General features: G+C 32.9%; 17 protein-coding genes and 1 pseudogene across 32 annotated transcripts in view; 10 read left to right on the top strand and 8 right to left on the bottom strand.

Annotated features, from left to right (window-relative positions):
• The first annotated feature begins 1,563 nt into the window (after nt 1–1,563).
• On the top strand, nt 1,564–31,488 carry LOC144471194 (protein Wnt-5b). Its single transcript, XM_078183022.1, has 8 exons — nt 1,564–3,235; nt 17,716–17,801; nt 26,713–26,978; nt 28,018–28,198; nt 28,557–28,668; nt 28,796–28,898; nt 29,576–29,743; nt 30,084–31,488. Exons 1-8 carry the CDS (start codon nt 3,212–3,214, stop codon nt 30,269–30,271), a joined length of 1,128 nt encoding a protein of 375 aa, XP_078039148.1. The 5' UTR covers nt 1,564–3,211; the 3' UTR covers nt 30,272–31,488.
• Nucleotides 28,914–32,937, bottom strand: Mrpl18 (mitochondrial ribosomal protein L18). Of its 2 annotated transcripts, XM_078183023.1 has the most exons (4): nt 32,540–32,937; nt 32,339–32,452; nt 31,967–32,197; nt 28,914–29,000 (listed from the first exon to the last, which is right to left on the bottom strand). In XM_078183023.1, the coding sequence occupies exons 1-4, from the start codon at nt 32,722–32,724 to the stop codon at nt 28,952–28,954; spliced, it is 579 nt and encodes a 192-aa protein (XP_078039149.1). In that variant the 5' UTR covers nt 32,725–32,937; the 3' UTR covers nt 28,914–28,951. The 2 variants fall into 2 exon arrangements, with proteins under 2 accessions (XP_078039149.1, XP_078039150.1); XM_078183024.1 differs by lacking the exon at nt 28,914–29,000 and having other exon boundaries at nt 31,912–32,197.
• Nucleotides 32,938–34,212: 1,275 nt separating this feature from the next.
• On the bottom strand, nt 34,213–35,624 carry LOC144470971 (uncharacterized; annotated as a pseudogene).
• Nucleotides 35,625–38,180: 2,556 nt separating this feature from the next.
• Nucleotides 38,181–41,737, top strand: LOC144470651 (uncharacterized). Its single transcript, XM_078182037.1, has 4 exons — nt 38,181–38,477; nt 39,117–39,447; nt 39,539–40,087; nt 40,165–41,737. Exons 1-4 carry the CDS (start codon nt 38,343–38,345, stop codon nt 40,866–40,868), a joined length of 1,719 nt encoding a protein of 572 aa, XP_078038163.1. The 5' UTR covers nt 38,181–38,342; the 3' UTR covers nt 40,869–41,737.
• A 198-nt stretch (nt 41,738–41,935) lies between these two features.
• Fitm (acyl-coenzyme A diphosphatase Fitm) lies at nt 41,936–44,133 on the top strand. Its single transcript, XM_078182038.1, has one exon. It carries the CDS (start codon nt 42,257–42,259, stop codon nt 43,439–43,441), a length of 1,185 nt encoding a protein of 394 aa, XP_078038164.1. The 5' UTR covers nt 41,936–42,256; the 3' UTR covers nt 43,442–44,133.
• On the bottom strand, nt 43,655–50,768 carry LOC144470650 (uncharacterized). Of its 5 annotated transcripts, none has more exons than XM_078182035.1 (8): nt 50,504–50,768; nt 49,361–49,668; nt 48,152–49,191; nt 47,600–48,081; nt 47,241–47,503; nt 46,756–47,145; nt 45,652–46,032; nt 43,655–45,553 (listed from the first exon to the last, which is right to left on the bottom strand). In XM_078182035.1, exons 3-8 carry the CDS (start codon nt 49,173–49,175, stop codon nt 45,142–45,144), a joined length of 2,952 nt encoding a protein of 983 aa, XP_078038161.1. In that variant the 5' UTR covers nt 49,176–49,191; nt 49,361–49,668; nt 50,504–50,768; the 3' UTR covers nt 43,655–45,141. The 5 variants fall into 5 exon arrangements, with proteins under 5 accessions (XP_078038161.1, XP_078038158.1, XP_078038160.1 ...); XM_078182032.1 differs by having other exon boundaries at nt 49,282–49,668; XM_078182034.1 differs by lacking the exon at nt 49,361–49,668.
• A 1,745-nt stretch (nt 50,769–52,513) lies between these two features.
• Cbs (cystathionine beta-synthase) lies at nt 52,514–58,560 on the top strand. Its single transcript, XM_078182871.1, has 7 exons — nt 52,514–53,088; nt 53,251–53,726; nt 55,173–55,282; nt 55,364–55,713; nt 57,417–57,667; nt 57,748–58,018; nt 58,114–58,560. Exons 2-7 carry the CDS (start codon nt 53,635–53,637, stop codon nt 58,555–58,557), a joined length of 1,518 nt encoding a protein of 505 aa, XP_078038997.1. The 5' UTR covers nt 52,514–53,088; nt 53,251–53,634; the 3' UTR covers nt 58,558–58,560.
• On the bottom strand, nt 58,114–60,955 carry Trs33 (trafficking protein particle complex subunit Trs33). Of its 4 annotated transcripts, none has more exons than XM_078182875.1 (3): nt 60,819–60,955; nt 60,301–60,465; nt 58,114–60,160 (listed from the first exon to the last, which is right to left on the bottom strand). In XM_078182875.1, the coding sequence occupies exons 2-3, from the start codon at nt 60,421–60,423 to the stop codon at nt 59,759–59,761; spliced, it is 525 nt and encodes a 174-aa protein (XP_078039001.1). In that variant the 5' UTR covers nt 60,424–60,465; nt 60,819–60,955; the 3' UTR covers nt 58,114–59,758. The 4 variants fall into 4 exon arrangements, with proteins under 4 accessions (XP_078039001.1, XP_078039000.1, XP_078038998.1 ...); XM_078182874.1 differs by having other exon boundaries at nt 60,815–60,955; XM_078182872.1 differs by having other exon boundaries at nt 60,735–60,955.
• A 759-nt stretch (nt 60,956–61,714) lies between these two features.
• LOC144471644 (uncharacterized) lies at nt 61,715–63,637 on the top strand. The gene is made up of 3 exons (XM_078183898.1): nt 61,715–61,857; nt 61,967–62,195; nt 63,554–63,637. The coding sequence occupies exons 1-3, from the start codon at nt 61,715–61,717 to the stop codon at nt 63,635–63,637; spliced, it is 456 nt and encodes a 151-aa protein (XP_078040024.1).
• Nucleotides 63,638–64,090: 453 nt separating this feature from the next.
• Nucleotides 64,091–65,698, top strand: LOC144471616 (uncharacterized). Its single transcript, XM_078183839.1, has 3 exons — nt 64,091–64,164; nt 64,550–64,781; nt 65,486–65,698. The coding sequence occupies exons 1-3, from the start codon at nt 64,091–64,093 to the stop codon at nt 65,696–65,698; spliced, it is 519 nt and encodes a 172-aa protein (XP_078039965.1).
• A 498-nt stretch (nt 65,699–66,196) lies between these two features.
• LOC144471532 (uncharacterized) lies at nt 66,197–67,843 on the bottom strand. The gene is made up of 3 exons (XM_078183656.1): nt 67,755–67,843; nt 67,615–67,696; nt 66,197–67,384 (listed from the first exon to the last, which is right to left on the bottom strand). The coding sequence occupies exons 1-3, from the start codon at nt 67,841–67,843 to the stop codon at nt 66,233–66,235; spliced, it is 1,323 nt and encodes a 440-aa protein (XP_078039782.1). The 3' UTR covers nt 66,197–66,232.
• A 1,052-nt stretch (nt 67,844–68,895) lies between these two features.
• Nucleotides 68,896–74,033, bottom strand: LOC144471531 (DNA helicase MCM8-like). The gene is made up of 14 exons (XM_078183655.1): nt 73,132–74,033; nt 72,882–73,028; nt 72,487–72,728; nt 72,273–72,408; nt 71,957–72,207; nt 71,755–71,859; nt 71,523–71,666; nt 71,220–71,439; nt 70,985–71,148; nt 70,682–70,894; nt 70,457–70,572; nt 70,160–70,382; nt 69,947–70,084; nt 68,896–69,881 (listed from the first exon to the last, which is right to left on the bottom strand). Exons 1-14 carry the CDS (start codon nt 73,205–73,207, stop codon nt 69,684–69,686), a joined length of 2,373 nt encoding a protein of 790 aa, XP_078039781.1. The 5' UTR covers nt 73,208–74,033; the 3' UTR covers nt 68,896–69,683.
• Nucleotides 74,034–75,613: 1,580 nt separating this feature from the next.
• On the top strand, nt 75,614–77,368 carry LOC144471471 (cyclin-dependent kinase 20). 2 transcript variants are annotated; one of them, XM_078183536.1, is made up of 6 exons: nt 75,614–75,747; nt 75,831–76,116; nt 76,219–76,407; nt 76,587–76,823; nt 76,893–77,120; nt 77,213–77,368. In XM_078183536.1, exons 2-6 carry the CDS (start codon nt 75,931–75,933, stop codon nt 77,366–77,368), a joined length of 996 nt encoding a protein of 331 aa, XP_078039662.1. In that variant the 5' UTR covers nt 75,614–75,747; nt 75,831–75,930. The 2 variants fall into 2 exon arrangements, with proteins under 2 accessions (XP_078039662.1, XP_078039663.1); XM_078183537.1 differs by having other exon boundaries at nt 75,661–75,737.
• A 165-nt stretch (nt 77,369–77,533) lies between these two features.
• Mrpl37 (mitochondrial ribosomal protein L37) lies at nt 77,534–79,867 on the bottom strand. Of its 2 annotated transcripts, none has more exons than XM_078183534.1 (7): nt 79,710–79,867; nt 79,251–79,435; nt 78,797–79,000; nt 78,565–78,684; nt 78,374–78,480; nt 78,026–78,205; nt 77,534–77,955 (listed from the first exon to the last, which is right to left on the bottom strand). In XM_078183534.1, exons 2-7 carry the CDS (start codon nt 79,424–79,426, stop codon nt 77,534–77,536), a joined length of 1,209 nt encoding a protein of 402 aa, XP_078039660.1. In that variant the 5' UTR covers nt 79,427–79,435; nt 79,710–79,867. The 2 variants fall into 2 exon arrangements, with proteins under 2 accessions (XP_078039660.1, XP_078039659.1); XM_078183533.1 differs by having other exon boundaries at nt 79,604–79,864.
• A 2,064-nt stretch (nt 79,868–81,931) lies between these two features.
• On the bottom strand, nt 81,932–85,183 carry LOC144471492 (putative cytosolic Fe-S cluster assembly factor AAEL012261). Of its 6 annotated transcripts, XM_078183585.1 has the most exons (9): nt 85,141–85,183; nt 84,932–85,057; nt 84,017–84,088; nt 83,852–83,947; nt 83,617–83,772; nt 83,273–83,537; nt 82,938–83,186; nt 82,425–82,802; nt 81,933–82,300 (listed from the first exon to the last, which is right to left on the bottom strand). In XM_078183585.1, exons 3-9 carry the CDS (start codon nt 84,080–84,082, stop codon nt 82,062–82,064), a joined length of 1,449 nt encoding a protein of 482 aa, XP_078039711.1. In that variant the 5' UTR covers nt 84,083–84,088; nt 84,932–85,057; nt 85,141–85,183; the 3' UTR covers nt 81,933–82,061. The 6 variants fall into 6 exon arrangements, with proteins under 6 accessions (XP_078039713.1, XP_078039711.1, XP_078039707.1 ...); XM_078183587.1 differs by lacking the exon at nt 85,141–85,183 and having other exon boundaries at nt 81,932–82,300; nt 84,932–85,096; XM_078183581.1 differs by lacking the exons at nt 84,932–85,057; nt 85,141–85,183 and adding an exon at nt 84,190–84,384.
• LOC144471493 (dynein axonemal light chain 4) lies at nt 85,023–86,016 on the top strand. The gene is made up of 2 exons (XM_078183588.1): nt 85,023–85,152; nt 85,414–86,016. Exons 1-2 carry the CDS (start codon nt 85,093–85,095, stop codon nt 85,660–85,662), a joined length of 309 nt encoding a protein of 102 aa, XP_078039714.1. The 5' UTR covers nt 85,023–85,092; the 3' UTR covers nt 85,663–86,016.
• Nucleotides 86,017–91,534: 5,518 nt separating this feature from the next.
• Nucleotides 91,535–93,798, top strand: LOC144470802 (putative peptidyl-prolyl cis-trans isomerase dodo). The gene is made up of 3 exons (XM_078182339.1): nt 91,535–91,646; nt 91,986–92,198; nt 92,301–93,798. Exons 1-3 carry the CDS (start codon nt 91,592–91,594, stop codon nt 92,519–92,521), a joined length of 489 nt encoding a protein of 162 aa, XP_078038465.1. The 5' UTR covers nt 91,535–91,591; the 3' UTR covers nt 92,522–93,798.
• An 18,024-nt stretch (nt 93,799–111,822) lies between these two features.
• Gs2 (glutamine synthetase 2) overlaps nt 111,823–143,562 on the top strand; it is a 59,015-nt gene continuing 27,275 nt past the window's right edge. The window contains exon 1 of the mRNA XM_078182266.1: nt 111,823–112,014. The gene's annotated coding sequence lies outside the window, so the exon portion shown is untranslated. The remainder of the gene's footprint in view (nt 112,015–143,562) is intronic.

Here is a 143,562-nt window from a genome sequence, read left to right on the forward strand (position 1 = left end):
ATCATTACAATAAATGCCCCGCGAAATCCGAATGAAAGCACTGCTGTAGTTTTTCCAAGACATTGCAATGCAAACCAGTTCGTTTTAGTGCTCGAGCTGCTACCAGTGCAGTGCTGTATAAACTTGATAGAAAAAGTATTTTGTATATTATTCTAAACAATCATTATTCTGAAATCTAAGACAAATAATATTCTTAATAGCAACTGTAAAATAAAGAGAATAAAGTACAAAATGAAATATTTTAATTCAATGTTACAGCACAGTATTTAAAATATTTATTGACAATGTAGATAGATAAAGGAGTTTTCATTAATTTTCTTTTAAAGAATGAGTGTTCGCACTTAACAGAGTGCGAAATTTTCATCAACCACTGTTTCGTGGACTGAAAGATAGATCCAGCTAAACTATATTCTATATAAGTTGCTAAGCGACGAAATTTAACTTAAAATAATTATTTAATATACTTATTCATGATACTCAGTGATGTGTAAATGCTCTTTTATATAAATGTGCAGCCGCGTTATTCTAGCAGTTAGTATTTGTGATACCTAAGATATAGTTATTATATAATAACAATATTATAGAAAGGAAATCTAAAAGAGTAGAATACTATTTATCATAAAAAGAAAGATAAATATTTTTTCTGTTACTGAAGTTTGAAAAGAAATGTTACACGAAGGGAACAATTTTTTTTTTAAATACAAAGGTGTATGTGCGTTATAGCACTTACGAAAATAATTCGCTTTTTATTCTTATACATTCCTCTTACTTTACTATTTTTACCTTCACAAATTCCTTAACTCTAACAGAGACAGTTATGACTTGTTACATTAGCGAGGATCATCTTACATATTGAAATAAACAAAATATATTAAATACAAGTCTCACTAACATATAAATAAACTTTTCTTTAAAAAATTCATCAAACAGATCAGCAGTTATTTCAAGATTCTCTATGCACTAGACTAAGTCAAATTAAAACTAATCACATTACTTAAGTATACAGTTTGAAATAAAATAAATCATTTATTATTTGCAATTTACAAAACTGTACGTACGATTTCAAATAATATAGACCATTTAACTGGTTTGCAATTTTCAAAAGTATACGTGCGATTTGAAATGAAATTGTCCATTTGCTATCTACGATTGCTATAAACAGTTCAAAGTGAAGTAAACTATTTAGTATTAACAAATTTGAAAGTGCGAAGAGGGTATACGAACGATTAAAAGTTAAATAAATTGTGTATTATTTCCTATTTGAAACTTCGGAAAGTAGGATTCAAAGCGAAACAAACGATCTACGAATTTACTATTCGAAATCTCCAGAAGTATACGCGCGACTTAGAGTGAAACGAACTATTTATTATATAGTATTGAGAATAATACCTCAGCGAGGCTTGTTCCAGTGTTAATAATAGCAAAGGTTTAGCGAATCAGGCGACTGGTTCGAGGTGCCTTGAGGCCATCACTAGTCGAGGGGGCTCCCTCTTCGGGAGAAGCGAGCAGGAGAGACCGATCTCGTGTTGTGCAGGAGAGACAAGGCGGCGGGAGAGAACGAAACGTACCACGGTCTCGTGGATTCTGCCTGCACTCTGCGACCATTCCGCAGTTACACGTCGTCCAAGTCGGTTTCGTAGCGTACCTTGGTCCCTGGCTGATTGCCACGAGGCACCACCGTTCCTCGAGATGCTCGAAGACCCGAGCCGCATAGGTACCGGCATCCATAGATCCTGACTGGGCTCTGCACAACACCGGTCGACTATTTCTCGATTCTGGAAAATCTTTCGACGACGGAATTCAGGTGCCAAATATGGTTCGGCTCCTTCGAAGCTCCTCTTGGTAGCGATGCTGAACCCGTAGTGAACGGTAAACAAGACTTTGACGATCGGATCTGCGTCGAGCGATCATGATCCGATCCTTTACACGCTTGCCAGGACTCGTTCGAGACTAGTGTAGTTTTCGGTGGTTCGGCATCTCGGTGCGGTGACACTCGGATTTTTTTCGGATCGACGAGGATGACATGCCGCGAAGAAGATTGAGAGGATTTTAACGCAACGAACGACGCGCAAGGATGCCCCGCCGGCCAGCAAAAATGACAGGGATCTTCTCGCGATTCGTCCCGAGTGCTTGCCGAATAATTCAAAACGAAAATGTGCCCGCACGGCAAACAGGTGACAAGCGGTTTTTAATCGATGCCTAAACTCCGTGGCGTGTCACGGAATTAACGCTTCCCGATCCTCTAATGACTGGTGGATCGCTACAACCCGTCCTGGAAATTTCGTGAATGGTGTTGCCGCGTCGCGATTGCAACAGGATTAGGATTTATCGGGCCCCGCGCGGTGACAAAGGACGGAACGTGCACTCGCGTTTCACGAAAAACCATCGAGTAACGGTAATGGCGAGTCTGTATCGGTTCTAGATTTCACTAATTGTGGCTGCAGTTGCTCGGCACGGACTGCGCGCAGTGCGATTTTCGCGGAACATTGTTCTCCCCCGGGAACCACTTTTTCGCAGGCACTGTGAAAGTGAAACCGGAGTAGTTTAAAACCGAGAGTCGCAAAATATCGGTTCGTTCGAATTGTGCTGGCGGAAGGACTTCTGCATTTGTCACGTACGTTGATTTTCTCCTCTTAACGCGCTTTGTGCTCTTGTTTTGGAGTTCCGAATGAAACTTTAACGACCGGAACATTATAAGCGTGCGTTTCTCGTTTTGAAATGAAAATACATTGGAAATCGTGCGATTACGATAGTTTTCATTAAACTGGTACACTTTTAGTATGTATAGCTAGTAATAACTTGACAAAGGTAACGGGAAAGCCTTTGCTTTGACTTTGACGCGGCGGATAGATCTCAATATAGCCTGTGAAAATTACAAAATCACGTGTGTTCGTGAAACGGGAAGTGTACGTGGTAACGTTGCTTTGGAGACAGAAATGTTCGTTGACAGAAGGATTGAATAAATAAGAGAAACTTTCCACGAATCGAGAGGATTGCGCAATTCGGAGCGCAAAATGCGACATGAACTGCACCGTCTAAATATGATCGATTCGCCAATAAAACAACGTACTCCGAGAACGATTCGATAAATGTATGTGTACGAGGCCGTTGTTATCGATACTAATTTAAACGGCGAGTGCGGCGGTGCCTTTTGCCGATAAAAAGTGAAACGGTGCCTGATCTTGCCACGGCACTAACTACCTCGACCTTAATGACGTTGGATACACCCGGTTTGGTAAGTAATCGTTTAATCGGTTTAATCGACTATAATAATTAACCCTTGATAATTTTACCTTGCTTTTATTATTAACACGTTAGTACCGCTATTAACACGTTTGCGTATACAAGCTCGGGTCGGCATGGTTGCACGAGAAAGCTTCAGCTATCCTAAATGACATTGAGATACTTTTATCGGCACTATTATGAAACCAGGTATTTCTGATCTTTCATTTAAGTATGCCATATACTTTCATATACATACATTTTTACTAAAACGTATTTGTTCAACTCTGTACACTCGAAGAATTTTCTTCAATTATCTACCAGTAACTGAAACGTGTTCTTTCGCGAGGTAAAAGTATCAAGCCAAGTCAAGTATCAAATGTTATAATGTTGAAAACGACTGCGATGCTTCAGTGGAATTTGGTTAAAAGATGCACCGATTGCATGTGTCATAATTATCATTGTCATTATTCAAATGAAAGGAACTAGAAACTATATAAATACTTCGATAGTTGTATAAAATAAACAGTGGGTAAATACTAAAATAAAAATTCTAAATAAAATAGAAATTCTATTTTAGGCACTTTGTCATCGATCCATTATTTTTTGGTCTTCGCTGTTTCGGAAACAGACCTGGACACATTAGAAACAACATGATTTCAAACATTATATTGAATTATTCAAATATCAACCAAGATGTAATTTCATTTCGTAATTATTTTCATTATATTGACTACGTTAGATAATTATCCCGCAATGAAAACCAAGTTTTCTGAGAAACAGCACCCCTCTTTCATTTTCCAATAGAACGATTATTCTTGGAGTCATCCGAGCAAATTGCTGCAAAGATTTCTTGATGTTAAATCTTTTTGTTGAATATTATTTCACGAGATACCTTTATACATTTGTTATATTTCTCTTTGCACATTATTTGGACGATTTTGATATATTTGAGATAAAAACAAACGAAATGATTCTTTATTACAAATTGGTTAATATTTCTATTTTCAAGTGAAGATAACAAATGAAGTATTTCATGAATGTAGTTATTTCTTAGTTTCATTTTAAATAAAATTTGACTAAAACTGCTCGAAACAAGAGCAACGACTGTAAAGGTCTCCAACAGTCCAGGTATTCGTGCAAATAATCTGAGCTCTCATTGTAGCGGCATAAACAATGAAATCTTATTTTTTCGACAACAGTTCCCTCTGTTTCGACCAATTAGAGTCTGCGAAAGTAACGCGAGTGCCCTTAGAAAGTGGAACATCAGTGATTTTTCCGCGGCGCTGTGGATCTAACACGGTGCACGCATTAAAGTTGTCAGTCCCGGTAACAGGATCTCGTTAGGAAGGAATCGATATGCACTATGCACGGTGGCATTCGGCGCCGTTCGACAAATGCGGTTTCGAAGATAAACTTTCATTGGCGCGGTATTACACGCGATAGCATCGATCGATTTCAAAGTTATGTAGCTATCAAAGGAGCAACTCGTGTCCTTTTGTTTGTTTGTTTTCTTAAATTCCCATTTGCATACGTTATCCGACAAAATTAAGAATTAAAGAAAAGCTTCACTCGTTTACTGCAACATAGTCATTGTAAAAGAAAATAAAGTACAATTCGTTAATTTATATTTTCTCTTGTATTTTGAGAATCTGTTATCGCGCGTTTAAAAAGTCGCCGTAGATTAGCAACTTCGTGTACAGAGGCTGGTTCAACATAAAAAAATGTTAAAGAGTAATTTTTATACAAAATACCCCTAAACGACGTTGTTGAAATTTTTAGCAAAAGCGTTGAGCAAAATTTGAAAGTTCACTTATCGGTAATTTGACATCTTTGTAGGAAAAATAGTGTACGTCAACTTGTAAATTGACTGTCAAATTAAAATAGAGAACTTTTGTGATTAAAACAAGAAAGTAATGCTTTTTAAGAAATAAAGTGACGTTTCTGATAAAAGACATTGAGCGTGGTTCACAAGATTCTGTTGAGAATGTGCTCGCGCATACATTCAAAGTAGAATTTTTCTTACGTTTTGTGGTATCTGTCTACCATTTCCTATGTGGCTCCTTTTATCAAAGTGCAAAAACAGTTTGTCGCTATCTGACCGAGAATATCGTAACTTTACCATCGATAAGGACGTTAACTCGTATCCTACACAAAACATTTGGTAAGCAATGAAATGCAATAGATGTTTAAAGTCTGTGCATGAAACGACTATACTTATCGAGCTTATGATGAAAGGTACCTAACGTCCATAATATATTCATCAATTTCTTAATAGTGCTAGTACACGTAATTATTGAGAAAGATTTTGCGTAAGTTGTACACTTCAATATTTTGATGCGTAAAACAGTGACAACTTTTGCAAGTCATTTGTAATTAAAAAATTCTTTAACGACCAACCTTTTCATGAAATTTTATACTTTATGAAAATAACGTAGCCTGATTTTAATTAATTAATTTAATTATGTAATTATTTAATTTATTTAATTTAAATAACTGCAAAATGGTCGTAATAAACGAGTAACTACTATAAAAATAGTGAACGAGCCTTTAGGTTTTATGAGTTGAATAAGACCTAATAATACAATTTTACCTTCAAGTACAATCAAGAGCAGTTTAACAGAACAATCTTCATTTGAAACTCAATTTAAAGATATATCAAAAGCAAGTGTTATATTTTTGGTTCGTTTCCATCTACGAGTTCATCTCGATCCATTGCGTCACACAGTTCTGTCTCCGCAAATTTGATTCGCGCCCTCTCATTGTTAACACAAAAGGCATGCGTAAAAAGTTCCTTTCTCCTTCTTATCTCGTTTGAACACCTCCACAACGGATGACTCAATGTCGCGTCGAACTTAATTTAGGATTTTCCTGTACCGTATTGTATTAAACAGTTATGCGCATAAAATCTAAAACGTTTTACCAATACTTCTTATATACCGTTTAATAAATGATATTATAATAAACATGGTATAACGTTGAAGGTGACTGCCAGCGGCCAATATTGAACGTAACTTATTATGCAGATTCTGTCATTAAGGAGTCAATCGTAATCACCAACCCTTAATCATTTAATTTATTCAGGGACGCATTTATCGCACTTCTTCATTTTCAAGGCTAATTCCATGCAATTTGAGCTAAGTGATTGCATGTTCTTCGTGACAGTTTTGCTTTTCTATTATCATTTTACTGGCAGTTATCGACTGAACTGTATCAAGGTGTTTTCACAGTTCTTCTTTTCCTGTACTTATTCTCTTTACCCAGTATTCGGCGGCTAAAGAGCATTCTACATGCGACTACAATAATCGCAATATAACGCACAGTAGAATAACAATTTGTGTAAAATTCGACACATATTTTACATTCATCTGCAGTGAGAACATTTATCGAAAGAGTAGGCTCTTATCTAATTCCGGATTACATATCTTCGTACTTGGATACCTGAATAAACAGGTTTATATAAACATTAATTTTCATGGTCCTTCATTCTCCCTTTGATTACTTGTTCCTTTCTTTTTCAAGCACTTCATCCTTTTACCTCTGGGAAATTACGATAATTACAGTCGTCTATACAACAAGAATAATAATAATATCAAACTTACAAATTAATTCGTGAACCTCATAATTGTAAATTCATTTGTATTCAAGATTTTCGGCTTCCATATTGGCAAGGTTATATCCATGTAAGTTTAGTTCAAGGTTATGTATCATATCATCATTAATTGTCTCTAAAAGGTAACATCTACGTAGAAACTGATGGACGTTGATTCATGTAAATTCGCAAAAGATAAACCCGTAAACTTAATGAAACTGATAGTGGTTTAATATTTGTCTAATAAAATCCTATCGATAGATTTTATTAATAAATACGTCATGTTTACTCGAAATTCAGGAAGTTTCTTTTAAATAACAATCTGAAAAGAGATCATTGAACAATGTTACTCAAGATAATTAATACTTAAATTTACTTTACAAATAAAATTACTATGGATATTAAATTGTTTATTAAAGTTCCCATAGTTATGAATTTTTGTCTTATTATTTCTTATACAGCAATCGAACAATACGTCGTTCCAAATTTCAAACACCCTTCGCGACTTTGTTTCATCCTTCTCCACTATCGTTTCCCCCTTCTCCAAATTCTGTTATCCAAAATTCCTCATTTTGTTCTTTGAGTTCCTCTGAGCACCTGATATCCTTCGAAAACATTTTTTCATTAATACCTCTTTTTTTCGCAGCCGGCCTCCTTCCCCCCTCTCCAGGCTCTCTATCTCTTTCATTCAGTTTACTTTGCTATTTATTCGTCTCTGTTCTTTTCTCTTTCTTCTGTTCCTCATCGAGAGTCTTCAACGAGCACTCCTTTCCCTTCACTCCACTCTGCAGGCTAGCCAGCCAGCCAGGCTCTCATGGTGTCCCATGTGTTTGTATATCTGAAGCGAATTCGTGTGCGTGGACCGTCCCTAGCCGGGAACGGCATCTCAAGAGGACTCAAGTCATCGTCCTACCGCTCCTGTTGAAAATCAGAGGCTGACTCGTCGCCGACAAGTTGATTCAATGATGAACACCTTTTCCCCGCCTGGAAAATAACGATACGCGTTTACCTGGTCCATAAAGTGGCCCAGATATTGTTTTTTTTTTTTTTTTGCAACGGCCGAAGCCGGTTTACAAAGTCAACCTCCCACGAAAGTAGGCGGACTTGCGGATAGAATCACGCGCAATTGTGATCCAGATGGATCAGTCGGTCTTTGCTGGGCGTGAATGCGTAAATTTCATGTTCGGCTAATAATTTCCGCGTTATTCAGTCAGAATACTGTTTTTCTTGTTAAACAGATTTACTGAACACGTTGATTTTAATGGAAATACGGGACGCTGTTTAACAATACATGAACAGTTGTCCTATGTGTTTGCGCTTATCGTTGGCAATTATCTATATATTGAACGATAAATAAGTTTCAACGAAAACGATGCGCTCCTTGATCAGTAGAAATCATCATAAGGATTTCATGAGATGGTCGAAGAGAGAAAGAGATATCAATATGTATACAGTCTATTGCAATTGATCCAGACAGTTTTTAGTTTGCATACAAAATCGTGGTCTATAATTTTTTTAAATAATAATTCGTTTAAATAATTTATTAAAACTTGCTCATAATATAGCATGTGGACATTTTTAACTGAGTAACTTAGTTCGGCTTTCCAATAAAAATGTTCTTGTGCTTGAAATTCTACGTGTATATAATGGACTTTTAATTAACGTAAACACTGTTTGTAGATTCTTATGTATGTTTCTGAATGTTCGATATAACTGTCCTTTAATCGTTACAATATAAAAATTATTTTTATTTTATTGGAATAGAAGAAAAAATATTTATCAAACAGAAAATATCAAATAAAATTTTTAAACAGTTTTGAGTTTTCAGCTCGTTCGATCGTCTGACTGGATGAAAATCTGCACGCTTTATGTCCATCGTAGCAAAGCAACGGCGACCACATAGTGCAATAAACGCTATCGCGTATATGTCCTTTTAAAACATTCTTGCATTCAACTTCGTAGCTCCTTAGAGGTTTGACAGTAAAGATGTCACAAGTATGAGACATCGCGAGATAACTCTAAATGATGCGGCATATAAAAGTTGTTGCACCGTTTTCCCAATTGGCGCGACGCTCTTCAAAACATGTAAAGGATGGTCGTCGTTAGAACGATAAAAACTGAACGTTGTCCAGACGGTGATGGTGATGGAACGTCATTTCGTAAAGTTTAAAGTTGTTTTAGGATCATCTATTCGGATAATCTCGCGGCGTCGAGTACAAAGGATTTACCAGTAAGGAGGATCCTGATATGTACAACAAAATTACAATTGGTCCAGTTTAGTACTCGATTAAATACCTAAAAAGGAAGATCTCAACGAGCTTGTTGCTCTTGAAAATTAAAAAATCTCGAACAGATCTGCGATAAGAATAAGATGTTCTCGAGTATGTCGAATCAGACCGCATTAATCATCGTTACACCACGAATATTTATACAAAGAAAACCTTTTTCACAGTTGTAACAAACGGGAGACAAGTAGAAACATCCTATAACAAATTCAGGGAATTAGAAACAATATATAGATATTCGAGCCTTCCATTTTATTTCAAATCCACAGTCTAGTCACCGGGATAAAATTCTAAAAATATGTCGACATATGATTCACTTTGCAAAATTCTGAACTATATGGGCACTCTTAATTTAAAAGCTTGTTATAATTTTATACAAGTGTTTTCATAGTAGACGTTTTACTGCGAATAAAAGAATCGTGCATATTTTCTAAAAATAATAACTCAGCAATAACAATTCAGTGTATCATGTCATTAAAAGAATTCATTGTAATTGAGAGTACTTGGAACTTTTAACACTAGTTTAGGAAGATTAGAAAATAGAAGATCGTTTTTCTGTATAATTATCTTGTTAAAAATATATGTTCATTACTGATGATTAGACTGCGGACTGTCACGCCTTTAACACAAAACCAGACACGTTAAACATACAATAAGCAACATTTTAGAAGAACTTAGAGATACTATCATATTTTCTGCGATTTATTAAAGTTATACAATAAGAAACTCTGTGCAATGCCCACTTCTTATAATTAGTATAGGAAATTTTCATACTGCATAAAAATCAGCGGCTTACCGATAATTTCTTAGTCAATATTGAATGCTTTAGAAAATTGAAGAAGATGAGATAGATGTGTCGATTAATATTAATATTTCTATTAAGACGAAGTAAACGAAAGGAAATTGCAAAACGCAAGTACGCGGAACGTTCTGCGGACATTTCGCGTACCTATCTGGTTTTGCTGAAAAATTAACGATTCTAAAACCCGCCTCTAATTGCATCTCGACCGTCCATTGCATTTTTCGCGGATGCAAGTTTATGCGTTGGAATTGCGACTCTAAGAGAAATTAAACAGTGATGTTAACGTCCACTTGTACCAATTCCTGGCTTTCCTGCTTGCTCGGGTAGCTATAACCGGCGAGCTTGTATCGCAGAATTTCAGTAGGTTTATCGGCAGTGAAGTTACGATAATGTTTCCTGGTCAGGTGGCGGCAGAGGCTGCTATAGAACTTCTTTACACGCCTAGCGGCCGCACTAAAGACATGGAAATATGGTTAACTCATTACGATAATTCCACGTTCCTCTCTTTGTAATTCATCTCATCGTAAAGACCATTCGTCAATACCTACGTGGTCTTTTAGCTTCTGTTTTTAATTAGTCGATGTCCGTGCAAACACACTTTTCGCCTGTGCCAAATATTCTTTTGCGTTTCCAATTAAATATCGGGAAATCATTTTTGTTATAAAACATTGTTATCTACTGAAATGTTACAAATTATTTTTTTTACATGAAAATGTCAAAAAGCATTTCTTTACGTGAAAATGTTTGAAAGTGTTGTTTACATTTTAATTACATATAAATTTTTAATTCAACTTATTTAAATGCATGTGGTTGTCCATTTTTCGGAACGATCGATTATATCATAATCAGACAAAACTTAAATGTAATCGTTAGACACTTCTTATTTAAAATACACTTACGATATTTAGGGAATATATACAGGCTGTGTGTAAGAATATGCGAACTGCATCCGAAATATACAAAGCCTATGCAGCATAGATTGGAAAAATGTACACTTGCGTAGATACCAAAAATTTCGTCAAGTTGTCTTACATATAAATGTATTTAATATTAAACAAACTATTCTAAAAGATACTTACGTTATAGTTATTCTACGTATTATGCAAATATTAACTTCTTTTCATTTGCGTAAACTTCACAGTCTATACATCACTTTTGTCAAGTCACGTTCTACCATAAAGATCATTATGTTCTCATTTTCAGGAAAATAGTTGTACGCATTTTCAACATACTAAAGAACATAGTATTTATCTCGTAGACTCCGATTAAGATTCAGTGTGTTTCGTAAATAAGCAATAGGGTCTGCAGCAACTCATTGGAGTATTGTATACAGTCCATGTACTACCAAATGTTGACTTGCTATTTGTCATAACACTAAGAGTAGCGTTCTTAAGCCTTGGACTACGGAACGGGAAGCAGCTCGTGATAAGTAGTACTCCATAAGACCGATGCTTGTTTAAAATAGCAAGTGTTGTGGACGGGACTTTCTACACTTGGTCTTCAGCCATTAAATGATTAGTCAAAACATATTTAACTTTAGAATAACAATCTTACGACTCTGCTGCTGATTGTTGTATCGAATCAACAAGATTAATACCACAATTTGCAAATCAAATATATTTCGGCAGCTACAAAATTGTAAGGTCATTAAAAAAATTTAAGGTTATCATTACATAACTTTCTTATTGTAATTATAAAAAGCAGAAACATATTTTTATCTAACATGTTTTTTACAATTAACACAAACAACTTTTATTTCGCTAAAGACCTGAAATTTAGTTTCTATTTTTAATATCTGTATCGCACAAACACGACTAACTGTGACTAAACGAAACACAGGCAAATAAAATTATTCTTTAATAGATAAACACAAGGAGAACCACGTTTCTAACATCTGAAAAAATATATGAATTTTAGAACTCTACTTTTTCCAAAACGCCAACTATTATTTTAAAAAGAAAATTACCGTGGTCAGTACTAACAACATTGTTGCAAGTCATCGAAACGAGAAATATTAGTGATTTCACTGCTCGGTTCAATTTCATTAAAACGAACGGTGACGATATTTGCGCAGTGTTTTCGATGAAAAACAGGATGCAACACTTAATTTTCGCCTCGACTTCCACATGGGTAACATCTTCAACGAGCACACTAACTCGCTCGGTTGAAAAGTTTCTGCGAAGGGTGGTACGATAGTTTTTCATTTCCTCCGGGTAGCGCGCTATAGCACGCTAATAAAATTATATTAATTAGTACTTTCCAATAATAAAACGGTTTAAACTGTCGTTTATAAACAGAAAACGGGCATCGCGGATTTTATGGCGGGTGATCCCGGCACAACCCCGAAGAATCGCACCTAATTATCACCGAGTCGAGTTACCGTGAAACTGCAACAGGGTCTCGTTTTATTGCTCGCGCGCCGGCGGAACGTCATGCGCGCCTTTAATATTGGACCAACGATCTTTTATGTTCATTATAACCAGCGTGGTATCATCCAGCTGCGCAGGATCAACGATCAGCGTCGCTGGGACCAGCTCATTCAGCAACAAATGTAGCGGTGCTTGCACTACTGCCGGTCATGTCTTGTTCAACACGCCAGCGAGATACTTTATTGCTGATAATTCGAGGCTGGCCCCGCGAGAGACGTGCTGAAGTACGCCATTTACATTCCTGTCGTGATCATAAATGCATTTTATATACCGGCTAATATTCTGCCTGATCGCGTGGGCTAGATAAACGCGGACATACAGGGTGTTTCAGATGTGTACACGGATACTTAAACTTGCCAAGTGAAACTCGGGTTCCACGTTCCTGCGCTATTATATCTGATTGTTACAGGCTTTTTGTGCTTCACACTTCGATGGCCTGGTAACACCTCGACGAACCAATATCTTGATAAGTTCCACGAAATCGTGGTAATTTATTTGAGAAAGGAGGGGACGCATGGAGTACCGTTCAAATAAAAATGATTTTCGGCAATTTTTGGATAACATATACTTTCAATAGTATGTCATATACTATATATCTTGACATTTTAAGATATATAAATTTATTAATCGTTACACAACTCGTAACGTACTATCGTTTACTTGAATAATACGTCTTATTCTTCGTGAACCTTTCAGACATCGGCATGCATTTGTGCATTTTTCTTTCGATATAGAACAAAATGTAAAATATGGCACCACTGCATGATAATGTATGACTAGAACGGACAATAATGCACGTAATGTATTATTTATACGAAAATATCATAGATTACTTAAATTTGAAATGTTCATTAAATCTGTTTATGCAGCTTATTTTGATATTATTCGATATAAAAGGGTGAATGACATGGCTTGGTGATGGTGAACGAAATACCCAATTCTGCTAGGTTTGCAAGAAAATTATCGTTATCTTTGCGTTCGTCATATTTAATTTAACGTGAATTTAATGTTGTAAATAAACTTGTTATTGAGAAAAATAAACGGTTAGGTTGCAACAAACCATAGAGATTTGAGGTTGAAAATAACTATATTGATAACACAAGTAAAAACTCTTTGCAACACAAATCAAGAATCGCACTAAACCGAATATTATTTTGTCGAGTTGTTTTCTAATGTGAAACGTTAAAGAAAATTAGATTGAAAATAGTTTTACATATGTATCTTTTATATTTGACGAACTTTTTTTTCAAAACTTGGTTTGCTATTATGCAGGAGATGGGAAGACTTTGGTTGTCAACTCAATATTCTCAAAGGATTCATGAAACAGCTATAATTCGATTAATGGAATGAACATTATAAGGTGCTCTATTATGTCTAATAGATACTTTCTATACTTGACACGTCGATCGGCTATCACTTTCACTGTCAAGCCTGTATAAGTTCCTCAAGAATTTTTATTTAATGATACAAAGTGTGAAAACTTGAAGTATGCGATGCTAAAGAACGATTGCAAATTTCAGAAGACTATTAAAAATATTGTTACGTTATTACTCCTTACAGGCTATCAAAATTACTGAAAGAAGTAGTGCAATTTCAATTGACTTCGGTGTTTTACGAATGATTTCGAAAATTTATATTTTGTACAGATATCTAAGAACTATGTACAATGTATACAAAATGAACTGAAATTGTACACTAACTAATTAATGGAAACGAAAGAATTTTCTTTTCAGAAACAAAGAACTAGAATTTGTTGTTAAACTACTTGATAACATTACAGTCAGATTATGTCATAAGAAAAAAAAATATTCAGAAACTTCATAAATAGCTATATTTGTCGATATTCATATACCGCACAAAAAAAAGACCGCATAAAAACAGGTTTCACTGTATGTCGCATTTATATATATTATTTTATATATTTTCAATAGAAACAAGACGAATCAAGTTAAATATTTTCCATGTATACTTAAGATTATAAGAGACGTGAACCTGAATACAATATGCGTCTAATAATAATAATTTCTTCTGTATGTTGTTTCAACTCATCATTTACGAAATCATAATTTACAAAGTAAAAGAGAGTTAGCGTTCATTTATAATTGCACGTATTTAAAGGTTTAACAAACTTTCGAAGCGGTTGCGCCAATATCTCTTCTGACATTGATGGAGAATCGTTGCCCCCTTTTTAAAAAGCTCTTGTTTGTGAATGTGTTCAACATGCTGAGTGACCACCTGAAATGAAAACACGACACGATCAAAAGTTATAAAATTTATGACTCGTTATTCCGTTGTGATGCTGATGCGTACTACATAACCTGCCGCAGCAGGTAAAGCTGAAAGCAACAGCCACCCATCGTGGTCGGGCAAGGTGTAACACAAGAATCGATCTGCCATAATAGACTATACTTTTCGATTTTCGAACGCAACTCTTGATCTTCCGAAATTACCCAAGGAAATTGTTCAGCCTCAATCGAATCACTTGTAATTTGTTTTCTGTGTTCTTCTTTCCATCGCTGAAAACTATAGATTATTCTCATAGGTCCATTATGAGCTAAAATCGAATTATTTCAATTTTATTCAAAATTGGAACCAAAGAAATCCTTAGCTATTTTTGAAAGCTGATTAAAACTCCCATATTCATACGCATTGTTATATACATAGAGTCTTCATGCATTTATACAACAATTAAGTATGTAAAATATAAAACTAAAAGATATATTGAGAATTTAAGACCATTCTTGACTTATTAAAATCTTTAAACGAAGAAGCACATTTGAATTTCTCTTTCGTTTTTGCAGTTTTTCCACTAACTGTTTAATTACATAGTATTACAACAATTATATAAGTCATCGATATCCAAGAGAACAACGATTTTGATATAATAAAAACAAACTGCATGCTTTCTGTACTAATTAAGAAGTTACAAGAAGAATTTGTAAAATGTGAATAAAGAAATCACGAATTTTATACCAAGTCTTCCCAATGTATCATTTAGAATGTAATATGTTTATTTTTATAGCTTGCACGGATTAAATTAAAGAGGAAATTGAAACTGTTAACAGAATTTGCTTTACAGAATTGAATATGTCCGTAATATAAATGGATAACTAAAACCTACAAACTTATTGACAATTACCACCTACATGACAAAGTAATCGTATGCAAAATAATCATAGACTTTTGAAATGCTTAAAGTGTACTAATTAAAATAAGTACAATGAAATTATAAAGTTCAGATTTAAAGGGAAATTATGTTGACATTACAATTATGTTCATCACACTGATAATTAAATTTATAGTTCGACAGATTATTCTAAATAGGTGCTTGTACCTATTTACATCATAAAATAAAATTTACATTTGCACCATTTACGATTGTAGAAAATCAAAGAGTGCTGCAAATCTTTTTACGCAGATACCAATTTCCATAGACCATTTTATGAGACTGAAGAGTGATCTACGAGCTAGAAAATTCCTAACAGTAAAAATAAGATAACAATGCTGTTAATATATGTTGATATGCACGTGTTTTAGTAGTTTAAGAAAGTGTAAATGCCATAAATGCACAAAGGTCCACAATCTATTTGTCATATTCCCGTTAGCAATTGCCACGCAAAACGATTTTGGCGTGCCCACCGATTTACCAACTGTTTACCATTCTTTAAACTCTTTAACAGATATTTTCAACAAGAATATTAAACATTAGAACAAAAGACTTGTCGAAACAGCTTTGAGAACCGGTTTGAGCTGATAAATTAAATAATTCAAGATTCTGGCAAGGACGTTTTCGTATAGTAAACGATGAAAACCAAAGCAGCTCCGTTAAATAACTTATTTTCTATAAGCGATTGACCGCTCTTTAAGCTCTTAGCTACCTGATTCACCGATCCGATATCACTCTCGGCGAAGCGGCTGCGAAAAAATCCAGAAAATCCGTAAACCATAAATACGGGTTTACCGCGGACCTTAGTCATCGGCTCGCACAGTTCTCATATCCCGGTATAACACACGGCGGAAAATGAAAAGTTATAGAGTTTGCGACTCGTAACTCAGCTCCGTAGTTTCTATTAACCAGTCATGCAGCTCTCAGCCCTCAGCCGTGCTGAGAGAGCAAGAACCGAGGAGTCTCGCGAGTCGCTTCAGGAGCGAGCAAGGTGTAATGTCGAATCGATGTACCATAATCGCTTGGACTTAGGTGTCTTTCGTTCCGAGGCGAGTCCTCGGCGTGCTTACTGCCCACAGAACTGGTATACGCGTACCTTATGTATGCTCAGGTACTGGTTATATATACCGGGTGAAGCGCTTAACATTATCGTTCGGATTCACCTTCGGAAACGCTCTTCTTCTACGCTGTAGAATCCCTGCGTGTTTACGCAAAAGGGAAACTTTTGAATAAGTTTTCGTGACGAACGGAGCTATCAAAATTCTGCATAAGTTATCGGATTTTTCGCAGAAACACATGGAAATTAAATAAAAAAGCTGTAACGTTTCCATTTCACACTCTAAGTTATAGTATTTGTGCATGTATAATAATATACGCCCATGGATGGATGCAAATTATTGGCTTTGAACGTGATGTTTTATTTTGTTACCAGCTTCTCAGAGATACGTGCAAAGAGTGACGATAGATCATCATTTTTTAGCGTTACATATTAATTCAGACTATTTATGAGCATGTGACAGGTTGCATAAGAGATACTTTTTAATGAATCTTTGATGACAGTCGAAGCTGTGTAAATCGTTAGACTGACATATGGCATTTTAGAAATCTATTTTTCACACAACAATATCGAAATATTGTATAAGAAGGTTGTAATTTATTGATATCGTATATTAAGTCATAATGTCGACGTTCTTTTAGGATCTAGTCAATAATTGAGAAAGGGTACATGGGACGTGTACTCCAATTTTTGCATTGTCCAAGAAGCACCTATTTTTAAGGTTACATTTTTAAATTAGAAAAGTTGTAATTTCGTAGATGTAATTTACATCATGACTTCATTGTAACGTCTGACAAAATGATCACAAACCAAATAAGTTTGTTTACTTTTTATTTGTTTTAGAGATATCAAAATTCTATACATTTTCATAAACTGTAGCACCTTAAGGAACTATCATGTTTCATAAATAAGAATATAAAGTCTTGTATATATATTTACATAAACATACCATATTAGAATTACAAGTTTATTATCATTATTATTAATATTATTACTAGAAAAATGTCTAGCCGGCCATGACAATAGAATGATGTGATTTTTTCTGTTAATAAACTGCTTTTATATAAAACTATATGATTTTTCATGTTACTAAAAATATTACACGATAAAATCGAATAAAAAATAATTCATAACACTGCTCACACGCTAAATCTTTTTTCAGATAAAGATGGCGCTTTGCTGCACTATATTTATTATTTTACGGCTAGTATTTATCGATGCATCATCGACTACACCAGGAACATGGATGTAAGTATCTTTTTTTTATTTAAAACACATTAACCCTTTCGCTACGACGATTCAGTCCGCCGTTGCGCCACTCCTGAACGGAACCTCTCGCCGAAAGTGTGCACATTGCGCGTGGATAGTGTATTTGGAAGAAAAGGGATTTTTCTAGAAAACAATATACTTATAATATCTACATAAGATATAAACTTATTTAATGGGTTAAAAAGGTCTTATTAACTATTGAAAAAAGTGAAGGAATAATATACAAATAATACAGGGAAATAATATACAGTAATAAATTAAAACACAATATATAGTGATTAATAATTTAATTCTGTATGGTATATTCTAAAACACGGATGCACGCACAACCCAACATCGCATTCTTGGCATTGATATCGAGATTCTTGTCCCTTATCGTTTTCGGTACATATGCACTACACATCTTCGCGATCCTTTTTTCCCCGTTAATTTCATAACTAGAAGGAAAATGTCTTCCGTTGAGACGTGCTGCGTAATTGTTTCCGGATCTTATACAATGATTTCTTGATTCTTTGTGATATTTTTTTAAACATTTGGTCGATGAATTTTAATTAAAATTTTGCAATTAATAGTGTTTTACCCGTTTTTAATGTATACTAACAATATGAGTTCCTGTCCAGTGCTATCGAAAAATTAGGCCGTGATATTACCGGTATGTCGGAAAAATCCGTCGTTCGGCACCGCGAGTTTCCATGTGGATGACGGATATATCCGTAGACTGTACCAACAAGAAATGGCTACATATTTCAATTACATTTTGAGATCATAATATTGTTTTTTTTTTTTAATCTGTAGGTTATAAATTATACATTTATGGGAGATTAGAATAAATAGTTATTTCATTATATTTTAGGTGATATTTTTAGCGCTTTCAAATAGAGCAGAAGCTTTAATGTTGTACTAAAAAAAAGTTTAAGATATACTTAATAGTATTTAAAAATATAACCATTTATACTTCAAAATTTTTACTGCACACATAGTTTTATTGTGTTCCTAAACAGTACTGAGAACTACCCTCATAAAAACATATTCTCAAACTGTAACAGTTTGTTGAAAATATTTCTTTCAAACCGTTTTTCACGTTTCATATAACTTACTATTGTGTTTATAATTGGTCTACAAATATCTTTGATGAATTTCTCGAAGCACTCGCAAAACACAAGGCTCATATAGCGATCCATTTTTGTGACTAATATTGTAGCTGACAAATAACGTAATGAATAATAAAATAACTCTCGATGCTCTAAATTGTATAATAATTTACAGCAAAAGTAAAAGAAATACAGTATCAATATTTGTTAATAAACAGCTTTTCCTACATTTTATAATTTCATCATTCTTACAAATGTGTTCTTGTAACAGTAGTTTCAATGTAATCAGATAAAAGGAGTACGAAACAGTGCAATCTTTTGACGAGGAAAATCTTCAGCAACGTTATTCAACGAACGATTTTCCGTCAACAAATGTATGATCGCAGCATCGCTCCATTATCTCGACGCAATCGATAAATTAACACGTCGCGTCGCGAGGAGAAAGGTGCGGCCGGAGTCACCCTCGTCGAATTCTGGCAGGAATTACCTACTCGCGCGACTTCTATAATTTATAGGCTCTTTGTGCAGGCCGAGACGAAACCGTGTCGTGGGAACCCGAACGAAGATATTTTTCAAAACACTGGCCGTCTCTTTTTCCAACGTACCCATGCCATTGGTGTGTCTAATTCCTGAATTGCCGTTCTCGCCCCTTCGTTCCACCCCTGCATGTCCATGACAAATCACTGAATAGTCCCTGGATCACTGTAGTTCTTCGTCGCACAAAATTTCCATCACGCTCTGGAGGCCTTCATGCTCGACTCCGTAATTGGATTTTTCAGAAATTCTAAAGATCATGGCAGTTTCGTTAGCATTCAGCGCATTTACCAGGCCTTTCCCGCGATGGGGTGGTAATGGCGATACCAAATCGCTCGGTCAGGTAAAAATGATGAAAAGCGACGTGACAGTGGACGCCATTCGGCACGATCTTACTTTGCTTTTCACCCTTCTTTGTTCACAGTAGAGAACTCCCAAACCAGATAAAATGGTTTTTGATTTTTCTCTTACAATTGCTGAGATATTCTGAAAGTCTTTCTACGAGAAGCTTTTCAACCCTTTTCCAACGAGTAGTGACTTTCAGGCAATTACAATACAAAATTCTTATATCAGGTTTCAAAATAATTTTATCGAATTTATTTGTATTTATAAACTTTACGAAGTGTAACTATTGCATGAGCTACAAAATTCCACGTCGTGTATACAAAATGCAGTAAGTTATATGAAGTGAAAATATCGTGAGTTAGAAGAACTATTTTAGATTTCGAGTTAAAATGACTTAAAGTGCAAGGGGTTAATAAACTTCTTTATTCTAGTTCATAGTGTAATCGTACAATGTGTAAATAAATCGAATCTTGTCATTGTTATGAAACAATATACATTTGAGTTAACAACATAACCTTGACATAATTTGTGCTATACATATTTCAAAAGTAGTTGTAAGAAATATTAGCAAAAGTATGATGAGTTTAATGATCATATTGACAAATACGAAATATCTTATGCTTAAAAATGAGTTATTTATTCAGACAACATCAACCAAGGTACTTCGCCAAACAAATGCTATACGAACCTGTAGTACTAAAGTGCATATATTTTCTAATATAATAAGAAATAATATTTTCAATATTGTTTTCCTTCAAACAATAATGAGTATTATGTTAAAATGTATACGTTAAAGTCACAACTTATTATTTTGTTAGAACACTGTATGATAAACATGTGTCAAACGAAAGTATTCGATTATGCAAACGAGTATCTCTCAATCAGCACGTACAACTGAACTTCCACCGTGTAAACAAAGAGACAGCATAATACCTTCGATGGTTGATGCCGATACGTAGTCACTGACCTTTCGGATTATTGCTGCTTTCTTTTTCTTCATAATCTCTCCTGTAAGCACGCCCGATCGAAAAATGCCTAATCACATGGGCGGACCACCTCGCATCTCCATAATAGTTAATCCTTCTTACCCGGACTTAAGTTAAGAACGCGATGGATTTAATGTCGTCATCTTCATTCTATCTTTATCACAAGCTAATTAAGTTGAAGACGACGCGGCTACGTGTGCGGCCAAATCAAATCAAACTTTCCCACGGGGAAATTCATATGAATGAATTATTAGAATTTTCAATATATCCTTTAATGCTATTCATTCTCTTAATTCGTTCCCTTCTGCCTTGGATTTACTTTTTACTGTTGAAATTTTGATTACGATATTGACAGAATAAATCATTCTTTATAAATAGACTGCGGGTATTTATACAAAATAAGAATTATCGTCACCCATTTTAAGAAACTTGAATCGAATGTATTCTTTCTCTTAGTAATTTCAATCATTCAGCACTAATATGCTTATGTTTCATATTGTTCTGAAACTTTTACTAGTTTGTATCTTACATTCCCAAAAATCCATAAAGATCCGCAGTCCACTTATAAGCAAAGTATGAATGTTTTTAACAATTTCAATTTCAAATTGTCCAAACTTCATATATACAGGGTGTATCAAAATTATTGTAATTCCGGGAAGTGAAGGGTTTCTGAGGTCATTCGGAGTAACTTTTTCTTTAGCGAAAATGCAACCCGCAGCTTTGTTTACGAGCTATTAATGAAAAACAGTAGCCAATGAGATGCGAGCAGGCGAATTTTCAACGTACTGCAACGAGGTCCAGTTAACAAGCTGAACCATGCTTCGCTCCAGGACGTGACGGAAAGAGGGGGTTACACTCAACAATCTGTCTTTTCAAGAATTGTTTCAAAAATATTTTAAAATTATTTAGTGAGCAGCCGGAAATCGTTGCTAACGTAAGTTCGTTGGCATCAGATTACATTACGAAATGTATTTCTGAAATATTCTAACATTGCAAACAGTTGAAAAGTTAACGAAGTTCCATTAAAGTGAAACATTTCGTTCGTTTCTAGAGATCTCTAGAAATTGTGTTCACAAAAGTCCATTTCGTATACAAGCCACTTAGATTTTAATGAACCAATAATTTTGATACTTTATCAGCGTATCTATTCTGAATAAAATTGTCACCACTGTTACGCAATCTCTCCGCTTGTTGCGCGGGCAACTTCGTCGATAAACGTCGAGAATTTCCGTAGATAATTTATACGTTTTTTTAAAGCGACTTCGAGGTATAACGGCATAATAATGATCCAACACGGACCAACCAAAGGTCCACACACGATAAAATAATCCGTGCCAATATAAACGCGCATTATTCTCGCTAATCTGCCCTCTGCTATCGGCGTAACAACCCCTTAAGTCACGACTAAGAGCCAGTATCCAGATTAGATTCCAAGCACACACCGTGACCGTGTACGCATTTCCATCCAGAAAGTGAATTGATTCACGCCAAGCCATTCACGAGGTATTATTTCAGCGTGAATCTGTGGGGATATCGAAGTTGCTAGATTAAAGGGTGGCGTCAGGACATTTTTTTCTCAGCCCACGTGAAAAGAAAGTGGCCGACTGCGTTCTATGTATATTGGCCATTGTGTGCGACTTTCTATCGAACGTTCCGTTTTTTTCACATTTGTTGTTAGGTAATCAGTGCATATTCTGTTTACCGAACTGCTCGGCTCAATTTCAATCCTATGCTTGAACGAGAACACTTGTTTTCTTTTTTATTATAATTCAAAGAAGTCCGATTTTGTCCAAGGGAATATTTTTATTCAAAAGGATATTATTACATCAATTATCATACCATTTGGAAGCTATCGATTAAATGCTGAACATTTTTATTTATTTTTCTCGTCTTTCCAATTCTTTAAACAACAGAATTCCAACTGATTCCTCATTCCCTCGTTCTGAATACTTTCTTTTCGATTTTTATTATGTAGAACTTTAATTCTCGGCCAGCTAATTCATACCTATTTAAACTAACATAGATTATGTAATGCATTCATCATACTTTGTGTGTGTTTCAATTATTTCTCCTCATATGTTAAATATCGTTCGATAATATTATAAAATGGAAAATATAATATGATCTTCAAATAATGTAATAGTAACATAAACTTTAAATATCAATTGTAAATGTATATTACGTTGTAATATATACTATATACTTTACTATACTGTCAATATATAGTCACTATTTAAAAAATAATTGAAACTATACTTTTTGTTCTTCACATTTGGTGTAACTTAAAATTTATATCACATTGTATTATACATATTTATTGCATTCCTCTGTAAAACATATTGTATCGATAATATGTATTAAATTTCGTAATTTAAATGACATGCTGTGTAATACATGCACGTTCATGTAACTGAAGTATTCCTGTTTAATATAGTTACATGTATTACATTAAACTTCTTTATGTAAATGAAGTATTGTCGTCTAATACATATTGTACTAAATTGTTTATCATGTAACACAAGCTACATTAGACTTCTTCATATCAAGAAATTTAAAACAATAATTATCCCACTATCACGGACACGTTCGTGAGCTTGAAACAGCTTTCAATAAGATCTGAATAAAAAGTCAGAAGACAAAAATTAAAAAGTATGGTAGAACAGCAAAATGAACTTAACAATAGTAGCTAATTAAATCTAAATGTAAGACCTGTTCTTTTCGCGGGTGACGAATTGCTGGAGAAAAAACTGAATTTCGAACACCCGGTAGATGAAGCCGTACGATTGTTGCTACAATCTTTTAAGAGATGCGAGACATTACTTTTTGGGACGGCACAGCCCACAATGTCCCACGAATTTGCGTGGGCAGGATCCTTCGAAATATTATCGTTCTCTTCCTGTGATTCCCAGCGTCATTGTTTTAGGGGAGTGCAAAGTCGATGATATATCACGGCCGAAACGTGTTCCGGAATATTAATGCTCTCTATTACGCACTCCCTAGTATAATCTTATATACCTTGGGTCATTTTAGTCCTGATGGGAAAGACTATTTTTTACCCTTCGAACTTTACCAAGACTATTTGAGTCTATCGAGATACATGTTCTCATCAGAATCAGTGAATTCTTTAACTAACTACGGAATTGGGTATATTTTATTCGAATAACGAATAAAATATTATTCGTAGAAATTATTCGAACTATTATTTGAAGCTTTATTCGAATAAAATTTTATCCAGAACTAGAGCCGTACTAAAGGTTCAGAAAAGTGATGGAACAATCACATTAATTGAAAAACAAAATTGTAAATTCAAACATTGAACTTTTTAACTTTTTTATTTTCTTTTTATATTTAACTGAAATATTTCATTAAACGCAATGTACTTCCTTTATAAATCATTGAAACAATTTAGCAAAGAAAAGTTATCGACCTTCTGAATATTATTTTATGTCTTATGATTTCAACTGGCAACGTACTAGAAAATAATTTTACTGAAAAACATGGGTCCAAAAATGTGATCACTTAAACTGGAACGGTCTAACTGACAATTTCAACTGACTGCTAAAAATGTACAATTTAGATGCACCGTTTTGGACTTTGAATTGAAACAGACCCTGTTAGTTTAGGGTAAATTACTGGAAATCAGAAAATTGGAGACACCACGAATTCACACGTGATTAAATACGCTTGGGCCATTCTAGTAGACAGAGATTTGGCCCGAAAGCAACGTCATGATCAGCTCATTGAACACGCTGCATCCCTCGTTTTTGAAAACGCAATCCAATTTCTCGAAATTCGTTACGCCGATTACATGAATTCAAAGCAGGAGACCGGTGGATGGCGACGAACGGCTCTCGGCAGCAATTTTTAATGGCACATTTGGGAGTCAACCGAGTGAGATGATGGAACGACGCCGTCACAGACAGAAGTCGGGGGTCTCGAACTAGGGTAGCAATCTCAAATTCGAAACGGCTGTCCGTAAACGTTTCAGTGGCGATACGGGTACACTCGAATGCTCTAATATTGCCAATCAGACGCGCGGTACGTGTTCTACCGGCTTCTGTGCAGGGAGCCCGTGAGCACGGTACGTGGGAAACAATGAAAAGGAAGGTTTCGTTCTAGTGTTTTGATTTTGATATATTTCCAATATTCATCTTGATTGGGTGAACAGTTTAACGCCAAACCTACCATTCTAGTCAAGATGACACATCACGCAGTTTTTCAACCTCTCTAAATTCTACTAATTATAACGACACCTTCACAGTAAATGGTTGAATAAATATTTTAATTCAAATAAACATTACTATATAAATGGCGGAAACTCTATATTAATCTTGTTATTCCTACAAAGCAACACAGGTCACTTACTTTTGGTGCGAATATTAAACCTATCGAATTAAAAAGTGACTAATGTGATGCTTCACACGAGCAACAAAACAGAATTTATTTAAACTTCCCGAATTTTTACTATATTGTACGCTCGACTTAAGGAACTTATTAAATTATTTTGTACGAAAGTATCTCTATAATATTAACAATTTTAAGAGTAAAAATATTAAACCAGTTATTTCAATCGTTATAGTAGGTTTAGTTCGAACAACTTTTGAAACAGTATAACAATTTTCAAACTAGATCAAACGACTTAAATATTTTTGGAGATGTTAGAGTGTTAAAATGACAAGTTTACGCTAGGTAATATTCAATAAATTATTTTAACAAATTGCAATTATTTGAAGTGAGATAGAAATTCACGTTTTTGAATTTAAATAAAATTTAAATAAATACTGATGGATGTACAAATTTTCAGGTTTCTTAACATTTTACAAACCGGTAGCCTATAAATAACTTTTTATCCCAACCTGTAACCTGTAAATTGTTTGTCATGGCAACCAATAATTTGCTATTTATTATTGAGATATTATTATATAATTTTTAAAATATTAAATACCTTTCGCGATGGATAAAATAAATAAAATAGTTGAAATAAATATTGTTGAATGCTAATGTTATGAAAATATAAAAATGTTTACGGTCGAACAACCGATCGGTAAAATGTTAATTAGCCGTGAAAAGTATGGAAAGTGTGTATTTAATTTTTTATGCTTGTATATAAATCACTAAAACCTATGAAACACATTGTTTATTTGTATCCGAACATGTACTATTTCATTTTAGTATTTAAAAAAAAATAATTTATTTACAGTTAATTATTATTTATGCAGAACGGATCATACCATCAAAATTTACTGGTCGGCTATATGTTGTATAAAGTAATATTTCAATATTAGATAAAGTAATATTTCAAACGAAAACTATTCGATGTCGAGTAGAGTTTACAATGTAACAATTAATTATTTGATAGTTTGCCTTTTTATTAATACTATTATACATTATATAATAATACGTAATATTTGCGATTAAAACCTGTGCAGACAGTAGTATAACAGACTACTAAGATACATGTGGCTAAAAGCTAATAATACTTCGATTAATCTCCAATTTAAGTAGCGTTTGAAATGTTCTTCATTGCATTCGATGCAAGTGCGTTGGTGGTTAACGAGAGCAAGTAACATATGTTCGAGTGTTTCCGGCTTTGAATTATATGCTCTAAAAATGGGATGCTTGATATTTTTATTCTACTAATAGTAGATTGTAGTAGATTTGACTCCAGACCAATTTTCCTTAAGATACAGTTGACCGGGCCAATAATTTTTTTTCATCATGCCATTTAATTGCAAAAATTTTATTCCGAGAAAAACAGCTTCGACAATTCACAAGTTAAATTGCAAGTTAAGACTTTCATACACAATAACTTTGAAAATGTAACTGAAGAATTTACAAAGATTTCTGAACAGTTAAATTACCCCTTTTAATTTATTGATAGTTTAAGTTTTTAACATATTTTTAATACTATGAAACGTTATTTGCTGTCATCAGAAACGTCGGCTTGCAACATTTCCCTCAACTGGAGACTGCCCAAATGATCGAAACTTACGATGTAGCAGCATCCACTATTTGCCATGGGCTTAGGGGTCTCTCTCAAGGCCAAGAAAAACTATGTCAGCTGTCCGTGGATCACATGTTAAGTGTAGCTAATGGTGCGAAATTCGGGATTTTCGAATGCCAACATCAATTTTACGACCGGAGATGGAATTGCTCCACTGTTCGGGATGAGACTGTCTTCGGGCCCATACTGAGAATTGGTAAGAATCTTTCAAGAATTCTTTTGCTTCAATAATAAATAGACTACAGATTTATGCATTTGTGACAAAAAATGAGTAGGTAGAAATTAAAACAGTAATAGGATCAAAAGTATTTAGGAATACAGTAGAACTTCAATTATGCGGACCAGTCGGAAAGGGATAAACGACTGGATAATGGAACGATTGCGTAGTTACAAGACTAGTCCAAGAGGTATATTGATTTGTACAATTATTTACTTCCTATGCACTAATTTTTAGTTTTAACTATCTACATGTAGAACGAATTCAGCTAATCAATAAGTCAGCCATTAGAAGTCTGGATCATCGAGGTTCTGCTGTATCTACACTTACTTGTGTATATTAATATTATCTCGTTAACGTTATGACAGAAAGAAAGAAATTTCTACCTCGTTCTAATTTCACGCAATTGACCAAGAACGTGTTTATTTTGTACCAAGATCCACAGTCTAGTAATAAGGTTAAAAAAATGTTTAAACAATTAAAGTTTATAAAATCACGAATATTTATAATTCAATGTTGCTAATACACTTTGTACAACTGTTTAACAAAATAGTATAACAAAAAGCTTAGTGACTTTTCAAAGAAACAGTAAAAGCTTTTGCTCATACTACAATTTTTTAGAAACAGATACACATCGTGCTACTTAAAGTTCTTCAATTTTATATCGTCTTCTATTGTGCAGTAAAAATCTAAACTATCGTTGGTAATATTTTTTCGAATATGTAATTTGTTCTACTACTTAGAGTTTCCCAATTTCTTGAAGCAAGCTATTACTTATTACTAGACTCCTTATCTCTATGCAAATTCGCAAGTTCATACATTATTTTACAAAAGTTAGCAAAGTTTACAAAGTTTATTTTAAAAAAAAAATTCCTCGTTGTAACACGACAATAACGATGGTATCATACAAATCGACAGTCTAGTTGTTACTACGCATAAAATGATTACCTTTTGTGATCACACTGATCGTAAAATTGTTTTTACAATAATTGTATAAAGTAGCATTTTCTCTTTATAGCTAGCAGAGAAACTGCATTCGTTCATGCAATCACGGCTGCAGGAGTGGTTTACTCAATTAGTCGATCCTGCAGAGATGGTCAGTTATCCTCTTGCGGTTGTTCCAGAAGCAATAGACCCCGAGATTTGAAACATGATTGGATTTGGGGTGGATGCGGAGACAATCTTGAGTACGGTTACAAGTGAGTATTAATCCTTAGATAATTTCAATGTTACTTATTCCATATTTCGAATGTATAGATCAGCGTCAAATCTTCATCACCAAAGAAACGTAGGAGACATCATTGATTCTTCAATAGTATTTCGTTGAATCATAAATAATTTTTTTTTTATATATAAATTCGATTTGTTAATAAAATAAATATTCTACACTATTTACAACGACTTGTCGCTGTTTATCAAGTAGTTAAATCGAATCATCATGCTAAATAGAAATTAGTTAATTGTACGTCCATTGTAAAACACAGTAGTTAAATGATACCGAATTGTCTTTTAATGATTTTTATACTTAGAAAATAAATTGTTATTTAATTGTTTCAGATTCACACAAGCATTTGTTGACGTAAGGGAACGCGAGCGCAGCTTTAAAAGAGGCAGCAGAGAACAAGGCAGAAGTCTGATGAATCTTCACAATAATGAAGCAGGACGCAGGGTAAAACGAATTGTTCGAATTTTGTCAAATAACTTTCCTAAATATCATATGCATGTATAGATAAAACGCGTTTCAATTTTTATTGATATCAGTTGCAAGAACTTGAAAAGTATCAATTTTGTTACAGGCGGTAATTAAAAATTCCAAGGTGACATGCAAGTGCCACGGAGTTTCAGGAAGCTGTAGCTTAATCACTTGCTGGCAACAATTAGCATCCTTTCGAGAAATTGGTATGTTTTTATCTCATGGTATACTGCAATTTCCTTGAATTACATTTCTTGATTTACAATACGTTTGTAGCAATACGAATAATCCTTGATTTCTTTATGGTACTAAAATGTCGATTAAATTGATTTTAATTATTTTTGTACAATAACAATCTTAAAAATGAAATTATTAAATTATTAAATTAAAGTAGTCTAATATAATCCATGCTTCCTTCCTTACTTTAATATTCTTTTCATTTTTAAATTGAAAAAATATATTTTTTGATCGAAAAAATCAACATAATTAATTTCACAGATTGCCTTTGAATACTGCGTTTTGTTTTACTGAAATGATACATATTTTATGCGACATTTGAATAGCTTAATAAGCAAATAGCAAAATGTTTATGCAACAAAAATAGCGGAATCTGAAGCCACTCAGACCCAAATTTTAATTTTGTTATTTCATGTTTTAATATAAAACTTTTAATTACGTTTTTGTTATCATATTTGTAAATACTTTATTTATTATACCCGTTCGCTTGAATATTTTGTGACTATCATAGTGGGTGTATAAAGAATCAAAGTCTAATTTTAAAGTGGCCTTAGACTGCTTTGATCAGTTTAATATAACATTACTAATACTAATTTTCTTACTAATATTAAGGTATTAATTAAACGATTGTATTTGATGCCTACAGGTGACTTTCTGTTAGATAAATATGATGGAGCAACAGAAGTCCGAGTAAACAGACGCGGTCGTCTGTCCATGAGAGATCCAAGATTTTCACTACCTACGGCAAATGACTTGGTTTATTTGGATGATTCACCAAATTATTGCCTTCCTAATGAAACATATGGATCACTAGGTGAGTCATTTCTTCAATAGTATACATTTAACTTGAAAGATCAAAAGTTGAAATTATGTGTAAAAACTCTGAAGTACTGGATCTGTTACGAAACAGAAAAATGTATCTACTATTAAGAAAAGATAATTTGAATTTAATGAATAAAAATATTTATTTATGATTTGAATGTATTTAGCCGTAAATTACTGAAAAGAAACATACAGTTTCCTCCTATTGTTAGCCTTTTTTTTTTTTAAATCATTATAGCTGTAAGAAACGCGAAACCTATCTTCATACATGCTTAGCTTTGCTAGTAATGTGTCAAGTGAATAACAATTAAAATGAAAAATATTTTGTCTAGGTACACATGGCAGAATTTGTAACAGGACATCATCTGGTATGGATGGTTGTAATCTCCTTTGTTGCGGCAGAGGTTACAACACACAAAAATCAACTATCCGAGAGAGATGCAAGTGCAAATTCCAATGGTGTTGTTCTGTTGAATGTAAAACTTGTGTCAAAAGCATTGACATTCATACATGCAAATAAAATATCAGTCGTATTGATATTTTAGAAGGCTCATTCAATTATTGGAATTCAACTTCTTTTATATTTCGGAATAATTTGATAAATTGAAGTATTTTGTATTATATACAAGGTGATTTGCTATTAAAAAATACGAAAACAAATTTTTCTGATCATCGGATCAGCGTGTACAATATGTCTAACACTAATTTCAAATTACGTAGCATTTTCGTATTATCCTTCATAAGATATTACATCTTTTTAGAAGAATAGCTCAAACTGCCTTAGATATAGAAACAATCTTACACATAATAATACCTGTTTGGTAATGTTAATATTTATTTAATAGTAAACATTTTAATAGTAACAGTTTACAGTATTGAAAGAAAGTAAAACAGTTTTAATATTTGTATGAACAATATTTTCATTGAATATCTGGGAAATATTGAAACAATATATTCAGATTTATAACAACAAAAAATAATGTACATATCAGATATTACTTTATTACTGAATTAGTATTTAGCTTTGAAGTCTTAGTCTCAGTAGAGTTCATTTACTATTAGGATTTTATGTAATACTATTAAAATAAAATTGTATCTGCAGTGAGAGAGCATAGCAACAGTTTATGTTTATATTAGGTTCTTATCAATTAAAATGATTTAAGTAAGACATAAGTACTGTACATACTAACCTTTTCAATCTTTTATATGTATGTTAGAGCAAAGCAATTGCATAGTTAGAAAGTACATATACGTTTATTGATGAATTTGTGAATGTATTAAGCGGCCTATATTACATTATGCTCAATTAGTTATGTAACTATTAATATATTTATTTGTGTTTCAATGGAATAATACTAACAAATGACTGATAATCTGTGATTTGCCACAATTGATAGCATCAAATGATTAATTTGCTAACCTTTTTGAACTTTCCAATTACCGTTAGTCAGAATTACGATAAAATTACACATGCAGTATTATTTTTATCATGAACCATTTTCTATTAATATCAAACACATTAGCCTAATTATAACATTAATATGTTCCAATACCCTGTAGCAATAAATTCTGCACAACTATATTTAACACTTTCATACATTATAACTTTACCATATTTACCGTAGATTAGATGTTTATTTAATATTAGTAGAATTATTTATTGCTATCCTTGAGTAATGTATGATGTACAAACTTGCATACTTCAAATTATAAAAAAAAGTCGAAATAAAAGAAAGAGGTATTGCATGAAAGTAAAAGTGTTGGTTTCATGTTCCCCATCCATACTTTTCTTACTTTACAGTATTACACAGGTAATTAAACAAGAACTCATGTGAAGTAAAAATATATAAGCTGTTCACTTTGAAAGTGACCTAAGTCCATTTTTCAAAAACATTGAGTTTTTAATTATTTTAATATTTACATTTCTATGTTATATATAATTTCGTTTCAGCGAAGCCTCTTGGATGCAATAACCCTTAAAAACATGAGAACATTTACCCCATCTTATTACTTACCAATATTTTTAAATTTATTGAAATGCAAAATCCTCAAGTATCTAGATTTTAAAATAAATAGGGCTTTCAAAATAAACGACTCATACAATTTATGTATGCATGAAATTATAATGAAAAGTAAATGAAAATTTGAATCTTTTACCTGTTGGTATATACAATACATTATTTATTTATATTGACAATAAAATAAAAACTATTACTCAAAAGTGTCCCAAGGTTTTTCATCTCTGTATCTAGCTGCTTGCATCCAATGTCTGTACCTTGGTGGTTCTGTTAACTGAATTCCATAGTTTTCCATTTCTTTTACCATTAATTCTTTCTTTTCTCCAGGTTCTCTTTCCTTATCGAAATAAATTTCGACTATTCCAGATTCTAAGCAACGTTGAGCAAGCACACGTCCTATATTTATGAATGCAGCTGTATCAGTTCCTCTAAGAAAAATAAAATAACAATTACGTTATATTTTGCAAGTACACTAAAATATAAAATACCTGTAATCTTGAAACTAATGCATTTTTAAGTGAAATTTGTGATAGTGGATATGAGTAAATAAGTTTCTACCGCATACAAACCTATATAACTGTTTATATAATCCCCATTCTTGACTTGAAGCTGTGATAATAGGACCATTTTCAAAATGACATATTTCTGCAGTAATATAACGCGGATGCTTAGTCACAATCAATCTGTACAGATTTTAGTTACCAGTATTATATTAAATACAGAAATAGAATGTTATTAAGGTTACACTAATTTGGTATTAATTGTATTACTTGTGCCAATAAGAATGTCCAGGTTTGTCAAGAACATAGCCAATAGGTTTTCTCGCAATTCGTAAACGTTCTAAATTTCTTGGATTGCGATTTCTAACTTCTTTACAATTTACAACTATTTCGGCATTTCCATGTATTTCTCTTCTAAAAATTGTACCTATTATACGATTTCTTAAAGATAACATTTTAAAACTGCAATTCTCTTATTGCGTATTCCTTTATTTTTTATTTATAACTTGTCACAATAATTTTTTTTATTTAAAGCGTACAACGTTTGAGATTATGTACGTATATAATCAAATTATTTACAAACATACACAGAACAGGTTAACTTAATGCACTGTGCAGTAATCTCTCAATTCCAGCACCATATCCGGGGGCAACGAGGCTTTTGAATTGAGGGAATGCAACGAATTGCTATGCCCTGATTAGTTTACGATTCACAGCTGAACAGTGCTGCCATCATAGTGAATGACAAAAAGAGAAAATAGCGAGTGAGCAAGACAGCACGGCATCAGCAACCTATGCGAAACGAGTCACATCATACTGTTGCGTGATCACGCGAATATAGTTATAAATAAGCGCCTCTGGTTATGCAAATTATAAAATTAGTTGATGCCGACAGGAGGGAAATTCGAATATAAATACAGATTTATATCGTATAGTTATATAGGGATACAGTATCGGCCGAGAGGAATAACTGAGAATATGTAAAGAGATAATGAGAGAGAGTTCCCACAAAATTCTTCTTTGAACCTTTTTTTTATATAGCGAGACTAATCGAGAAATGTAGAGAAAGTCACGTAGCCTCTCGTAAGTACCTCTCCAATTTCACATGAACTAGACGAGTCACAATAGCAAACCCGGATCTCTCAAGTACAGGACGTCGTAAATCTTTAGACAAGGACTTCTCGGAACCCTCTCTGACCTCTCTCTCTCTTACTCAGTCCTCGAGCCGAAATCTTCGCGCGCGGCACACCCCCATACCGTTCGTTTCGGCGGGCTTTTTACCCCTGCGCGCTCGACTCTCGCGCATACCCATCCGCACGCGCACCGTCGAACCACCAATTCCTTCTGCAATCTGCAACCGGAAGAGGGGTCATCCGACGAATCAGTATCCAGCTAGAGGACCCCAATTTTCCTATTGGACAAGGAAGGAAAAAGAAGAAGGAACGCAGGAACAAAACTCGATTCCTTAAGAAAATACGCGGACTTTATTTTTGGGAGGCTTGGAGATAACATCTTTATCCAGGAAATAAAGTTTTAAAGACGATTTCTGTGTAACTAGTTAATTTTTACAAGTCCTACACAAGCAGAACACTTTTGTGTTCCACGGGCATCCGAACCAGCCAAACTTCCCTAAATCCCACCCGAAGCTACGCAACAATACCAATTTACATGTACGCGCATTCGTACGCCAGCTTTTCCATCTGAAATTCGCGGCGCGATATTTGAGTCTTATATGCAAGGATAGAAGTAGAAGAGATTTTGGTTATAGATATGGGAATTATTGACGGTATATGGAAGCTTGCGAGAAAGGAATCCATCTGCTGGCGAGTAACAGAGGTAGTTGCCACAGTAAATTCATGATGAAACTTTATTTAATTTAAAATACAAAACAAAAATAGTAAATCAAAGGGGAACATACATTTGAATAGACTAACAGAAGTGACTCATACCATGCATTACATACAAGCTGGTGTTCTTGTATTGTAAAATGTCAATCTCTTAAATAAGACATTGTAATTCAATGTTACCAATTTCGTTACTGCTCCCGTCATAAATTATTTCTTGTGGTTCTTCTTCAAGTTCTAGCAGTTCTTCAATTTTTCTTTCTGCTTCCTCACAGTTTAATATAAATTGTGTAACGTGTGCCAGAATGCATTCTTCTCTTGTGATCTTACTTATCATGCATTACTAGTCGGATTCAACTTCTTTTGTTTGTGACTGAATGGAACGACTAGTGGAATTAATAACTTTATTCCATGCATTTCTAATAACACTTTGTGCAACTTCCGATTAGAATACAGATAAAATGTCAATGCAGTTTTTTATTATATAGTTGCTATAAACACATTGCAAGAGTTTTCGACAAAAAAGTCTTTTTGTTTTTTCTATGATACCTTCTTGTTCTATCAGTTCAAAACTACAAAATCTTATCAGTAAATACACAATATTAATTGTACACATTTATAAAACAAAAATACACAATATTATAATTTAACAATAGGATTAGTTTTTCTACTATTTTTTATTCCTTCTGATGTTATATATTCTATTGTTCTACTTTAAAATGGTTTTCAAACCAATCTAAAAATATTGTTCTGTCAAAACTTTTGGGTGTTTATATTTGTAAATTACAAGAGGCATAATCTTATGTGTGCCTAATACATTTGCACATAAACCAATAGTGCCCTTTGTCCACCAAGATTTTCTTCTTCCCCAACCAATGTTTTCGTTGGAAGAGCCCCCCCCCCCCCACACCCCCACAAGTCCACTTTCATCCATAGTGTAAACATTTTCGATCCTTACATTTCCTTCCTCTATTATCTTTTCTAAATTAATTATAAAAGCATCTGCTCCATCCTAATCAGTACTAGCTTTATCCCCGTACATAATACATTATCTATTTCATCATAATATGACTTTATTATTCTTTGTTGCTTAACACTTTGCCGACCGATCGAAAAGATCTCTCCATTTTAAAGTTAGTCGGTGCCCGACCGATCGGGGAGATCTCCCACTTTGACTTTAGCTACATGTTTCTCTTTTTCTGTTATTAGAAGTTACTTAGGAAAAGGTTATATTTTTTATCTTATTATAATATAGCTTTAAATAAATAAATAAAATAAATTAGTATATATTTTTAATTTTATATTTTGTATAAACGATAGGTGAAATCGTTTGATTTGTCTTGGCTCGAGCCCGGTGGAAATCGTACAGTTCACTCTGGCACGCGCAGTCGGCGGTTACTTTTATCTGCAAACGCATTAATTTTTTTATCATCTTTTACAATGCTACCAATTTGTACAGCTGACAGGCTTGTTTGTCGAAGATCCTTCAAGACAACCAAGCGTTGCTGCATATTTAATATCGTATGTTTTTTTTTGGAAACCATGATAGTAATATTAAAGATATAGGTCTGTATGTAGAGATAAAACAATTAAAAAGAGCGTTTACTAATAACGATATCAATTACCACAATTTATGTCACTAATTGTTAATGTCAGCAATAATAACACTTGATACTAGAACTGTTTGGTACCGTACGATCAATCTCGTACGGTACACAGCTCCAAAGTTGTTCCAATGATGCTGCGCCTCCAACGACAACTTAATGGCGGTGGAGATGGTTGAAATGATAAACGGAATGAATAGATGTTAACATATAACAATACTATTTATTCGCTAGTTTAAAGGTACAGTTGCGCGGAGGTCACCACGATTATCTATATCGAGTTATATTACAATATAGTTAGGCTACTGGTTTGATGTTAACGGAGATCTAGAGTGATTCTACGGAGTTCTAAATGTAACTGCCGAATCTTAGCGCGTCGCCACGCACTTCGACTCGGTTGGGGTGGACTCAAAGATTCCAGTCAATCTTGAGTAATTTGATTAGCCCCACCCTCACCCTGTGCCAATCCTGAAGGCGTTTCCTTAGGGCCTTAACACGTTCACGCCGGGGCCGATTTTCATTTGTTTTGCTATAAGGCGGCGCTGAAATTAATATCGCGCTTCATCTGACGGCGCGTAGTTATTGCCTGTTCAGACCTGCATACGCGTTGTTTGTTGCTCTGCAGTACAGTGAGATCTTATTGTGCAAGTTTTGTAACTCGTGCCGTTTTTTCATCCTCACCACAAATTTCCGACAATAAGTATAATTAGAAAGGTGATAGGACAGTTTAGTGCGGGTCACCGGTGGGCCGCGCCGCCCGATAATACAGTTTAGTGCGGGCCACCGGTGGGCCGCGCCGGCGTGAACGTGTTAAGGGAAGGGCGAGGAGAGAGGGAGAGGACCCACCGACGCTGGGTGTGTACGACACTTGTATGACGCGTGTTGACAGTAATGAATTGTATTTTGCGAGCTACCTGGGCAGGCTAGACGAGCCTCCTTAGTCATTTATGATTTTATATTTCAATGTGTTTACGCATTTATACTTTTATCGGTTTTTATATTTTTATGTGTTTACTATTATAGCAAGGAAACAAGTGTTCCCTGGTCCGTCAGGCAATTGCTTCGGGACCGTGTAGCAATGTATGTTCCTATAAAAATTTCTTTCTTTTTTTAAATAAAATTGTGTAGACCGGCAAAATTCAATTCTACTTCATTTATGTATTTATAATGGTATTTTGTAGATTTATATAGACACAAAACCTTGGTTGTAATGTTAAATAAATAAAACTCACTTAATTTTAAAATATGCTATCTTTTTATTGCGAAGTATAGGTAGAAAAACGTTTTGAAAATCTTTACATACCTTGTATAACACTTCACATATTATTCGGTAAATAAAGTCAGTCCTAAATGTGCTTTACGCTTTGTTTGACAAGTATGTTTGAATAAAAAGAATGAAATTTAATTTTGCTAATAATAGTCTATTAACTTCCGCAAATATGTAATTATTAAATATGCAAAATTTACTACTTTTATTTATGTTTTCTATGTTTTATCATAGTAATACATATGTGATATTTGTTTGTAATTGATAAAGTGCCATTTTTGAATTTATAGACAAATTTAAAAATGAAGTTATATCATAAAGGGCACTGTAAATACTAAGCTTGCTGATAGATTTTCGAGAGTGCTAATAGTACTAAATCCGAGCCAAGGAAAGAAAATTCGAGGAAAATCTTGCTTCACACCTAGCATTTGTTTTCTGCAGATTGAATTCTTTTATTAACGCTGGAAAAGATTTTGAATTTGCTTGTAAATCTTGGTGCGCACCATATGTTCATGATAAACCAGTAAACACCCAACCGTTAGCAATTTTTCTATTCATCTCTAATTTTCTGAAACTTTCCCTACAAAGTTTACCTCGAAGATTAACGACCTGAAAAATTTTAAATTCACGCAACAGCAATGTATTTTTAGAGCCGACAACACTGTAAAATCGAAACCAGTTTCTATATTGCAATTTTAGTTCACTAGCTAACTATCATAGCTACATATGTAGAGATCATAGGTAGAGATGTACATAGGTAGAGATCGCGAGGAAACTACTGATTTTGAGCAATGTTGTTATTTGAGAATGTGTAATAAGAAAACACAAAATACTACTTGATTTACTTCGATACCTCAGCATGTTTATAATATTTAATTCTAACTCTATTTATATTTCGCCGTTAACAATGTTACGATAATGATAGAAATGTACAAATGTACTGATGAGACAGCGGGCAAAGTTTTTACGAGATAGTGGCTCCGCCTAACCCTATCTTTCACGCTTTGCCTAGGATCTGAGGTTTTGCTTACTAAAATCTGTATTATCGACTGCTTCTGTAGCGACAGTTCTGGATCAACGTCTACGCTTATGAATTATCGATCGATGCGTTCTATCCCACTTAGTTTTGTGCACGATATTCACTCTCTTTGTCATACGATTATTACTGTAGATGTGACTGTCTAGGCCAATAGTAGGGTAATACTAACAATACGTGTGAGACGAGGTGGAGCTACGCGTTACAACCAATCGTACCCGCATTCTTTAGGCTCGCCATCTCCTTAGCTCTGCATGTATCCACATAAACATTGAGTTCTGTTTTTGGAAGTGGGTAATATTTCATAGAAGCTTCATTTGACATGTCGATTGATCATCACGGTGGCAAAGGTTATGCGCCTTTGCCACAAAGCATAAGCAACACTGATACAGAGGATGAAGATTGTTTGCCTCAACAAAACGAAACTCCTAAAGAACATACAGATGATGCTTTAGCGGTAAGATGAAATTCAAAAAGATGCTTTCAATTCACTATGACATGAATAACGTTTAAAACATACTGAGTCAATTATTGCAATAGTTAAGAAAAAAACGTATCATACGAACAACCACATACAATGTATACTTCTGTGGAAAGCATTAATGGTAAAAAATATATTTATTTTTAGTATAATTCGAACGAGAAATAAATAGTGAATTGTATAAATAATAAATGACTACAGTACACTTTTAAACGTATATTCACATTTTTCAAATGTAACAGTACTTCAATAGAATGTAGTAATTTGTTGTTTTGTAACATAATGAAAGCTTTTTCAAGATAATATTTATTTCTTAATTAATTCTATATTGTCCAGAAAACTTTATAATTATCAGTCATTAAAATAAAAGTTGAAGCATTAGAGTAAATACTAGTAAATTAAATCATATTCTGCAGTGTTTATTATGGAACAAAATTTTTTAAAAATTAACAGCTTTTAGAATTTGATTGAATTAAATTATATTTAGTGTTATAAGTGTTATGAATAAATCATTTATTATCATTTCTTTATTTATACTGTCTTTGTACAATAAAAAGTATATTTACTTTCCATGAAGAATGTAGAAAGTATGTTATGAATTTTTTTAAATTGCAGGAATCAACAATAGTTCATGAAAATGGAATATATTATCCTTTGGATGAAACAAAAAATGCAACGAATCGGATGAAAAATGGACAGAATATGCTTAAATATTACAGAGATGACATACCAATAATGGTAATCGAGGGGAATGAACAAAATGACTTGTGGAAACCACGTGACATGTCTCCCCTTCGCCGATTTTGTTTGGTTATATCTATATTACTTTGTATTGTAACAATAGTTGTATTTTTGTATGTTTTACCTTGTGACAATTCAATGGTTTGTGCCACGATTTCTGAACCTAAATCATCAATATCATGGCATAGAACTTTACACGAATTAGGTATGTTTGATAGAATACTTTATTTCATATGTACATTGTACATTTTTATTCAAGAATATTTGTTTTACTTTATTTGTTTATATGTTTTCAGAATTATATGGTCCTATCTCTATCATTCAAGAAAAACCGTCTAATCTCATATTCTTTGTTCGTGGACAAAAGTACAAAGGAAACGATACATCTGAAGATCCAGGACAAATATCAGCAGGGGGCGGAATTATATCATTGCAAGAAAATAGTGGTTCACCGTTGTGGTTGGTCTCATTGAAAAGATCACCTACTGAAATAGATTGTATTACGGTTGATACAGATAAGTCAGGAAAACCAGATTGTATAGTTGCTGGTGATCAAGGCCTTCTAGCTAGTATTGAGCCTATCGCAGGCATTATACAATGGAGTTCAAAAATTCATACACATGAAAAGTTACCTCTAATTTTGCCAGATATTGATTCAGATGGAGTTGCAGATTTTTTAACTATAGAATTAACAATAAAAAATATGCCTAATCTTGTTCTTTTATCTGGAAAGACTGGTAATCTTTTAGGAAGATTTTCAACTGGGAACTGTTCATTAGTTCTATTGATGAATTCTGTTTCTAATGATACTATATCTTATGTTTGTAATGAAAATAACAGAAAAGGTAAGTCATAATTTATTTCTTAAATTTTGATACATTGTTACATACTTCTAAATAGATATTTTTTATTTTCTTTGCAGATATTGTTAAGACAATGACACTTTCTGGATTACTTCATGCTATGAAATTACCAGAGTTATATAAGCAATCTGTAGCGAAATCATCAGTTCCATTTCGTATGTTTCAAACATTAGTGCAACATGATCAGGAACATAATTGGAGGCCTACATCATATCATAATTTAGTTATAGAGAATGAAGGTTCGTGTCCCGGAGAACTTTGCAAAGCTGGTATAAAGTTAACTTTCACTTCTAAACAACCAATAACTATATTTGATCATGTTAGACCAAATTCTTTCGTATCAAAACCAGCTTTCCTAGTTACGTCTGGAAGTCCTTATAGTTTTGGATTTGTTATTAAGTTCTGGCAATGGATCGATTCGATAACTGAACATACAAAAACAGTATCTGCTATCACAGAGAGAAGATTGATAGAAAGCGTATTAATAGTTTTTGTAAACAATACAGATGTACAAGTTATGAACGCAAGTCAGAGTGATATTATTCAGTTGTGTGAAGATACAGATTGTCAACCAAATTTGAATTTGCGTGCTCGTTTTAGTTCACTTAAAATTGATTATACAAGCGAAGACGGATTCCCAGAATTAATAACTTATTGGTCTTCGTATAATGTAGAGTCGCAGAAGGAACTTTACTTGACGTCTAACGTTCAAGTTGTAAAGTTAGATTCCATCGTGACTAATTTGCCACGTATAAGTGTTTAATGATTTTTATGTTTACTCGGTAGCTGTACTTGTTTCTAAATACATTACTCCAGCTTCACCACTCAAAAGCAAGCATAATAAACAGCAACGAAACGGCACACACACACACATATATGTCTGTTTCACGAATATATTTAAGTGAATTTATTATTAAAGGTGACTGGTAATGAATCTTGTAGAGCTAGTCAACACATTAACAGTAACAGAACAATGATTTTTGTAGTTGCCTAATTTATTATAAAATCATATTTCAAACAATAATTTTCGTACTAAGCAGCCATTGTTATCGTCTACATATTTTAAATGAACTCTCAATGGTGCCTTGCAAAAGTTATATAGAAAAATTATGAGCATATGTATAAAATTTAAATTTGCAAAACTACTTACATGTTATTAGAGAACATACTACATGTACGTTTAACAAAGTGCTAAAAGAGATAGCAAAGTTCCTTTTCTAATATTACTTAACAGTGTGTGTGAGATTTTTTTAATGTAAATTCATTATTTATCGCGAATGAATCGTTTCCTACAAGGAATAGAGCTTATTGCACACTAATGCTAGTGCAGCCTACTAGAAATTCAATAGCGAATAAAAATCTAATTCTAGTCAAATTTGTATTCTATTCGTTTTATTTGAGAATGTGTATTTATAAAATTTTATAAATTAATTATTCATCATTCCATAGTGCAACTTTTTTCCCAATTTTTTTCTTGCAAGTGATTTTGTTTCTAAATGAAAGTACACCAACTTTAAAATAAACGGTACTAATTGTATATGACTCTATAGATTGTATTTTCTTAAATACATTAAATTTTGTTAATTGTTCAAATGTATACTTTTTTCTCGAAATAAAAGAATTTTAATGAAACTAGCCTCGAACATTGTAAACTTCTCCCAAATCTTAATATATAAAAATGTTTGGTAAGTCGCATGTAATATAAATTATACAAGAATTTGACATAGAATTCAATAAAGTAATTTAAACTATTTTGTATTCAAACAAAACACTAAATATAAAGGGTAACATGAAATTCTGAATTAATTTCTACCGAGAGATGGTGGGGATGATTGACCGTGGATGACAGAGCAAATCAGTGTGGGTTAGATTTGTACGTACTACACACAGTGTACTAAGTAGTACTATTTTAAGTAACGAGTGTCCTATAGAGAGTATAACTCTACTGATCATTTTTATCAGCTGATCTACAATAGTTGATATATCAAAGTTTTTAACTGTATGTGAATAGAATAATAAAAGCGGCTGATATCTAACCTCGATTCGTATTAGAGAAAATAGTTTGACATGCGCCTACGTAAGGTGTGTTTTATATACGAATAACGCATGTACGTACAATAACCTGTACTGGACTGGTTACACTGTTACACGATGGCTACTGGAAAGCGAAGAAATGTGCATACTACGCTTGGCAATACTACAATGTTTGGTTCAACGGCAAGTAATATAAGGTCGAGCCGTTTAAACTTTCGTCCAAACTCAACTCAGGAGGACAGAGGTGGAACTCGACCGACCGCTGCTCCGAGTTCTATAGGTCTGATTCTCGTAACAATGTTTTTACATGTTTGCAAGAAATCATTGCTATTCGACCCAAGACTCAAGGTTGCTATATATTGTGGTGCGATATTCGTAGTATCGATCATAGCGGATTTTATCACAATGCCAAGAACATATTTCTCACGTTCTGATAACATGCTGAACCAATATTTCGTGAAGTGGGGATGGGGGTGGCTACTGACCGTAACTGTTCCATGGGTTGTGTTGACTGCGCATACACTCGGCTGCGGTCGTCGGTCTATTTTATTAAAACACCTTGCTAGATTAGGTCTGGCAACGATCGCATGGTTATTATGGATCAAATTGTTTAATTACATCGAGACGAATTACGGTCGATGTCTCAATACGAGGGACGTACTACTGCAAACAAAAGCAAAGTGCCTTCAGTCTGGCAAATTCTGGAGTGGTCTTGACATATCCGGACACACGTTCATCCTAATATATTCAAGTTTAATTCTAGCAGAAGAGGGATCCTCATTAGTTGGATGGGAGGGTATAAAAGATTTAATTATGCGAGAAGAACATTCACGAACTACTCCAAATGATCCTAGTACCGGACCGCTTCGGAATTTGTCGAACTCCGATTTAGAGTTCTTGAAGAAAGCTCACAAAGCGCTCACCCCCTATCTCAGGGGTCTTTTCGTCGCCATGACGCTGCAACAATTACTATGGGACATTATGTTGATATCTACAATGCTATATTATCATATTATGATTGAAAAGTTCATTGGTGGTGTGGCTGCCGTTTTAACGTGGTACGTAACGTATCAGTGGTGGTATAAAATGCCGAAAAATACTCTACCTCCACCTGGTGAGGGTTTATTTAAATATAATGAGGTGAAGATTCATGATAACAATACTACGATTAGATCGAGGCGCAGCACCCTAAATGGTACAAACAGATTTATGGGACTTCCAATTCGCACGAATCAAGATAACACTGATACAAACGGTGTCAATAGGCCATTAGATAATGACGCAACAAGCCCTAGATTATAAAAATTATGAAATACCCGTAATTTTTTTTATTGGTTGGGTTGGTCGAAGTTGTCGGTGTTTTAGGTAACTTTCTCAATTACATTTCTCAATACAAATTTCCTGAATTATATAATAGTCTTATTTATTAGTAAACCAAACTTGGGAAATGATTTTATATTACTTGGGAAAAGGGTTTATTTAACTATTGGGGTATTTGCCAATTTTGAATACGTATTTGAAATCGTCGATAAGATCTCCGCATTTTTGGTGATATTTTATGTAAATAAAAAAAATGATTATTTTTGCGATAGAAATTTAAATTAAATTACGGAAGTATCTGGAACAATTGTCATTTATCTTGGATAGGCTACACAGTATATTGAAACAAAGTACGTATTCCTTTTCTACCTCTGTATAGATTATTCAACCAATCACACTATATCTACATAATACAATCATTGTTATGGATATACCTTTTGTGACCTTGTTTTGTAATTTGTATTTAATAAACTTTATTGTTAACAAAGTGATTCTCCAATTCGTAGTTAAAGGGCTTGCAATACGAATTTAATATAATCTGTCGTCGAAAGTACAAAATACATTGTCACATCCGTTATGTGTGTGTTTTCATTTTCATATATTTATCAGGTGTTATGTACTTTACTACTGTTGCATGTAGAATTCATTAGCCTATAAAAAGTTGTATAAAAGAATACATTTTTCTTAATAGTTTTCCGCATCGCTACGTTCGTCCAACAAATTTTATATTTTTTTGTGTAATAACTACTATTTTAAGAATAGTACAAAATTTGATAGTAATTATATACTTGGATAGTTTTTGGTGATAGTGTAATACGACTTCACCATTTTGTGTGCAATAAACATAACATAAAAAGCAGCAATATAAGATTATGCACATTACATAGTGCATTCATATTTTGTTATATTGAATTCATATTTCTTCCTTAATTTAAACTGTCCTATTATCCGATGATGATCTATATTCATTAACAGTCATTATAATTAATACCTAATTTTGAATGCCTAATTACCTTTTATGGGTGATGGTTTTTTTCTAAATGATAACCTAACAAATATATACTTAATCGGTTAACAAAATGAAAAAAGAAAAAAATTATAGATGATTTGTACAGCCGCGACATCTTATTGTCGTTTAATATCACCAAACTTGCTTGCATATCGTACTTAGAAATGTTAGATCCGTGATAATCATATGCGTTTTACATACTGCAACTAAATCTTTGCCATTCATACATAAATAAATTACATATTTGTTTTTCATTATCGTGCGTTTGGCATTTTTTTATGACGTTGTCGAACAGTTTATTTACTTTTTCATCTCATCTTTACAGATCCCTATATTCAATCAAATCTTAAAAGAAATTTCAATAATCAAAATTCTTACATATACAATATACATATATGTAGTATTTTGTATGTGCAAAGACGCACGTGATTTTCTAAGATCTAGCAAAGAAAAAACTGTACAGTAATGACATGTTCTTTCAATATTGTATGTTCGTTTACATATTATACCAAGAGAGGAAAGATAAAATCTTGATTTCGCGGTTAGAACAATCTGCTTAATTAATTCTGTTCTGACATCACACGTTACATTACAGCAGCTAATTACACGGTACATCTACGAAATATTTATGCAAGTAGGTACATATTTACCTTTAAGGCGTTAAACTGTGTTATTAAACTTTTGATCTTTTACGAGCGATCGCGTCTTCCACTGCTTTGAGCTGTTTCAATAGTTCTTCTCGCCTCGAGCTGGCTTTCTTAGCTGCTTTCGCTGCAGCTGCGGCGACACTTGCTTTGCTGTCGATTAGAGGTGGTGATTCTAATGGTCTCTTCTTACCAGCCATCATACCAGATCGATCGATCTTTTTTACAGCCGTGGCATTATTGGTTGGTTTCAGTGTGAGCTTGATCTGTTGTTTAGTACCACTTAACTTTAAGGCATCGATACCCTTTGAGTCTTTTCGTGCTATTGGTGGTGTCGACCCTTTTCTGCGACGTGTCTCGCTGGAAGAAGACGAGTAACTTGATTCGCTGGAGTCACTGCTACTACCACTGCTCTCCGATCCGGAACTACTATGTGAAGACCTGAAACATATTTTTATTAAAATATCATATAACAAAATACCAACGCATTTGTTAACGGTTGGATCAACGTAAATGACGAAGCTATTTGAAATGTTTACCTGGATCTTGATCGACTTTTGATAACTTTTGCCACAGCAGCTGCTGCTATAGCTGCTTTGTCTCTTGCTTTCTCATGATGACGCTGATGAGACGATAGAGGGCTTGGTGCAGGAGGATTCAACCCAGCACGTCGATGCAACGTGCCGGTTGTAGGTGAAATGGAACCTTTCGGTGGACGTGGAGAAGGAGCAGGTGGGTTCATTAGCATGGCACCGCGTTGGGGCGCAGCAGCTGCGACTGTCGGAGGATTTGAGGGTGGCGATGATACGACTGCTTTTCCTTTGCCAGCACCACGGGTTCTAGAGGGAGGGGATGGTGAACGGGACCTGGATAGGGAGTCGTAAGAACTGTAGCTAGATCGGCTCGAGCTACGGCTAGAACTAAAAAGAGCATACACGATACTTGCACGTTGTTACACAGAAAAAATATTGAACAAATTTCAGCCAGATGCTTGTCTTTATAAGAGAAACTAAAAGATTCAATATTACGGGTTCTGCGATAATTCTAACAGGCTTGGACATTACTCAAATAACATATTTGGAAAATGAAAATTTAAATAGCATGTTGTTTTGAAATAATTGTGCATTAATTTATTTTTACATGAAAATAATTTGTCTCTTTGACAAAATGTACGAAAAGAAAAATCAATTTTCACGAACTTCAATTTCAAATAATACGTGTCCAAGTCTGTACTCTAATTAGGTTCTTAATACGACTAGTAATCATACAAAAATCCGATCATTATTCATCAGGCGGTACTAGTTAAGAATTCGTATTTGTTTTATGCATCAACGTTACAGTGTTCACGTAATCATTATAGTTCTAACTACAACACGATCCGCTGAGACTAGAGAATATTACTAACAATAAAAAATGTTTTACTAATAAGAGGCGTTATACAAGCAACGTCAATTTTTATATGAGGCTGATTCAGTATTTTTCAATATTGAATTTGATAAACATAAATTTCCCCAATTTTAAGCGTTATTTGCGCCATTGAATTGAGTTCTATATTATGTACAAGGTTTATTAAAATCAACTAAGTCACTTGGATAACACCCATAAGAAGTGTAAAGTAGTAACTATTCTAATATGATGTTTACCTTGTTGACGAATACGAAGAACCTGAAGAGTACGATTGCCTTCGTGAACGCCGAGATGACGTATTCCGTCGCACAGTACTCGGAGATTTCCGCCGCATCCAAGGATCCGCCCATTCATCTCCTCTACCTCTTTCCACTGGCGGTGGTTCTTCCTCCCGCCATGGTTTCGTTGGTGCAATGCGTTCCACTATAACTTCTCTCGATGGACGTTTGTGCTTTTTCTCGTATTTCTCATAATACTCTCGTTCTCTGTCGCGTTCACGTTCCCTTTCACGATCTCTTGTGTGTGGTGGTGGAGAAACCGAATGAGGTGTTCCACGAGGTACAGTATGATAGTCGATTCGTTCTCGGTATTCCGTAACACGAGAATCTGTTTTGTAATGTACTCTTCTGTAAAAGTTAAAAGTTTATTTTTTAAAGAGCAAATGAGAAAGAACTACACATCAGATATGTTAAGATCATTTTGGAGTTAACAAGAACATTACCTATAATACTCTGCTGGTGGTGCTGCTGGTGGTGCATAGTAAGGATCAGGTTCTTCGATGTATCTTTCAGGTGTAATCCTTGGAGGTGGTATTCTTCGAGGAGCCTCTCGAGGTGGCCACCTTTCAACGGGTGGCTCTGGGCTAGCTGCTCTTACATAGTAACCTGCTTCTCTATCTAATTCATCTTGACCTAAGCTTAAATTCATTTTCTTTTCTTCAAAGTCCATATCCGATTCTTTACGCTTGTTTGCTTTGCGCATCATCTACAAAAAAAAGGTAACTATTAATAAACATGTTTTATTTTCGAATATATTTGTTCTTAATCTTTGTGCAATAACTTTACGAAAATTAAAACTGACTTCTTTAGCATGTCGTAATCCACGTTCCCACGCTGATTCAGTAGGGAGTTCCTCTACTTTAGGTGTATGCGATGGTGCCCCATAACCAGGCAACGGTCGCACCATGTTTGGTCTGTCGATATGCGGCCTGAACTCATGCTGAGTGGCTGCGTGCGGTGGATATGCCATTGGTCTTACCATATCAAACATAGTGTAATTACCCTTGTCTGTTACACCTGGATGTAAAAATCTGCAACTTACACCCCACGTGCATTGACCGCGGTTGTAAAAACGACAAACAGGTCTTGGTTCTGTTTCTTCTGGTCGAGCATCATCCCCATCGCTCAGTTCACCTTCCTCTAATTCTGATTCTGCTTTCTCTCCATCTTCTTCTCCTTCTTCTTTGTCATTTCCTTCACCTCCATCTTTCAACTTAATTTTATCTTTATCTTTTCTATCTCTGTCATCTTTGTGTTCTTTAATGTTTATTCCTTCTGTTTCACCTAAAAATAAGAAATAAAGAAATACAAAATTTATTCTTTCTCCAAAATTTTTGTCATTATAAGTCTATACCTTCATCACGTTCATCCTTCCACTGACCATCTGCTTCGAAGTCTAACTGTTCATTTTCCTCTGCTAATCCACCAACCTGTGCATTTTTATCTTCTTTCTCTATTTTATCATCATCCCCTATACGTCTATCCTCGTGTTGATTATTTTCTTTAAGTTCTGGTTCATGTTCTATAGTGCCATCAACTCCATCCATACTTTCAAGATCAGAAACATCTGACAAATCTTCACCATGTGTAATCGGTGCAGGCTTCGACTTAGCTATAGATTCGGGTTCGTCTTCAATATCTCCGTCCGAAATTTGTTCTCCATCTAATTCATTAAATGAACCACTTTTCGTAGGTGGTGAATGTTTCTCTGATTCTTGATCGTCCATTGTAGAAGCTGGACCTGACTTTGGAGAACTTCTTCCGGAAATTAATGATTTTGCTGAACTATGTCCAGATCTTGGTGATTTTGGCGAGCTTTGTCTTGATTCACTATTTTTATAAGAATAAGATTTAGGTGAATTATCAACAGATCTCTGTGTATCAACCTCTAGCTCAATTTGCTTGGGTTCTGTGTCTTCTAAATGTAAAGACTTTGAGTCATTAGGAGTAGATGGACACGATCTTTCATCTGGTATAGGTGAACAAGACAAACTTCTATCACTTCTAGGTGAATCTAAAGAATTATTTCTCGAATGATATGACTTTGGTGTATTTGGTGGCGAACTTGATATACTCCCCATATATGGAGGAGAACTTCTTTCAGTGGGAGATAATACATCAAACCTTCCATACTTTGGAGATATTGGTATATATGCTGGTGAGTTTGGTGTAAACTCTGGTGATTGAGAATCTCTTTCAGAGATAAGAGATGCTGGAGATTTTCCTCTTGAAGAAATAGAACTTCCTCTAGATTTATGACCCGATACAGATGAATGATGAGAGTAGCATGGTGAAGCCACATTATCAGCAGACGCAACTGCATGTCTTCTCCCATCGTAACCCTCTGAGGAGGAACTTTCTGAACCAGAGTCTGACATGATGAATTATTCTAGCCTGTAAACAAGTGATACTTTTACAGCTTTTGTAATGAAATTGAATGCAAAACTGGGACCACTGTTCAAACAAGTTATTAATCGCTCTTACTTGAGAGAAGTGAACTTTTTAGCCGTACCGACCGAATGTAGCACTGTAAAATCTGCATCAGTAGCAGCGCATGGCTTACCTGTATCAATAAGAGCCTGTGCAGTACTCGCTCTTGAAGGCACAACGCGCGCGCTCCATAACATGTCGAACATACTTTTTATATCACGTTGATAACTTCTTTATACTAGCAACTTTTATACTTTATACTTAAACTGAACTTTTTGCACATATACAATACATACTGTTATTTTTGAGGATTTCTTGCCCGGAACTTTTTTGTTTACGTTTTAAACTTTTCAACTCGAGCACAACACAAACTAATAAATACCGGTAAACCGCAAACCGTTTTTATACTGCACTAGAAACTATAGCGAACAGACTTTCAACCTGTAAGAATATCGTTTGGGCATATGGAACGATAAAGAAAAAGGAAGAGGGAGAAAATTTAGGAAATGATAAATCAAAGTATTGTTTTTACCAACAAATGCAAAGAAATACTATATAATACTAATCTGAATTAACATATTTTCATGGCTAATAAAATGTGTCATTTATAAAGAAACGTTTTCATAATAATTACGAAAGAAAACAGAAAAAAATTTAATACTATAAATAAAAAAAGATTTTATATGCAACATAAGTATCTGATAAATCAATATTAATCATGAAAAGTATTATTAAACTGGTAATCAATGTACATTACGATCATACATTTAGATTAGATTTTTCAGAATAAAATTTTTGATTGAATTAAAATTAAGTATATGCACCTAAGAAATCTGTTATTTTTGTAACTCAACGAATAAACTATTATATTAGTAACATAACTTTGCTTAATTTATTTAATTCTAATTGCGTAAAATTTATTATAAGATCTTAGAGTACTGAATTAACATGACAACACATTTTTACTAAACAATACTTGGAATTTTATTGGTCCTAAAACAGTAAGAATTACAAAACAAAACTAACAGAGTTACTTAATTATTTGAAAATGTTACTGCCACTCAACCCTAACACGTCTTAATCGTTACATTGAATACAAGTTCATTCAAGTATTTTCACGATTGCATTGAGGTTAACACTGCATTGATTTTAGGTATAGCTGCAGCTGAACCTGTAAATTTCTGAACGGACGATTTCTCGGAATTTTGTAAACCATTTTGAAAAAAGTGCAAAATATTTCATGAATTTTACTAAGAACATGTTGTGGGATTCTTACCTTGGTTGTGCTAATGCCTGTAGGCCTTTGGAGATTTTAAAGCTCCGAGGCTTTAGGCCGATGGCGTCACCCAGATAAAACGGTTGGACTTTTCAGATGCGTCCTCGTTTTACCGTTTTTTAAATAACTATCCAATGACGAAACGTTGCTAATTCCAAAACTAATTGGCCACCGCAGAATCAGTCTTAAAAAGGACAAAGCACAAACGAAAAATTCGTGGAACGTAGGAATCGAAAGTCTTTCATTACTGTAAACCATAAATCACATTTAGATGGTACAAGATACAACATGCATACACCAAAGAAAATCGCATAGAGTAGAAACTATGGGCGATGGACGATACTGTATCGATATTTTAAATATCGTTGCTTTTCAATTCAAAGTATCGATACTTTGTATCAATATTTAATATTATGATATATTTGAATATCAATTTTTAGTTCATACGTATTGAAATTTTGTTGCGCTTTTAGTATGATTTGTTATATATTGAACTTATTGTTTGTATAACTCTCTACATATTTATTACCATAGTATTTATTAATGAAATAATAAAGCATATGTATAATATTAAAAAAGATTTTTATAAATAAACAATTTATTTACATTCCTGAATCTTATTTTATAATTTGCTCGGAAGTCTCAATATATTCGATACTGGTAATATCGATATATGTATATTAATGTCGATAATACATATATCGATACAGTAATGGGTCTTACTTTTGTACATCTCCGTTAGAGAGGATCAATATAGAAATTTTCTTTGTTCTGATTGGCTGACGATTCATTGTTGAAACAGGATTCATTGCGGTCTGGACACGTAGTAAATTGGTAGGGTTGTACATTTCAGCTTAGGCAGGATTCGAAATTAACTGTACATGACAGAAACCCATATTTTTGAAGACTGCTCTGAAATGTGCTGCAAGAGAAATCTCACAAATAAGATTGGATAATATACTACTTTGCAGTATATTACAAAACAGTCTCCAAAAATGTTCTGTTTCTGTCATGGACAATTATTATTGAGTCCTGGTTTAGAAAGTAAAAATAGTATGCAGGAGTAGATTCCATAATTATGTTGAAATCACAGTCGTGATTGCAATTCTGTGATTACCGTCATAAATCACGGTTAATGACTAATTTCTACATTAGCCAAGGTGCGACCTTAAAGCTTTGTTTTCACTGGATTGACTTTTGTCGATAGTGCATGCTGCGAGGCCTTAACAACACAGCGATGGTTTGAGCCAATACCGAGCAGCACAAAAAGTCAAACGTCGGTATTCCTCAATCGAGCTATTGGTTTTGTAGCTCCTCCTCTCGCATTATCAAAGGCCCCGTAAAACGATATCTTCTATGTATTCCTATGCATATCTGGTAGTCATACTTGTATAGAAGAAGACATGGCGTATTTACATCATCAGTTCGGCTGTTCCTATTATGAGCGCAGACGGTGATTGATATTGGTCGAAGACGGTGACAAGGGATAACAATGGGTAGAGACGAGTTAAAGGAATAATGATAGTACTTATGAACACGAGAAAATTATCGTCTCACTCAGTCTCACTACTACCCATCGTTGACCTTTGTCATCATTTTCGATTAATATCGATCACTGACTGCGATTGTAGGAAGAACAGAAAATTATGTAGGAGAGCCGCATGGATGCTGAGAGACCCGGTTACAGTCCTAGTCGAGATTATGTGAAATAAAATGAACACCGCACAATCGGAATACAGTACTGGGGTCTACTCCTGCACGCTTTTCTTACTGTCTAAGCTAGCTCGCACATCCCGACCATTTTACTGCGCATCCAATCCACAGTGGATCATGTCTTATTAGTAAATTATTAGCCAATCAGCACAAAGAAAATTTTTGTATCAACCCTCTCTAACAAATCCCGCTGCGACCTGAAAGTGTGCGGAAGTAGGATTCATTACTGTTTAACGGCAATACATGCGAGTAAAAGAAGAAGGATAGCATGAAAATGTAGTAATGGGGGCAAAGACTCTCGCCTGCCACAAGGCTGGTTGAACAACTCTGTACTACACAATGACCTTCGAATGAGCGCCAGAACTATAATATAGGCTTTCTTATTGCAAGCATTTTTAACCCCACAGAGACATTATTGTCATGGAGTGTTAGCCCAAGGAACAATTGAGATTCGCGATAAGTGAAGATTACGTGCACTTCGACTATTTTCGTGCACTCCGAGTAATTCGTTGTCAAACCGAATTTAGGAGAATGGTTCCGAGTGATTCCGAGTCAAATCGAATACAGCTTATAGCAATACTTTATTTTATTAATTGCGAACTGAATTATATCATGTTTGGCCTTATTTTAATCAGGAAAGTCTTATCAATATATTAAGTAAATTTACAGGTAAAAAAGGTAAAAGTGGAAGAGATACAACGTGTCAATTATAATTAAAGTTACATCGCTTATCGCATTATACGCTCGTAGCTTGTAAGAATAAGAGGGGAGCGGTGCGATAGAAAATTGAAACAATGTTTATAATATTTTATTAAGTGGGAAAATAAACAGAAAATACGATGCCGGCGAACATGATGGGAAAAAGCTATTGAGTTAAGAAACATCGTTTTTTACGGTTTCCCTATACTACTGCTAGCTAATATTATTTTTTTATAATTTTTCATTTGATAGACTAATAGTGGTGCTTTCTAACTAATAACTAATCAAAATCGCTAGTCATTTTTCCAACTATATTTTGCCCAACTCTGTTCCAGATTGCATGGGTAAATGGCGATCGGTGCTCAGGGTGGGGGAAGTCTGTAGCAGCTCAGGCTTATAGATGAAGCTGAGGTTCCATACTGCTGTACACAGTTCCACATCTTGGATGACTTACATGTGTATTTGATTGAAATCTGACTAGAAGCGTGCCTTTTTTAATTTATAAACAATATTTAACGTGTACATAGTGATAATTGTAGAATTCGTTATTTCTAACATTAAACTTTTTGTAATAAAATTCATTTTAAGAAAAATAAGAATATAATAGGTTACATGTAAGCCGCGGGAAACATATATTATTTTTGTTAAATAAAAAGTAGAAAGGAGATCTTCATTACACGTTCACAGTAATCATTATATTAACTTGTGTAAGTATTTTAATGTCATCAATGGAACCGTATCGACCTGATCGACCCAGTAAATGCACGTGGGAATTAAATGCAACAAATTCACCACATACTGTTAGAACAGAGTAAGTTTTTTTGGATACAAATATTAAATCTAATAAATTTTGCAACGATATATCTGCAGTTTAATGATTTTTCCTTAAATGCGATTATTTTCCTCTCATTTCTTTAACACGTTAAGCGCCATGTCAGTCACCGGTTACTGACAGTCCGGACACTATATTTTTCATCGGACCGCACCAGTCACTGGTGACTGACAATATACAATTTACAACATTCTATTTTTCTATAGAAATAAATTTAAATAATTTGGGAATTATAAAAGAATATATCTAGATATTATTGGTTACCAAAACAATTTTAATGAGTTTCACAGTATTTTATAACGTGAGCTATATGGGAAGGAAGATAGTCATGGGGCTTAACGTATTAAACACTTTATTTTATCACTAAAAAGAAATATAAATCGAAAGAATCTGAAAAAGAAATATGCTTTTTCTTGTTTTTTGAAAATACATGACATTGGCAAATTTTTTTTAATTATGCAGAATTACTACACCGATCTCGATGATTTTTTAATATGCTATATGGAACGATATTATGAACATTTTCCGATAAGTATGTAACATATTGCGAAAACAAAGGTCGACTGACACTAAAGACAAAAATGTACTAATATTATGTCACGTAAAATCATGTAACATTCGAAGAATGTGAACCAGCTTTTTCCTATTATTTTAAATCTGTTAGAAACAAATCAGCATCACGATATGCTGTTTACATATTGTCACGCGTGGGCAAATCATTCTAAGATTTTAAGTGATTTTACGTGACGTGACATTGGCACGTTTTTACCTTTATTGTCGGTCGGCCTTCGTTTTTGAGACACGTCTTAAGAAAACGTGATGTTGGCCACCGCGCAAATAGACAGGAACCGGAAATGAACTAAATATTTCAGAATTTAAACACCGATTTAAAAAAAAAGAAATTATTGAGACTATCATTGTCTGTAATGTATTTGAAAATGGTCGGAATCAGTTATTACATTCCGCATTTTTTTTTTAATATTATGTTCTTTGCCAATAAACAAATAAAAGCGCCTTACTATTCCAAATTTCCCCAATTTATACGTTTTTAAATGATGGAGTAAATCGTTAAAAAAAGAATGAGGAAAATTAGTGTATTTAAGGCAGCCACTGCAGTGCATTTGCAGTTTTACCGTTTTTACTTAGAAACATCCTAACCAGTAATATAAAAATTATTATATAATTATATTATGTGGTTGTTATTAACGTAAATTATTTAAATTTAAAAAATTTATAGTAATTCTTAATATTAATATTAAGAATTATAAATGTATGAAATTAAAAAATTTTTTGTTAATTGTAAGGGAAAATATAATAACATATGTATTATAAAAATAACAGCTATTTTTCAATGTTAATGCAAGTAATACTTTTATGCATTTAATACAGTTGCTTAGATATGATTTAATATAAAACTTTTTCCAGAATATCTGATCATAATACAATATTACCCAATATACTGACAGCTATTGGCCAAACACCAATGATAAAATTAAACAATATCCCTAAACTGTGTGGAATTAAATGTGACATCTGTTAGTATTAATTTCATAATATTATTGATATATATATATATATAAAATAATTAAAAATAATTTAAATAATTCATTTTTCAGTTGTGAAATGTGAATTTCTTAATCCTGGTGGATCTGTAAAAGATAGAATTGCTTATAGAATGATTCAAGATGCAGAAGCAAATCATTTGTTGAAACCAGGATATACTATCATTGAACCTACAAGTGGTAACACGGGAATTGGCTTAGCAATGGCTGCAGCAGTGAAAGGTTACAAATGTATTATTGTTATGCCAGAAAAGATGTCAGATGAAAAAGTAAATACACTTAAAATACTTGGTGCTACAATTGTTAGGACACCAACAGAGGCAAGTTGGAACAGTCCGGAGAGTCATGTTAGCGTTGCTAAAAAGCTAGAAAAGGAAATACCAAATAGTATTGTTCTTGATCAGGTAATCTTACTGTAGGTGTGACTATAAAATTATTTTATTTCAATGTACATACAGAACGATTACGAAATAGATGGTTAAATTATTATCTCTAAAGATAAAGAAAGATGTATAAAAGAGAATGGAGAAAATAGTAATTTTTGCTCCTGCCTGGAAATTAAAAATTCTTGCTAGACCATTTTGTCAACAAACAATTGGAAAACTCATCTAAGTTAAACCGACGGAAACTTTTGTATAGTATTATATTTATACTCCTACTACACTAATTATGCCATATTTACGCTACGCTTATTATATTAAATGTAATGCTTTTGTAAGGAAAAAGTTCAACAGTTTAACAGTTTCAGATAACCACTTCCATTTGCTGATTTATAAAAAAAAAATGTGCTTTGTATTAACATCCGCACTATCTGAGTTTTTTTATCACAAACTCTGATATAAGTCATGAAAAATAAACATCTTTTTATTCATAACAGACAGATCTCATAATAAAAGATATCAGAGTTATAGCATTACAAAAACTATAAGAAGTCTGCAGTTTCTTTAATCTTTCAACACCTATTGCTTAACTGGAGTAAGCGATTTTGATGACATCTACAAAAGGCATTTTTTAAATTTTCGTTATAAGCTCGCATAAAAAAGTTAAAAGATATTTTAGTCTAGTTTTAAAAAAGTACTACATTTTAAAAAGTGTACGAATGTGTACAAATTATTTTGCCAACTTATTATTTTTATAAGAAAAGTTTTTTTATAAACAATGACTGGATTGAAAAATTTTTTCATACTTCAAAAAGTACTCAATTTTCTTCAACTTCATTTATACAAACTGCAGTAAAAGTTTCAGATCGAACATTTTATTCTTGCTTGAGTAATTTTAATTTTAGTAATAACAATGCTTTCTGTGTGGTACCACAGCAACCTATATTATGCCCTCTTATGTATTAGAATTAGACAAAATTACAATTTTATTTGATGCTAACGAATAAATATCCAATCAAATAAGATATTATTCTAGTAAAGAATGATGCGACCAATTTATTTGATAAATAAATAGACGAATTGATGATTTATTTTTACGATGGAAAATTTCAAAATTTTAAAAATTATAGAAGTATACTGATCGGTGATTTTGAATTAAAATTATATGAAAACTTACTTTATGGCCTTAGTAAAAGTTAGACTAATGTTTGTACGCATATGTTTACATCACATAGGTCAAAGTTTAATAATGCAGTCGACGAAGTATTTCCATGTGCAAAATGATAGCACATGTATCTTATCTTTAATTTGTTAGAAATAGTTTAAAGGTTTTTATTTTCGAAAAATAATACATAAATGTCATAACGCGACAGGAAAGAATTTGATCCGAACTTGGATCATTACCGTTGACTGCAAAAGTTATACAAATATATTTTGAACAAGAAAATACATAGAAGGTGTCTCTTTTATTTTGTAAATTCAAATAAATTCAATAATTTTGTTTATATGAAAAAAAGACGAATTCAATGGCTTACGACAATATGATTGCTACAAGTAATAAATTTATTTATTTTACAGTAAATATTCAACCTCTACATTTGAAAAATGAATTTTTCATTTCCAGGCAGGTTAAAAAATAACCATATTGCAAAGCTCTCTATTTCATGATTACCATTTATATATAATGTAATTTAATATCTTATTTTTTGTTTATATTCTGTATTTAGTATATTAATTCTGGAAATCCATTGGCTCATTATGATCAAACTGCATTAGAGATATGGAAACAGTGTGGTGGCAAAATAGATTATTTAATAGCTGGAGCTGGTACTGGTGGTACTATTTCTGGAATTGGGCGTAAATTTAAGGAATTGTCTCCACAGACACAAATTATTGGTGTAGATCCTGAAGGGAGTATTTTAGCTAAGTCACCTGAATTACAAGATGAGGTTGGATTTTATGAAGTAGAAGGAATAGGGTAAATAATTTTGATTCCTACTTTATTAAATATTCAATTTTCTTTCGAATTTTTGTATAATTAAAATATATTTTTTTCAGGTATGACTTTATTCCTACAGCTTTGGATCACAAAGTGATTGATAAATGGATCAAAACTGAAGATAATGAATCATTTAATGCTGCTAGAATGCTTATACGTCACGAAGGTTTATTGTGTGGTGGCAGTAGCGGTGCTGCGCTTGCAGCTACTCTTAAATTTGTTAAAGATTTCCCTGAAGGAACACGAGTAGTTGTACTTTTGCCTGATGGAATACGAAACTACATGACAAAGTTTGTGTCTGATCACTGGATGGAAGCTAGAGGCTTTTTGGTATGCGTTTCTAATATTGTTTAGTAAATTTATAATTTGTAATATATTTTATCTTACTTCATTATTTAATAACATATTTTTACATTACATTATAGGAAGTTTCCTGTAAAAATGACGCAAACAAATGGTGGTGGGATTTAACGATTTCGCGTTTAGCTTTTGACAACGTATCTATGTTTAATGATGATCTAACATGTCAACAAGCTGTCCATATTTTTGAGGATACTAAACTTCAACAACTAGTCATTAGTAACGACAGTATGCATGTAAATGGTATCATTATTTTTAATAAGTTTATGTCAGACTTAGTATCTGGCGCGATACAACTTACAGAATCTATAAAAAAACATACGACAAAACATTTCGTTAAAGTGAAATTATCAGCAACTCTTGGACAACTGTCACGTATTCTTGAAACAGAAAATTATGCTGTTATTTTAGATGAACAACATGATAATAAGTTTGTTGCTATTGTAAACCAATCCCATATATTGAATTTCATCACAAAAAGTAATGGTACAATGAACTCCGATGGTTAAGTTAATCATGTAAGTGTTCCAGAGGCTAATTTCCTGTGGTTATTGAAAATTGCTGCGATGTTTACTATGTTCAGAATCTTGACTTTACTTTAGAATTATTTTTTGATATTTAGGTTTTATTTTATACAATTTCACTGTTCCTATTCTATGTCTAAAAGTACTCCTGAATCAGGTCACTATATGCTCTATTGTAGTATATTATTAGTCTTTGCAATTGTAACTAGTTCTATTATACATCGCATAATGTTCTATTAAGCGCAGAAATAAATCAAAAGTATGGAATTAAGTCATTGGAATCAGTTTCTTTATTAAATGGAAAATGAATACCGTGTCTATTCATAGGTTATCTACTTTTTATAAATATCAGTTGTGTATATGTATTCGACAAATTTTTAAACGAATTTCTCCAAAATAGAGTATTAAAAGGAAATTTGAATGGAAGTGTGAGTGATGAACGATTCATAGTTGTGTCCAAGTTATTTTTAATTTTAAGTTGAGTCTACTAGATGAAGATATCTATTGGAAGATTAACAGAGATTAAACAATCGAACGGGAAATGATAGTCCTCTGTAATCTATCATTTTTCTTGCACGTTCTTGAAGTTAAAACATTGCGAGATAATAATAATTATGTAAGTTTTTACCATTTTATAAAAATGTCTTTATATCCTAAAATGGCAAACCATCTACACAAAACCTCATAAATATACTACTTACAAAACAAAAGTGTGATTCATATAGTATTTTTCATACCAAACGGATTGTCCAATGGATTATTCCATAATTTTCATATTTGTAGATTTTTTTATATTGTAAAAAGTCTTCATGACTTACTGTGTACGTTATTGTAATTATGTAAAGTGATTACACAAAATTTAGCTAGAGAATGTCATAAATATAATAACTACATCATATATTTACTTAGTTATTTACTTTAAGTTTTGTAAGTTAAACTGAAAAATAGACTGAAAATATGGTGCATTTATTACAACTTACAGGATAAAATAAAACGTAAATAATAACAATTTTTATTGCTTTTTTTAATATAAGATTTGTAACAGTAGAAATAAATTTTTATTTATTTTCTGTCCCTATAAATTTACCTACAATAGGGATCAAATTTATGGAAATATTGGTGTCCCCCAGATTGCAGAGAAAAGTTTTCATCTATTTGTATTGATATAAGAGTAACGTTATAATTATTACATTTGTTGTACTTGTACATGAAATTTGCAAGTTGGTAATGTAGAAATTTCAGCATTAACAGTACTAATTATTCCAAGATTTGCTAAACTCCCTCGTAAAAGTCCACAAGTGAATGCTAATAAACGTGGACTTTCTTGAAGATATTGTTTATTGCCATTGGTACCTACTTTATCCAATAACCGAAATGAATTGTCTTGTAATATATACACACCATGGTGATTAGTCCTTAAATTATCAATCTGTTTATGGTAAAGACTGGTCCAAAAATCTGTGCAAATGAATTTGATCATATCCAGCTCATCTTTGAATCTACTCCATTCCCATGTTAATCGTTCAATGATTCTATAGCCAACACTGAATCCCATCCATTCCAGTCGACTGAGCTCTTCCTCTTTTTCCTTTATATTTTCAATATTGTAAATATAAAAAAAGAATAATTTTATTAAAAGAATCTTCATGTGTAAAGATTTATAAAGAATATATTTAAAATATAAGTTTAAATGTTCCTTAAATTTAATAATTTTATATGATTAATTACCTTTTTGTTACATGTTTTACTCAAAACATAATTAACCATTTCTGTATGTAAATATTCGAAAAGACATTCATCTGCTTCCCCAACTGCCTGGAAACTCTTCATATCGACTATTTGTTGCCTCATTTTGTTTTTGTTGATACCACGGAATTGTATTATGTATAAAATCTATGTCAAAGAGACTTAATATATTAATAATTACGGCTAAAATGACCTGGATTAATTTATATTTTATTTATGGGAGTTAATTTTGATAATAATTATGAAACTCGCATGTCTAACCTCAACTGTCACAGTGTTATTTATAATAATACTAAATGTCCAAATACAAAACAATTTTAGTAAATTATATATAGAAGCTAAACGTCTTTAAATATAAGTGACTGATCAAATACAATCGGTCTTATTTAATTAAAATATAAAATAAGAAGCAGAACCTCCTATTTTCTGTAACAATTTGATAGTTAGGTATAGCTTCGTTTCCAAACACTTAGTCGTTCATTCTTAAATATTTTACTTGCACTTTCCACTTTTTTGTGTAATCATTGAGAAAACTACATTGACAATAAATTAATGACACGTTTCGTATTATGAAAACAACGTCAAAAAAGATTTACTTTAGAAGTTAATAACTTTTCTATTAAAACCTAGATTTAGCGCTATATTACACGAAGTAACAAAATCCTGAAACTGATAGACAAGTTACCGACTATAGATATTTTTTGCAAACAGCAGATGACGTTACTGTGCTGTTCCAGTATTGGATCTACTTTTATTTTTTTATGGAGTAGATGATGTTATTTACATTGTGTATTAGAACAGTGGCAAGAGTCATCTATTTTCCATATTTGTAGTTACAAATAAACTTTTTTACATAATATAGATGCAAGAGTTTTTCCTAAAAATTTCCGTTAATATCGAAATTTACGAATTTCATACCATTTTTCATACACGAATTCCCTTTACTGCTAACTAAGCAAAAATCATCTGTAGCTATAACATATACATTCAGTTTTCCTTACATTGACAACAATAAATAGTTTTTTTGTATGGAATGAATGAAAAGTATTTCTGACATTTCTGAAGCCATAAAATTTTATTTAAGCACCTTAATTACCACATTTTTGGTCGAAGTGATAAAGAAAAAATATAGAGATGTAGTTTAATTCTATTCCACGCATCAGGTCCATGTTCTATTCTATGACAGTTTAAATAATTTATTCATATGAAGTTTGAAAGCAAGCTCTTTTTTGGCTTTATACCAATGTTTACGGTGTACTTCAGTCCATACATCTTTTATTTTCAATCACCAAATGTGATGTATATTTTTTATTAAAGTCATTGCGAAGTAGATGCTAGAAAATTCTCGTTTATTAAATTATTTGTAATTATAAAGTACCGATTATAGCTCAGAAAAATGGGGTGCAATTTCGAATTTTCGAGAGGTTGCGGTACGGGCGTAGCTGAAGCTATTGGAAATTGGGGATTTTCTAATAGAGTATCGAGTTCGGGCCAAGAACTTCAATACTTGAGATATCTTTCGGAAAAAATGGCCTGCTTGTAAGATTAATTTTGTCATTCTTTTTAACGAGAGACGTTTTCTCTTTTGTGATAGAATCTAGTTAACGTAGTGATTCTCAAAGTAACTTATAGTGATGTATTGTTTTAGAAAAAAAACGCAACCAATGATGTGTGTAAAGTATGACTGCAGATATGACCCAGAAGCATGGTCCGTAAAGCCTAGCCCTGAAGAGTGCAAACCAGCTTGGACGGTTCCTATGAAGAGACCACTGATTACGTATAGTTCTACCGCGGAAATACTTTTAACTTCGAACTTGAATAGCATTGGAACAGATTTATTGTATGTTATACCAGGCCGAAGTTATGTATTACAGGGTGTACGTAAAAGTATTTCTTATAATTGGGTTATAATTTTGTTGCTACCTTAAACTCCTGCAGTATTATGTTACCCGATTTCCTAACATTATTTTAATCTTAACTTTCTGCACAGCTTCATTTACTTATTGCTTATAAATACAGTATTCTCTCGATAGATATGTTAACAGCGTCTTAAACGGAATGACACTTTTATAACTGATCGTGATTCTGTTTGAAATGTTAGACCGACTAGTTTACTCGAGTGATTTTTTCAACTTCTTTTATCTTGATCTAGAACGAAAATTTAAAAAATGTGTTTTGTATACGTCCTGGAAATTGTATCAAAATCGGTTAAGGTATAGTGAAGCCACAGACGTCAGAAGAATCATACAAGTTACTGAGATCAACAAAACACATCTTATTAAATTATCATTATACACTAAGATAAAAAAAGTTGAAAAAACATTACTAACGTGACTAACATCTCAAACAGATTCAAGTCATTTAGACCACTTTTAAAAGAATCATTCCGTTTGAAAAGCTATTAACATATGTATGTATGTACCTCTAGCGGCGAACATTTACCATCGTATTCGTCTCGTTTTCCTGATTAAACTGACGTCCACCGTGATATAATTATGATCATAATTATTTGTGTCAAAAGCAATTAAAGTTTCAGATTTCAACTTATTACGCAAACTGCGAAACCAGATGAAAATTATGATAGAAGTTTCATTGAAATTGTATAGAATTTATAATGCCGAGTGTCCAGTCGGATTCATACGACAAAAGAGATACTTCAGTTTACTATTCTGTGGTTGAAACATGTAAGGGAGATAAATGAATAAGAAGGGGATAACTCTGGACGACTAGCTATGTTCGACTGTTCATAAACATGGGTCCGGATGGATTTTGAATACTCTAGCAAAAATTAACGTTTGCCGAACTGACCTTGATCCCTGTCTTTTTTAAATTGCTACCCTTCTCTACGTCCAGAATACCACAAAAAATTTAGTAGTTCTAAAATAGTTGTCATTCAAGGAACCCAAAGTTGGGACACCTATCGAGAGAATATTGTAATCTGTAATAAGGTGAACGGTGTATATTCACCTCAATCTTCTCCAAACGAATTTTAACAAAGACTATTATATCGATCACAAGATCTGCTTCTCAAAAATTTGGCACTAATTTGCAATATGGTACAATAAATTTTATCTGCAAAATTTAAGTCTAATTGCAAATATAAAGCGGCTCGGATTTTGCTAATAAAAGAAACAGTAATTTCGTAAGAGATCGAGAGCAAATTGCGTATTGGGTAATTCTATACGACTAGAGTTGTTAATATTTCGAAATTATTTTTGCGATTTCTTTTCAACAGACGGATAAATGGTATCGAGGAAGACCTATTTGCTGTCCACAACCGATCTGTTCAACGCCAGATTATTCTAAAATGTGTTGTTAGTATCAATATTTTTTTATAGACTTTTTGATTGTGAACTAAAAAACTGTACTACATAATTTTTAATAAAGTACAAAATAAACATATTCTTCTACTATTTTCATATAAATTATATATCATGTATGAAATTGTTGTATAAGAGTTATTTAACATTTAAAGTAATTGAAACATTGAAATAATTATCTTATTTGTCAAATTTTTTATTTAAGTTACAATACATCTATGTTATATATATGTGCGTGTACACAATGAAATTATTTATACTCTAAAGTTGTCAACGTCAATAAAAACACAAAAACGGGACAATATGAAACAAAAAATTCTAAATTTCGTAATGTAACTTAAATTCCTACAAATTTTAATATTTTTTACAAAATGCAAAATTAACAGATGTAAAATAACAGTATAAATTGACAAGTATATTATTATTCATAAGGAAGATATTAGTACATCAAAATGTCTACAACTGAAACAGTTAATCCAGCAGATATAATATGTGGATTAAAAGCCGCCGTGACGGCCTTAGAATGGTTAGTTTTACGATTTAAACCATATACAAATTAGTAGATAGAATATAATTATTTATTCTAGCTATATGGAACCGCGTAAATAGATACATATATATTTGGATTTATGAAAATGCACATATTTATGTATGATTATAATCAATGCGGAAATATGTTTTTCAGTGTACAGGATATCCAACTCAAATTTTTTAATAAATAAATTTCTACCCCTTAATATTTAAAAATAAATATTTCTACCTTGGCTACAAAATCTATTTCTTGTAAATAAAATGGAATGTAACATCCTATTTTTATTTAACTATCACTTCCTATTATTCCTCTCAAAAATATATCTGAAATATATTTATAAACAAATGTTAATGTTGTCTAACAATTGTACGTACGGTAGTTACCATCATATGGATTTACTAAAACAAGCCCAAGAAATAAAACGGGTAAAACCATCACCTCCACCTATGTTCATGATGATTCCCATCGAAGAAAAAACTAATGAAAACAAAAAATCACGTGCTAAATGTGAGAACAATGCACTAAAGGAAGTACCAACGAAAGATGTGCAACCAAGAGTGGAAAACAAGGGTCATTCACAACATAAATCGAAGGAGGACTGTAGCCAACTGGTAATCTTTTATCAATCAGAAAACAAGAAAGATGAAGTTCTAAAATAATTGATTAGAATGAAAATCAACGTATTCTTAAAAGCATAATATTCATGGATAAATACTTAAAACTATTAAATATATAAAGATAATAAATTATAGGGATTATTCTCTGGTATAATGGTAATATGATTAACGGCAACAACTAACGTTGGATAACAATAACAGTAATAGTAATAGTTTATTAACGACAACGTACAGTACTTTCTACGACTTAAATAACAACGAAAATACTCAACAACAATGATGACTCAACAACAATATCCACGACATCTATGACAATGCACGACTTGACAGGGCAACGGTTCTCTTAAGAATGCCTAGATATTTTCGTTGGCCCTTCCATCCATAGCGTCTTTTCTCTCATTATCTTACCATGCTCTCTCTTGCATACAATCTTTCACACTGTGTCTCATTGTTTCTCATCCACTTTCTTCCTTTGCTTAGCTCCCTCTTACTAGTTGACATTTTACATTTCGGTCACAGAAGACTTCGAGGAACCGATACAATGATCTCAGATCACTCGAAATCGCCCAAACACTCTGTAAACATCTGTCTCATTCATTTTGTATTTTATGACTCGCAACCATTTGTTTTCTATTCGAAACAAAGATTGAAACATCGGTAATTTTTTTACAGCTATAAAACATATATTATTATTCCAGGCAATAAATTTGAAATTTCCTGAAATGAGAGGCGGAGTTTTATACACTAGGTGCTATTGTGTGCATAGAGACGGTCTCCAAGATTCTTGTCCACTGACCGCGTGTCTTGGTCATCAAGCCGATTGTGATACGAAACCATGGGCAACATGTCCACCGGCGAAATTTCTTCGATGCCGATTTCCACAACAGTTTACAACAGAAAATAGCCATTAAATATATATAATGCACTGGATTTGGTGTCAATAGTCATAAAAGAATATATTAGCAAAGTGATCGGATAGGACAACAATCAATTTTTTTAGGAAAGATATAAAATACAGTGATATAAATATACAAAAAAATCGAACATAAGATAATAAATGATTATCCAAGAATGTATGTATTTTGTCTAAATTAAGCATAGGTATGCGTATAGATTTTTTTAGAATCGTGCGCAATTGGAACTACACTGGATCATTTATGATTATGATGGTTTATTACGATTTATGAGCTTACCATAAATTGAAATATGTCGATCTTGAGACGTTTAGTGTTTTATCGTGTACAGAGGTGTCGGATATTTTTATTACTGGGAAAGTAATAAAGTTTATTACTGGAAAACTCTCAATTGAGGGTAATATTATAAAACATGCGAAATTATTAACACTTATTTTTATTGAACCGAAAAAGTAACACTTCTATTTAATTTGTTTACAAATAATTGCAATATTTAACGTAAAAGAATTTTGGCCACAGGATTTATCATAACTAACAGGGAACACAAGGGGGATCACAAAAAACATACGGTGGTGGACACGGTGAACAATAGGGTATACATGGTAGACACGGGGGAGGGCATTGCGCTGGACAGCAAGGTGGACACGGCGGTGGACATGGTAGAGGACAGCATGGTGCACACAGTGGAGGACATGGTGGAGGGCATGCTGGGGTACAGCATGGGGGACAAGGTGGAGGACATGGTGAAACACAGCATGGTGGACATAATGGGTAACATGGCGGAGGACAACGTGGGGGGCATGGTGGAGGACATGGTGGGCAGCATGGTGAAGGACATGGTGGAGGGCATGGTGAAGGACATGGTGGGCAGCATGGTGAAGGACATGGTGGGCAGCATGGTGAAGGACATGGTGGAGGGCATGGTGGAGGACATGGTGGGCAGCATGGTGAAGGACATGGTGGAGGGCATGGTGAAGGACATGGTGGGCAGCATGGTGAAGGACATGGTGGAGGGCATGGTGGAGGACAAGGTGGGCAACACGGTAAAGGACATGGTGGAGGACATGGTGGGGGACACGGTGGGCAACACGGTAAAGGACATGGTGGAGTGCATGGGGGAGGACATGGTGGAGGACAAGGTACAGCAATTTTATAGGATACACAAGGCGGTACCGATGATGTTGGTATGCAACAAGAAATACAAGGTGGACAACATGGCGTTGGTGGGCAACATGGAGTTGGTGGGCAACATGGAGGTGGTGGGCAACATGGAGTTGGTGGACAACATGGAGTTGGTGGGCAACATGGAGGTGGTGGGCAACATGGAGGTGGCAGGCATGGACTTGGACAACAAGGATTTGGAGGACATGGCGGACACGGGTCGCAACAGGGGTCTTTACCATTGCCACAAACTAATCTACAATAAGCGGCCAAAGCAGCTTCGCGGGCTTTATCGGTACAATAGAATTTTCTTAAAGCAACTTCAACGTCTCCTAAATCCGTTAATTTCAATAATGCGTATTGGCCTGGACCACAAACAGGGTACAATTTCGTCATACACTCTGGTCTCCCCATACAATCCCACATCATGCACCTATCTTGTAAGCCGTTCCTCTTAATGCACTCGCATCTATATAAAATACTCGCTCGGAACTCGTAGCTTTTGCATCGTTTAACGGGACTCTAGAATTTAAAATTGGGAATGTTAGTGACACGGCAGCTATGTCTCCCACAGGTACTAACGTTTTAAAACTATAATACAGTATTTAATAAAAAATATTTGAGATCCTAAGAGATTTAGAAAAGATTAACTATATTGTAAATACTGATTTTTGTAATCATATATTTAAAATCGAACGTTTCAATTGTATACTTTACATGCATAATGCCATAAAAGTTCAATTTATACTTACGCAACAGGGTAACCCATTGCAAGGTGAAACAGGACAAACAACGGGAGGTGGACAAAACGGCTCATCCCATTCGCATGGTTTTCTATAGGGATAAATACGTTAAATTCTTCATCATTAAATCAAGAAAGCTATCAACCTACTTTTTGTCCATAGAACTGATCAAACATTTTAACTGTGACAACAATTCCCGTCTCTTCTCGCAATTCGGGTTTTTTCCATCACACGGCATTTTTGTAAATAATCGTATTTAAATGAATGCACACAAAAATTTAGACTTTATTCAAATTTTGACGTTATCTAAAGATTTTGCATTTTTTCTACGTTTCGTCGTGGTTTTATAAATGCATTTCTCACTAATTAATTTTTAAATTCCAGCAAAATTAAGATGTTTATCTTCCAAAAACCAAAATATGATCTGAATGTAGGTTTGCCATGAATACGTAATAAATAAAGAAGTGAAAGGTGCGCGTAAATTTCAAATGTTTATCATCATTTGGTAAACGGCTGCCAAAATTCAAAGTGTATACATTCACAATAACATAATAAATAATTAAAAAAGAAGCAGAACTCTAAGAAAAAAAGAGTTAAATTATATATACTAGAATGTCTTGTGGAGGATGTTCACCGTGTTGTCCCCCAATGCCCTGTTGTGTAACACCTTCAACGGGATGCTGCCCACCATGTCCACCAGCGTGTGTACCATACTCATGTTGCCCATCACCTTGTTTGGCTTGCCCTCCCCCATGTAAAATTACGATATGCACTCCACCAGTGCCGTGCGGACCTTGTCCGCCGAAATGTGTTCCATATTGCCCACCTGCATGCCCAGCAAGATGTTTAGGCAGTGTCACAACGCGTCCTATTAAATGGACTACATTTTTCTAGGACAGGTTCCCATTATGTATGGTACAATATATATGTTATATACATAAATAACATTTTGTCCGCTCAGCACGAGTCACTTGTAACTAGACCTTTATGTGAAATAATAATTTTCTACATCAAGTTCGAAAAGTAGAAATGAAATAGAAAGTTGTTCTTTTCTTTAATAATTACAATTAACTGAAAATAATATCTCGGCTTACGGAATTTTATTCGATCTTCTTACCATTTTAAATTGCACGTGTTCATTTGTATCATAAACGCATAAAATCCGCAGGCTACTTATTGCATAAGATTAAGAATAATACTCATAGATTTCCAAAATATTAATATTCGTGTCGACTTTTAAAAATTAAAATTTATGATAATTTTTCTGTTATCAATAGTGACGTTAAATATTTAGGGGGTTGAACCATGTAAAATACATTATATGGTAATGTTTTCTTAAGGTGCATACTTACTTTGATGTCTTTAGAAAGTGTGTAATATGCTTGAGTCAGTAAATTAAATATGTTCAATTAAAGCATTACAGCAATAACTGTAGCCATTGATTTAAATATATTTAATTAAAATGTGTTTATGAAAGTAATATCAAATTTATTACGCGTTGGACACAGATACTCTCTGCTAAAGAATACAATGTGTCCCTTGTTTTAGTTAAAGGAGCGATTAATGAACTGTATATTACATAAAAATGAATAATAAATTAAAATACATAATTTAATTATTAAAATTAGTATATAATGCTCAATAATTCTATTAAACAGGTGCAAGGTCACGATACCTCCTCCACCTGTTTCGCAACCAAAAATATATATACCCAAAGGACCATGCTGCAAGCCCTGTTGTTTTCATGTTCCAGGCCCAAAATGCTGTCTATATATGTACTGGCGTTTGCCATGTAAAGCAGATTGTTTCGAGGTGTAAAAGACATTTTCATATAATGACATAATTATAATACAATTTCATTGTAGCGGGTAAAAAAATAAATTGTTTGAAAAATACAATATGAACTAAACATAATTAAAAGACTACACTTAATTATTGTATTATTCCGACTGACTTATAAGAATGTAAAAAAGGCTAAGCGTATGAAAACATGAATGCTAATAACATATAATTTTAGCAAACAACTGAACATAAATTTCATTTTCATGCTTATTTCGTTATAGAATTATAGAACACTGTTAGTCAGGAATAAATTTGAAAGTGTTATTTCCGGTTTTTAATAAAATTCCACTTTCATTTAGTTTTGAGATCATTCGAGAGAAATCATCTCCAGAAACTTTTCCATCTAGTGCGATTTCACGTAGTTCTCTTGTAGAAAATGTTTGATTGTTTGAAGAAAATGTTTCCTTCTTCAGTAACTGTATAAATTCTTTCAACTTTAAAAAAATTTTCATTATTAATGTGACAACTAACAGTAATATAAACAAACCAATTTACTTACTCTTCCGTCAGTTCCTTTTTTATTGCTTAATGATGACCAACTAACAGCACTATTATCAAATGCATATCGTAGAATTTCGATCACTTCCAAAGCGTCTGTTTCAGTTGCTTCAGTACGTAATTCCAATTTTGCTCTAGCCTACATAATGATATTAATTTTACTTAAATAGTGATTTAAAAATATAAAATTAGCATTAACATCCAGAAACTGTACCTCAGTTAATCTTATCATAGCTTCCAACTGTCTATTATACACAAATATGCCATTGAATTTATTATTGCTTTTTCGAAGTTGTAAATAATAATTTTGTAGAACTATAGCCGCTTCTTTAGTAAGCGTTGGTTTAACATATTGTCGTGCGTATAAAATATATTTTCTGAGAATTGATAGAGGTATGGGACATACATTTTCTGTTATAGAAGATGCAAGTTTCTCTCTGAAAATTTAATTACGATCTAAATAAATAAATTCTTTAATAATAGTTATTTCAGTAAATTTGATCTCTAATACCTTAATGTCAATCTATTTTCATCCATTATGTCTTGTGAAAGATTTGCTTTTCTCTTTTTGGCATTCACCCCAGTATGAATGGACATAACATGTTTGCATAGTAAATCATCTATATGCTTTTGCAAATAAAATATATATTACGTATTTTTATACAATAAAATACATACTGTAGTCAGACCGTTCTTTTTCAATTAATTTTAAAAAAATATGATTATAAATATGTACCTTGTTTGGTTCATCTAACAATAAAAAAATTAGATCAAAACGTGATAAAAGAGGTGGACTCATTTTCAAGTTTTGCATTATTGTTTTATTTTTGTTAAATCGGCCACCAATTGGATTAGCAGCTGCAAGAATTGAAGTTCTCGATGGTAGTGAGCAAATTACTCCCGATTTAGCAACGCTTACACTTTGCTGTTCCATAGATTCCAATAAAGCCTACAATTAAACAAATACTTTTTGTCATTATAAATTAACAGTAAATAATCAATAATTTAGTTTCATACACAGTGGCATTAACAAAATTACCGAATGTTGCTTCGACATTTTATCAAATTCATCAATACAACAGCAACCCCTATCTGCTAAAACTAATGCACCTGGTTCTAGAGCAAAGTTGTTACTTTTATTTTCCTTTGTAAGTGTTATTGTCAGTCCAGATGATGTGCTTGAGTTTCCACATATGTACACCCCTTTCAACATAATTATTTAATGATGTTTAGCAATATACAAAAAGAAAAAACAAACTTTTTAAATATTATACCTTTAGTAGCAATTCGTGAACAGGCTTGCAACATTTGCGATTTTCCAAGACCAGGATCACCGACTACTAAAATATGTATATTATCTCGTAATTCTGCATGTTCTGCATTTCCACCAAATAAACTCAATGCTAATCCAGCTTTGATCATTTCGTAACCATATATACTTGGACAAAGAGAATGTACCAACAATGAAAAAATATTTGGTGTATTATATACTTCCTTTACAAAAAACATAAATATCACATCACTTCAATATACGATTTCTCTACTTATAGTAAACAATATATTAATATTATTTGCACCTTTATTGCCAAATAGTCCTTTATTGACATTTCATTATCCATAACATTTTTAGTTTGCAATCTCTGTTTATTATTTATTATTGTGATAGCTTCCATATACAATGCAAATGATATTTTATTACTTGCCTTAATATTATTAGTACCCTATGAAAGAAATATTAATAATTGTTACACATTAGTAGTTGTTCTACATATTTTTGTAAATGAGACATATAATAATTGTATTATGTACCTTTATAATTCCTGTTAAAGTAATATCATCTCCAGGCATACAAGTACTGACCAAATTATCTGTCAATTCGATATCAAGTACCCTAGGCATGCTTCCTTTATTATTCTACAGTATAAGAAACAATATATTCTATTTTCGTGCCACTTTAATAACATTAGAAACGAAAGACATGTAAATATAGTTTTATATTAATATGAGGTACCTGTTCATCGTTTAAAAGTTCTTGTATCTTAATCATTTGGAAAGAAATACTTTTCACTTGTGGAGAATTTAGCAGTGGACGAAATTTAGATATACCACATATACTACATTTTTTTGGTACTGTGTACATTCCTTGAGGTTGTTTCACTATTTTCTGCAAATTACATTTGCGACAGACAAATACTATCCATTCTGCAAGATGTTTTACACGACCTACTCTTATAACACAGCCTTTAACTGATATCATTCTTCCTATCAAAAATATTTAGGAGTAGTAATATAAAAAGTTTAAAATATTAGGAATATTAAGTACTGACCATAAGAATTTGTTTTTAAATCCTGCAGACATACAATGGGCTGATAATTTAATATTTTTAATCTAACAGTCGAAAGTGTACTTATCATATTCATACAACATTGTAAAGTTTCTTTCGATATTGTATTTAGTATTTTCTGAAAGAATGGCAATTTACATATTTTAAAGTATATTTTTAAAGTATATCTTATGTATATAAAATCATTTAAAAATACCTGATGAATAGCAAGCTTAAGACAGTTTAAGGTATATGTAGAGTTCTCATAAATGCTTTTCTTAAAATCTGGCCATTCATTTATAAAAATCTTATCATTATAAACTTCACATATATCAATAACAAATACTGTTCCGTTTTCTAAATTTTCTAATGAAAATAATGATAGTAAGCGATGCTGTCGATTTATGAAGTGCTCCCAAATTTGAATTTTTTTAACAGTGCCTGAACCATCTTTGTATTCTGTAGTATAAAATTGGTATTTATATGTTATGACACACTTATATATTTCTTATTATTACTAATCCTTTACATTAAACAATTACTAATCAATTAAATCTTAAAAATATATTTAAAGTTTTAATGTTAGTTAAAAATATAAGAAAATATTTTTACCTTCATCATCGATAAAAAATTTCCATCCATAATAAGGTATATTAAAATTCACAAAGGTATCATATTTATATAATGTATTATTAGTCTCAATTGGGTCTAAAGATTGGCATATTTTTTCATTGTTCTCATTGTCTTTCGTGCCATTTTCTGCAAAAGATATATTTTATAAATAAACATATAACTCTAAAAATTACTGTCATTTACAGTTTATTTCAGAAATGTTTTTATAAATTTCGTATAACAATCTTACGATTAGATTTTGTTGATTTCTTTTTATTTGAATACCATCTTTTTTTATAAACGTCTTTTGAATTTTTGTTACTCATAATATAGTACTAAATATATATTACTTTGCTTATATATAAATATATATTACTTTTTTATACAAAACTGTAATTTATTTCTTATTCAAACTTATACTTAGTTATGAATATCTTGAAAAGTAATTAAATTATAAAATAACTAATATCACAGAACAAAAACATTATTTTACTATAGAAAATAGTTAAAAGGACATAATAGGTTATGTTGTATTATAATAGAGTCACTTTTCGTTCTAGGTACAAGTCTCTAATACAATTTATGGATATCTCACGTCCCATAAGCTTCTAAAATAACCGACCCTTTTCCACACCAAAAAGTAATCAGCCCTTTTCAGGGACCCAAATAATGATATAAGTGAAATCGGTTTGGCACATGATAAAGTTTTAATAGACACAATATTCCTACTCTCGTTTTATAGTGTATAATTGAACGTTTTTCTAATTTCTTTTGCTGGTAAATTGCCCCCGCCTTTAACAATCGTTGACTTTAATTCTTTAAAAATCTAAATAAGAGAATTTTGTTATAATTAGTTACTAAATAAAAGATTTAGTCCTAAGAGAATATAATTGCAAATCTCAGCTATGTTTGTCAACTTTTTTAAAATAAAAATCATACAAAATTGTAAAGTTATTCGTTGCTTTCAAAACCCCTTCCCGAAAAACTTCCATTGCTGGACGTCAAAGCTGCCAAGAACTAGGACGTTTGAAATAAATAAATTTTGTTGATTCATAAATTAGAGATTACTATTTAAAATGCAGCGCACGGATTTTCGAAAATTTGAATAATTGTAGGAATGATTGCCCTTTCAAAACATTCGCAAATATTCTAGACAATGTGTTAAGAAGGTAGAGTAGTCGTGTAGCTTTACGGATTCAACAGGTCAATATTTGGACGTACAGATTTCATTATGAAAATGATATTATCTAGAGATTTGTAGCTGTTTGATTAATACGAGATGGAGCCACTGGCGTTTTCTGTTAGGAATAAAAAAAAGAAACTGAATTTAAATAAAAATATAATTCTCCGGATCGAGAAATGCAGTGACATATTTTTATAACTTTTAAACCACTGGAAGTATTGTGAAAAAATAACACTAAAAATATTTAAAAATTTAGTATTCTAACTTTTGTTTTGTTCGTATCTTTTTTATTTGTATTATTTTGCTAATAAATAACTTAATAACTCAATGCTTAATATGGATAATTAATTACAAAATTTTCAATTTACTGAATCATAATCGGTAAAGGCAGGTGGGTTCGAAATTTCGAACAGACTCTTTTGTTACAAATTAATATACATCGAATTATAACGTAACAATCGTAATTTTCAGCGAAAACGAATACTAAATAATAAGCTTCAGCATAATTGAATACTAAGTAATTTTAAACGAATTAGAATGCTAAATTGTAAGTTTCAACAAAATTTAATGCTAAATTCTCAAGTTTTGGCGAAATCTAACGCTAAGTTGTAAGTTTAATTAATTGTACGTTTAATTTGTTATTTTAGGTTCTAGCGTTTATAATTATGAGAATTGTATTAGTTGAGTTGGTATAATTTGTAATATATTCTATTGAAATTAATTATTAAAAAATTACGTATTATTAAAGTTTTTCAACCCCTCGTGAAAGTTCCTAGTTAACACAAAGAAATTTTTTTGCAAACTTCTAAAAAACTACAAAGGGGCAATTAAGGATCAATTGTTTAAGTCATCGCATTTAGTATTTAGTGCAACTACTTATTTATTTGTTTTTTGAAATTCATTATTTATTGACAGTACTATCGCCTGCGAAAGGTTGAGCAATTGGTTAGATAAAAAGAGCAACTTTTTTGTAGATCATACTACCCGTTTTATGCATTATTTCAGAAATTTCGTATTTTTAAAAGTCACTAACTTCTTATAAAAGTTTTTAGACGTCTGAAAAAGATTTTTTGGATATTTTTCGAAAAATAGAAGTAAACAATTAAAACTAAATAGTACGCAATTTTGGGCAATTAAAGAGCGGTTTTTTAGCTATATTTAATTAATATTGGTCAATTTGAGTTAATTCACACAAGTAAATCAGCCAATACTGAAGTGGAGTAGGACAAGGAGAAGAAGGACATTCCTAGTAAAAAGATAGAGGCAAAAATGTTTTTGTTATACGCCAATCCATTTGTTTTGACGGTAAATCATGGAATTGATAAGCGTTTTCTTCGCAAATTTATCGAAATTGAGAAATTCGCGAGTAAAATATTCATACTACTGTCAATATTTCCAACATATCAATCATTTATGGAAAGAAACAGTAATGGGACCTACTTCGCCACTCTTCCAGGCTGCAGCTTGTTCCGTTAGCAAAAGTCGATATAGAAATTTTCTTTGCTCTGATGGGCTGACGAGGCTCCATTACTATATCGTATTCGTAACGTAACCATGGCAACAGCTTATTGTATATATATTACTATTCATGATTCAGTACGTACATATAAATATATAGTACGCTTATGTAGCACAAACATTGTTGTCTTGTTAAATAATTTCAAAAGAAATATGTATGAACAAGTAATTATGTTTTTATTCCACCTTTTTCTAACTAATACACCATGTTTAAGTAAATACTTACATAACGTTTAATATCTTTTTAGGATATTAAGAAATAAACATTTAATTGTTTATTTTGTGCACTCCATATACTACGTACTTTGTAGTTGATGAAATTTTAGTAAGAATACTTTAACCGTAAATATGGACAGATATGTGATCGTTGAAAAAATCGGTGAAGGTGCTCAAGGAATAGTTTTAAAAGCATGTGATACACTAGGAGATAAAAGTGTAGCATTAAAGAAATTGCTTCTAAAAAATGTTGAAAATAGTATATCGACGTCTATTATGCGTGAAATGAAAATTTTGCAGCAATTAAAACATCGTAATGTATGACAGTTGTTTTAGTTTTTAATGCATTCACTTTTGTTCTAATATATTTACCATTGTATATGTTTTCTAATTACACACAGAAATATTACTTTAATATAGATTATAAAATTGCTAGATGCTTTTCCTGTTGGACTTGATTTTATAATGGTGTTTGAGTACATGCCAATAAGTTTATGGGAAATAATAAAAGATAATGAAATAGTATTAACAACAGTTCAAGTAAAAATGTATATGAAGATGATTTTAGAAGGCATTGCTTATGTACATGATAAGAATATAATCCATAGGGTATGAAATCATGATCATTTTTCTATTCTAATTATTAATAATATTAATTCTCTATTTTTGGCCTTATAACCAAGGAAATTAAAATCATTATTTGTTGTCACTGTTAGTTCAATATAATATATGGAAGTACCTTCGTATAACATATAAGTTCCGGAATTATAAAAGGGTACTTTCTTTAGGATTTAAAACCTGCAAATTTGTTGATAAATGAAAAAGGTATTCTAAAGATAGCTGATTTTGGTTTGGGAAGATTAATGTGGACAGATACATGTAGACCATATTCTCATCAAATTGCTACTAGGTGGTATCGAGCACCTGAATTATTATATGGAGCTAGATATTATACATCAGCTATTGATATGTGGTCTATTGGTTGTATCTTTGGTGAATTACTTAATAAATCGCCTTTATTTCCTGTAAGGTTTACTATATTTAAAATTTAAACTGAATTTTATGAAATCTCTAAAGATGTGTTTTGCTCACAGGGAGAAACGGATATTGAGCAACTGGCAATAGTGTTAAAATACTTAGGATCTCCTACATCAGAAACTTGGCCTGAATTGAGTACATTGCCTGACTATAATAAAATTACATTTCCATTTCATATAGGACTATTATGGGTAGATATCATTGAAGATGCTCAACCTGAAGCTATTGATTTTATTAGTAAAATACTTATTTACGATTCATCAAAACGTTTAACTGCCAATAAGGTGAGTTCTTAGATCATATAAAAATTTCGCAAGTATAAAATAACATATTTAACATTTCAAATAGATTTCTAATCAAACAATATTTACTTTAGGCACTACGTCATGCATATTTTTGTACAAAGCCTTATCCTTCATTGAATAATTTAATGAAACCATCAAATAATCATCGCAATCAAATAAAACAAAAAGAAATTATTATAAGTACACAAGTTACAACGCTTTTTGAAAAATTATTAGCTATAGCATAATATGTTAAAGTTCGGAAAAAGTTATGAAACATTAGCTTTACGATTATTTAATATTTTGGGAAAAATGTAATAACTTTTAACAGACGTAGCATCAAATATAAGATAAAAGAACTTACTCACTCTGTTTAGATAACATTCATTTATTAATAACAAACTATTTTTCATCTATTTATTTTTATAAAATGCAAGGAATTTTTTAAATATTTCATTATTATATCCTTCAATATAGGGTTTTCCATCTTTATACTTAGCTTCTTCATATAACTTACACGTTGGCGTCGACCACCAAAAATTTTTAATCCCTTCATTACCATCAAGGTCTAATGTATTGAGTTGATATACAGAAAAATGATAATTCTGTCCATCAGACTGAATACATTGTATAACAACAGGCTCCGACAATTCTTTTACATTTAATCCAAATTTTTGCCGAGCATACGTTGTTGCTGCGGTAAATGATGTCATCAATGAGCGTGCCTGAATTTGATTTTCAGTAACTGGCAATTCTGTTATATTCTTTACGTATTCTGGATCATGATTTACGAAAATTGTATGAATACTTTGCATAGCAGAATTTGCGGTAATTGCTACAAAACACAATACAATACATTTAATTGTTGAAAAACATATAGTATACAATGTTCAAATCAAACTTACGATATATGTTGTCAGTTTTGTAGATATTTGTTTTCACTAAACCAAGAGCAAAGTGTAATGGAGAAATATCCGGCAGATCACATTTCATGCCTTCATTTACGTCAGTTATTGGTGTTAAGGGCATTAGTGATGTTATTAGATCCATTTTTAAGCACAAATTTATAAAATGTGATTCCTTCTCTGAAATTTAATTTTGATTAACAGATTATAATGTTATATGTCAAGGTTATCATGTCTAATCATATTTTATTTTGTACAGACAATTAATAAAAAGAATCCATATCACTTTGTTAATACACATAATGTTGCAAAGAAAATGAAATTCATAGATTTTATTCATTAACATACCTATGCATGTAGACAAAATTCCATCACGTATCACTGCTCGATTTTGTGAAACATTAAGTCCACATAAAGATTCACATAGTTGTAAAAATTTAAATGATATGTTACACCTACAAGAAGGTCCTAATTTTAAGATGAAAATGTAAATATAAAAATAGTACAAAATAGATAAAATTGTATAAATTAATACCTACACCTTTCTATTGTTTGTAATACCATATAATCTAGGAAATACCCATCTTGGTCTTTCAGAATCTTTCAATTTTGGTAATTTTTTCTGTTCTGCATCAAATATAGTGGATGTTAAAACACTTCTAAAGTAAAGAAAATTTAAAAACTTTATATGTAATGTAATTTACATGAAATATACGTAAAAGGAAGAACGTTATTTATAACAATAGTTCTTTCATCATTATATTACTTTACCTTTTTGCTAAATTGTCTATATCTTCTGGGATGTCTGTGATCAAATCTTGTATTCTCGTTGGAAGTTCATCATCAAGTATTAATGTTTTTGTTATTAAACAGGCTTGGGGCACACCTTCTTGTAAAACATTATGATCTTTATATGTCAAACAACTTCTTTCCTTCCAATCTGGATCTACATTAGATATGGAGGGCAAATCGATTCTGATAACATAAAAAATACATTAATATTTCAACTAGAAAATACAATAATATTAAAATATTATGAATGCTTCAAGTATATGTCATTTAACATTAAGTATGACAAATAGGTTATTACTTATGTTAAAAATGTTATAGAATAAGTAACAGCAAGTTACAAATGATACAATATAACTGTTATGGAGTTAATGGAACTATAAATCATTAAACTAATCATTTAAACAAGTGAAATCAATAGGATAAATAATATTACTTCTCGAATTTTTTTGGTGGATTTGCTATTTCCAATGCATTTTGTACTTCATAACCTATGGATTTTACAATTTCCTCTGCATTAGTTATAATTACACTTCTCTTTCTTTGCGCTTGCCACAAATATGCTAGTCTTCTACCTATATTTTGTTTATAAAATACTTGGGTAAACTTCATCGTTATTATCTGAAATTTAATTTTTAATTTATTTATTGAAATAGAATACAATTACCTCTAACTAGTTGTTTAATATGTAATTCTAAATATTATATTATTGTATTAGATGTATGGTAAATAATGTTACGATATTTGAAAAGAAAACATGCTACTAGTTTTGTTATTAGTTATTATTACCGTGCAACTCAGTACGTTAGAAGGAAACTTAGAATATTAATTTATACTGAAAATTTGTACACTTCATATGAAAAACATAAGTATCCAGGCATGAAAGGTTACACACGTTATAACGTGCGTGTATACAGTAATGGGTCCTAATCCTGCACACTTTGTGCTTTCCAAGCTAGCTGGTACGTCTCCACCATTTTACTGCGCATCCAGCTCTGCGCTAGTACTGTGTAGAAAAAGAACAAAATACGACCGAGAGAATCGGGATGTTCCGATCAGATTTGATGTGTGTTTGTGCACATACATAAGAAATCCAGCTTGCCTACTTTGCCGTGCTTGCGGCCTCACTCTTTCGCGCATTTATTTGGTTGGTGTGCTATCTGAGGTAGCATCGGGAAATTCTATTTGTGAAAGAACGTCAACTTTAAAAACAAATGAAATCTTGTTTTCTATGGAAAACAATTTCCTAATGTAATAAAAGATAGTTTAATGCAAGATATGTGGATTGATAGCTTAATTTGCTGGAATCTGGATAACGTCGCCGGTAATATTCTAATACTTATAAAAATAATCGTGTTTTAATTTCATTTTTCTTTAATAAGTTATTATATTCGGTAATAAGCTTCACACCTACTAGTTTTACATTCCTTATTATTTCTTTTATGTTTCATTTCTTTGTCATTAGTTCTAAAAATTCAAAATAATTACCTTTTGCATGTCCCTTGGATTCCTGACAATATTTATTGTCTTTTATTTAAATATCTTTGTTATTTGTAAACCCATGAAAAAAATTCTTGCAAAAAGTATACTGTTTCATGGAATATATTCATGGATAATATTCAATATTATGATTTTCTTTTTAACACAATAGTATAATCACGCGTTTTTTTAGTTAATTATTTGAACAGAAATTCATTCCACACAGTTTCAGTTTATCCGTGATTTAAGAGATTGGTATAGAAAGGGGGGAAAAAGAAAAACGAAAAAAAACACATAACTGTGGGTGAAATTTGCAAAAGAAAAATATTTGTATTTCTTGGAAAAAATTAAAATATTTCTATTTAAAACAAAATTTGTTCTGGTATGTATACTTTTCAAGATTGCCAGATATAAAACACAATATTGTGCCTTTAATAGCTTTGTGCAAAATGTTTCTGCCAAAAAGTGGAAACTTCAAGGATTTATAACTCAATATACTTCTCCCATTGGGTAGAACTAATACTAATGGCTCGGATAAATCGGAACTAGACAATTACATAATTATTAAGTGAACTAACAAACAGAAATTCTTATAGCTAACGCAACTTATTTCTGATACGATACGAGATCGACGTGGTCGTCTACTCTGGTCCGTAAACAAAATTAAAATGCGTTCATCGCTGATACGCAGACCAGAAATGTAACTAAACCGATTACTCTTGTGTTCCGCGGCGTACATACGACGTAGCTAGAAGATAACTGGCCGGGATACAAACAAAAAGGTGCTTTCGCAGTCCGTCAAAGAAAAATAATTCCGTGCGAAAAGTATGAAGAACGAGAAAAATTGCGAGGGTCTATGACTTGTCCTCGCGAGATTTTTAATTGCCTTGTGCACTATCAAGGGGTGTGTTTCGACACCATGGGTGGAAATGAGGAAGCTCCTTCCTTGGATGGTTGTTTCTGTTGACGAAACCAACACCTAGAATACGCGAAACTCAGCGAGTATCAATCAGGGGCGTCGAATCGAAGGGAGAAAAGCGGAGTAATACATATATTGGTCTCCGTATTAGGTTGATTTTTACCAGAAAGGGAACGTTATTTTGCGTGCTATAGCTTCACACCTTTTATGCGCTGGTCGCTTCGACGAGACGTCCTGGAAGCAACTAAGTCACTCTTGCGAGAAGCACCTGGGGGAAAAAAGTACCGAGACGCTCAACACCCTAGGATTCGTAACGAGACGATGAGACATAGTGCTATTAGGGCACCAGATCAGCGGGAAGCATCTGGCAGTCAAAATCTGTGTGAAATGTTTCCGAGTCGCGTTACACTCGGCCTTGTATACCTGCAAGCATTCGGGGTATGGTTGCTAATTATTCCTGATCGGTTGCGGGCTTCCCGGCCGATGGTGTGTTCTGTTGATTGGCACGCTCGGTATTACAATTTGTCGCGCTTGTAAACTTGCGACATCAGCAGAATAATCCGTGACAAGAATCTTTGTCACGTGTCATCAAAACCCCTGATATCGACGACAAAAATGATTCGTTTGACGTGGAACGGCCCTTATCGTAGAACTATTGTTGCTATCATTAAATTGCGCTACAATTTCAGCTTAAATATTTTTAAATTATTTTTAAACAAACACAAATTTTTATTTCATAAATTATTTACAATGTCGAAAATGTACATAAATTTATAATACAAATTTTATATCCATTTTAATATCCTTTATATAACAAATTAATAGTAATACAAGTAATACTTGCTGTAATTACCATTTTATTGCAAGAGCTGTATTCATTTTTTTAATTTCATGGTATTCCGTATGGAAATATGCTAAAGCTTTATCTGTATACTCTCCTACCCAAGTTCTATACAATTCCTTAACAATTTCATTTTTATCAGGGTCACTTTGAGGAAGTTCATGATATAAAGATTCTAATTTTGATGCCAACTCCCGTGGTTGGATATTATTTAAGGATCTAATTTGAGCTCCTCCATTAAGACACCCTGTCAATTAAATAAAAATATATTAATGTATCATCTTGTTTTTATAGTAATATTATAATGTATTTAGTTTAATTTCAAATATTTCAAAATTAATCAAACACACTACATATTAATAAAAACTTACCACAAGGACAAGCCATAACTTCAACATAATCATATGGGCACTTTCCTCGTTTTAATTTTTGTACAAGATTTTGTATATTTCTAAACCCATTGACAATAGCAAATGTTAAAAGTATTTCTCCATTCTTTTGAAATACCGCTTCTTGGAAATCAGGATTTCTGAGAATTTTAAATTCGACAGGTACATCATTTTCCTCAAACAAATGCTTCATAGCATAGCGTAAAATAAAATCTGCATAGCCACCAGATCCAGAACCACTATGACCATATAAATCATTTTTCAAATTAGCCATTTTCGAACCAAATGGTTTTTTAATTTCTCGTTCTTTTACTTCATTCAATGTTAAGTTGCACTCATTAAGCATTTGTTCCAGTTCAACTATAACAAAAATACGAGGAAGCATAATATAAAAGTGTACACACGGTTGATTTTTTTAAGCGTGAATTTACAACAGTATAAGTAAATTAGTGGAAGAAATTTTTGAACATGATAAAAAAAATTCTGAATACATACTTGGGGTTATTACACAATCTACATCTCGAGATTTTCTTTGTTCATTGTAGAAATCTTCTCTAGATGCCTCTAATTTTTTATCGTAACAAGGCATTAAAGTAACATGATAAATTTGCTCTGGTGGGAGACCCATAGTTTCAGCTAAATGATATTTTACTAATGATCCCATAATCTGCTGAGGAGACTTTGTTACACTGATATATGGAAGTATGAAATTACCATGGGTCTTTTCTGCATAGCACACCCAACCTATATTTATAAATATTGAAATGCTTAAAGTCATTAGATATTTTTGAACTATAATGCTTTCTTTTTTTCTATATTACATGAACTACCTGGACAAGAAGAAGATAACATTGGTAACTGATTTTTTCCACCTCCTTTAGCCATTTTATAACGTTCCACGAATTCTTTGGCTGACTCTAGAAGAGCAAAATCATCAGCTGCAGTCATGTCCAAAACTGAATCTGCCCCTAATTCATAAAAATATCCAGCTAGCTTATGTACTGTTTCTTCTGGGTTAAGACTATAACGTTCTGCTATGGATAAGACAGCTTGTATAGATAGGCTGACTACAATGTATATTGAATCATCACCATCCTACAAAATACATTTAGTTAATATTATATTTGATTTCTACATGAAATATTAATAATTTTATTATTCTAATAACTTTTACCTGACATTGAGCTACCCTTTTGTTGAATACTCGCAACAGTTCTTCCTGACTTTGTTGTGTTACTAATACACTTTCTGCAGATGTTATACATCCGCTACAAGCTAAGCAATCAGCAAGGGTGATTTCAACTTTTTGTAATTTTTCAGGTTCTCCTATCTAATAAGCACCATACAAATAAAATAATATGACACTATATAATACTTTCATATACATATAATAAAATTAGTTAATATACTTCATTTAACACTTTAGGCACACCATCGTCTTCTATTTTTATAGTTATTCCAGTTTTTTTCTTCGATGCTTGAATTTCAATAGGCTTAATGCATTCCTTACAAATAGAAACAAATTACATGTAACAATAGAGCTATATAGAAAAATAAAAGATTAGAATAAATACCTGCGATGGAGTGATGAAATCATCCAAATTTGTTATTTGTAAAGCTCCGCTAAATCGGGATGCCATTTTTATCTAAAAGAAATATTTAACTATTATAGTAACATATTAAAAATACTTTAAACATTCTTATTCATAAAAAAAGATGTAAAAAAACGATCCAATAATTATATAACCTATAAATTTGTTAAAAATATTTGATAATCATTTTCTATATTTTCGGCTATTGTGAAAACTCTGGTTAAAATAGTATATTCTTTAGACTTCTTTAAAAACAGAATAATGCATTAATTACGCCATTATGTGCATTTCTTAAAATTCTTACAAATTGTCAAACTATACATACAATATACTCAAATATAATATATACATACAATAATACCTAAAATTTTGTAAGATTTTCCGGCCGCAGCTCGCTCCATTAGCAAGAATAGGAGTATAAATTGTTTTGCTCTAATTGGCTGACAATTGAATGTTAAGGCAGGTAGTTTTATTTAAGGGAGGTAGAATAATGTAATGCAAAATCTGAGATATTATGTATTGTATGCATATGTAACTCTATTTCTAATTATTATGTTTTTTAAATTTAAATGATGGGAAATTCAAGTACTATTGCAATATAAAAAAGATCAAGCACTTAATTACTGTAAAGTAATACTTTCAAGTAAATGAAAATTTATAAAGACGAAATATATTTCGGATGCTTTGTTTTATAAATTTGAATAATTTATAATAAGACAACAATTTCTATTGCTATATTTATAATACTTAACATACGTAAGTAATTAACATAAAAGACAACTTATATGAGAAATAAATACGAAAATACATCTGTTCTGTGTACAATCAATTGGATATTTTCAAAATAATAAGACAATCGTGAAATACTTCATTGATAATAAATAGACATATACGTACACAATTCAATGAATGAAACCCCTGAGAGTAGGCTACAATTTGAGAACCTCTGTCTTTGGGGTTGAGGGGTAAATGTGCGCCTGAAAGATGGCAAATTCTTCTTTGTGTCCCAAATAGGAGCAGTATCTGCTTTGTTATTAATGAAATTATAATATATAAAGATGACTGAAGTGAAAAAAGATGATGTCGTTAAAATTTTGCATACATACCCTCTTTGCAGAGTAAGTAAAATTCGCTTCACACTAATGCTATGGCAAAAGATTTTGAAAAGAAATAAATTTAGTTGTTGTCACCAGGGTTTGATCAATAGAACTCATTACGAGAAAAATAGTTTTAGAACTCTCTATAACGTTACAGTATTATTATGATGTAATTATTAAATTATATATTTTTGAATATTTGCCATTAAGAAAATACTACTTTAATGAAATTAACTTAGAAATTTATTTCATCAATATGTATTTAATTTGTTATATTTGCAGAAATGTGATATGCCTGATGAAATGAAACAAGAAGCTATGGAGTTATGCGTTACTGCAGCGGAAAAATATGCGTATAATTACGAGAGTGTTTCTCGTATGATCAAAGAAACGATGGATAAGAAATTTGGAGCTTCGTGGCACACGGTCGTGGGCGAGGGCTATGGGTTTGAAATAACTTATCAACTCAAACACTTATTATACATGTATTGCGCCGGAAATTTAGCAATATGCATATGGAAATCGGCATAGGGAATTTAAAAATTTTGCAAAACTTTATTAACATGCAAACTAACGTACAAATTGTATCGTAATAGTTTAAAACAAAAAGATATATTAAAATTACAAGAAACAATCTGTGCCCGAACAAATAGATAAGAAAAACTATTTATAAACAGATTTTCCAAAACTGATATAACAAATGTACGTACATATTTACAAATTTACTTTGTATGAAAAAACATCGAAAGTTATATATACATTGTATATATAAGTACATCTACCTATATTTATATACATATACTTTAACTGTTCTCACAGATAAGATATTAATAATTTTTCTACCAATTGAAAAGTATATTTATATCTAAGCAAAGGAAATGTTCATTTTGTTCCAAGAAGTTTTTTGAGTTATGAATTTTTAACTACTATTTTTAATTTATTATTATTACCAATATTATACAAAATATGAATTATTGTGTACACATAATGAAATGTGAAAGTATTAATATTGTTATACATGCTTATATGCATACTTGTATGTAATTTATATATATGTATGACTGCTTACATATTTATAATTAATATATGTAATTTATTACTTGCACAATTAGATGTTTTATCGTTCTTTATTCACTTATGTAAAAGTGAACAGTTCTCGTATAGTAACATTGTTAAATGTGTAAAATATGAACTGAATGTAACAATATAATGCTTTATTTAGTATACTAATTTTGCATTTTAATGGTAATAAAATTTTTGTAAAATCTATGTATAATTATTAGAAATATTATCGTACAAAGTATTTAAAAAAATAAGTTTATACTATTTACTCAGTAACTAGTGAACAATTGATTTTAGAATGTTTAATATTTATTTAATTAGTGTACACCAGAGAATTTATATAATTTTAGTTATTTATTGTTTATGACATTCTATAATTATACGTCTATAATTAATCTTTGTTTTATTTTAAAATAAATAAAATACTGATTTTAACATTTATCTGACCTTATTACAACTAATTGTGTTTTTACACAAGACAACTTAATTGAATAGATTAATTATAATAATTTTTTATAATTGTTAAAAAATAACCTTGAAGAAACTACTTTTTGCATTGTAATCGTTTCTTGATACCAATTAAGGTCCATATAAGAAAATTTTGTAATATTTTTACTATTGCTAGAGATATTTAGATGAAAACGTTTAGGTGGATCACACTAGTATATATTAGTTAGATGTGTATATCTATACAATATACATGCATATATCTTTGTATACATATGTATACAATACATACATGTATATGTAATATTTACCTACAACATACTATTTATGTGAGAACTAAAAATGAGGCAGTACCCTCTAAAAGAATATAACTTTTTTTAAAACTGTATTGAATGATTTGAATCTTCTTAAAATATTAATGGAACTAAATTACTGTACACTGACGAAAATACTTTTTTTTAATTTTGTCATTGTTTCAAATGACAAAAAAAATAAAATTTCTCGTTTCTTAATTTATTTTATCTCAGCTTATAATGAAAATTTAAAAAATGCATTTTGTAAATCACGTTAAGGTGAACCAATTTCAGTAAAATTTTCAATATGCATATAAGTTACACAGGTGTGTAAAACTTACATGTACGTGATAAGTACAACTTAATAATTATGTGATATATGACATAAGTAAGATATTACATAGTTATATAATGAATAAAAAGTGAAAATAGATATATATAACTTCACCCTATCATTCCTACTATATCATTTAAAATATACATATATGCTAAATAACATTTATAGTTTGAGTTTATACATGATAATATATAAATATGATATAATGAAAAATCATAAAAGAAATAAGTACTCATTTTACAGAAATCAATATCAAATGAATTTGTTCATATACAAATAGATTTTACAGTATATCCTATAAAGATTCTAATTGTGTATTTTTTTCTTTAAATATGCCATCTTTGTACTTGTAAACGCTAACTCTTTAATAGAGCTTGACACTGTCAAATTATCTTCAGCTTTGTTGTGTACTCTGCTTCTAGTAAGTTAAACCAAGGAAATGGCATAAAATTCGAGTCATTTTGGCTATGACTTAAAGCCTTAAAACTTTTAAAAGTTTTTATCATCTTGAAAATCTTGATCGTCTTGGAAGTTTTACAATTCCTGAGAACTTGAATAAGGTTTGAAAGCTTAGTAATTAAGTATTCAAGGTCTTACATACTTACATAATGTATATGCTTTTGTTTACACAATTTCATTAATATTTAGCATGAAAGAAAGTTTGAAAAGATGTAGCTATCATTAACATATTTTTGTTACCATATTCGTTTTTATATTATATAAGTATGTACATATAATGTATAATGAGGGTTTAGCAATTATTTAGTTTTTAATGTGCACTAATTTTTATGATTTCTAAATATATTCTAAGGAACAGAATATCAAGTAACTATTTTTTAATCATATACGTATATGAGCCATTTGCAAATCGAAGTGAATAAATCCACTTTTTAAAATTTTAGTGCTAGAACACTTGACTAATACATAACTTTTATGTTTAAAATAAAATTTCTTAATAATTATACTCCACACTATAAAATGATAAAAATGAATTAAAATTTTGAAAGGAATCTTTTAAGAAAGAATGTATATATTATTTTATCAATTTCATTACTTTTTCGTTTGTGGAGTTAATCAATTTGGCTCATATAACCGTCGCTAGATCTTAGTTTTCGAGATATTTTCAAAAATCAATAATTTGCATAGAAAAAGAAAAACATTAATTTTTTACCGAAACATACGTAAAATTAAATCTAGTAAATTGGCCAACACTACTAAAATCGTAGGTAATGCTAATATATTATTGTATTTAACATAAAGTTACATAAATAAACATTAATAGGTAATAAAAATATTTTTATTATAGGTATTTCTTGCCTTTGAAAACTTCTTTTTGCAAGATACCGATGTGTGAGGACAACAGAATTAAAAGGGTCGGATAGTCCATATAGAGATGTGTAGCTACTTAATAAATACAAGATGGAGCCATCGGCGATTTCTACTAGAAATGAAAAGAAACTTAATTTAAATAGAAATATTCTCGGATTTGAAAAATGGAGTGACATTTTCTAACAACTTTTGAACCATTGAAGATATTACAATGAAATTTTCACTAAAACTATTTCAAAAATAATTACTTTTAACTTTATAGATAGGATACTTAAATATTTTTTTATTGATATTTTTGATAATAAAATTGTTTAAATATAATTTCATGAATCATCTTTTATTGTCTAAATGTATATTTTATATGTATGTTAAATATAAAAGCGAGTAATCTTTTTGTAATCAATTGATACAAAAATTAACGAAAAGGTAAATACGCATCTCAAGCTTGCAAACAGATATTTTTATAATTACTTATAATAATTATAACTTTTTCAGTGACGCAGATTGTGAAATACAATACCGTTTTTGTATAACTTTTTGACCATGACAAACCGTGGCATATGTTCGAAGGGTGCCCGTAAAGCGTTGAAGCGCTCTGCTTGTAGAGGATTTGTATGCGAACGAATTAAATGAAAATATAATGTGAGAAAATGAAAATACTTTATTTTTTGAGTAAAAGATCTAACGTTTTTCGTAGAGTTTGAAATCTTCTCCCAGCTTCCTTTTCGGTTCTTTTTTCTTGGCTAACAGGATAATTAGAGTCCTCCAGCTGGGTACTGATTCGTCTTCTGGTTGTAGCTCGATGATGATTGGTGGATGTGCCTCGAGGTTGCGTGTACTTGAGGGTGGTTGGGACTTAATCATTGCACAAGAATAACTGCCAAAACAAAGATTGTAGGAGGTGTTATGTGCGAAGATTTCGAGATTGAGGACTGAATGAGAAGAAAAGGTCTGAGAGATCTTTGACTGAGGATTTAGACTTTCTATCATGAAGGGACCAGAGTTTCAACTCTGCCAACACGAAATTCGAGATCTTTCAAGAGGCTACATGATATCTTCTGCATTCCTCATTTTGTTTCGCCAACTATACTCTTATCCAAAAATTTCATGAGTACTCTCTCTTGGTATCTCTCTATCTATTTTAAGGTACTGCGCCTGGATGAAGCTATACATACATAAACTATGAAATATACAATTACATATGACCATAAACTAATATTTTACATTTGATCTTCCCTTTTACTGTTAATTTTTGGGGAATATAATAAGATAACGCCATCACAAATCATAACTATATGCGCGTAATCATGTGTAACGTCGCCGGAATTTAGATCGTCGCCATGTTAACACTGCAGTCCACACGACTCGTACAAATTTCTTCGCTTGGCGCCAGCAGCACTAATTCAGATTACTTCGCTTTTCGCCGGCCGTTCTTAAGGTTATCGAGAGATCATGAATTGTCAAGTTTTACTAATCTCATCGTTAGTTCTCATGAGTTTTCAATTCTGTCTCCCTATTTTACACATAACATTTTCCATTTTTATCTCCATCCTATAATAGCTTTATCATCGTTTAAACGCTCTCAGATATTTAATATTTTTCAGTATTTTAAGGCATTTGAATTCTTGCCGTGAACTTATCAAAATTGTGGCATATACCATTGTTGCGTAGCTTTGGGTGGGATTTAGGGAAGTTTGGCTGGTTCGGATGCCCGTGGAACACAAAAGTGTTCTGCTTGTGTAGGACTTGTAAAAATTAACTAGGTACACAGAAATCGTCTTTAAAACTTTATATCCTGGATAACGATATTATCTCCAAGCCTTCAAAATAAAGTCTGTCGTATTTTCCGGAGGAATCGAGTTTTCTTCCTGAGCTCCAATAGAAAAGTTGGGGTCCTCTAACTGGATGCTGATTTGTCGGATGGCCCGTTTTCCGGTTGCAGATTGATGGTGATTGGTGATGGAGGTGGCTAGACGGCACCCGCAATAGGTTGAGGGCACGTGAGAACTGATTAACGCGCAAGGGTTGAAGGCCCGCCAAAACAAGAAATGTGGAGGTTTTGCGCACGACAATTTCTGTCTGAGGACCGCGCGCGCGAGAGAGAGAGAGAGAGAGAGGTACGAGGGAAAGGTCTAGGGGGTCCTCAACCGAGAATTTATGACTTCCTGTCTCGAAGGGCTCAGGTTTCGACTCATCTTGCAAAACAAGGGACGATCGTTCGAGAAGAATTCTCTCTCTCGCTATGTTTACCTATTCTAAATTATTGCATTTGAACTTCCCTCCTATCGGCATCAAATAAGTTTATGATTTGCATAACTAGAGGCGCTAATTATAACTACGTTCGCATAATCACGCAACACAATCATCTTCGTTCAGTCATTAATTCCCTAGTTCTCAGATATCCCACGTACAGAGAACAGAATATTGTGTGAATCCGCCACAAAATCTAAATCGGTCGTGACATCTATAAGCAAATTGCGAAATCTCGGTACTAATAAGAACACACACACGCAACAAAACATTTTTTGATTTTGAATATTGGTAATACTACAAGAATTACAGTGTAGCGTACCTAAACTCACATGGTCACACAACTTTCAAAAATTTGTTACTAGAGGATTACAAATTTAAATTTGTTCCCATCATCTTTCGTTTTCTTAAATTGTTCAATAGGAATTGTTAGAGAAACATGTAGGGTGTTGCGTCCCACCCAAAGCTACGCAACAAGGGCAACGAAAATTAATTGTTCAAATATGTATATATGATTATTTTTTTATTTTTTATATGTATTCAACATTTTTTACAATATTTTCTATTATTTGAGATTGATTTCTTGACTTATTTTCCACTAAAATGGAGCAGTGATTTTATTAATATCGGTAACGTTGCTTAAACTGAATACACGCGGATTTAGCAGATATGTAACTAGATACACTGAAAACGTGTTCGCTATGTTTGACGTGAGTCAGTAGTAGAAAAATATTGGATAACAATGGCGGACGAAGAACTACCAGCGGGTTGGGAAAAACGCTTAAGTAGATCTACCGGTACGTCAATTTATAAATAATATTAGACAGCGTATGTAGAAATGTATCTTCCGTGATATATTTTGTTTATTTATAATTAACTTGTTCAATGATTTATGTTATTTCACTATAGAGACAGTAGTGTGAGGTATACAGCCGGCATTTTTTCGCAAAACCATCATTATTCTCATTAAATGGAAAATATAGTTGAGAACAAATCATAGTGTTTTAATCGCTATACTCTAAGCTACAGTAAAATGCCATAAATTTTTGTATCCTAATATGTTTTATTACAAGATATGTATCATAAATTTGGACCTGTACGATGTGTATTTTTAACATAAATTAATTCCTTCATAGGGCAGCATTACTATTTAAATATTTATACTAAGGAAAGTCAATGGGATAGGCCAGATAAACCAGCAGATCCATCTGGAAGTAATAAAGGAGATGGTCCAGAAGAGGTTCAATGTTCTCATTTATTGGTAAAACATTCAGGGTCTAGAAGACCTTCTTCCTGGCGAGAAGAAAATATTACAAGATCAAAAGAAGAAGCTTTAGATCTTATTAAATGTAAGTTATTGGCAAGAGATTTACATCAATAACAATTTGATTATATTTCAGTTGTTTTCATTTGTATTTAATCAATTAATATAATTGGTTTTACAAACTCAGCTTACAGAGAACAGATAGTATCTGGAAAAGCAACATTCGCAGAACTTGCTTCAAAGTATAGCGACTGTAGTTCTGCTAAACGAGGTGGGGATTTAGGACCATTTAGTCGAGGGACTATGCAAAAGCCATTTGAACAAGCAGCATTTGCCCTTAAAGTTGGCGAATTATCATCTCCTGTGCATACGGACAGTGGTATCCATATTATCCAGCGAACAGCATAAAGAAGATTAATCTCAAATAAAGTATTCAATCTTTTAAAACCGGTTGCCTCAGTTTTGCCAATAATATATGTTTAACTAAAGGGGCAATTTTGGATACCTCCATTAAGCATCAAGCACATATACTCGTACAATGACAGAATTTTTCTGTGTGAACAATACACATGCAAACAACATTCTAATATTTCAGCATGGAGTTATATGTTTGTGTCTTCCAGTGATCTAAGCAGACATGAATTATTGAAGATTATTAATGTTTCCTTCATGATAAAAAAGCAGCAAAATCAGTTTTCAAAAAGTAAAGCAAGATAAAATAGACGAGATATGCATGCTTTAACAGAGTTCTCTATTTTTATCTGCTGCCCTTACATTCCTTAAGTATTAGATTAATTTTATTAACTTAATATGTCAATTTAACTGTCTCTAGAAAAAAATTACGATAATCTCCACACTAAAACAAATAAAATTGAATTGAAATTATTGAATACATTCTTAACATACATTTTGCCCAATTTAGTTGGAATACTTAATTAGTGGAAGATATGTATAAATATGTATAATTATGAACATGTTGCTCAACTACTGGCAGATATTCATACTATTGTTTTATTATGTTCATGATTTATTTTAAAACTGCAAATACTATTCTTATAAACACAATGAGGGAGATATTATACAACTTCTATTTATATTTTTCTGTTGCTAACTTCGTATATAAACATATATGAAAGTAGACTCATTTTTTTAGATATCTCCCATCCTGTTTTAAGATTTTCCTAAATTTAAACACGATCCCTTATGAACAAAATGCAATACAAACTCTTACTATTATAACTGACTGAAACAATCTCCATTTTTCTAGTCTATTATCTGTATTCAGCAATTATTAATTATGTTTCTAGAGACTGTGAACACTTGTGCAACACATTTTACATATTATACTTATGTACGTGTTATAATTGTATGAAATATTTCTTACAATCTAGTTCGTGATGGTTATTATTTAATCAGTGTGTATATACTGGTGAAACAATTTGTTCCTTAAAAACGTAAGAAAGAGAAATATGACACGACGCATTTATCCGGGTTAGAGAATAAATATGTTTAATATCATTAATATATACATGTTGGTTTGTTAGACGTTCGACACTTTGTAATTGTTAAGTTACTATTGCCGTCTCCTTGACGATGGTAGCCGTGATAAATGCATTATTCTAGAAAAAAGTACTGTATTTAAATAACATGCAGTGAGCAATGAAATATATGCAAGTAACAAATTGCATTGTAGTTTTTCTGTCTTTTGTGTAGTATATCAATGAGGGATTCACAATTTTTTATTTACCATTAATATATTTAGATATATTCACATCTTCCTAATCCTTTATTATAAGACACTGTAAACACTGTTTTATTCTCTTTATAAATAATTATAAATATAGGAATAACAATTATTGGTTAGTAATTTATGTCGTTGGGAGAAACTGTTCAGTCATTGGTGTATTAATAAAACTTTCAAGATATTATTAATAGGAATAAATGAATTCTAAAGTATTACTTATAATACGTATCCATTATATTTGTTCGAAAACTTACAATTTACAAGATAACAATTCTTTATTTAATGATACATGCTGTTGTTTCTGTAATAAAAATAGTGGAAAATGCTAAAAAACCATTAGTTAGATTATTAAGATGGAAGTTTTTGATTTTTAAGAAAATAAATATTGTCATATGGTTATTAGTGAAATCGCATAGTAGCACAACTGATGAAAATATTTGTGCAAAATGTACAGTTCCAACGATTACTTATGAAACATAACTATTTTATCCTTAATCTATTATTTTTTAATCAATCTACATATTGTTTAAGAAAAAGTGTTAATAATAACATTAGAAATACCGAGCAGTCAACGTGATTTATTTATAAGTTCTTATAAAAATAAATGAACGTAATAATATTCAACAAAAGTACTTTTACGATTCCACTAACCGTATAACATGAATTCTGAAATTAGCTGCTTTGATTGGTCTAACAGTTTCAGTCTTAAGTTTCCAATTCTCTTAAAAGTAAGTACTAATTTGTAATAAATTAATTTAGTTATCAATGCTATATCATATTAATATTTTTAGTGTCGTATCTACCAGAAATGGTTAGTATCACATATAGTAAACTTTCAATTTTTATTTTATACAATAAATTACTCTGTTTCTTTATGGATTTTCGAAGGTGTCTGAATTGGCAGTTAAAGTGTTAACCGTGATCAGTAAAGCAGGTCCCCGTGGAAATGATTCAATGCCAAAGTAGTTGTTAATGCAGAGGCTCTATGCACTCTGGACCACTCATTATTTATATATAGCGTCCTACAATCGAAGGAAATCCGTCATTCAATCACTTCCCGCTCAGCTGGGAACCCTACGACGAAACTTGTTTTAAATCATTATATAATCATTGATGCGAGGCGTATATTCACATACGCGAGGGGTCGGATTATGATTGGCACAATGTACCAAGAGGACGTTGCAGATCCACAACGTTATACGTGTGTTAAATATAAATGATTATCATGGTTCAGTAGGTCAGCTTAAAGGTGACAAGCCTGTACCACATTCTTTCTAGATCACTTTCTTTCCGTGAAGTAACGTATCAGATAGGTCTCGATAGCGAATACAACGTGAGGAACAAACGACATTGCACGTACTTTCAGCGAATAATTTTCTTTCTCCTTCGTAACTACGTTTACAAAATTTATTTATTGCGTGCACATTATTGGGCTTGCACAATTGCTACTCGTCATCTCAATGAGCCTGCATTTCGTGCAATCATTCTTACAAATTGATCATAATGTCTGGATGCGGCTAATTCTTCGACACGCGAGCTCCGAACAATGTCTCGGTTTGAACTAGATCTTTGTTCTTCAGTTCCGGTTGTAAAGTAGGTAACAATTCTTGCAGAGATTGAAAATAAGTGAATGCAGTGTGTTTTACGATGAGTATTGTGTGGTATAATTATTGAAGGCTGGGTAATATGAAAAAATGTAAAGAGACTTTTATTTATATCATAATGTTTTATGTATATCACGTCAGGGTAAGAATAAAACGTTTACCTTCAATTTATTAAGGTCACATTAAGGTTATTTCGTGCTCTTCTTTAGACGGAATGTTATATTTTTATTTCAGTATTGCAAAAGTAAAGAAACACACAAGTTTAGCATATGCCTTTGAAATAACATTGAGACAAGTTAATCTCGCAAGGACAACATTTTAAGACATTCTTGTTCCCTTCTGTCATAATATTATCTAAAACAAAGTATAATATTCCATTTAAAAACTAAGAAACTATCTTAGTGTGATCTTGATATTTTATTCACAGTGATATTTTTAATAAAAATTAAGGGTACATATTATTTTAACATATTACCCACTATTAAGTTTCTCTGCATAAGTTATGGAAAATGTATTCCCTTTTGCATTTTGGAAGATGCAGCTTTTTATAAATGTTTCTTTGAATTGTTAAAATTTTCAACTGACGTTTCGGATATGACCTCATAATTCTCGCATTTCATATTCATTATTCAATGTACTAAAATGGGCTATTTAAACGTAATCTAAAAAACTTACATATATTTCGTACCAAAATCGTAAACGTTTTTAAGTCTTTAATACGGTGTATTGATAAAACCAACTTTTTAACAAAATATGTAAAATATGTAAGCTGTTTTATTATTAAAATATCGATTTTCGGCATATAATTCTATCTATATAATGTAAATTAAAACAGACGGATAAATTCAAGGAAGGTTAATGAATTCTCAATTACAACATTTTTTTAATAATAGCGTCCCTTTTGTTTATTTATTACAAAATCTATTTCTGCTTCTCTTAATATTCTACACGAAAAATTCATTTCAACAAATGTAACAAATGTCCAAGAGTCCAATATTGGACTTAAGTCCAATATTAGATTCTTTCTTTCAAGAAAATTCTTTGATTTGAAAAATTTAAGATAAAATAATGTGATATAAACTTTAAAGCTTATTTTTGAGAAATTCATGATTGTCTTGTCGAAAATAAGAAATACCTTCTATTTTTAGTAATGTCGAATTTTAATAACCTTTGCTACTGTTCAACGAAGTTTGCAATAAGCTTAAGTGATTTAAGTCTCTCTCTCTCTCTCTCTCTCTTTTTCTGTGTTATCAACATAGCTGTAATTGTAGAAATACACAAACGCAGACTGTTAAAGATCTGAATTAGGACCTGGGTTATTATATTGCTGTTGTGTTAAGATACATAACGTATTTGAACTACTAAAAAACTTTTTCTAAGTTCCCGAATGTCCTTCTTACCAAATCAAAACATGGACCAGTCCGGAAGTTTAGCTCATATATTTGGTATACTTTATTTATAAAATCGTTTTCTCGATTTTTGAATTTTGATAATTTCCGGAACTTCTATTTCGTTTGGTTACCGTATTTTGATGAAATGAAGTTAAATGTTACATTCAGCTAGCATAGTTTCACGTTTCTTTTTATTAAAAGAACAGTATGCAACAAGTATATTAAATGGTATTGAAATAAATTTTACTTAAATATTGTACAGGTGCCATGTAACTGATTCTATGTCAAAACATAAGTCGATAATATAAAATAATTTTATTTCATTCAAGGCTCCATTTTCAAGAAAAATTAAGTTGAAAAAGTAATACTATCAAGTAGGGATCGCATGATGTACCTGAGCGACTACATAGTAATTCCACTTTTCGTCACACTACAAGGCACGTGAACTTGACATCTTCCATCGCATCTTCCAACTGAGTTTTCTCGAAAACAAAGTTTTAAATGACAAAGTGTTATTCTTTTCCTTTTATTTATTTTTTTAATGTAAAATCAGTCCCTATTCGGTTGTACCGTGAAGTACACGATACCCTGTATATCTATGATTTTTATCATTTTATTAATTTAATATTAGAGATTTAGATAAAAAAAATTAATTAATAATAAAGAAATTAACGTAATATATCTACACATAATGCACTTACAAAAATTATAGATTTCCATAATTATAATACTTTAAAACATAGTCATTATAAAATCGGAAATTCTGTATCTATTATATGAGCCCTTTATTTTGAAAGTAGCCTAACTCCATTTGTCAATTTTTTTCCGGTTGCCATTGTTACATGTACAACATCATGTTATTTATCAGTAAAGCATTTCAGGTTGCTTATATTCCGAGCAAATACGATAATTCTTGACAAATAAGTTTTCAGAGTTAATTCAATAATTGAACAGTGTACTTTGAAAGTGGCCTAACTCCATTTATACTGAAATCAAGATAATATATCTACTATTGATATTGTCTGAAGGCAGTGATGAAGGCTATTTTAATTAATTAGTATTTAACAAGTTAACCTCAGTTTTTGGACAATTGCGTTAGTTGAATAACCAGTAAAAAGTTCACGTTTTAGTTCAGATAGTGAAGAAGTAATAATCACTAATGATTTGAAAAAAAATCGAAAAAGAAACAGAATAATAGAACAATATTCGTCTTCCAAATTTTTTTCTTTTTTTCTTTTTATTTTTGTCCAAACTTTGGAAAATAATGTGGGAATCATCACAAAGATTCATCACATCAGATCACAAATTTTTAATATCAGGACATTCGTTTTTACCAAATGATAGAGATTTTGGCGTGGTAGAAATGTCATTGAAAAAAAATAATTTACTATTCGTTCCCCAAGATTGTTACAAGATTATTAAAAAGTGTCGGAAAGGTAATAACTTTATTGTAAATGAAATGAGACAAGAAGATTTTGTATCAGCAAAAGTATTAGAAGACGCGATTTTTAAAAGGGTAAAGAATTCTGATGGGGAATCAATAAACTGGTTAAAAATATGTTAGATGCGTTTTGTTCGAAATAAACCGTATAAAATTTTTTTTAAGACATCAATGAATGAGAATGAAAATTTTAAAGTCCTGGATTTATTACCACGTCGGGGTAGACTAAGAAAGTTTGAAAATATTGTATTGACACCACTGTATAAAAATATCAGAGAAATTACAACAGCAAAATTCAAGGACATAATTGACCTATTACGATATATGTATACCACCGGAACATCATGATTTCTTCAAATCCCTTTCGCACACACAAAATGTAGATCAGTAGTAAATTGTTTTGTAATAATTGTATGTTTTTTATGTTTTGTACATTATGTAGTTAAAAAAATGTTTTGAATCGCATAAATTAAGTTTCCGAAGTGTTTTAAAGATATGTAAAATAAATTAAGTATTGTTTTTTTTTCAATTTGAAGCATCTTAAATTATGTTGAATGGACTTGGGCATCTTCAAATTTTATAATGAATCTGGATGTTAATTTTGAAAGTGGCCTAACTCCATTCTTGATAAGAAAACGCATATTATTCACTTAATAATTGCCACTATTTTAATAGAAACTATAAACTTAACACCCTTAGATACACTTAAGCAGTATGACTCATTAGTATCCTATACGTATATTTTTAAATTCATTGAAACGCAAACCCTTAAATATCTCGATTTGAAGATAAATGGAGTTAGGCCACTTTTAAAATAAACGACTTTTCTTCATACAATTGGTTGATTATTAATCATTTGCTATTGTAAGGCAAACTAATTTTGCAGAGATGATGGTAAGAGTTTTAACATATGTTAAAAGGAAAAAATTGACAAGTAAATAATTAGTTTATTTATTAAAATGAGAAAAGTACATCTTATTGCACTGTAGAAATGCAGGAACATTCTCGTGACATTTAATAGGAGTTAATTATCAGTAAAAAATATTTCAAGCTGTTCTGTACTGTTTTAGCTTTATTGTAGATGCAACAGAAAATGAGAGGAAATTTAGAAACACGATAGGCTTATGACGCACGAATTTAATAAAAGCGTATATCATTGGCCCAGTGGACGGTGATAATTATATCGTAACTGGTACTTTATAAACGGTTCTCGCAGCATTTCGGTTAAAATGAAAACAGGAAGCTTTGAAAACAAAATTATGTATATGGGTAACACGTAAGTATGTATTTATTTATCTAAATATATATTCCAGATTGAAAAATATATTCTAAGTAACTATTATATTAAATTTAAGTTATCATAACAATGTATTATCCATTAACTGCGAAATATGAATTCTGTAAGTAGTATTTTATTTGTACCTACTGACAAATTACTACCGTCTTCACTGTAGTACCAATTTGTCTCATTCGGTTCAGTAAAGTTTGATTTCATGTATACGTGCAGAAGTGTAGAAGTTACGTATATGTGTTTCTATGGTCAGATTTCAATACAGTACGACTCCATTTGCCAAAACTCTATTTATGTGAATGTTGTCGAACGCCCGACTTTGTGAGCTCTAACTGTGCTCCTATTATCTGAATTAGTACCGAACGTCGCTCCAATTACAGGAATATCTACTATACAACGATAAGTTAACTAATTAATGTATAACCTAACCTTTTCTTTTTTGACGCGGAGGAAATTTGCACGTCAGACTCCCCCACTAGCTCGGGGGCGCTGACAGGGGCAGTGTGGGTTTCGACCCACTAAAACCCCCGCGGCAACCTTCGGACGCGCATCCTTCATCTGACGAATTCGAGGAAGCCACGTGAACTCTCAAAGAACACTACCGCGGCTCCCCCTCGCCTTGGCCGACCGTCTCGCCTTTGACGCACTCGTCCCGGGGAGGAGTGGTTTATTAACTCCCCCCAATACCTTCTCGGTGCAGGGCCCAAGTTCCACAGCAGGGGTCCCAATACGGACCCCTGGGGCACTCCATGGTCCACCACCCTCCGCTCCATCCTGTTCCGGCCAGGATATGATATGGTCCTGTGCCGCAGATAGTCCCCGATCACTGCCTTCAGATAGTTTACTGTGGCCTGGATGGTCGAAGGTCGACCCGCTGCTCCTGAGGCTTTCGCCCATATCAGCTTAGGCCCGCCGGATGTTATTTGGCAACTACTTTCCAGAGAGAACCACTACAAAGTGAACCATCGACTTAGATGTTACGTCGAAACGGCTCGGAAAAACCCTGCCCTCGACTTTACGTCTCATTGGACAAGTTGGATCTACCTGTTAAGGCAGCGGCTCGTTTAGTCAACTCTGGTCGTCGCTGAGCGCCTGCCGAGGACACCGCCAAGCACACCCCACCCCGTACCAAGGCATCGTCCGAGAGGGACCTGACGCGGCCAACCGCATCAATGGTCGACCGCCCCCTCCGGAAGCCGAATTGGCAGTCCGCCAGGTCAGGACCATCGCGGGACAGATGCTTGCCGAGGCGGGCAGCAATAATCTTTTCGAAAAGCTTGCCCGTCTCATTCAGCAAGCATATGGGTCGGTACGCGGAGGGAGACACCACGGGCCTCCCCTCCTTTCTCAAAAGGACCATTCGTCCCTCCTTCCATAGGGCGGGGAATGACGCCGGCCCGAGCAAGAAGGTAAAGAGGCGCCTCAGTCTCCCTCCCAGGACGCTCAGGGCGAGCACCCAGGCACGGCCGGGTATACCGTTGGGGCCTGGGGTGGTGCTCCTTCTCCGGAGCCACCGCATTATCCCGGCCATCTCCTCCTCTGTGACCCCCAAATCGGAGGACCACGGGTGGACCCCCGCCTCGGGGTCGGGTCGCGACACCTCCAGATCTCTCGGAAAAAGTGTGTCCACGACCCGTCCGAGGAATTGGGGATCCTGACTCTCTGTCGTAGGGGGCGCCCAAGGACGCAGACGTCCCAAAACCGTCCGATAGGGGCGCCCCCACGGGTCCCGGTCCAAGAGAGCAGAGGAGATCCTTCCAGACCTGGGGTTTCGCTCGCCCCATGGCCAGCTGCAGGGCGACTACCTTCTCCCTGTATCGCTCATACAGCTGGGCAGCCAAATCGTCGTCACGTCGCGTCGCCTACGTCGACGGGCTCGGGCATACTGGCGTCGCGCGCGCGCACACTCGGTGCATAGCACCTCCAAGTCGCGCGACCACCAGTACACCCACTTCCTCTGGTGGACCCTGGTCCGGGGTATTGCGACGTCACAAATGGACGTCATTGTGCCCCGGAACCAACGGGCCTCCACTAGCCCGGCCGCGACGTGGACTGCAGCCATCAGAGCGTCCTGGTCGAGACGTCTCAGCGCCTACCGCGGTGGTGGCACTCCTTCACGGTGACGTTCGGGTGCCGACTGCGGAGCGGCAGAGAGGCCGATAATAATGTATCTATGAAAAACTTTATTTTAAAACTTTTTTGTTTGGATTAATCGTTTAAAATCTCTAAAATGAAATACAAAAGAATTGAATAGCATGGTTTAATCGTTTAGGCATACTAGAAATAATTTTATTTAAATATTCTAATGGAATATGTGACCATTCTTCGGTTAATCGCAATTTTAATTCTTCTTTGGACTTTATTAGCGACATTCTGATTCGACGAGCTAAGTAATCCCATTTTTCAATCGGATTTAGATCTGGTGATTGTGGAGGAGTTTTCAATACTTTTGGGCAATTATATAATAAATATTCTTGAACTATACGTGATTTATGTTTGGGGTCATTATCCTGTTAACATTTAAAATTATTACGAATGTTCATATTAATAGCACTTTTTAGTAAATTTTGTTTCATAATATTTGAATATTTATTTTTGTCTAAAATTCCATTAATAGAAATTAATTCACCCACTCCAGCAATTGAGACAGAACTCCAAACCATCATACTTCCTCCACCGTGTTTCAACGTTGGTTTAAGATTCTTAGAAAGAAGCTCTTCATTAGCTTTACGTCATATAAGTTTGTGCCCATCAGACCCGAATATATTATATTTGCTTTCGTCTGCAAAAATTACATCTTTTCACCATGTTTTTTCTTTAGAAGTGTATTCTTCAGCGAAGAATAATCGCTTCTTTCGATTAATATCGTTAATATACGGCTTTTTCCGGGCAACTCTGAAACAATAGAATGATCGAACAAATTAAATAAGATACAAGAGTCTTTATACGACAGTACAGTCAACTATGGGATTTGCCTCAACTTATTTGTTATTCGAATTCAATTGAAATTTTAAATATTAAAGAGGAACTTCCAGAGACAAATAATTCGTCCGATGCATTAATGATACAAATACATTTCACAGATTAGAGATATCATGTAATGTGAATGATCTAAATCTCTATCATATAAAATAACTTGTGTGTCCGAGGTTTCGTTGCGGTATTGTGGAGAAAGAACGTTTGCTGATTGTGGACGAGCCGACGTTTGTTTCACCGTCGGGACCTACGAGGGGATAGGTGTATGAGATTGTTATTGGTCTCGTAACTTTTTAGTTGGTGCACCTCGAGCGGCGAAGATGCACCGTGGTGGATCTGATACTAGCTACTGAGAATAGAATGTGGATTATTAATCACATTGACTCTAATTTATGATATGAAGATACTGAAAACCTATTACAGGAAACAAAGCTATTACAAATGGTTGCTTGTGTATCGCGGTACCTAAATTCCGCACTCTCCGTATTGCTTAACAGCTTAGATTAACATTGAAATGTACAGTCTATACTCTGCTAACTTTGCTGATATACTGCCCTTTTATACCCCAAAATGGTTTAAACATAGCGTCCAAACGTGGCCACGTGTCCGGGTTCTCACGATTTTTCCTGCGATTAGGTGCGGTAGTTTTGTATAATGCGTTTTGAATAATGTTAGAATATTAACGGGAGTTACTGTATAAATTTTTACATTACAGAAGAAAAACGAAAACTTTTGTAACGAAGCACGGAGTTCATCGACCCAATTTCCAAAGAACAAAGGATGTTTAGGTTTGGAGATAAGCGTTGGCAATGGGGGAGACGCTAACCTAAACACATAGGACGAGAGGAATTGGGACCACGGCAGAAAGAGTTTGATCGTCGGCTGAAGCAGAGCCACACTGAACAATTTAGAGAATCGACTACACATATATTTAACAATAATTTTTATAGTTTTATCATTTTAATATATATATAACACTTTATTATATTCTTCGATCCGGATCATCAAAAAAATTGTAATTATTATGAATTATTGTAAAAAGTATCGTCTGGTATGCTTGTGATGCATTTCTAGCTTTTCGATCACTTTCGTATCTGCTAATTACAAACAGATTTCTCGAATTTTTATTTGCGGTGTTACATAAAATGTTACTTGTATTAAATATAAATATAAAATACATATCTAGAAAGTAAAAAATAGTTTGTAAAATTATAATTATACAATTTTTCTTTATATAAAAAATGACAATGAAACTTTATTAAGAGTTATTGTTTAACGGATACAAAAATAATTAATGATCTGTGGCTAAAAATTAGAATTTGTTAAATATTTTTAGCAAAAATTTCATTGCGATATCTCTAATGGTATAACAATTGTAATAGAATGTCACTGAATCTCTCGATCGAGTCAACGGTTCGCCATCAAGTCGTTTCGTCCCATTGTGTGTCATTCTCATTTGCTGCTTATAGAAACGGAATAAATAATCAGTAAAACAATTAGGAAGATTGAACTTGAAGCGTAGTAATAGCGATTAAGGTGCATCAGGCACGTTGTAAATAATTGGACCGATTATGTGATTACAATGTGCGCGTGTTACATTGTCGTTACGTAACGATCGCCTACATAAAACGAGTGTCTCTTACCATTGAAATTGGATGGGGAAAACGTGAAACTATTGTAACGAAGACCGATAAGTTTGATCGTCTGAGTAACCGTCTTTCCATTGTTGCCTCTTGGCTGGCCTCCTATTGTTTACTTGCACGTGGTTTAATTTGATGAAAGGACGTACATTACCCCAGCCTTCATTTTCACTGTGAAGAGTCAACCGGTTGGTCACAGTCAGAGCTGAGCAAAGTAATATTTTAAATGGCAAATAATAGATAGATACATTTATATATTTCCAAACTTGTATTGTTTGGAGACTTGTATCCAAACTGTTTGTATTAAAATTGTATTAAATCGTTTACAAGTTGAACTAACTTTGAAGTTGATTATCACGAAAACGAAGCTCCGGTTGAAAAAATGTTATACCAAAATATTTTCTTCTTTTTTTATGTAGAATTGCTCCTTGCCCGGTTGTACTTGTATAATTTGTTCGGCGAATCGAGGTTGTTTTGTGTTGTTTCCTCTTTTCACATGACCGATAATTCAATCTATCACCTTTATCGATTTATCAAAGAACCCGTTGTACTAGTATCTTCCAGAGATTGCATCAGGTTTATACCTTACGAGAGCATGCTATCAAGGTGTCAAGACGACCTTGTTCGTGCGTGTCGCTGTGCGAACCTTGTTTACTTGACTTTCGTTGACAAGACACGCTGCACGACAAACGGCAGAAAAAGTAAAACACGCGTGTGTTTTTTTATTACGTCTTATCAGTATATCCTGTTAAATCTTGTTCCAGAAAAATATTTGTTTCACGATTTGTATGATCGTAGATCACTGAGATAACTAACCGGATGATCTACAATCTAGATGGTCACGCTAGGATAGAGCAAAAATTGCTACGAGTTATATCGATGTTATGGAGTCGTATTAACAAGGAATAATAAAAACGAACGATCAAGCACACGTCAATATTATGCCTGGTAGCTCTATTTTTATAGTCTGTTACGACTGCGGATATTGATGGGAAATGAATCGTTTCTGAAAGTAATGTTGTTTCGTATTGTTACTATATTGCTATTATAACTATAAATTCAAAGATGTTTTTCTGATTTACAATATTCTCATTTTATACTACTTACAGTGAATTTTATGGTTAAACTATACATTATGGACACAAATAATTTAATAATACTGTATTAGAAGAAACAAAAACTAAAAAACTAAAGAACGTTGTTACAATTATGGTCTATTGGATGCGGAGAAAAGAAAGTATGCATACAAGGATGGTAATAAAACTAGCTTTACAAAATAAGTGTATCGAAATAACACGGCAATTAGTAATTTTTTTAAAAAGGATTCGAAATTGTATCGACGCAGAAGGAAACAATTTTCAACACTTAATATAAATTTTAATGTTCAGTTTTGTAATGAAGATGTTTGTTGAAATGGTAAAGTATATAGAATATTAAATTGAAGTGTTCTTATTTCCGAATCAGCTAAACGTAGATGTATATGTACATACAGAAATTCGCGGTGCCACCTCCTCGGTCCTAAACGTCGTCCCTTGCGACTCCGCGTCACTGCCATGGGCCCATCGTGATTGGGCAGCCCTTAGCAACAACCACCCTTGGGTCGAAGGGGTAGGGAGGACCGAGGTGACGTCGTTGGTGATTTTCGGTCTTCCCAGCAGAAAATAGGAGAATAGAAATAGAAATAGAAAGAGCAGAAATAGATAAAGAAATAGAGAAAACCTACATCTTCCCGCTACGTACATCGAAACACATTCAACCTTCGGCGAAATAAATAAGTTCAAACTCCGAACAAGTGTTGGTAGATTCTCCGATTTTGAACAAGAACCCACATTTTCTTGGAAAACTCTTCCGTTGTGTCGTGCTGAAATAACATTTTGGTGGCAGCTGCTCCTTCACGACATAACAGATGCAACCCTGTTTGAGAAGGCCAGTCAAAGCATATCATCTTATTTTCCTCGATAATTGTACATAGTAAACACTGTACATGAGCAAATTACATGTATTCCTGCAGCTTCTGGAATAAGATGCACATACCCGATGTTGTCAATACGTGAACACTTGTCTGTAAAGTTTTAAAACTGTAATAAAAGCAGGAAGGTTGCACCCATCATTAATAGTTGAACAGTAGAGCCTGGATCTATTCGGATCTGGATTGCAAACATCCTTATTTATCTTTCTAGTTTCTGATAATTCATTTAAATTTGAACAAGTTTCGTGTAATTTATAGGAAAACTAACGTGTCTACAAGAAGCATGTTAAAAGATATGTTGAAAAGATTTCATAAACAAAAATACAAAATGATCTCAAAAGCATATTTAATTATATTTTTGTCAAAAAATCGCCTGTTCGAGCGTCGATTAGAATAAATTATACAATATAAAGAATGTAAGAATGATTTCAAACATAAGGCGGAAAACACATTTTATCTATGTTTCTTCACATAGTCGTGGAAGCAATTACTTTTTATCGATCGACTATATAATTACCACCTTCCGTATTTTTATCTATTACGTTTACCTTTGCATTTGCGTCTTAAATAACATAAGTTCTAACCCATGTTAAAAGATTAAATTTTTCACAACACTATTCAAGCAAAGTTTTGCATGTTTGCTTTGAATTCATCGTCATCGACGATTTCCATATCCCTCGAACGATTTGTTCTTACAGGATCACTATACATGATATACATATATCGCATATACATATTTTCTGTCGACCTTCTTTCCGAACTAGTATAAAGTAAAGAGTATGACCAGATATCTATGGCTACAAGCCTTACAACGAAAACGTCGCAAGTCACAATTTCAAAAAATTCAAGTTATCATAAAAAAATATCGTAAAAACAAATTTTATAGACTCAAAAATTGATGTCATTTTAAATACTACTAAACCGGAAACACTATTGATCAGAACTTTAAACGGCAGTTAAACTTTCATATACAAAAGAAACCGTTAGCTTAATTTTCTGACTACTGTGTCGGTGTCATTTTTGACCCGAGCTGGTTTTGCGCTCTCCCCACCATCAACACCTTCTCCACCCTACGGTGGAAACACTGGTGTGATTTTCTATACTTGTTTCAAAACGATCGTCAAACTCTTGCGAGCGAGGGAATCTTAGCCCCTTAACCTACGATTTAGTTTCGAAAATTTTGGGCCGAAAACGTATACAAGCTCGCGCAGATGATCGGGCCAATCGTAAATAAACTTTTTGTAGTACTTGCATCTACCACAATTATTAGATCACGTTGTAATTACTTATCAAATATTCCATAAATATTTATAACTTTAGAAGTGCGCCGCCGCTAATATTCATATTTGGCTCGATCATCGTATGACGTAATATTTACGTTTGACCCGATCATCTACTACAAACGTTAAGGTGGGCTCGTTTGTTTTGCAAAATTGTTGTTATTCTGTGACGAATGTTATTTTTTAAAATGACATTAATGTTATATTTTAAACAATTAATTTTTTTAAGAAAGCTACATATCTTTAAGAAATATTAGTGACGCACATTCCGGTTTACTTGAACTTTTTTCTGTGCAGTATTTTACGCACATAAATAATATTGCTTTACAATATGAGTTCACTATTATCATTAATATGCCACGCTCTATATTGTATATTTCAACCGATATTCTTGTCTATACTGTTCATATTTGCTATTTGATAGAAGTATTCTTATAATTTTTTACGATTGTCATTTTAACTCGATTGTGATCGGCTATAAAAGTACATATGTATACACAAAATACAGTTCTAAATATCTTTACGATAAATTTATACATGAAAGTCGAAAAATTCTATATTGTCTTTATTGTTTTATTATTCTTTAAAAACAAACGGTCCATATGTCAAAATTATATATAATAGTGCATGTATAATGTTTATTACAATATCTAAGAAAATAAATAATAAAACACATTTATACGTTGGGTCATAATGATCGAATTACCGTATGTCATGTCGCGTTATTAGTACCATCCATAACGTAGGGGTTAATAGAAACCGTTATTGGCTATTATCATCTAAGCTTTGCAGCTCATGGTTATATTAACTACGCCACAATACTGGAGAACGTTTCCTTATTCGTTAACTAGTATGTTAGAGTCATGACATAACTGATGCGCGACCCAACATTATATAATATTTGTATTTTATCTTGTAGTAAAAACTAAGAAGAAAATTCAACGAATGGTTTTCGGTTTATCTACAAATTAACACATCTTTGTACTTTTTTTCTGGTATCAGTTTCATTTCGAGAATTTAAAGGATTAACGATAAATATATATGGTATTAAATATAATTAATAAAACAAAATAACCCTTTTTCGATTGGGATGAAATTTTCGACATGCATGTAAGCTACGCATTGTTTAAATTTTCGTTAATATTCTTCACCCTTCCGGGGTTGTAAGTCCCGGATTGAACCGTTGGAGGAGGCATGATGCCGGTGTCGCCGATATATTACCCGCCAAATTAATATTGGGTAACGGATTCGAATGGTAGAGCAGTGATTGCGCGTGCAATGTTTGTTTGTTAACAAACGCGCGTTTCAGCGCGACGTTTAAGACTGAATGACTCAACTTGTGATGTCTCGACTGGGAGACTGTGATATTGTACGTTTCCTCGACTGCTGGAGATTGTATGATGTCGACTGGTTGTCTACTGTTTGCAGATTGAATGTTTCCTTGACTGCTGGAGATTGTGTGATGTCGACTAGTTGTCGACTGTAGGACGAGTCCCTTGTTGTGGACCGTATGACTAATGTGTGCAGACTGAAGTGAAAACGAATCGTTCGATTCGATCGTCGCCGAACTAGAATTCGTCTGGGGGTGTGGGCGTTTCTGCCTTTTTGGGGGTTCCGCGAGAACTTGCATTTCGGTATGTAAGAAGGGCACTGATTGGGTTTTGCCTACTGCTGCATAGTACCAATCAGTGCCTTCGTTGACTTGGCGACACCCTGTTGTCGTGTGTGAGGATGTTTTGTGTGTATAGAATTTATGGCGTTAAAAAGTGCTACGGGAAATCGTCCAGGTCAGCCTTCGACGGTTACGGTACCGTCGCGTACTCGATTAGCGTGACCCTCCGGATTACCCGGTTTACACCACGTCCCAGCTGTGGGCTTCGAAAATGCTATTAGGCAGTTCTCATAGAAATCTTAACTTTATGACACGTGATGGTTATTGAGGAAGACAATATTGATCGCCAAATTTAAAAGGGTCTTCTTCGCAAAAATAACCTTCCTCGCGTCCGTGTCATAAACCTCATCGGCAGAAACTCCAGGTGATTGTTCCTTCGGGACGGAACATTAATGATCAAAATTATCGGCATTATTGTGTAATTAGGGTACCTGGCTATTCCAATGATGAGCTTCTATATCTATTACGTTACTGCTTTATGTAGGATATTAAAAAATTAATCGAAGAATATTGTAGATTTATAGAACTTTCCGAAAGGAGTAAAAAATATCTCATCACATCGACTTTTAGTATCTAGGAATATTCGATAAGGTGATTGAGTTTGTTTCTAACGCATTGATTTCTAAATAGAAAAATTTATTCAAATAGACACTTAAAGTTTTCAACACAAAATTATTTCACTAGCATTAACAAGAATTCTTTCATAATACAGGGTGTTCCAAAAGTCACTTACAATCAGGAAATGAGAAATTTCTGGAATCATTTGAAGCAACTTATTCCGTTAGAAGAATTTTCTCCGAGGCATCGTTAACGAATTATTAGCAAAAAACAGTGACGAATGAAAGGCGAGCTCGGCTAGTGCGAAGCGGTCGAGCAAATGAGCGGACGAAACCCAGTTCTGCTTATTGGCTCTGCTGCCTCGCACCAGCTAATCTTGCCTCTTATTGGTCAGTTAATAGCTCGTAAACGAAGCAACAGACTGCATTTTCGTTGAAGAAACAGTTGCTTCAAATGACTTTAGGAAACCCCCATTTCTCGTTGCGAGTGACTTTTTGGATACCTTGCAGATAATTTCTTTTTACGTTATAATAAAAACAACGCTAATTTATAATTACTTCTTTAATTATTTTTTCGACTATTTCGGCATACGTTTTGTAAGTTTGTCTATTATTTTTGATCCTATTTGATTCCACGCATGTTGTACTATGTTCCACATCTTTTAATAAGGTATCGTACGAAGGGAAACTCGGTATACGTTTACAATGAATAAATATTTTTAACTTCATACTATGTCAACGGTAAACGTAATTGGGAATCTTCTGTTTCCGGTAGGAATCGTTCAGATCATTTCACTTGTTGCTGGTATATTTCTCAAAAATGTCGGGAAATCACCAAACATCAAGTTTTACTAATCGCAATATTGTTCTTAATATTGTCCTTCCATTTTCATAAAATTTCGAGGATATATGTGAATAAATGTAAGATACTACCGTTTGTATCTAGCTCCGCATGCGATACGTAATTAACTGGCACATATACTTTTGCCGAAAATTTATTAATCAAACAATCATTTCGATACGAAGGGAGAATATGCTAAAAAAGTAAAAATTTCGCCTAGGATAATATTTCAGTGGTTTCTTAAAATATTTAAGTTAATATTCATAAGAACAATATATTTATATTTTTTATAAAAATCAGTGTAATCTTACAAAGATTATACCGTGTTTTTTTACTTATCTTCATCAGAAAAACCTCACAATTATATTGGCAAATCCCATTAAGAAATGAAAAATGAAAAAGTTACTCATAGCATTATCTATCCTTCATCTGCTGTTCTTTTCTACGTTCGGAAAAGGTCTAAAACACTTGTCACAAGCTTGACATATAATGTAACTAGGTTCCTTCAATTTCTAAGCAAACATATATCGAACTTTGTAATCTAATTTTAGTACTTTTCTCATAACAAAATTATAGACTCGAAACAAATATCGATGGAAAATGTGTCAAATAACGATGATCTTCTTACCAGAACATGGGTACAAAATATGTAAGACTATGATGTATAATACACAATAGAGATTAATTCCCTTAAATAACGTAGCTTCGTATAGTTTTATAATAGTATATTATACAGTATTATACGACGAAACACATTTTTGCAAACGACTAACTCTACACAATCTTGACGATCGTACTAAATCTACGATTTCGTCCAATTATCTCCGTGACCCGATAGAATCCGACTGTCTGAAGAATTTCAAAGAACGCGTTTCTAATCTGAAATCGCGATCGTAGCCATGCCTTGAAATTTCTATACGACTTGGTAGCATGGAGTTTCCTCTTTCTCACACTCTGTTCACGGCCTTCGATAAGTTCAGGTTACGTCATCAGAACCGCGAATAATTCCTATCGTGATGTTTTTACAACTAGTAAACAGGTCGCGTGTAGAGGACATGAATTTTCTGTCGTCCAACGGTCGAATGGACTCAACAATTTCATCGGATAATCGCACTACTATACAAGAGTCGCGAGAGCACGCGAGAGTGGCAACTGACGCGTCGCGGGGCTGGTAAACTGCGGCCTCGTCCGGCTCGGTTTTGCTCGGCATGTCTCGGCACTGCTTGGAGTTGCTCGGCATCGCTCGGCTTTGTTCGGTAGTACTCGCAAGAAGTGCGCCGACATGCTTCTCCACATAAATATCGCGGTCGCGCTCTGGCGGTAGTAACACGGGCCGCGCTATCATCAGCTGTTCCGTTGCCTTTATGACCAGTGCCTTTGAAGTCTTCGCGAGAGAACGCAACAGAACTTTGTGCGCTCGCGCTCAAAGATCATAGATCGTGCACACATCGTCTAGCGTTCCACACGCAGTTCTGCTGGATCATCGATAATACCGGTGAGTCGAGATTAAGAGATCCTTGCATCTTACGCGAATTATAGGTCGTCGATCATTCTACTGTCATTCTCGCAACCCTAATTACATCCTAACAAGTACAGTTAAAGTTTACAGACATTGTGGGAATGTTTTGTAGGAATCGATTTAGGCTCAGGCGTAAAGTTAATCTTTCTTTTCTTACTAATAATCAGTGCGTAAATAAGTAGTTGCAACAAAAGTTTTAACGTTAAACAATTGTAGACTCTTTTTTTATGCATAATAAAACAAGTTTTCTTAATAATAAAACAGATTTCGTGGATAACAGTAACAATAACAATAATAATAATAATAATAGACTTTATACATAACAAAACAGACTCTATAGATAGGAAAACAATCCCTTTAATATAAGTGACTGTACAGAATTTTATATGAAATTACGAGGTACTGAAATTGTATGTAATGAAAATGTATGTAAACATTGTATATTCGTAAAAAACAAGTGTGTACGCTGATTGGGGCGATCGAAAAAATTGTTGTTATCACGAGATTATATGTATAAAAAATTTTGAAATTTTAACAGTAAAGTATATATAAATTTACAAATAAATAATTTATTACTTCTTTAAAGTTCTTTTTATTTCTGCTGATTTATGTATTGCAATCAGAGTTGTGTCAATTCAATTACACTGTATTAGAGGTTGGCTGATATTTGAAAATTTTGGGTACTTCAGTCTCGAGTTGAGTTAAGCGTGATTCGGATCGGGTCGGGCCTTGAAAGTTTCTCATAACCGGGTATCCGACATCGAAGACTAGTTAGATAGTGCTTAGGTCTTGTTGGGAACCCTGAAAGCTATCGGTCAATCCGAGTATCATAAACTTTTGGGACCCAACCCGAACCTAAAATGTCAAGTACCCACTCACCCCTTAAATTGTATTTGAATTACATGGTAATTCAATTTAAAAATAAAGAACTTTCATCTAATACAATTATTAATTAATTTAATTACGAGTATAATTGAAATACAATGTAATTGAAATATAGTTCTCCAAATTATGGCTCTGAACGTTGGAATAATAAATGTTTTTGTTTTTCTTTCGTATATACATTTTTTCCCATCTGCTGCGTGTTTTCTGCTCCTCATTATCATTCACAGTACGTGACGCTATCTTATGTTCATGTTTTTTGTCGATCTGTGCTTCGCGTCTATACTAGAACTTTCACTATTCGGATATCCAGAGTTGGGCATCATTTAAGTGATTATTTAAATGCAAAATTATTTGTTATTTCAAAGTTTACATGAAAGATAAGAATGATTAATTTATTTATTATTTATATACGTCTAAATATATTATTTAAAATAATAAATTTAATTTCTTATTTGCGAATCTAATCTTAATTATCACTTATTAATTATCATTGAATTTTTTATTATTTATTATCCATTAGACGTAACGCGTCAAGCACAAGTCACAATCACGACATAGTGATTTTCAATCGCTGTAAGCAATATTATTGAGTTCATGAAGAAAGGCTCATGTTTCTCAATAATAATAAATGGAAATTAATATTTATTAGACGATGAACGAAGAAAACGATAATTAGTAAGTAAGAAGTAACAAATAAATCATTTGTGGAATTATTTAAATGATTTGATTTATTGTTTGCAAATGAAATGGTTATTTAATTTGTAATCTGTTATTTATTAATTAAAATAAGATTTACCAAACTCCGTGTATATCCGAGTACCCGAAAAAGTCATTATAACTCGAACTTGGATCTGAAATTCAAGTATTCGAATCCGAATCTTTCCTAAGATTCTTATGCTTAAAACAATGAGCGTGGGACGTATAAATGTAGCGATCCAAAGGTGAGAATTGAATGATGGGGACCCACCAATCGATATCAGGCATCAAGCGGTACCGGATCGGAGCAAATAGTGATTTCGCGCGGACCCGGCATCATTTTTCTTATTGAATTACGAATTACATTGTAATTTAATTGAATGGTGATCTAAATTGCGAATTAAAATGTAATGAAGTTATTTTATAATTATAATTCCTTGAGTAATTCGATTGTTATTCTGCTTCGATATGTATTCCATTTTAGTTACAAACTAAATCTTTTTTTATTTCTGCCTCTTTAGGAGTAGCAACATCTTTTATAGAGTAAATAAATATTTTGATTGATTTTCTACTGTGCGTAAAATTTCTTCATAGAAATGTTAGCAAAATTTAACTAATATATGAACAGAGTAGAAGGGGTAACAAGTGTCGTGCCGTGGCTCGAGTCGATACAACCCGAATTTCTGGGGTCGTTGAAACGTTGATTTAGCGAAACTCCGGCGAGTACAATGTCATTCTTAATTTCTTTTTATATTCTCTATGAGTAGACAAAACAGGAAGAAAATACTTTTGTTTATAAAAATGTTGTGTTTTACACTGTTTACATATCGACTATCCTTGCAAGTTTAATAATGATTAAGAACATCAAAGTTTGAACTCCTTGATAATATTGACTTACAATGTTTCCTTATACGAGGACCAACGTTATTAAAATTGGGTATTATTAACGAAAGTGCTTTCGAAATTAGTGAACGCCTACCGAGATATTAGTGGAATATGTAGGTTTCAAATTAGGTTAGGTTGTTCTCAAACTTGGGTAAAGGTATACGCGCTAGTGTTTGCCGTCATGTACCGTGTATCTTGATGCGAATACGGTAAACATCTCCTTTCATCCTTATCATCTTTGCTTCATAAGATAATAAATACAAATTTTACGAAACATTTGTTCAATATTTGTATATATATAATGAAATATAATAAATAATTTGTATTTAATAAAAATATATACACCCGGACCAATGTAACCTATTAAATCTTTATAATTTAACGAATTACACTCCATATTTCTTCATTGTGAAGCTTATTTATTTTAATTGATTTATTTATATTATTTATATATTCATTTATATATTTATATATTGTCAATTCTGTAAAACACGTAGCCACTAATGACTCCATAACTAATGCGGCCACATTAAAATAAACTATAAAGAAATCAATGAAGAGAGTCTATACAATTATATTAATTTTAATCGAGACACAAATTCCTAAACTTTTAATAAAATAAATACAAAAATAGTTATTTAGCGTGAATAATAAATATAGTAAAACGTTCAGAAGCTTTTTCTTTTGGCAACATTGTGGTTTGCATTAGGCAAGTAGATACGAAAAATAGATCTCGATATATAGAAAAACAAGTTGGTTTCTTATTACCGCTTCACTGATCAATAAAACTGTTTTTGCATGCCCAAAGTTTCACGATTAACTGCGATCGATAGTATTGGAAAGAATGGGTCGAACGTTGTTGACAACGACAATGACGACAAAAAAAGTTAAGCAAGCGTTTATCTGGGTTTCGATTAAAAATAGAATCTAAACAGAAGCAGGTTTTTTGCTTGGTTAAGCGAGCGGTAGTTACGAATTCAAAGAGCGCGTTAATGACGTAATGAGCGGGTCATTATCTTTTGCTATGGCTGTTCGGGTACATCAGCAAAAACATTTTTTATGTTACAACGTTTGAAACGCTAATAAGCGATGTACGAGGCGCGTGATCACGAGAGACATTTGGCGATACAGATATCGTGTAATGTTTTTGTTTCCTCGTGTTCGATTTAAAAATACATTTATCGTGGTACAACACTTGTGCTGACCCACTTGTGTGTTCATCACACGAGTTTCTGGCAAATAAATTTCGATAATATATCGATGTCAATTATGATATGATCATGGGATCATTAGCTGCAAATTGAATGTGTTTCCTGAGAAAATACAAAATGTTTCTTAAAAATTGTACAAAACATTAGAATAGTATTCCAAACATTAAAACATTATTGAAAAGAGATAAGAATTGTATCCACAATTCAATAAATGATGCGTGGATTAATATCATGTAAGAATTCCTATTGAAATTGGTATTTAAAAGACTATATCGAGATTCTGTTATGTATAGCAGCTTTAATCGTCAAAAAGAGTATCAAAGACTTCCGATAAATAAAGTGCTAGCGTTTGCTTTATTTCCTCGTTGCTATTATTTGCAAAGAAATTTGTTTCATATGAAAGTTAAGTGATGTGAGGGGAATTATTAATTTTTATTAGTAGTTCATTCATAACTGGATGCGTAAAGATCATACGAGTGTCAACTTTGTTTTCTTTTAATCAAATTAATGCTTAATGTATTAATTGATGTAGAATTATTCAGTCTGAATAATTCTAAAACACTATCATGCACCGCACAGTCAACTTCTTACTATCCTTAATCAATCAATGGTAACTTTTTCAGTGTTTATAACTACTTTATGTTAATATATTGAAACGTATCTAATCTGACTAAGATTTACAAAATATAAGTAGAAACAGTAACTAGTTTCATTTATCTCAACGTTTTAACTTTCTCTTGGTTAGACAATCTTGATTTTGTGGAATTTTTGGGGCTCTAAAGTTGACAACTAAAATCTAAAAGAATATCGTGATATCGAATGTTCAATAAATTGAACCTTTTTTTGTAAATGAAACTAACATCTTAGAGATAGAGTAATGGAGTTTCAGAATTATTTTTCATAACGAATGTCAAATTGCATCGATAGATGTATTCAGAAATACGTTTTAATTTAAGAAAGGGAAGTTGACCGTCATTTGACCTTTATAAATCCCCTATGGATGAACTAATAACTAGGATATAGACCGTTAATGACATGTGCAGATTTTTAAAGTGCGGCCATACATATAAATTAACTAAATTCAACTGTATTTTTATTTTTTATTTGCATTGAGTAATCGTTTAGTGAACGAAGGAAACTTTTATGTAATTTTTACTTTTAATAAATGAAATAAGAAATGTAAATTGGTATTTATAATTGCAGTCTATTAGTAATCTCTTTTGATATCATTCTTCCTTCAAATCAATCATTTTGCTCGGTGTGTAGCAATTGTGAGGAAAGTAACACGTAAAAGTCGACTGAGACCTATGTGTGTGTACTCCTTTTAATCCACGGGCTTTGTCTAAACCAATTTGACCTGAATCAAAAATTAAATTCACTCTACGTACATTATGAATTCATTGATAAACACATTCTAATTTTCAAAATTTCTCATTACAAAATTAAACGGTTCTTTAATTGGTACTAAACCAACCACGTAGTAAACCGTCTAAAGTTTAGACCCTAAACAGTCTATATAATTTCAATAAATGTGAAGTATGATATCTGAAACCAATTGTATTTTGCAAAGTTTTATAAAATAAGTGTTAGATTATAATACTATTAATATAATTACAATGTTACGAGACAGAAGTCGACAAATTTCATTGCACACTGTAACCATTGGAGTTTTTAATTCTGTCACATCTCAAATAATGTTTTCAAAATTTTTCGTTGCTTGTCATTATCAAGGTTACTCTGTCGTCCAAATAAATCTATCCAATTGGCTATAGTTTCTATGAAATTTTGTTCTCATTACAGTTTCGGCAAGTTTTGAAATACTATCTTCAAAATCCAAAATATTGTCTATGTTGTCTGGGAGATTTAACTTTCTTCTTTTACTGTAATTTTTGTAATTAATTATGGTGTGTTTCATGGTATTTGTTGTGTTAAAATGAATGGGTTAGGACCGTGTCTCGCCCATGCTAATTCTAATAACACTTGGCAGTACAAATGTCATAAATGATGAAAAATGCAAATGTTCCTATGAAAGTGAATAAAACTATAATTACCTTTAAGTATAGAAATGTTAATTGCGGAATTTAACATTACAGCCTGTTTTCTTCTTTACAGATATATACATATATATATTACATTTTCTTCTGAAATTTTCTAAATAAATAAGAAATGATCGAAACAATGTCCTACCAAGAGACAAGAGAATAAATGAAACCAGTACAAGCAATTTTAATGAATGTACAAAATTCGATGTTTCATGTGCACTAGTCTAATAATTCTCTTAGTATGCACGTGCGTTTGGTTAGCTCGCGAAGAACAAAGACGAAGATGAGAGGACTGCTTAGTAATTTCACGGATGAAAGGGTAGATTGTTCGGGCGTTACTGCGAGCTCCGTTTCCAGCGAATCGGGTGGAAAAGTGGTAGTCCGCGAATATCTAGACATTCGATTCGTTGCTGCAACGAATAAAGGATCAAGAAAACAAATCTTGCACTTTGTTCCGCGAGGAGGTTCACGACTCTTAACATCGGGTCGCCCATTGTATCAGCGGCATGAATATTTCATTTCATCGTGATATGGATAAAGCTAAATCACTTTAAGATTGCGCGGTTCAATGCGAAGCAACTATCTTATATCCTCGATTCGACAAAGAGCTCGCGTCGACGTTAATTGGAGAATTCTTTCTTTCTTTTTCGTTTCATTACGCGTTTCTCGAACGACGACTAAAATATCAACGACGCGACGACTCCCTGTCTACTTCGTTTATCAGCATCGCTCTTACACAGGGTGTCTCGAGTATTTCCGAACAAACTGCGACAACTTAATCTAGTGGTCAAACCAAGAAATAAATCTAATATGAAGTAAACGAATATGAAGTTTCCGTCAATTGTGACTTATTTATACTAAATATTTGCTTCTCCTATAACACGTTGGAGCTGTATGTTCAAAAGAAGAGCCTGTGATACATGAACGCTTCTTTTCATCCCAATATTGATTATCAGAAAGTTATTTTTGCAATTTATCCTACAAACTTTGCGCATCAATAGCTTTCTTTAACTTCTGTTCTTGTCCGCTGTAAAATCGTGCGTTATCAAATACTATTTCAATATCTAGCAGTTTATCACAGAGGTTTTTTCGTATCTCTTGTTTGACTTTATCATTTCCTTGATTATCTATTTCGTTTATCAGAAACCATAATGTTATTTCTTAACACATTGTTTACCGGAAACCTATTTATCAGCATCTAACCGGCTGCAATGAAAATAAGCTTTCAGATAGTCCTGTACTTAACAATCTCGAAAGAAATGATCTGGCTATGCCTTGTCTGTTGCTTGATAACTGAAATCGTTATTGTCTGGATCTTCTGAAACTGTTTACTGCCTTTTGTCGAACACTTATTCGTTACCGTTAAGTAACGTGTTAATTTTATTATTCCGATGTTTGTGTATTTTTGCCACTGCCAGTGTGTTTTACTATGTGTAACAAAGGTGCTTTGTTGCTATTATAGTTATTACTAAACTGCAGATTGTTTGCTAAAATCTGAGTACAAGATGCAATTCACAGTGCTGCGAATAATTATAAACTCAAAGTAACTTCTACATTTTTACTGATATTTAAACAAATACCAAAAAGGAGCTTAATCTACATTAATATAGAAATATAACGAATATGATGTTTCATTAATTCGAGCAACTAGACATAATCTGGTTACTCCTTTGATTTTGTTTCAATAAAATCTTCGGAGTTTTGGTTTTACAATTGGAAAATGAATGAGTGCGGATATACGCCGTCGCCATGCGTTCGAAGATCATTCGTCTGGTTCGCGGCATGTTCCATTTTAATCGATTTTTATATAAATGGCAGCAGAAGGATCAAGCAAACCCCGACATTGACCTACATCGTGGAAATAGCGGGTGCGCAGAGTTGTATAAAATTTTCATTTGCTGAAACGGTAGCCAACGATTTCTCTCTCAATCATCATTGACAGATGCTTTTAGGGACGCATTCTAGTGAAATCGAACAACGGGTACGTGCAATTACGATTATTCCGCGATCAGTTCCGAGAACCGCATTTGCTCGAGAAATACGAGATAACGGATTGATGCTTTAACGACCTATTATCCGAGTAAAGTTGATATTTTCAAACATTTCTCAGAATACAGTAATCGTAAAGGATGGCAGTTCATGCGGCGCAACCAGACTGCGGACTTGAATGCAAAATAAGAAATGATCTGTATTAATTGGAAGGCATTGGAGCACATACAGAGTGACCCAAGCTTTTCGTCGACATAACGACCTAATGTCTAATAATTTGTTTCCAACGAAAAGGTAGTGACTAATTGCAAAAGAAATGCTGGAATAAACTTTATTTACTTATGCCAAGTAATCAGACAGGTTATTAACATATCACTATTCATCACCCTGTTCTCCCTGATACAGTTTTATCATGAGTACACAGTATTCACAGTCTGGTCATAATTATTACTAAACCGTTGATGTTCATGCAAAATAATTATATTTTATAATTATAATTATAATTTCTAGTTATATTTTAAATGAATTTTAAGAAACAGAATTTAAATAAAAATGTATTTCTTTTTTTAATGATTTTAATAAAAGTAAGATGAACTTAGGATTCTTTCCAAAGTCTTCTAATATCTTCATTATTTCTCTAATTATTATAGTCTAGTTTTCGAAAGAGAAGATCAAGGTATAGTTTACTTATACAGTGCTAGGAATATTTATTGCACTGCTTCTGAACTTGTGTAACGCGCACAAGATGTATAACAATGTATGTAAGTAACAAATGCATTCATATTCAAATTATACGCAAGATAGTGATTCACACATTTTTGCTATAAATATCAAGACGAAGATACCGATAGTTTACACCATCACCGATTTCAATGACATTGAAATATGTTATGAAGGCAGTATTCTGAACAATTTTTTCTCTTTCCCATCTAGTGTCATTTTCGAGATATTAAGGAAAAACTGTTGCTACGTAGAATTGTAATTGGGGTTATGAAACAGCTTACAAAGAACGTATTTTCAAAGTTAATACGAGGAAGTTATTGGTCGGACTTTACCATTATGTGTGTTTGTTTGTACGTATGTATGTATGTTGATCTGTGTTTGATGTGCTCTGACGCGCGTGCGCACGTATTTATAATGATACGCTGGAATCTTCCACGGTTTGGTGTGTAATTAACACAATGTGTGCGGGTACATTTTGCAGCGGAATTGTGCCGGGATCGGGAATGTTGTTACACTAACCCGAACTAGTACGTGACCCTCGCTCAAGTATCAATCATCAGAAAATGTACTAGTACGTGTCCCGTATACAATGTGTTAATTTCGAAATATGACAAAATGATCAAAGAAAACTTGAATCCTTTCAAGACGGCTATAACACCTAACCCTGTTACTTAGCCGAATAACACTACGTTAGCGTTAAATTTGGGTTAGGTCCGAGTTAAGTGGGAGTGGGGTTGCTAACGATGTTAGTTACTAAAATAAAAACATATAAATATAATATATCGTTAAGTTTTTGCTTAAATATCACTAAAATTGTAAAAGTTACTTTGAGTCTAGAGTTATTTACAGCACTAGTTTATATAAAAATTGTACTTTAATGAATTGGTAAAAAAATAACAATAACTAGACTATCGTTTAACCTCCATGATAAATTTTAACTCTTTCATCTTTATTCAAAATTAAGCATAGATAGGTATTATAATAATTATTCAGCGTTAGGTCTCCTCTTTTGAAACAAGCTGTAGCTTCCAAAGATATCGGATAAACAAATACCAATTAAAAAATTAGTATTTTTCAGTCCTGAACAATATTGTAGTTCCTATAGAAAATTAAACTCTTAACAGGGCAGTTTATAATAGGATATACGGGATACGCATAAATAATAAATGGTGGATTTTATTTACAAAACGATTTGTCAATGACCTTAACGAACGGTCTTACATTTTAGCTTTTTGCTCGTATTTCAAAACATATACACACGAACATAAATTATATCACCTAATAATTTGAGAATTATGTGTGGACGTTGTATTATCTTCTTTAACCTATTTATCTTCAAACACAATGAGGATTTGACGAATCTGAAGATAATAATGTGTACAGATAATTAAATGTGTTTACAAAATTAATACAAAGAAGTCATTAAAACTTCAATGGAAATACATAGATGAACCGAGACAAAATTCCTACTACGAAATAATAAATGACAGTTCGCAATCTTTGACAACGTATTATTATTAATAATATCTTTATTTTAGTCTTGTAACCATGAAATTTGGCTTTGATTTTCAATACCCTTGTACACATCTATCTCATATCACACATTTGTTCCTTGTTTATTTTTGTCTGCAAATTGAAGGACATTTGGAGAGAATTTACTGCATCTTAGTAAGTTCTAACTTTATCTCTTCTCCTTCACTTATTTTATTTATTATTCTAACAACATAATAATTAAGTTGCAGTGCATTGAAAGTAAAACGATAACGCGATTGGATTAGAATCCTCGTAATGTACTAATAAGTGTTAGAAAAAAAAAATCTGTCGATGTTTTGCCAGATATTAAATTGCATGGTGTATATACCTGATACCAACGATATACTTGTCTATCGGAATGCAGTCCGTGACATTGATAATGCAGTGCAACTTCCGTAAACACTCGCGACAGTGCCGACGATAACCGGTTTCTACGACCTATTAACGAAATTTTATATATTCCAGATCACTAATTGCAACTAATTTTTATATCTTACATCGAATAGAATAAACCAATGAACAAGTAATCTGTGCGGACTTTATGCTAAATTAACATTATCTTCTAAATTCTTTATTGCATAAAAAAACCTTGTCAAAGAAAACTTTTTAGAATGAACGCATATTTTATTTTGTATTATTTTGTTTCTTAAATAAGTCTGCGAAACAGAAATAGTTTGATTGTAGTTTTCTTTTCGTATAATACATTAAATTTTTCAATTTTTGTTTATCGTTAATGTTGTTGAATGAGGCAATAGGCACTTTTTATGTGACAACTAATTGACATTTTTAATATAATAATATTAAAATAGGATTAAATTAGATTTACATTTAGATATAAGGGTAGTCCACGCAGTTGTTTCAAATCATTCAGAAATGTTAACAACATAATGGGAAGCGTTTGAGCATCTTTTTCAATGAAGACATTTTTGAAATTATCTCAACAATTCTATAACTCTAGCAATTCTTTATATTTTTAAACAAGTAAAAATAATTATAAATAATTATAGATTTCATAAACAAATGTGAGAACATGTGACGACAAAGTTGCTTTACTACTTATATTTACGTACGTCGTACGTTTTAATCGTGTCGCAGAATACAGTACATTCTCCTAATTCTTTCCACTACTGTGCAATAATATTCACGAACTAATAGGAGAGAGTATTGAAGATCCACAAGAAGGATCTTCCAAAATATATATTTAGTTAGAAAGATTAAAAAGAGAAAAATCATTTAGTGTTAATACTATAAATTTCATAGCCATAATTCTAAGTCACGCCCTCCATCTATTGTTTTAATGCTGTTGAATGTGCACCCCAATACACGTAATGAGTCTGTTCTGTTTAAATGTTAATGAACATAGCTTTTAAAATTTTATCTCACCAGACTTACACTCCTCTTCAAAAGTATTAGGACACTCAAAGAAATTCAAATTTTGAGAAACCGATAGGAAATTGTTAAAATTTCTTTAATGTATTTCAAAGTTGATTGTATCAAACTGCATCAAGTACACATATATATATGTATGTATATATTTTACATTATAATAAAAATAACGTCAATTTTATAAAAGAAAATTAATTTTTATTTTCGTCGATATATCTATTATATTTTATAATTATTGTTTGAACTAATTTCGACATCCGTTTTATTAGTCTATCTATTATTTCCAATTCTATTTAGCTCCATCTATGTTATTTCATAGATAACATACATATATTTCGGAAATATATCGTACGAAATGAAGTCGGCATACGTTTTCACTGAACAAAATGCAATAAATCAGCAGGCGTTCTAATACTTTTGGATGGGGGTGTATGTGGTTTGAAATGTGCGCTCAACGACGACGTTACGGAAATGGATGAAGAAGTAATTTGAAATTATGGCGGTAAAAGTAGTAGTAATATGTAATATTAACCCTTTAACTGGTATGAAAATGACTACTATATTGAGGGTCGATATAGACCCTAACATATTTATAGTAAACAATCCGTTGTTTTTTATTTCTAGCTAAAATATAATGGTAACGAAAAGATGGAAAATTAAACTCGAAATAAGAAAATAGAAATAGATTGTTAACAGTACATGTACTTACATATATGCATTTGGATGAAAATTTCATCGAAATTAGTTAACATTGTCATGAATAACACGCAATTAAAAATCCTAACGACCGCAGCTTCTTACAACTTTTTAGATCTGGAGACTTTTATATCTTTCAGACTTTCAATGCTTGCAGCTTATATTGTGAAAAATGGGCGAACACGGGCAAAGTTTTTCGATTGGCTGTCATAATTGACGATTTACTTTCACTGAATTAATAAAGGCCTTTCTATGGTCATCATAAGTTAATTATAAAATGACAACGATTTAAGACACATTGAGGAGAGAAACACAAGACAGACAGCGCAAAATATTAAACAGACAAATCCTTCTGGCAATCAGAAAATACTGCCTAGACTCACGTATTCTGCTGGGTTCGAAATGGTTAAGTCCCAAGATCATTTCCGCGACTCACACGGTGAACAGGGAGAAAGATGTAACCATGGATCTGTATGAGCCAACACTCATTTACGTGGAGCCAGGATATTTCCTGCTCACCGCTGCTCGGTTTTGTCTATCGCGCTAGTGGGCTTAGGCCTTTAAGGTATTACAAAGCACGAGAATTCGTACCATAGGAAATTGTTGCTGTTATATACAATACCCTACATAAATGTCCGAACGGTTTAACATAAAACATATTTTTAACCAGTTTAGCTTTTCCCCGTTACTGTTTTCCCAAACTTTTAAAAATTCCGTTCTCAAGGCTCCATTGAAATGAAATTATACAATGTAACATAGAAATGTAAGCATTAAAATAGCTAGCTCGATGTTTTTGGAAAATTGACTTAGGCCATTTTCAAAATAAATGATCCGAACATCGATTGTTACCAATAAATCTGTAATTGTCGAAACTTGTCAAACTGTTCATGCGGTGCTGTGTACCTCAACAATTGCATTATAAGTTAACCAACTTATATTTTGAGGAGCAGGGGCACCGTTGTGCCTGGCCACGGCGCGTGGCGTGCGGCCAGCATGCGACTCCTTTTTTCTAGCCGACACACTGAACTCCGTTGAATCGCCGATGGGTCATCGGGTCCCGGGAATCGCGTGGATATGTTTTCGCGAGTCTCCATGGCGATGGAATATGTCTGTGTATACACACGAATCGATCCGGCGTTCTTTCGTATTAACAAGAGTGGAAGGTAAGAGCGCTGATAGGGGCCACCGGCGGCGGTAACACGTGTAATCATCGTCTGGATGACGCGCGCCCGCCCTGAAACTCTCGACGAATGTGTGTCGCGAGTCTCTCGATGGTCTTGAACACGCGATTCTGTTTAGACGGTAACGCGCCCGAGCCCCGCAGAACGATCGCATCAACTACCGTAGCGCGCGTTCGATTTATCAGCGTGCCGCTGATGTCTGCTCCGGTACGCAATACTGTTGTTCTGTACGTAGCCTAAACTCGGGTTTAGCCCGCGATACCGGTTGCTTTGTGATATTGGTTCCGCTGTGACTTCGGTTCCTTTGTTGATGCGTGCTGCTCTGTGATTCCGTTTGTTCTATGATACAGGTTTCTCTATGATACTTGTTGCTCTCTAATACCGATCACTTTGTAAAACAGGTGGCTCTGTGATACCGTTTGCTCTATACTATCACAATAAGGGGGTATTCTAATATGAAATGTGTTTTCAATTTTGTTAGGAAGTGTTTTGCAAATAAGCTATTATACCAGGTGCAGTGAAGTTGACAAGGTTTATTTGTACGTGTTTCAATGGCGTTTTAAAAGTTTTGGAACAACAGAAGTCGAAATTAGTGGTACTGCAAAAATAGTTTCAAACATAGTCGTTTTTAAGAAAAGTTCGATGTGGTTATAACAGGTACTACATCAAAGAAAAAACATTGATAATCAAGAAAGTTACTTTGAAATTTGATTATCGATTCTACATATTTTCATCAATTTCGGAGGTTTAAAAAGTAGGAAAGAAATAGACGTTTTTAGTTCATTGTAGTAGAGGTCCTCATAGTTTCAAAAAGTACGTCTTTAAACTTTAAGAATATGTAGAAAGATTGATTTTTTCAAAAGTTAATTCTAGAATACCCCCTTAATTGCTCTACGATACTAGTCGCTTTATGTATCGTTTGCTTTGTGATTCCGTTTTCTCTAGAATAATACCAGTCCTTTGTGACACCGGTTAGCACGTGACATCTCTTCGTTCGAAACTCCAAGTTGTAAATTCATGGCAATATGCACGAACAATATTGGCACTTTAACTTGCGATTAACACATGGATTGTCTAAAATTTCGTGGTTAAGAATATGGTTTCCACACAGGAAATCGTCCGTCCACAAATACGGCTCGAAGATCAATAGAGTCATTGCAAAATGGCGTTTTATTAAAAATTTAATCTAGACGTTATTGTACGCATGGCATTAGTGCTATTGTTAACAAATAACTTGTTGATATCATTGTTCACTTCGATATATTCGTAATTAAAGCCGACGATGCATACGTAGATGTTGCGCTTTGATTATGAAAATTATTCATATTTCTCGGGTATTTTTATGGAAAGGATACACAAAAAGGAATCACGACAAGTACCAGAGAGATACCCGACGACGCTCAGGAACGAAGAGTAGCAGGGACTCGTACAGACTCTCAAAACCTTTGTATAGCCATTGTGACGGCTCTCAATTAATAACCTTTGTACGGCCATTGTGACGGCCTCAGCAAATCATTTAAATAACTACTGTTTTAAATAAATGTTAATTATTTGTTAAAATAAAGAAAATAAATTCAATACCAGAGCGTGTTCATTCTAAACCAGTGATACTTCGAGCCGGATCACGCACGCTCTAAAACAATCTCCCTTATCCCCCCTCTCTCTTTCTTTCTCTTACCTGGAAAGAAAACAATAGGTCATGATGTTCGTCATTTTGTAGTAGTTTTGTGTACAGAATTTGAATTGACACGTTTCCTTCATTTGTCAGATCCATTTGTTGTAACTCCATTTAGAAAATAAGTTTCGACGAGATTCGTTAAGTTAAAAATTTCCTGTTTCATTTATCAACTATATTTAAGTTAAATTACTTTAGCGTGTACAACGTCCCGTGACATACACAGTTAAGTTAACATTTAACTGGTATATTGGCAATACTCATGACTGCAAAATTGAATTTCTATTTCATTTTCTACTACTTGAATTTCTCATAAAGAGTAAAGTTCTAAGAATGAAGCAATATCTAGAACTAGATTAACTAGCACTTTTCATTTGGGGTTTCTCTTGATCACAGAATATTAATAATTTAAATGAGAATCATTATAACAATTACCGATAAACATAATATATTATATTATTATGTACGTTGATATATACTATTTGTGCATTAACCCCCTGCATTATAATAACGAGTCAGACTCGTGGCGAACGTTTCGTGCACGATTCGATAAATATGGCTACCGATTATTTCTATTAAATCGAAATAAAATTTGAATCACCTGTCATCGAAATCTGGGAATGAAAGTAAACGTGGACAATCGTGACACTACAATCATCAAATTGCATCAAGGAAATAATTAAGGACGAAATAGTCGTAATCAACGTAGCTCTGAAAGACGTAATAGTGCAAGGGGTTAATACAGGGTGTCCCGGAAATCGTAGTACAGCCGGACAGGGGGCAATTCTACATCAAAAAAGAAGAAAATATTTTGGTATAACATCTTTTCATCCGGTGCTCCGTTTTCGTGATAATCAACTTCAAAATCTACAATTTCCGAGACACCCTGTATTATTCAAAACAAGCATGCGTTCGTTTCGCGTGAAGTATCAATCGCTATGACACAATTATTCACTGATTTTTCGTTTAGTTACGTCCACTTCGTTGCTTCTGCTATACATTTGAAAAGAAAACCAAATATTCATAAATTCGAATATTTATAGACTATTATAATTCCTAAATAAAATAATAAAATTAATGATACTTTAATACAATATTATTTTATTTCACGTTGCAATTTTAGTTTCGTCAACATCTTGTATTCGTTTCACACATCACGCCGACAAAGAATAAAATGTAGAGAGCACAAGTAAAGTATTCAACTTGGCACAAAGTACAACTTAAATGAATTCTATTTCACATTGAAGTTAAATAAGAAAACACTTCCGCGCTATGCTTGGACTCGAGCAAAAGTAGTTTTAGATCATTATTCGGAGCCAAGCGAGTAAATTCGTCTTGAAAAATGCGAATCGGAAGGATGTTCGCATTGCATTTGCGAGAGAAATGACCTCTGATACAGTCGAATTGAAACGGTGCGATCGATCGTTTTGCGGGAAAATGTGGAACGCTCCCGTTCGAACGTCTCGAAAATAGAAACATCGCATATACATATAGGCATAGACTGTCGCCGCCACGGGAGGCACGACATCGTTTTCATTTGTATTGGTATTAGATCTCCAAAACGTAACAAGTCGGCTGAACGACACTTAGCGTCCAATTAATACTGACCGCATAGACATGGTTCTGTCATTGATGTTCGTCTACCTCGCTAGTTGTCGCATACCTGCTAATTCGCCGATAAACCGATCGACCGACCGACCGCATCGTTCAACTTGGAAATACATATACATTGGGAATGGAAAGTTTGACAGCGTGTTCTATCAAACGACTTGTCACACCGAGTAGAAACCTAAGAATATATAATTACAAGTACGGCAAGTATAATAGTTTTATGTAGTTATGACAAGTAGTTCACGTATATTGTCAAGTTGCCATGAATGGGACAATTTTGTTTAGGACAAGATAATAAAAACTATACGGCCTATCTAACTCTAATTCGAGACATTGGAAAGATCAGTTTCATTATTTAAAAAATCAGAAACTAACTGTAGGGATTGTGGAACGACTACTTTTATAAGATGTTCGTGGCGTGGCGAGTATTTTCTGTGTTTAATATTTGTACAATCAGTATTGTTACTGTTCTACCTAAAGATATGTCAAATGATCGACGTAATCAATAAGTATGTTTTGTAAATATCTATAATCGCGAATTCGATAAATACCATCCAAAGTGTATTAAAAATATTTGAAAAGTTCTGTCGAACAGAAAAATACAACAACTAAAATTATTGCAATAGTATAGAACAAAATTATGAAACGACAGAATGTTAAGTTCGCCCTTACAACCTTCAACGTTTTATATATTATAAGTATCGTACATTAACAAAAAATACGTGTCTGTATGTGCTGTCATTATGGATTGTACACATGATCAATTTATTTATCGAATTTCATATTAATGTCTGAAATTTATGTAATTGATATTGAACCTATCTGTTATAAAACCATTGTAATAATAAAAATGTCACAGCAGACTTTAAATTCTATAACGGACGCCTTTTTTATTTATGAAAACATATTTATAAAATAAATTACTTAAAAGAATGGTTAGGAAGTACCGAAAAACATTTGAATTGTTACGTACAAACCCGGTCGTACCGTGCATTTTTCAGACGTTCCATTCCTTGAAAATTCTAACCTCCCCTAACTACTCATTAGGCGGCGACATCATTTTTATATTTAACCTAGAGTTAAATTCATTTTAATCCAAACTCCATTTCGTCCAGTAGCTAGTATCATATCCACCACGGTGTACCTTTGCCGCTTGAGGTACACCAATTAAAGAGTTACGAGGCTAAAATATTCTTTATTCCTTAATCCTTATTCCGGTTCGTAGCACCCGTCGGTGAAATAAACGGCGGCTCATCTACGAGTAACCTTCCTGTGGGTCCCGCCGGTGAAATAAACGTCGGCTCGTCCACACCTTCCTGTCATTGTGGGTCCCGACGGTGAAATAAACGTCGGCTCGTCCACAATTCAATAATTTCACCTATATACATTATATTCTACTAACAAACGAATCCTCGGTCACGCACGACTGCCGTAGCCCTCGGCTCGTGACATAATCTAACTTTTAAAAATTAAAAAATGAAATTTAAAAGATAGGAAAGGGGATAACTAAAACTGTATCGATATTTTGAAAAACCTTTTTACACGTTCTAATAAACATACAAATAACATTTAACTTTTGTTTAAACTCTTTTCCAATATCATGCACCGTACTCGAAATTTTCGACGAAAGTGATAAAATATATATGTTATGGATGACTTACTTTACTTGTACACGGAGTTTTATATCTTTTTAAATTTCCCGTTTATCAAACTTCCCTCGTGTGTCAAATTCGTCACCGCGAGTCAAACTCGTCAAAATTCTGGCAATGGGTTATAGAAATTTTATTGTTTTCGAGCAGTAATCAACGCTCATGAAATGAAATTGGGTTATTTTAATAAATTTATTTGAAACTATTTCAAATTCGTAAACACAATGCCCCAAATTCCCATAAAACACTTTCAGATTGATCAAAAAAGCCGTATTCATGATTACAGTTACAGATATCATGTTTATTTTTAAAAGAATATAATATGTTGTTTATCACAAAGCAAGTCTAAAGTTTCTATAAAGTCATACGATTTTTAAGTACATAGGTAATATCAAGAACAACAAAACTTTCTTCTCTATTTCCTAATGAATATTTAGTATAATTGTTTGTTTAATCTATTTTCATATTTCTTCGTCTATTAACATTAATGAAATCAAATTACGACAAATTTCTGCTTCGATACATTATGACCACATTTCGTTCATAGCGGTCCATAACTGAGAAATAGAGTTATATTGTTTGCAAATGCCATATATTTTTCTTGAAATTATCCTACAACGATTTTTAATTATGTTTAGATATAGCAAACAAGCTGGCCATGACAAAACACATGATACTTTTGTCGTTTAACCACTGCTTTGTTTGCTTTGAGACAAGAGTGAAAAATGAAGTTGCCACTCTAAATCTCTTCGTAAAATGGTATCAAAACCATTTCCAACAATTCCATATACAATTTTTTCCATATATTATATATTATTTAATTCCATATATAAAGCATGATTTTTTTTAAAGTGATAGAAATTTGAACTGAAATAAAACAGATACAAATTTAAGCTTAAAACTAAATTTTTTTATTTGTAAGATCATGTTATGACATTTAAGTTTTGAAAATAATTTCCGTCATATGTCCATCGCGATTAGCTCTGATGAATTGAATTCGATCAGATCAATTTTTAACTATTTTTTCAAGTAATTTTGGTTGTACTTCGTTAATAACACAAGTTATATTTGTTTCCAAAGCGTCAATTGTTGTTCCAGAGGTCGCATAATCTTGGAGGCCAAATCACTGGATCGTTTTTAAAATAATTTTGTCGTCAAATTGTTCTTTCAATAAATTAATTATTTGAGTAGTCCTATCATTTACGACGCCGATATTTTCATCTGCACGTACAATTCTTTGTCTCGTTTTCGATCTATTCATTGAGTACAGTAAATGTGGTTTAGAATTTATCAATAGTTCGACGAGTAAGTTGCTCTGATTGCTGTAGCTTCAGTTTTTCGTGACGATTTATCAAACCATACTGAACTGAAATGTTAAAACAAAATGTTATCTACCAAATGTCACGTGACAGTTAATTCTATTTAATGTTCTATCACTCTAAAAAAAAAAAATCACGCTTTAGAAGAGCCTGAAAATCATGAGTCGACTGTGGTCCGACATGCAACGCTCGCGTGCAACTGTTCACATTTTGTACCCAATTTCGTTCAACGAAGTATAGAATTAGTCAGAACGCAGAAATCGTGGATGGTTTTGGAACGCGGAAAAATCGGATCGTCCTCAGAATCCCGAGGCATCCAAGGCTGCGGAATTATTATCAATGGATAAACACTGTTTACCATTCCAACGACGCCGTTCGACGAGAATAAATTTATACGCGTGGAAAACAATGCCGAGGGACAAGCGAAGTGACGAGCTTGCGTACACGTTTATGCCACGTGTAAACGTGAGAGACGATACTCACGATTATTGACTCACTACAATGGTTGAAAACTCGGTTCAAATTAAGCAAAATGATTTTTATCGCCATGCTTCTCTCTACGTGAACGCATACAGTGATGTGAATAATTGTAGACTCAAGGCAACTTCTAAATTTTTTGTGATATTTAAACAAAAACGTAACAAAATACCATATTTGTATATTTTTATATTACAATCAATAGGCAATAGAAACATACAAATATTATTTACTTTGAAATTGTAATTATTCACAGCACTGTAGGTGAATATAATTTAATTATATTCTTCCTCTTTAATTAAAACTAGCTATATATTTAAAAAGTACTTGACAAAACATTACATTTGTATTTTTATATATTAGAAATAATGGAAAATAGAAATATACAAATACTATATTTCGTTAACTTTTCTTTTAGATATCGGTAACAGCGTAAAAATTACTAATTTTTCATGTGATACAAAATTTGCCAAATAAACTTTTTTTTAAATAGTAGTTATATATGTAAATAACATTTCAAATATATATTTTAATAGTAGCTCATAGAAATACTATTTTAAGATAAGTATTGCATTAAAATATAAGAAAATGATATTTCGTAAAGTAGTACATTTAGAATAATGTTATCTCAATTAATAGTATTGCAAATGAAAGGTTATGTTCTACTATAATAATTTATATCCTACTTTTGTCGATAGGACGATGATTATTTTGTTTATAAGTGACCAAAGATGGTATTGACAACGTAAGACGTTTATTTTCACTTTGTTTGTTTTAAGTGAAACACACTTTTCGAATATACTACGTTTTAATGTAAATTTACTTTACGCGTCGACAAAATTGTGAGATGCTATTATAATCAGTTTACTGCATTTACTCTTGCTCTCTAGATTAGTATTTCCGGTGAAATGAAATTCAATCTCGAACATACCCGTAGGATCTAACTCATTCATAGTTCATTTAGAAATCAATACACAGTAACTTTTAGAAATCATTTAGAAATCAATACACATACTCAAGTAACTTTTAATACTAACCCTGTCGAGTACTAATTATTACAAACGTGTTTTCAACTATAAAAATGACGTAACTGAATTTATTTAGACTTCTCGCCATTTTTATTATAACGTATGCACGTGTTCACAAGATTCAGTTATTTGCTGTAAAATAGTTGTTGTAATTTTAATAATCCCTAAAGAAACATTGTGAAACTGGCAATTTTGACTATTGTGTTACGGTATTAACTGCTTTATATTACGCGTTTTGTGAAAAATTGTTGCATACGAAAGTTAATACGCACTGAATTGCTTTCTTTACAATCATGCACTGTTGTATTTACCAGAAAACGAATTGCATAAAATATTCGACGAAACCTGCAGTTTAAAAGTTATTTATGATGTGCAACTTGTATGATTCACTCTGTATAACTATTCAAAATTCCCGAGTTGTGATGCTATAGTTATACTCTGCCAGCGAACGATTTCACGGTCACCGACAGTTCGCACACGCCTCGACTATGACTATGTACCATGAACGAAGCTGATCCGTTTGCCTAACAATATCATTTCAAGGTTCTTCATTCAGTACCTCTGACTTTCGTTCCCCTTTCGCATGAAGACAGCATTTTTTCAAACAACAGATAAGTAAATTTTGCGTATAAAAATGATACGTAGCTGTAATTTGACATTGTGCAAAATTTAAATTAATTGAAAAGTGTTAAGCACGGAGCAAGGGGAAGAGATTCGCCGGCAACATTGTTCGTAACACTGAGTAGCTTTACTGTTATTTTTTAGATAATTTATAAATAGAGCCTCTCGAGCGACAACATCCGACAAAACCATTTACCATTTAATTTTTAGTATTGTAGTATCTAATTGTAAGCTCCATGTTTATTTTATTGTTTTGGCTGTTTTTACTTATTCCACGATTTTGTAAGTTTCGTTATATTCGTTTCCGTCATTTTTCTTCACCTATTGAAAAGATCAGATCCGTTCTCTGCATAACTCAATGTTCAATAACGTGATTGAGTTACAGCATTAAACGAGCGCTGCATAGTGTAATAAACAGAAGAAAAATAAAGCTCATTAAGATTACACTATCATTGTTGTATGATTTTTGTAATTCTATGATCAAATTTGAGCAAGATTAAATCTCAAACAGACATCATACTTTTGATATACAGCAGTATGATCGATTTTAGAGATACAACAAATTATGAAACATTCTTTTTATTTCAATAGTGTCTTTTATAAATATAAATTATAATTATATATACAGTATATTAGGTGTCATGTAACTAATAATACAACCGCAAAGGTGTTGATTCTATGCAAAAAGATAAGTCGAACATATAGAATCAACCTTTTTCATTGGACACATCGTTTCCAAAAAAGTCGACTTTAACTATATACTCGTTACTAATCCATTCATCACGATCTCTTCCATACGTATTACTGATGGCTTTTTATTTGTAGGTTCATCACTTTATTGTGTACACCGACGAAATATCGAATATTTAACAGTTCACAACAAAATTATCATGGTGTGCGAAAAATAAAAATTGTAAAACAGTAGGAATGAGAAAAGCATAATATTACGTAAATACACCATGGACCTTATTTTCAACAATATTTCTATTAATACAATTTATCTGAAATTAAATTAAATTTGTCTTGATATTTTCAGAAACAGTTATAACAAATTGGTATCAATTAATTTTTATAGTTTCTTATGCTTTTAATAAAAATTATTTGTTTAAATAAAAAACACTGTTAATGTTATTCGAAATAACCATATTTTTTCTGTCATTAGAAACCTCATTAGAAATGAAGATGTGTATGTAAACATATCACATAACGCGGTGATAAATGAATTAATGAATATATAAATAATAATAAGAAAGAAGAAAAATATTTCAAATAGCTTAAAAGTTAAAAACTCGCGCATTCATTAAGGATGATATAAAATTCTTTTAATGAAAATTGTACGAGAACGAATGAAAGTAAATAAAAGCCTGAATTTAAAATAAAATCAACTGCGAGCATTTAATTATTTATTTAATCTATAAAATTTTGTGACTAACTCCGCATGTAGAATGCTAATTGGCAATATTAAATTTTGTTTAGTCTTCGTCGTTTTGTAAACATGTACAGGGTGGTTCACCAGATACTACTCATTCATATTCGTCATTATTTTACACTCTTCTCCAAAAATTGTATCACACTCACAGAAAATTAAGTTTCCAAATCAATTATATGAAACTGTAATAAGTGCATATATCTACATATATATTTTTTACATTATAATAAAAATAATGTTAATTTTATAAAAGCAAATTATAGTTTCCAATTGATATATTCTCGTTGATATATCCAACCCGTTTCTTAATTACTTCTTTGACTAGTGCACTTTGGACTTGGCACCATTTTGATTGATGTGTTCTTTATACTGACAACGCTATGTTTCCAAACGCATAATGCCATTTGCAATCCACTCACCTGCCAATAGTATTTGGCACTCCTCGATACCCAGTATTGTTATTTACTACCAACTATCTTCCTCTATTCATGTTTTTTTTTTTTTATTATTATTTTCTATAGCTATATATTATTATTACTTTCAATAGCTATAGCTAAGATGGAACATCTAACAACTACTGCGTTGTTAATGATCAAGTTCTTTTACTTTATTTTCTTAAATTAATATTGTCGCGGAGTTGTCAGGGGAAGTGGTTGATGGAATGGATATACGACACAGGATATATGGATTACTGAGGACGAAAGGAGATATATTCTAATTAGCAGGTTACAGGGTGTTACAGGTTTATACTTTGATCAATTTCCTTGCTAACTTCTATGGCGAGCAACGAAAGCAATTTTGATCAAATGGAATTTTTTACTACTATCAGGCGGCGGGCCTTCTTGGCCGTCCTCTCCCAATAGATCTAAGCTACGCTGCAAGGCTATCGTATCCCTATGTGCAGAAGGCGGCCGTCCTCTCCAACCGTTATGGTCACCGAAGAACCTCTGCAGATCTCTACAGCGGGCGGCCGGTCTTCATGGCCGTCCTCTCCCTGACTACCCTGCAAGGCTATCGTATCCCTATGTCCGGATGGCGGCCGGCCTTCCTGGCCGTCCTCTCCAACCGTCATGGTCACCGAAGAACCTATGCAGTTCCCTACAGCGGACGGTCGGCCTTCATGGCCGTCCTCTCCCTGACTACCCTGTAAGCGGCCGTGGCTTACCTCGTCCTCTCTCACAGGTGTAGCGTCGAATCTGAGCAAGATCCCTCTATATATATTACCTCGTTGCTAGCCATGAACCGTTAATAACAATTTGGTAACTAAGGAGTCTGGCGCGTCTCGATGCTTCTAGAAAGTTCGATCGTGGTCAACGGAATTATCGATCGGTCCAGAAATAGTCTAAATGATGATAGTTTTTTGTCTTCTTCTCCTTTCGCCTCGTAACAATATCATAAATACAAGCACAATGTAAATTTTTTGTCCTGAGGAAATTATATTTTATGTATGTAACAATGAACTTAAAATGAAATATATCCTTAGTGATTGATTAATATCATCTACGAAAACAGTCTTGTTTCTGCCCAAACGAAATTTTGAAAAACTTCAATTGAGTCATCGATAAAATTGATATGAGTAGAGTTAAAAAATAAAAACCCAGTGTGTTCTTTCACAGATTATTTGAATTCCTGCTGAAAAATCAGTATTAGATTTTCTCATTCTGTAGTTTATAAAAAACAAATTTATCCTATCATTAAAACAACAAAGTCAAACGTATGAACAGTTATTATTATAATTAAAAAATCCTCGAGTAAGACAATTATAGTTGTAATAAAATTCACATAATTGTTTTATTATGATTATAATCGTTTCGCACTGAGGCAATCTTATTTGGCACAATGATATCTTAATGACAAAAAAATCGCACAAGGCATCGCACTATCTTTTCACATTTTGATGAGAGAATATGTATAGCGAAACCCTGATCAAATCATGTGTCGAAAATTTTTCGTATAAAGACTCCGATAACGGTAATTTTGGAAACAAAATGAAATTCTACCAAACTTTTGTCGATTCCTTCGTTTTGTAAATTTTTAAAGATTGTGATTTGCTATTGCTCACAACTTTGATTAGCATAGTTAAAGGGAATACTATAATTGTAATCGTTGACAGTAAGGTTAACACGTTCACAGATGCGAATTTATGGATTGCTATGTGGAAAAAGTGGTATCGTGTTAACGAAGTCTAATAGTTAACCGGCTACCAGTTATGTTTGTCGATGATATCAACGATAAAGCATATATTAACAGATTCTCTTATTTAAACTCGTTTCATTTCATTTAAAGTGTATAATGAAGCATTTCTGCCACATTTTCCATCACCACTCTAGACACACAAATTTAAACATTTAGATAATACTAAACCGTTTACAAGAAATCATTCAAAACAGAAATATATTTATTTTATCTCTAATAAATAAAAAACTTCTGATCTTAACGCAAATTATTAATAGATATTTTTCGAAATTTAGTAAGCTTCATTAACTAATAATTTATTAATCTCTTACCAAGTCGATGAAACTTAAGAGTACTAAAATCGATGCTGCTCAACGTTATTACTTGGCAACATTTATTATCAAGTTACGAATATAATAACACGGTATATGATCTCAATTACGTATCATCCACAGTCGTAATTTAATACCGTTCGTAGTTATTTAATACTTCCACGTGACAATTATTTGCATCGTTAATTTCTCGAGCAGTTTCATCTTGTTCCGATAATTACACATATATTTCTTAGAAACTACTTAAATATTTTTTAAGAAATGTTCAAAATATGTTCCATAATAATAATTGAATATTTTCTATTACGATATTCGAATATATTTCATTACAATAATTTAATACGCTTGATTACAATGACTAAGTACGCATTGTTGTCACGTTTACTAATAACAAAACTGTAGACCATTATGCGATCTAAAAATGGTCTGCGTCAGTTACAAGAAATAAAAGTTGCATGAAAATTGAATTTTCTCTTTGATAACATTAATATGATATTGTTGCGATCTCCGGGAACCTCGTCCGGTTCCCGTCGCTCCGTTCCGCGCGTCCGCGGCATATTTATCATTTACACTTTCTCTATACACGTTTTATACAATTTCTAGAAGATGAGGCTAATACAATATGTCAGGTTGGCTGTCAGATAGCAGCTGCCAAAGTTCAGCTCGATCGGAAGACCCTGAACCGTGTTGTCGTCTTTTATTCCGGCAAGGGAATTCCGAGGCGGCACCGATCATCCATCCGGTGTTCGTAACAATTTAAACCATAATATAATGATACTTTTAAATTCTCTTAATATTTACACTCTTTCATGTTCCACCTATTAATTGTTACTATTAGATTTTCGGTTTTTCTGTAAAAGAGAGATTGCCAGTATGTATTGAACAATAGCGTAACTACATACATGTATATTTTTGATATTAATGACTTTAAAATGAGACAACAGTAGTTTTAACGTCTTTGAACGATTTCACCATTTTGCATTTGGTGTATTCAATTTTGTCATATGCCCACAAAATCGTATTAGGATGTAGTATACGTATAATAGGGATGGACTATTCTTGAATCAATTCTGAATCGCAATATCAAAGATCGATTCACTAAATAATCGAACCGTGAAAATCGATCCTTTGCCGGACCTAGAATTCAATGCTTTCATTCTTGTGGCACAAAAACCGATTTACAAGATTACTGTACGCTTTAGTTATCGTTAATTCTTCAATTTTTCAAACCCTAAATGAATAAATTAATTTAGCAATCTAATTTAAGAGTTTATATGCAGTGTCTTAACATGATAAATGTTATGCACTTAATATTAAGTTACTTTAATTTTGAAAGACAATCGATCTAAGAAGACGAAATGTTGTAAACGGCAATAGTTAATGGCATTGTGATGACCATCTCTCGAATGTTGAATAGTGAAGCCGAAATGAAACCACTTTTCCGAAATTCGGGACGTTCACAAACAAAGTGCTCATTCTACAAATGAAGATCGATTCATGGTTGGAAAAATCGATTCGTGCCAGAATCGAGCATCATAGATTCGATTCAAAACAATCGGAGATCGTTTTTAAAACATCAATTTATTACAAGATCGATTGTGAGTCGTACATCCCTAATACATGAGTCATAATCGTACATAGAATTTTAATATAGAATATTTTCTGAGATTTCGTGCTGCGAATGTTATAGAACGTTGAAACAATGAAACATTCATTATATTTTAACCGTTTGACTGCTAAGCAATTCTTTCAAGAACATATCGAGACATATTTCGAGACATATTATGACTTGATGTTGTCAAATAAAATACTGTCATTTAGACAAATATCAATCAATTTTAATAATTCTTTTGGTATTATAAAGAAACAATATTAATTGTGATTGTGAATAAGTAAAATAAACAAGAGTTTATTGAATTATAAAGTAAAAAAAGATAACTTAAGGTTTATTGATCTTCTCTTGTGATCGATAAACATGTGGTTTTAGAGGACTAGTAACTTTATGCAATTGCATTTAAAAACAAAAAGTTGACCTTGAAATTTTGTAAAACTCTGAACATAAAAGAAACGTGTCACCTGATACGTCATCATTTGTCACCCTTGAAACCCTGCAGCTGCTGTGCTTAACAATGTTTCATAAAATGTGTCATTCAAAAGTTATTCGACGTGTACAAATTACGTCACTCATCCTGTATAAGTTATATGTATGTATTACGTATAGGTTAATGAACTTTAATAGCATTACTGTTATCTTAGTTAACGAAAGGAGCTGTGAAAACAGGAAATTTACATAAAGATCAGGAATGTAACTGTTATAAAAAGAAGAAGGACACTGTCGTGTTAAAATCGAAGATTTGTAATATAATTATGTAAATTCGGAATTAATTGGGATTATTTTCACTTTAACCCTCTAACAAAAATACTATTGTTGATGTTTACGACCATTCTCCGGTTTATTTATTAATCCTTCAAAACCTGTTTCTGAAGATATTTGCTATAAACCTTGTTCGGTCACAAGAAGACCAAACACGAGATAACCACGGTCGCCTGCGGTGGCCGTACCACTCGACGCGACGCGACTAGTCCCAAAATTATCGGGCGTTATCGGACACCACTTCGAGACCTCCGTGAGCGAACCCGTTGACAGGGCAATATGCAAACCATTTTTCCAGACCTTTTCACATCCTTCGAATCAATAAACTAAGCACAGTTTCTCCAAATCACATCCCTACTCCGACGACCAAATTGCACCACTCACTCACCAATTAGAGACCTTTTTCACCCCATATAGATATTAAGACAACCAATAGAAAAATCATAAGAGTCGACGTTATACACGACCCGAGACGGAACCAACAAAACAGAAAATACATTCATTAAGAACACATCGTAGAACACAAAATACATTCGTTAAGAACACATCGGGAGAAGTCAATATACACTCGCGAAGAACACATCGAACAACACAACAGTCTCTCGCACATAATACGTCGTGCATACTTATACGATCAAGTCGAAAAATATATAAGTTTGTTACTATTCCTTCGTCGAGTTCCAATTTAACTAGACGTCGTTACATTTTAACCTCGTCAAAGCCCCGAGTATCGTTGCGAGCAAGCGAAACGGGATTTACGACCTCGCGAAATCCGGCACACGGATTTGCAATATTTCGGCGCGCCACAAACCTAGTGGTGTTTATGTTGTTCTCAGTGTAACGATAAGTTTATTTTAATTGCTGAAAATTGAGTAATTAGATGTCGATTAGAATCAATTCCTTTATAGTTGGAAGGAGATAATAATTCTAATATGTGATTCTAAACATTGAATATATAATATACAACTATGTTTGCGTAAATATTGATGGATATAAACCAGAAGAAAATTATTTTTCTTATGTCGACAATCAAAAGTTTGTTCGACTGATAAGTGCCAGCACTAATTGCTTTCATGGCTTCCCTTTAATTTGTTACGAAGAGCGCTTCACTCAGTGGGAGATCGTTCATTGGCACATACTTTTCGGGGACTTAATGGAAAATTACTCCTAGCCAAGGATAACTGTTATTCGCTTATTACTGTTCCTACATTTCCTAATACATAGTTTTTAGAAAAGTTTACTTGTTTTTTTAAATTTGGCAAGTCTGTCTTCAAAGCACTTTTATTCGAATGTCGAATAAGAGATGAAGACCAACGAATAAAACTTTATTGAATGTGATCGACTAAATGTCCAATCAAATATAAATTTGAATAAATAAGAATTTATACAAATGTAATTTTATTCGATGTATTCGTACAAAATTTACATGAAATATAATCGGTTTAAATAAACATTGTAAAATCTAAAGTAGTTTTTCTTTAATAGTACATCGATTCATTGTTTTCACGTTAATTTTGTGTCGTCCATTTTAATTCCACAACTATCTAAGTGACAGTCATTAAAGACGTCCCCTTTTTGAACGTTGATCAACAATAATAGTTGACAAAAATTTATTATGTCAGATGTTAATTTTCATATATCTTCATTTTTACCGATCGTTTTACTGCAGTGATGTACAAAAGTGAGTAAACAGCTTTTATAACGGAATAATGTTTCTAAAATTGGACCGAATGACTTGAACTTTTTGCGTGCTAGAAGGACTAGTTTGGTGGACAACGTCTAAAAAGAATTTCATTAAAATTGTAAGCTTATTTTACTTGAAATTACTTAAAGTCGAGTTTATTTTGCGCTTACTCATTCGAACGTCTAATTATGGACTTACAGAAACCAAAGAATCCAGTAATTATTTTTCGTTCTGACAGGTTATCGTTAAACAAGGAAACTTGTTAGATGGTTATCTTCGAGCGTTCGCATGATATTCTATAACAGCTGTGAATTTTAGACTCAAGGTTGTACGTTAGGAAGAACACTGGTGAATGTTGTTATAGCATGTTACAAAATTCTGGCATTGCTAGGCTTCGTTTCCTGTTTATTATATAATGACAATATGCATCGCCCGTCACAACAGTAGCCATAGAATTTTCTAGAGCCAAAACTCGTTCTCCGAAAGATTCGAAACACTTAACGAGCTCCAAAACATATTGCGCCACTCTCGGGTCAGCTTAATTTCTTATTAATAACATCGAGTGCAGGAGAAATGTATTCTACGACGTCATTAGAAAATAATTTCATCAACGTCAGTTTCAGTATGCTCGGTTAAATAAAATGATATCTTATTTGTTAACACTTTACCGACCGTTAACATAGAAATCGGCATTTTTTGTTTAACACTTACTGCTGGTAGCTAAAATAGATATAAAATAGATAAAATAAATACTGTTTAATTTTAATGTTTTGAAAATATAAAAATGTTAGTAGATTTAGTTTAAGGTCGAATGATCGATCGGTAAAGTGTTAACATTTACCTGCATCGTGATCGAACTTATGCAGCAATTATTCCGTAGAATATTTGAATACGACGCGATACTCTATCTCAATATAAACCATGATAAATATTTAAAAGAAACGACAATGCGCAAATAATAACAATTTTCAATTTGCACTAGCTAAAAAGTAGTTGTCAGACTAATTATTTACTTTGGCTTTATCGAATTAATTATATAATATAGTACATTTAAAAAAATAATTGTGATATTTTGCGATGATTTCATAACGTTCCGATCATCTGAATAAAATTTCCGAGATAATTGAGAATATAATTCTTTTAAAAATGCTGTATCGTGAATTCTTTTACAAAGAAAATCACAAGGACAAAATTCTTTGAAATGTAAATCTCGTGTCCGTATTTATATTGGCATGTAATGTTCTATTATAATTGATCAAGATTAAAATTAACGACAGAATTGGAGGAGCTTAAGTATTTTTTATTAAGGTTCAACAAAAAATAGAAAATACATGAAAGGTAAACTGATTCTTGTAAAACTACAAAATTATGTAAAAAAGCAAAATGTATAATGTAATTAAAGACGAAAAGTATGTTGGCATTCTAATTCAGTACACATCTTACGTTATTGTAATTTTTTTAGTAAGATGTTTGATATCCTTTAATTTGTATAATAATTAATAATACTTAATAATACGTAAAAAGATTGATACGTAATTAATTTTTTCAACATAGTGGAGCTTAATTCGCTTCCATTCTTCCTTCAATGCTTCTATAAATATTGTTTTTGCGCATCTTTTAATTACAGTTATTCGTTACTCTAATTCCTTCCACAAATCGATTGGGTTTAGATCGAGGCATCAAGGTGGCCATGGAAGCAGATTTATATCGTTGGTTTCAAAAAATTCTTTTGGAGCCGCTGAGGTGTACTGTGAAGTCGTTGTCTTGCCAAAGGACAAACAACCTATTTTTTTTTAAATTTTTACATCGAAGAAATCAAATTTTCCGGTTTGTTTCTCTTCAATTGTTGATAAATTTCTAATTCGATCGTAATTAAAACAGACTCACATCATATTGGAACAACGTCTATGTTCCACGGTTGGA

This window comes from Augochlora pura, chromosome 6 (assembly GCF_028453695.1).
Source record: "Augochlora pura isolate Apur16 chromosome 6, APUR_v2.2.1, whole genome shotgun sequence".
Taxonomy (NCBI): Eukaryota; Metazoa; Arthropoda; class Insecta; order Hymenoptera; family Halictidae; genus Augochlora; species Augochlora pura.

Bases quoted from the DNA above. Each gene is read 5' to 3' on its own strand.
- LOC144471194 (XM_078183022.1), top strand. From the start codon at position 3,212: ATGACGTTGGATACACCCGGTTTG. The intron at 28,669-28,795 runs GTAAAACGAATT...ATTTTGTTACAG, and splicing joins ATAATGAAGCAGGACGCAGG to GCGGTAATTAAAAATTCCAA. The intron at 28,899-29,575 runs GTATGTTTTTAT...TGATGCCTACAG, and splicing joins AGCATCCTTTCGAGAAATTG to GTGACTTTCTGTTAGATAAA.
- Mrpl18 (XM_078183023.1), bottom strand. From the start codon at position 32,724: ATGTTATCTTTAAGAAATCGTATAATAGGTACAATTTTTAGAAGAGAA. The intron at 32,453-32,539 runs GTAATACAATTA...AAATCTGTACAG, and splicing joins GGACATTCTTATTGGCACAA to ATTGATTGTGACTAAGCATC. The intron at 29,001-31,966 runs GTAATAGTTTTT...TCGACATTTTAG, and splicing joins AAACCTTGGGACACTTTTGA to TACCATAAAGAAATCAAGGA.
- LOC144470651 (XM_078182037.1), top strand. From the start codon at position 38,343: ATGTCGATTGATCATCACGGTGGCAAAGGTTATGCGCCTTTGCCACAA. The intron at 39,448-39,538 runs GTATGTTTGATA...ATATGTTTTCAG, and splicing joins TAGAACTTTACACGAATTAG to AATTATATGGTCCTATCTCT. The intron at 40,088-40,164 runs GTAAGTCATAAT...TTTTCTTTGCAG, and splicing joins TAATGAAAATAACAGAAAAG to ATATTGTTAAGACAATGACA.
- Fitm (XM_078182038.1), top strand. From the start codon at position 42,257: ATGGCTACTGGAAAGCGAAGAAATGTGCATACTACGCTTGGCAATACT.
- LOC144470650 (XM_078182034.1), bottom strand. From the start codon at position 49,175: ATGTCAGACTCTGGTTCAGAAAGTTCCTCCTCAGAGGGTTACGATGGG. The intron at 47,146-47,240 runs GTAATGTTCTTG...TAACTTTTACAG, and splicing joins CCACCAGCAGAGTATTATAG to AAGAGTACATTACAAAACAG. The intron at 46,033-46,755 runs GTAAACATCATA...TGCTCTTTTTAG, and splicing joins TCTTCGTATTCGTCAACAAG to TTCTAGCCGTAGCTCGAGCC.
- Cbs (XM_078182871.1), top strand. From the start codon at position 53,635: ATGTCATCAATGGAACCGTATCGACCTGATCGACCCAGTAAATGCACG. The intron at 55,283-55,363 runs GTTAGTATTAAT...TTCATTTTTCAG, and splicing joins TGGAATTAAATGTGACATCT to TTGTGAAATGTGAATTTCTT. The intron at 55,714-57,416 runs GTAATCTTACTG...TTCTGTATTTAG, and splicing joins ATAGTATTGTTCTTGATCAG to TATATTAATTCTGGAAATCC.
- Trs33 (XM_078182875.1), bottom strand. From the start codon at position 60,423: ATGAGGCAACAAATAGTCGATATGAAGAGTTTCCAGGCAGTTGGGGAA. The intron at 60,161-60,300 runs GTAATTAATCAT...GAAAATATAAAG, and splicing joins GTAAAACATGTAACAAAAAG to GAAAAAGAGGAAGAGCTCAG.
- LOC144471644 (XM_078183898.1), top strand. From the start codon at position 61,715: ATGGGGTGCAATTTCGAATTTTCGAGAGGTTGCGGTACGGGCGTAGCT. The intron at 61,858-61,966 runs GTAAGATTAATT...GTATTGTTTTAG, and splicing joins TCGGAAAAAATGGCCTGCTT to AAAAAAAACGCAACCAATGA. The intron at 62,196-63,553 runs GTACGTAAAAGT...TCTTTTCAACAG, and splicing joins GAAGTTATGTATTACAGGGT to ACGGATAAATGGTATCGAGG.
- LOC144471616 (XM_078183839.1), top strand. From the start codon at position 64,091: ATGTCTACAACTGAAACAGTTAATCCAGCAGATATAATATGTGGATTA. The intron at 64,165-64,549 runs GTTAGTTTTACG...TACGTACGGTAG, and splicing joins GCCGTGACGGCCTTAGAATG to TTACCATCATATGGATTTAC. The intron at 64,782-65,485 runs GTAATCTTTTAT...TTATTATTCCAG, and splicing joins AGGAGGACTGTAGCCAACTG to GCAATAAATTTGAAATTTCC.
- LOC144471532 (XM_078183656.1), bottom strand. From the start codon at position 67,843: ATGCCGTGTGATGGAAAAAACCCGAATTGCGAGAAGAGACGGGAATTG. The intron at 67,697-67,754 runs GTAGGTTGATAG...TTATCCCTATAG, and splicing joins ATCAGTTCTATGGACAAAAA to AAAACCATGCGAATGGGATG. The intron at 67,385-67,614 runs GTAAGTATAAAT...TTTAAATTCTAG, and splicing joins GCAATGGGTTACCCTGTTGC to AGTCCCGTTAAACGATGCAA.
- LOC144471531 (XM_078183655.1), bottom strand. From the start codon at position 73,207: ATGAGTAACAAAAATTCAAAAGACGTTTATAAAAAAAGATGGTATTCA. The intron at 71,149-71,219 runs GTATAATATTTA...TTATGTTGAAAG, and splicing joins TTCACGAATTGCTACTAAAG to GGGTGTACATATGTGGAAAC. The intron at 70,895-70,984 runs GTAATTTTGTTA...GTTTAATTGTAG, and splicing joins AAATGTCGAAGCAACATTCG to GCTTTATTGGAATCTATGGA.
- LOC144471471 (XM_078183536.1), top strand. From the start codon at position 75,931: ATGGACAGATATGTGATCGTTGAAAAAATCGGTGAAGGTGCTCAAGGA. The intron at 76,117-76,218 runs GTATGACAGTTG...ACTTTAATATAG, and splicing joins AGCAATTAAAACATCGTAAT to ATTATAAAATTGCTAGATGC. The intron at 76,408-76,586 runs GTATGAAATCAT...TACTTTCTTTAG, and splicing joins ATAAGAATATAATCCATAGG to GATTTAAAACCTGCAAATTT.
- Mrpl37 (XM_078183534.1), bottom strand. From the start codon at position 79,426: ATGAAGTTTACCCAAGTATTTTATAAACAAAATATAGGTAGAAGACTA. The intron at 78,685-78,796 runs GTAAAGTAATAT...TCTTTACTTTAG, and splicing joins ATAGACAATTTAGCAAAAAG to AAGTGTTTTAACATCCACTA. The intron at 78,481-78,564 runs GTAGGTATTAAT...ACCTTCTTGTAG, and splicing joins ATTACAAACAATAGAAAGGT to GTGTAACATATCATTTAAAT.
- LOC144471492 (XM_078183587.1), bottom strand. From the start codon at position 84,082: ATGGCATCCCGATTTAGCGGAGCTTTACAAATAACAAATTTGGATGAT. The intron at 83,948-84,016 runs GTATTTATTCTA...TCTATTTGTAAG, and splicing joins ATTTCATCACTCCATCGCAG to GAATGCATTAAGCCTATTGA. The intron at 83,538-83,616 runs GTAAAAGTTATT...TGTATTTTGTAG, and splicing joins AAAGGGTAGCTCAATGTCAG to GATGGTGATGATTCAATATA.
- LOC144471493 (XM_078183588.1), top strand. From the start codon at position 85,093: ATGACTGAAGTGAAAAAAGATGATGTCGTTAAAATTTTGCATACATAC. The intron at 85,153-85,413 runs GTAAGTAAAATT...TTATATTTGCAG, and splicing joins ATACATACCCTCTTTGCAGA to AAATGTGATATGCCTGATGA.
- LOC144470802 (XM_078182339.1), top strand. From the start codon at position 91,592: ATGGCGGACGAAGAACTACCAGCGGGTTGGGAAAAACGCTTAAGTAGA. The intron at 91,647-91,985 runs GTACGTCAATTT...ATTCCTTCATAG, and splicing joins ACGCTTAAGTAGATCTACCG to GGCAGCATTACTATTTAAAT. The intron at 92,199-92,300 runs GTAAGTTATTGG...TTACAAACTCAG, and splicing joins AGCTTTAGATCTTATTAAAT to CTTACAGAGAACAGATAGTA.